General features: G+C 47.2%; 1 protein-coding gene across 4 annotated transcripts; it reads right to left on the bottom strand.

Moving 5' to 3' along the window:
- Nucleotides 1-13382: 13382 nt before the first annotated feature.
- Adcyap1r1 (ADCYAP receptor type I) lies at nt 13383-86567 on the bottom strand. 4 transcript variants are annotated; one of them, XM_032906445.1, is made up of 18 exons: nt 86073-86567; nt 78138-78264; nt 76736-76841; nt 66859-66966; nt 64875-64895; nt 63894-63935; nt 59030-59139; nt 58469-58566; nt 57943-58075; nt 57206-57359; nt 56827-56887; nt 56135-56204; nt 52488-52579; nt 46079-46162; nt 43255-43384; nt 42002-42043; nt 24095-24138; nt 13383-13754 (listed from the first exon to the last, which is right to left on the bottom strand). In XM_032906445.1, exons 2-18 carry the CDS (start codon nt 78186-78188, stop codon nt 13709-13711), a joined length of 1392 nt encoding a protein of 463 aa, XP_032762336.1. In that variant the 5' UTR covers nt 78189-78264; nt 86073-86567; the 3' UTR covers nt 13383-13708. The 4 variants fall into 4 exon arrangements, with proteins under 4 accessions (XP_032762336.1, XP_032762334.1, XP_032762333.1 ...); XM_032906443.1 differs by lacking the exons at nt 13383-13754; nt 24095-24138 and adding an exon at nt 39727-40143 and having other exon boundaries at nt 46079-46159; nt 86073-86566; XM_032906442.1 differs by lacking the exons at nt 13383-13754; nt 24095-24138 and adding an exon at nt 39727-40143 and having other exon boundaries at nt 86073-86565.
- Between the last annotated feature and the right edge of the window lie 57612 nt (nt 86568-144179).

Raw genomic sequence — 144179 nt, forward strand, 5'->3', positions numbered from 1 at the left:
AAACTTAATTTTATTTTTTTAGAGTGGCATCTTAGTAAGGGTTTTACTGTGAACAGACGCCATGACCAAGACAAGTCTTATAAAGGACAACATCTAGTTGGGGCTAGCTTACAGGTTCAGAGGTTCAGTCCATTATCATCAAGGTGGGAACTTGGCAGCATCCAGGCAGGCATGGTGCAGGAGGAGCTGAGAGTTCAACATCTTCATCTGAAGGCTGCTAGTGGAAGACTGACTTCCAGGCAGCTAGGATCAGGGTCTAAAAGCCTACACACAGTGACACACTTACTCCAACAAGACCACACCTTTAAATAGTGCTACTCCCTGGGCCAAGCATACTCCAACCATGACAAGCAGTAACAATTGGAACAGAAAATTATGAAATATAATAACATTTCCACAGAACTTAGTTGCAGAGTTAGGAGTATAGATAAGTTTCCCTAGGAAAAGGAAATCGAATAGATAATGAATGGATTTGGAGAGAACTAGAAAGGGGAGATCAAGTGGGGACAAGAGGCCTGCTCACCACATGGCAGCCAGGAAACCAGAGATCAAGGGCACCCCCATCCTGGGAAGCAAAGTTCTTTCACTGAGTCCCAGTTCCTAGTGATTCGACCCATGTCCAGCATGGCAGGCTGAGAAACAGCTCTTAATATATGGATGCCTTAGGGGGACACTACCCAAACCACAGTGCTGACCATGAAGAAAGGAACGATAACATTTCAGAATAGTCTTAAGATGTATATCCAACCTATTTGTTCAATGAAATAAATACATACAGTTAATCCCAGTTTATTTTAGAAGTATCATCACATACCCATATATTCTACATAGTGGTCCAATCGAGAACTGATTCAAGCCATCTCATCCCCTGATTATAAGGCTCCAGATCTCCCACCAATGGCACTCAATGACCCTTAAAACAATGTCTATTCTGTCTGAGAGTGGCTTTCTGCATTACATGTTGACCCAGAGAGTCTTGAGTAGACTCCATATGCCAGAGTCTCCTGCCTCTCTCCCTGCAGTGATATGACTACCAGCCCCCCAGTAAGCCTCAGCACCCTTGATATTTAAGGGCTGGACAGTCCGTTGTTACAGGCTATGCATCCTAAGATATGTAGCAGGAGCCTTGTCCTCTCCCTCAGTAGGTACCAGGAGAAAAGTCCCTTCCTAACAACCCACATGTCTATAGACATTGCTAGATGTTCCCTAGGACAAAAATCATCATTTAAATACCACAGCTCCCGCTTGTCTCGACAACTTTGGGCCATCTGTAAGGGTTCCGCTGAAGTTGTCAGAGCTGGATCCCTGGTGTCCAGATCAAGGCGTGTGTAGTCAAACCATGGTCAAACAAAGGCAGTGCCACTCAGCAACTATGGAGAGGAGGAGAAGGCTGAGGGGCAGACTTGAGGAAGCTGTCATCAGTGGCATCAGTAGGCTTGGGGTGACAGCTGTGCAGAAAGAAAGAGGGGAGGGAGGGGAGGAGGGAGAGAGGGAGGGACGGAGGGAGGGGAGGGAGTTTAGAGTGTGAAAGTGATGGAGGTAACAGGTGCTATAGATGAGGATGTCACTACCTATGTTGAAGAAGAAAAGAATAAAGAAAACACGTAATTTGGGGTTGGAGAGGAGAAAGACGTTCAGTGTTTGACGTGAAGAGAGATATAAGGAGAGCAGCCTGCTTGCTATGAATGTTCAGGAGAGACTGCCCCTAGGGTTGTAAGAGTGAGGGATTGCCCTTAAAGAGGCTCCCCTAAATCCTGTGAACCCACAAACTTCTCTTCTATCCCTTCCATGATAGCCTAACAACAAGCATCTCTCCCTCCCTCCTCTCTCTCTGTCTCTGTGTCTGTGTCTCTGTCTCTCTGTGTCTCTGTCTCTCTGTCTGTCTGTCTCTGTCTCTCTGTCTCTGTCTCTGTCTCTCTCTCTCTCTCACGCACGCGCGCGCGCGCGCACACACACACACACACACACACACACACACACACACACACAAGCGCTCACACTTATTTCCTTTAACTCTGAAATCATGCGAAAGTGCTTCTGGAAGGAATCTAATTTTTAATGGGATGAGAAAAGGAAGAGAGAAGTGAGCTGGTGGGAATTCCAGAGGAGGCCATCTTCTGGAATAACGCTTTCAAAAGATCTGTGCAGGTCTGAGAGCGCTTTAGTGCAGAGTTGGTGCCATCTAGTGGCCAGTTGCTACAACTGCAGCATTACCCGCTGCGAGGACCTGCGAGGCCAAGGGCAGCCCAGAAAAGAATGAAAGATTTGGAAGCTAGAAGGCAAATGGGCAACTTTATGAGCTCCCTTTTCCAGAAATTGGACCTTTGGGTCCAGGGTCGAACAGGACTCACACCCGTACACCGACACTCTGCTCACCTCGGCAGCAGTGGCCTTCTCAGGAGGCTGGCTGTCTTTGCCTCATCCCCTGTGTCTAGTTGTTGTTGTCCCATGGTGATGTTTTTCTCCTGGTTATTAGCAGACTTTATTACCAGTGCTTGGGTATATGATTTCTTCTTTGAAAATCCAACAAGCTTTTAATTAGATACACAACAGGAAGAGATATTAAGCTATATTAATGCATCTGAAAGCCCAGCACAGCTAAAAGGAAGATCATCTCATAGATAAAGCACTGTTGAAAATTACGGGAGCGGCTTCCAGCAAGTACCCAAATGGAGAACTCCAGGGAGGGTCAATCGTTACTTAACACTTGTGGCAAAGCTAAGCCTGTGAAAATAGCACTGCTGCTCAATTTTGTGTGAATAACAGAAATTGGAAGTGACGCATCAGATCCTAAATCAGCCTCATTTTTAAAGACCCTAATCATGTAAGGACGAATTTAATAAAAGTTAGACTCTCAAGTAATTTCATCACTACAAACTGAAAAGAAGGGTCTCTGGGATACTTTTCTCTCCAAGGAATGTCACAAAATTGCCCATGCCTCAGATACATTTGTTGCCAAATAGACTGGGGATGATCCCTCCCTCCACTTCCCTGCCTCTTGACATATTTTTATTAATTTGACATAATTTTGTTAGTTTCTGATTCAGCCTGGGCCTCGAGCAGGTTTGGCTTAAAGATTTCTGACCTCCTAGATTCCCACCAGCTCCTCAGGGTACCCTGGTAAAGCTGCAATATGACATGCTCAGCCAAGATCATCAAAGCCAGCCACATCTACTCAAGAGGATCTGGCAAAATCCAGGAGGTCCCTGCTGCTCCCAGAAGTCAGTCTTGAGATTCATGAGCTAAGAAAACGATGGCGATTTTATGACCCTGGGTTTTGAAGTGGTTTGTGATAAAGCAAGGGCTAATGGAAACATGTTGAGTAGCATGTTTCTTAACTAAAATTTCAGGATTTAGAGTTCTTACGTGCACATAACATTGGGTCATAAGACCCAATTCCAACCTCAGAGGCTATGTGTCATTTCATATGTGCCTTGTACATAAAACCTGAAGCAAATCTTCATCCCTTTTCTTAACTCTTTAAATTTTTATTTACTTATTTGATGGTGGAAATGCTGGCATGAGGAGAAAACTGACTGGAGCTGGTTCTCTCCATCCACTATGTGGATCCTGGAAATTAAACTCAGAGCCTTCGGCTTGATAGCAGAAACCTTTCCCCACTGGGTTTCACTACTGCCCTTTAAACTTATTTAGGGGAAGGTAATTTTATGCAATATTTTTAAGAGTTTTACATGAGTCTGGCATTTTTTTTTCAGATTTGGGGTGGGAAGCATTTCTGATTTGGAATTTCTGCTTTAGGAATATCGAGTCAGTATAATCATTTCTGGAGGAATACATTGTAGAAGAATGTATTTCCTGACTCAGAAACTGTAATTCACAAAAAGAAGTCCATTTGAAAGGGAGCTGCATGGGACTGAGCAAACAGGATGGCCTTGAGTCAGAGGTCTCCACTACTCCATTTGGAGTCTTCTTGCCTTGGATATAAAGAACTCTACTGTGGCATTCCACAACTGGCATTTTAATGCATAATGCAATGCTTTTCAGACCTCAATAAACCATCATTTCACATCTGATTCAACAGTTGAATTTTTTACTCAAAATTTCCTTCTACTCCAGTCCTTTTACTATCTATACTTGAACCAATTTTTGTTTTAATTTTATTTCAATATGCTGCTTAAAATTCTTCAAAATCTTCCTATTTCCTACTGTATAAAAAATACGCTCTGAAAAAAATTAGTAAAAGAACTGAAAAAAAGGCAATACACTCAGCTTTGTAAAAAAAAAAAAAAAAAAAAAAAAGGTAAAACCCTGATTCTAAACATACTATTAGAGAATTGAAGACAGACTGGGCAGAATATTTGTAAGTCACGTCTGATAAAGAATGGAACTTTATGAGTGAATACATTAATGCCATACCCTTTTGCCCCTCTTCCCACCTAAGCCTTTCTCCCCAGTATCCCCCTCCCCTTCATACCACCTATGTTCTACTGTTTTCCATACCTTAAGATCCCCTTTGCTGCCCACCAATGTCCTCTTTCTAGTTTTATGCCTCTGCGGGTGCTCCAGGTTAAATATGCAAATCTAAAGGTTTGTAGGAGCCACATATGAGGGAGACTGTGCATCATGTCTTTCCAGGTCTGGGTTACCTCTATGTTTTCTACTTCCACCTGTTTGCCTATAAATTTCTTAATTCCATTTGTCTTTAGAGCTGAATAAAGATTCTTTGTGCATAGGCACCATGTAGTCGTTCCCATGAGTTGTTGGACATCTATGTTCTTCCCACAGGTTATTACCATTGCTCCAAGTTTCCTACCTCACATTGACTGTAAGATCCTGTTGCTAAAGATGCCACACAATGTGATCACTGGACGTGGAGAATCAAGTTGGTATTGACCAGGAAGCTTCATCCAGGTTGGCTAGTTATCAAAGTACTAGAAGGTGCTATGTAGGCTTCCTGGAGGTAGCAAATTATCAAGAGTCTTACCCACCTGTGAGTCCTATGAACTACAATAATCACAGTATAGCAAGGTATATCTGATTTTCCATAGTGGTGTGTATCTATAGAGGTCACCAAACACTTCCTGGCTGGATTTAAGGCCTGCTTTATAAGAGGAAAAATATGCAGTAGTATAAACTTGTCTGAGAACCTATGGTTGGGGAACTCATCAACTTCAGGGGTTCACCTACTACTGAGATATGACTCAGGAGATATAAGCATAGCATCAAACTACTCTCTAAATTCATATCTCTCAAACCAGATTACTGCAGCTCTCAGATCCCATCAGAGAAGTTTATCTGTGCAGTGGACACTGATAAATGTACAAACAACTGATCAAAGTATAAAGAATACGAGAGTGAGTGAGTTCTCAGCCTCAAATGGGACAGCTAGATTACACGGGGGTGGGAGGGGAAAAAGAGAGAGAGGGCATATGCACAGGTACTCAGGGATCATCACAGTAGAGGGAGAGGTAAGAACCAGAGTTTGGGAATGACTAGAATAGAACAGTGACTTTTGGATGTGACAGCACTACTCATAAACTCACAACAGTTATAGCAAACATTCCAGAAGGCAAGAAGAGGGACTCATGAGTCACCACAGGCAAACCTGTTACTGAGGTATATTGACACTTGATGGTTGCTGGGGAAAGGAGAGTCAGTTTTCTTTAAGAACCCCTGTATATTAACCAGGCCCCAGTGGGTGAGCCCATCCTAGAAATTTATAAGCAGCAGAGACTGGAGTTCATGACTTACAAAAAGAAAAATGAAAAAAAAAAAAGGACATCAAGTTTGGAGAAGATTTGAAGTCAGTAGTGGATCTGGGAAGAGTTGGGGTGAGGAGCAATGAATGAATATAATTAACATACACTGTTAAATTCTCAAAGAATTAATGAAAGTATTGTCTTAAATTTAAAAATTAAAGTGCTGTATCTGGGAGATGGTTTGTCCTCCATTCAGAAGCCAATGTCACAGTCTTAATAGGTGTGGTCAGGGACTTTAGAGGCATTAGGTCATAATAGCTTCATCCTCGTGGGGAGAATAATGCAGGTCCATAAGAGTGTGTTAGCACCAGAGAGTAGTGTGTAGAAAGCAGGTCTGGACCTCACCTCAGACATTCTTTGCATGTATCCATTTCCCACCCAGTTCCTCTCCTAAGACTCTCACCAGAAAATAAAAATATTCTAGCACCATGCTAGGAGACTTCTTCAATAAATTGTCCATTTTGTGATATTCAGTCATATCTCCTGAGGATAAGGGCAAATAGCTTTTTAAAAACACAATGGCATGAAATTCTGGCAAGGACATATCACAGCTGGGTATAAAAACACTGGAAATAAATTTCTGAACTGAACTTTGTTGCCGCAAGTATTCAGACTAACAATTAATAAGTGGAATCCCATACTGCAAAGCTTCTATAGTGCAGAGGACACCATCATATGAGGGTAGAAGCAACACAAAATGGGGAAAAGTCTTTACAAAATGTATATCTGACAGAGGGTGAGTCTCTAGAATATATAAAGAATTCAAAAAACTAAACATCAAGAAACTGACCCAATTAAAATGAGACATGATACTTAACAGAAAGTTCTCAAAAGATGAAACTCAAGTGGCCAAGAACATTAAAAAAAAACATTTTTAGTGCATAATATCCTTGGCCATCAAAGAAATTCAAATCAAAACTACTTTGAGATTTTATCTTATTCCAGTCAGAATAACTAAAACTTAAAAACAAAAATGTCAAATGCTAAAATGGATATGGGGTAATTCCAGGAATGCTTATTCAGTGCTGGTAAGAATAAAAACTGGTACAGTCATAATAGAAATCAGTGGGGGACGTTCCTCTAAATGCTGGAAAAGATCTGCCAGATGATCCAGCTACACACTCGAAGGTATATCCCAAAGAACTCCATATCTTACTATACTCATATTCATTAGTGCTCTGTTTACAAGAGCCATGGCATGCAAATGGCCTAGATTTTCAACATCAAATAATGAGTGAATAATTAAAACATGGAACATTTACACAATGAAATATTATTCTGCTGCTAAGAAATGGAATTATGAAGTTTACAGGTAAAAGGATGGAGCTGGAATCAGTTACTCTGAGTGAGGTAACCCAGATCCAGAAAGACAGATATTGTGTGTTTTCTCTCACTTTTGCATGACAATTCTGGATTTTCAGACATTTATGTCCCATGTGGAATACCAAAGGGGTTGGGAAATTAGCAAAAGGCTGTGGTGATGTGGCTTGAAGGGAAGGGAGATGGAACACAAAGGTAAAAGGATTAAGGAAGAATGATGTAGCAGGAAGAACTAAATAGAATAGGAGATGAAAGGGCAGGGACTAAGAGACAACACTGGGAAGAATAAATAGCATATGGAAACCTATCTCTGTACAAGCTTCCTAAAGTACAGATATGTGCATGTATTTTTAAAGCTTCAGTGGATTTACCCTGTGATAGGTAACAATGTTTTTACTGCACATAAAAAGGACAATGATAGGACTGGGTTACCCACTAAACTCTACTTAAAGTTTCTTCTGCCTCCCACACTCCACACTGATAATCAAATTTCTTTTCCTTTTTTGTTTTCAGTGTGGTGGGAAAAAAACCACTACACTACACAGTATGCTATAGGAATTATCAGCCCTATGCTCATCTCTGCAATTCTGAACAACTACAGGGCTCCTCAACCTTATCCAAGGTCCACCTACACACACTGTCTCTCTGATTTTCCCCATCCACACATCCTCCCCAATTCACCAGATCAAGCCCAGGTCTCACATGCAGTTCCCCCTGGTCTAGTCTGGTCACTATTACCTACACTGAATCCAACCTGTAGGCTTCTACCAGGACCTCCCCTACCTACTACAATCCACAGACCCTGCTGCAGGGGATCCAAACTAACATCCAAACATCCACCCAGCTGGATCTCACATTCTTCTTCTCCTGGTCTAACATGGTGAATCTCTCTGATCCTCTCAATTCATGCACCTCTCCAAACCAACATATCTAGCCCATGTCCTACATCCAGGACCCCAAACTAGTCTAGTTATCCCTGACTGGACCACAGCTAATCTCTAGGCTTCTGCTAGGATCTACCCTGCCTATCCTGCAACACGTAGGTCACCTCCTATGCCACACCAAACCTTCCTACCCAGTTAGATCTACCCTCACACTATGGGCTTAGACCAGGAGTCACATCCTGTACACCAGACCAGTCCCCTCTGTTTACTTAAATTTATTTGACCAGGCCATTTGTGACCTCTAGTCCCAGGCCCCCAACCTCCATGCATATATCTCTTCTGCTTATATCAGACTTAAAACTAACAAATGAAGTTCACATGCCTAAATTGCATCTCAAAAACACAAACAATAGAAAAAGGTCAAGCCAGTGTCTTCTTCCTAAATCTAACCAGTCTCGTAAAAATGTTTGCTGGTGAGAATGGTCAAGGTGAATCCCAGAACACTGAATTTTAAGAGGACAAGAAAAAAAAAGGTTTTAAGTTATACAATCCAGCAAAGAATTCGTGGAATTTAAAGAATCCACAAGAAACGGACAAATGGAATTGAGAAAGAACTCAGGAAGAACAAATGCCTGAGTGATCCCCAAGAAACCCCAAGCATAAGTCTGATGGAAATGATGAAGACGATCCAGGGCTTGAGAGTGGAATCAACAAGAGGATAGAAGCATTGCAGAGGATGCAATAGGATCTCTGGCCCTGCTAGGTGCATGGGTTTGGGCGAGAGGGAGAGAACTCAGGCAGGGAGGGGGGACTGCTTCTACCGCCTCCCCTGCTGGTGCTGCTCCTTTCTGCCACTGCCACTTTGGTTGCTGGGGCCAGGCTGAGCCAGCAGGAGACTGAAGGGGTAACAAAACTAAGTTAAAGGGTTAACAATGAGGAGTGAGTGTGGGGTTGGAGGACAAAGGATCATTGAACCAAGTAATTGTTCCATGCACTGTACAGTTTGAGGGTATTAACATTGGTTTTAAACAACATTAGATTAATCTAGCCAGACATCATGTTTTCCTTACTATCATTTAGCTTTCCCCAAGTCCAGTAGCCATTTGGCTTTGGCAAGAGAGTTCATCTGTAGCTGGAAGGTCCCAAGTCTGTGGGTCTCAGTGTGTGTCTAGGGAGTCTTCAGAAGGATGAGGTGTCTGGATGAAGGCAGCTTTGTTGTCCCACGCAGATCCGAGGGTTCGATCTCGACTGGATCTGTGGAAGCAGCACTGTAGAAAAAACTGTAGGGTGATCACAACAGAAGAGCCCAGCAGGGGCATATCTGCATAGGGTGGGTAGCATGTGTTAAGCCTGTGATGGTTTGCTTGGGAGCACATCATGATCTGTTATGATCCTAGAAAAGCAAGGGTGTTTGAGATGTTTAGTCATGGAAGGCATCCTTTAAGTCTGCTTTGGATGGCTGAGGAAGAAAATATCATGTTAATTATGTATCTGGGATAAGATAACAGTTTGTGAAAGAAAACTGGTTGTTAATTAAGGATTAAATAATAGTCATCAGTATAGTTGGTTTGACCTGTGGGAGTAGATTAGATGACTTTTGAATCTTAAAGGAAATTTGGAAAGCTTTTGGACATAATTCTTGAGTGCTAGGAAGAAAATAAACATTTAAATAAAGAGACATGAAAATCTCAGGTTGAGAAGCACAAACATTGTCTTAGGTGTTCCTATTAGAGAGAACAAGCATTTAAACAAAGCCTGAAAACTTTCCGGTTTCAGGTGTATTTTCCCATTATCTTTGGCCATAGATGTGTGGGGAGAGGCCTGCTCCGCTGCACTGAGGCTGTAGTTGTGTGCTCTAAGCAGACTGATCTGTTTCCCCCCTTTGTTTTCTCTTGGCTGGTAAATCCTAAATGTAGATTGGAAGGAGATGAAAAGACCAACTTTGAAAGCTCAAAGGAAGAGTAGCGTCTTGATAGCACAGTCAGGGCCAGAGGGAGTGAGAAGCAGTTGTTGGATTAATGGTGGGGGTATAACGGCATAGTATATGAAAATATAAAATATATGATATTATATAAATTATATGTATTATCTATAATTTATATTTATGTTGTATAAATTATATAAACAATCATGTAATTATATGTGATATATAATCTATATTACATATTATATAATATCACAACATATTGCATAATATATTACATATATTATATATCATATGCTGGGGACAGCATACAATGACAGGGACAGTCAGCAGTAGGCCAGGATGGAGACACCTCAGTAGCCCATGGCAGCTCTTTGTAAAAACTGGTTGTTCCCATTTCTCCTAACCGTAGCCCTGGACAACTGCTGTATAGATTTCATTTGTACGTGACTGCCTTTCAATTGGCCTTGGTGTACATAATTATTCTATTATATCTGACTTTCCTACTTCTTTCTCCTTCTGTTCTGGTGAACTCTGTGAAACTAGATATTCCTTGATGTTATGATTCTTAAACAATTGGAAATTGAGGTACAGGGGCACAGCACAGCACAGTCCTAATGGCCCATGTGCATGCTGTGTGTTCTTATCTTGGAAACAATGTAATAACTGCACAATAGTAGTTCCAGAGTAATGCTTGACCTGCAAAGAAACTTTAAAGAAATTATTAGAAAATGAAGTAGAGCCAACATTGGGACCCTAAGAAAGGAAAAAGTTATTGAAGTTAGGAAATAAGTTTTACATAACATTTGAGAGTGGTTCCTGGATAAGGACGTATAGAATATATAAAATTATATACTAGTAAACTAAGTCAAAATACTGGGACTCTTAGGAGAGTCATTGTGTACAAGGAACAGAAAGCTAGCAGAACCACTGAGTTAAGGGTTAACTTGGTTCTTTCTGGCCACTGCCTGGCAGCTGTGCCTATGTCATTTATCATTAGAGCTTCACAGGGAAATGAGAGTAGCTGACCTCGGAATGTTGAGCTCTGAAGTATAATAAGTTAAAAGTTAAAGTTTAAATAATGATAAGTTTACAAAATTATTATTATTTTGGCCACAGGCCTGGGGATAGGGGAAGCTTGAAACTTTGGGGGACAATTGTAATTCTTAGTTCTTTGTGGGATGCAGTTATTCTTTTGAATTTGATTTGGCAATGACTATACAATGTCTTTTTTCTACCTATTTTTGAATTATCAATAAAAGACTGGGGCAAGAGAAAGGCTGAAGAGCATGAGAAGAGTATGTGAAGAATGAATGAGAGAGAGCATGTGAAGGCTGAATGAGAGAGAGCATGTGAAGGGTGAATGTGAGAGCAAATGAGGGAGTGAATGAGAGAGCAAGTCTGAGAATAAATGTGAGAGCGAGTGAGAGAGCATGAGAAGAGCATGTGAAGAGTAAGTGAAGAGAGAATGTGAGGTGTGTATGAAGATTGTGTGTGTGAGTGAAAGGAGAGTGCGTGTGGTGTGTGTGAGATGTGTGTGAGGTGTGTATGAAGAGTGTGTGTGAGAATGAAAGGGTAATGAGCAGAGGTGTGCATGAGTGTGGGAGTTTGAGAAAAGAAAACTGCAATTTTAAAAATAAGCAGAATGCACAAGAGAATGCAGAGTGTGTGCAGCCTCAAACTGAGAGAGAGAGAGAGAGAGAGAGAGAGAGAGAGAGAGAGAGAGAGAGAGAGAGAGACTGACTTTAAGCCTTGGAATTGCCTGTCAGTTTGTACCCAAAGAGTAGTCTATGCATATTTATTATTTACCTTCCAGATATCCCTGCTTCCAGTTGAGAACTTCAATCCTGTGTCAACCCCAGCAATCATGTATATATGGGTTTATATAAAATCCATCAGAATAACAGCAGATTTCTCCGTGGAAATTTTGAAAATCAGAAGAGCCTGGTGTCCTGGCTTGTTTTCGGTCAACCTGCCACGGCAAGAGTTATCTGACAGGAGAGAGCCCCAGTGGAGAAAATGCCGTTCTAAAACAGAACTGTCTTTTTTAGGGCATAAAATACAAAAATGAAGACATTTCAGAATAGTTACAACTATAGTGGCTTAGTTTATCAACACCTTGAAAAATGGCGCTTTTTATTGGTTATTTTAAGTATTTACATTCAAATGTTATCCTCCTCCCCGCTTTCCCCTCTGCAAATGCCCATCCCATCGCCCTCCCCCTGCTTCTATGAGGTTGCTCCCCCACCCTCCCACTCACTCACTCCTGCCTCACTGCTAAGGCACTGAGCCTCCACAGGACCAGGGCCTCCCTTCCCATAGATGTCAGATAAGGCAATCCTCTGCTTCATAAGGGTCCTCCAGATGTACTCTGTGGTTGGTGGTTTAGTTCCTGGGAACTCTGTGGGGTCTGGTTGTTCTTTCTATGGGATTGCAAACCCTTCAGCTCCTTCAGTCCTTACTCTAACTCCTCCATTGGGGTCTCCATGCTCAGTCTGATGTTTGGCTGTATCTGTATCTGCATTTATATTGGTCAGGCTTCTGTTACCAAGCACTTCTTGGCATCAACAGTAGTGTCTGGGTTTGGTGTCTGCAGATGAGATGGATCCCTAGGTGGGGCAATCTTTATTTGGCCTTTTCTTCAGTCTCTGCTCCACTCTTTGTCCCTGCATTTCCTTTAGTCAGGAACAATTCCAGGTTAAAATTTTTGAGATGAATGGGTGGCCCCATCCCTCAACTGGGGACCCTGCCTAACCTCTACAAGTTCTCTCTCCCCTTTGATGGGTATTTCAGCTCATAGCATCCCCTTTGGGTCCTGGGAGCCTCTTGCTTTCCTGGCATTTGGGACTTTCTAGTGGCTAACCCCTGTTCGTGATCCCCCACTGCAACACACCTCTGTTCAATTTCCTGACCCTCTGTACTTCTCCGCAGTCCTATCCCCTCCCACATCTGATCCTGACCCCCTTTTCCCTCCCCCTCTTCTCTCCTCCCAGGTCCCTCTCTCTACCTGCCATGATTATTTTGGTCCCCCTTCTAAGTAAGACTGAAGCATCCATACGTTTGTCTTCTTTCTTCTTGAGTTTCATATGGTCTGAGTTGTATCATGGTATTCCGAGCTTTTTGCCTGATATCCACTTATCGGTGAGTACACACCATGTTTGTTCTTTGGGGACTTGGTCACCTCACTCAGAATGACATTTTCTAGTTCCATCCATTTTGCCTGTGAATTTCTTGAGGTCATCATTTTTAATAGCTGAGTAATACTCCATTGACCTACCTCAGACCCAGTGGACCAAGAAACATGGTGCTTTTAACAGAATCTACCTATCACAAAAGCCATGTGGAGCAAGATGCTGTCCCTGTTTTGCAAATGAAAGGATAAATCCAGATCTTTTCCATGAGATGACAGAGTCTGTAGAATGAGGAAACCACAGAGATTTGGCTTAACCATCTGTGTTCTCCTGCATGTTTGCTGTGGCTACTTTGATTTCTGTAAGTCATTGCTGTTTTCATTTTTTTTTTCTTTTTTGCTTTGTATTACTTTTTTAATGCGGTCTCACTACAACCTGGGCTGTCCTGAAACTCACCGTGCAAACCTTGGTGGCCTCACATTCACAGTAGTCCTCCAGCTTCAGCCTCCTCCGTGCTGAGATCACAGTTGCAAGACGCCACATCCAACTAGTTCTCAGCAATACGGCTCACCGTTCTAGCGATGTAACTACAGAATTCCGCTCTGAACGTGGATGCTGGGGCACACAATGCTCTGTGCTGCTTCGAATGTCAAGACAACGCCCATTTGAGAAATGAGAACAACAGCCTCACCTGGTGTTCCTAAGCGGGCTTGGGCAATGGTCAGTTTTTTATGAAGTACTTGGCACTGGCAGCTGGATTCCTCTGCAAATGGGGCTGGTGCAGTCAGGGTCCAGAGGGAAAAACAGATGGGGAATGCATTCTGATATACATGTCTTTAGTACTGTCATTCTCCTCACAAGTTCCCCATTTGTTAGACAGATATGACTAAGAATATCGCAATCCATGCAGTGTGCAACCCTGTAGAGCATTTTCTTAATTAGTGCTTGATGAGGAAGGGCCCAGGCCATCTTGGGTAGGGTCACTCCTGGGCTGGTGGTACCGAGTTTTATAGAAAGCAGTCTGGACAAGGCATGGGGAGAAATCCAGTAAGCAACACCCCTCCGTGGCCTCTGTATCAGCTCCTGCCTCCAGGTTGAGTTCCTGTCCTGACTTCCTCCACTGATGGACTGCACTGTGGAAGTGTAAGCCAAATAAACCCTTCCCTCGCCGACTTGCTTTCCATCATGGTGTTTCATCACAATAGTAACTCTGACTAAGTCATGCAAGTCCCCAAATCCCATGATGACCAGACTATTCTAATACATATCTGCCATAATCATAGGAGGAAGAAAAACTTTCCATGATACAAAGAGTTTTTAAAAAATTGTATCCCACAAACCAAACCTAAAAATTACAGGAAACAAAATTTAGGACTGAAGAGAGGAAGAGCATAGCTGAGAGACTGTGGAAATAAAAGAGGAAACATAATTATTAAACCACAAAATATCACTGAGAACACAACATCAAAAATCAACATGATGACCACAATTAACATACATGTTTCAAATGGTCTCAATACTTCAATCAAAGAACAAGCTGACTGAATGGATCTAGAGACAAACTCCATGTCTCTGTTGTATACAAGAAACACATCTTAGCTTTAAAGATAGGCACTACCTTGGACTGCAAGGATGGGCAAAAGTACTCCAATCAAATGAGACCAAAAAAGCAACCAGGCATCACCATCTAATAGCTAACAAAATAAACTTCCACTAAAACCAATCAGAAGAGACAGAGACACTTCATTCTAATCGAGGGGACAGTTAACCAAGAAAACATTGCTGGGCTAAGTATACATGCACCAAACATTGGTGCACGCAATTTAATTTTTTTAAACGTACAACTGGATTTAAAGACACAGATTTACACTCACTTTTCCCAATAGACAACTGATCAGACAAAAATAAGAAATATTAAAGAAATATTAAAATTACCATCAAATATCAAAGGGACTTAATAGATATCTACAGAATATTCTATCCAAACACCAAAAAACACACATTATACTCAGCAATACATGGAAGCTTTTTAAAAATAGACTATATTATAAAGCAAATATTTATACATTCAGTAAGACAGAAAGAACATTTTGTATCCTATCTGACCACAATGTAGTAAACCTTAAAATTGATAGTAGATAAATTTCTATAAATACATGAGCTCCTGGAAGTTAGATGACTCACTACGGAATGATGAATATGTCAAAGAACTCAAAAAATAAAATAAAAGCTTTCCTGGAACTAAATGAAAATGGCACAGCACAACAGAATCTCTGGACATGTTGAAAGCATTCCTATGAGAGAAACGCACACTCTAAGCGAAATAGCACAAACAAATGACTTAGTGATGAAACTCAAAAAACTAGAAAGCCAATAACGAACTACATCCAAACCTATTCAACAGCAAAAATAGTAGAAGTCAATTAAATAAAATACAAGGAATTAATGCATTTAAGAGTTGGTTCTTTGAGGAGATAAAATTGATAGAGCTTGGCCCAACCAATCAAAAAAAAAAAAAAGAGAGAGAGAGAGAGCAAGGATCCAAACTAAAAGAGTCAGAAATGAACACGAAAAACTGTAAGACACTAAAGAAATGCAGAATATTATAAGGGAATACTCTAAAGCCTATACTCCATTAGTCTGGAAAACTTCAAAGAAATGGATAAATTTCTAGACCCAGCAAAACCACCAAAATTAAATCAAGAAGTCAAAAACCTAAGCAAACCCATGAGAAATGAGGAGATTGAAATAATAATTTAAAAAAAAAGTCCAACTAAAAAAATTTCCAGGGGGCTGGGGATTTAGCTCAGTGGTAGAGCGCTTACCTAGGAAGCGCAAGGCCCTGGGTTCGGTCCCCAGCTCCGAAAAAAAGAACCAAAAAAAAAAAAAAAAAAATTCCAGGGCTGGATGGATTCACATAGGAATTCTGCTGGATTTTCAAAGAATATTCTACAGCCATTTTTTTTTCTTAAAATAAAATAAAATTAAAAACAGAAGCAGCACTCCTATAGTCCCTCCATGAAGCCAGTATCATTCTAATGCCAAAACTAATGACAATGAAAAGCCTACAGGCCAGTGTCACTGATAAACATGGACTTAAAGTTTCTCAAAAGAATAATTGTAAACAGATCCAAACATACGTAGAAAATTATCCACTATAACCCAACCGAATTTGTCTCTGAAATGCAGAGATGGCTCAGCATATGCAGTTCAATACATGGAATAAAATGCACACATGAACTTAGAGACAAAAAAATTCCCAGTATCCTCTCATTCAATACAGAACAAGTCCTTGGCAAAATCCAAAATGGCTTCATGGAGAAAAGACCTAAAACGCAAAGGACAAGAGGGAGCATAAATTAACATAATGAAATCTATATATGAGAAGCCCACAGTCTACATGGAGAAAAGCTGGAAAGAGTGCCACTGAAGTCAGGAATCAGTGATGTCTACTATCTGCAATTCTCTTCAATATTCCACTCAGTACACTGGCTGGAGCAATAAGGCAAGAGAAGGGAAGGAAACAAAGGGAACACGATTCCAAAAATTCTACTAGGAAATTTCTAGAAATAATGAACAAATTCAGCAATGTGACAGGATACAAAATCAATTAGCACACATCAATAGTTTTTCTACATGCTAACAAGCATACGGGAAAAAAGAGGTCTGAAGCACTCTCCCACTCACAATAGCATCAAAGAACATAAAATATCTAGGAAAACACCTAACCAAGGAAATGAAGGACTTCTACAAGGAAACCTTCAAATCTTTGGAAAAAAAAAAAAAAGACAGTAGGAAATGGAAAACCATCCCATGCTCAGGGTTTGATAGGATTAACATTATGGAAATGACCATTCTACCACAGTCCATTTACATATTCAATGAAATGCCAATAAAAATAACCATTTCATTCTTTATTTTATCTTAAATTTTTATTAGATATTTCCTTTACTTACATTTCAAATGTTATTCCCCTTCCCAGTTTCCTGTCCATAAGCCCCCATCATCTCCCCTCCCCCTCCCCCATACGGGTATTCCCCCCACACATCCCCCTTACTGCCCCCCCCATATTCCCCTGCACTAGGGGTCCAATCTTGGCAGGACCAAGGACTTCCCCTTTCACTGGTGCCCCAACAAGGCTTTTCTCTGCTACATACGCAGTTGGAGCCCTGGGTCAGTCCATGTATAGTCTTTCGGTAGTGGTTTAGTCCCTGGAAGCTCTGGTTGGTTGGCATTGTTGTTCTTATGGGGTTGCAAGCTCCTTTAATTCTTTCAATCCTTCCTCTAATTCCCCCCAAGGGGGTCCTGTTCTCAGTTCCGTAGTTTGCTGCTAGCATTGACCTCTCTATTGGACGTGCTCTGGATGTGTCTCTCAGGAGAGATCTATATCTGGTTCCTTTCAGCATGCATTTCTTAGCTTCATCAATCTTATCTAGTTTTGGTGGTTGTATATATATATGGGCCACATGTGGGGCAGGCTCTGAATGGCCTTTTCCTGAGCTCTAAACTTTGCTTCCATATCCCTCCTATGGATATTTTCCCCTTTTAAGAAGGGGTGGGAACATCCCCATTTTGGTCATTCTTCTTCTTGAGCTTCCTGTGGTCTGTGGATCGCATCTTGGGTAATTCGAACTTTTGGGCTAATATCCACTTATCAGTGAGTGCATACCAAGTGTGCTTTTCTGTGATTTAGTTACCTCACTCAGGATGATATTTTCTAGTTCCATCCATTTTCCTATGAATTCCATGAAGTCATTGTTTTTGATAGCTGAGTAGTACTCGATTGTGGAGATGTACCACATTTTTTAATCCATTCCTCTGTTGAAGGGCATCTGGGTTCTTTCCAGCTTCTGGCTATTATAAATAAGGCTGCTATGAACATAGTGGAGCATGTGTCCTTGTTATATGTTGGAACATCTTTTGGGTATATGGCCAGGAGAGGTATAGCTGGGTCCTCAGGTAGTGGAATGTCCAATTTTCTGAGAAACCTCCAGACTGATTTCCAGAATGGTTGTACCAGTTTGCAATCCCACCAACAATGGAGGAGTGTTTCTCTTTCTCCACATCCTCGCCAGTATCTGCTGTCACCTGAGTTTTTTATCTTATCCATTCTGACTGGTGTGAAGTGGAATCTCAGGGTTGTTTTGATTTGCATTTCCCTGATGACTAAGGATGTTGAGCATTTGGCCATTCGATAATCTTCAGCTGAGACTGTTTTGTTTAACTCTGCACCCCATTTTTAATAGGGTTATTTGGCTCTCTGGACTTTAACTTCTTGAGTTCTTTGTATATTTCAGATATTAGCCCTCTATCAGATGTAGGATTGGTAAAGATCTTTTCCCAATATGTTGTTTGCCATTTTGTCCTAATGACAGTTTCTTTTGCCTTACAGAAGTTTTGCAGTTTTATGAGGTCCCCTTTGTTGATTCTTGATCTTAGACCATAAGCCATTGGTGTTTTGTTCAGGAAATTTTCCCCAAGGCCCAAGTGTTCCAGACTCTTCCCCACTTTTTCTTCTATTAGTTTGAGTGTATCTGGTTTGATGTGGAGGTCCTTGATCCACTTGGACTTAAGCTTTGTACAGGGCAACAAGAATGGATCGATTTGTATTCTTCTACATGTTGACCTCCAATTGAACCAGCACCATTCGTTGAAAATGCTATCTTTCTTCCATTGGATGGTTTTAGCTCCTTTGTCAAAGATCAAGTGACCATAGGTGTGTGGGTTCATTTCTGGGTCTTCAATTCTGTTCCACTGATCTATCTGCCTGTCTCTGTACCAATACCATACAGTTTTTATGGCTATTGCTCTGTAACACTGCTTGAAGTCAGGGATGGTGATTCCCCCAGAAGTTCTTTTATTGTTGAGTATAGTTTTCACTATTCTAGATTTTTTGTTATTCCAAATGAATTTGCAAATTGCTGTTTCTATCGCTATAAAGAATTGAGTAGGAATTTTGATGGGGATTGCATTGAATCTGTATATTGCTTTTGGCAAAATGACCATCTTTACTATATTAATCCTGCCAATCCATGAGCATGGAAGATCTTTCCATCTTCTGAGATTTTCCTCAATTTCTTTCTTCAGAGACTTGAAGTTCTTGTCATACACATCTTTCACTTGCTTGGCTAAAGTCACACCAAGATATTTTATATTATTTGGGACTATTGTGAAGGGTGTCATTTCCTTAATTTCTTTCTCACCCTGTTTACCCTTGGATTAGAGAAAGGCTACTGATTTGTTTGAGTTATACACCGACACTTTGCTGAAGTTGTTTATCAGGTTAAGTAGTTCTCTGGTGGAACTTTTGGGGTCACTTAAATACACTATCATATCATCTGCAAATAGTGATATTTTGATTTCTTTCCTTGCAATTTGTATCCCTTTGACCTCCTTTCGCTGTCTGATTGTTCTGGCTAGAACTTCAAGTACTATAGTAGGGAGAGAGTGGGCAGCCTTGTCTAGTCCCTGATTTTAGTGAGATTGCTTCAAGTTTCTCTCCATTTAGTTTGATGTTAGCTACTGGTTTGCTATATATGGCTTTTACTATGTTTAGGTATGGGCATTGAATTCCTATTCTTTCCAAGACTTTTATCATGAAGGGGTGTTGAATTTCATCAAATGCTTTCTCAGCATTTAATGAAATGATCATATGGTTCTTATCTTTGAGTTTGTTTATATAGTAGATTACATTGATGGATTTTCATATATTAAACCATCCCTGCATACCTGATATGAAGCCTACTTGATCATGATGGATGATCATTTTGATGTGTTCTTGGATTCGGTTTGCCAGAATTTTATTGAGTATTTTTGCGTCGATATTCATAAGGGAAATTGGTCTGAAGTTTTCTTTCTTTGTTGGGTCTTTGTGTGGTTTCAGTAAAAGAGTAATTCGGCTTCATAGAAGGAATTCGGTAGTGCTCCATCTGTTTCAATTTTGTGTAATAGTTTGGACAGTATTGGTATTCATAGGTCTTCTATGAAGGTTTGATAGAATTCTGTACTGAACCCATCTGGACCTGGGCTCTTTTTGGTTGGGGGACTTTTAATAACTGCTTCTATTTCTTTAGGAGTTATGGAATTGTTTAGATGGTTTATTTGTTCCTGATTTAACTTTGGTACCTGGTATATGTCTAGAAAATTGTCCATTTCCTCCAGATTTTCCAGTTTTGTTGAATATAGGCTTTTGTAGTAGGATCTGATGATTTTTTTTAATTTCTTCAGATTTGTTTATGTCTCCCTTTTCATTTCTGATTTTGTTAATTTGGATACACTCTCTGTGACCTCTGGTTAGTATGGCTAAGGGTTTATCTATCTTGTTGATTTTCTCAAAGAACCAGCTCCTGGTTTTGTTGATGCTTTGTATAGTCCTTTTCATTTCTACTTGGTTGATTTCAGCTATGAGTTTGATCATTTCCTGCCTTCTACTCCTCCTGGGTGTATTTGCTTCTTTTTGTTCTAGAGCTTTTAGGTGTGCTGTCAAGCTGCTGACATTTGCTCTCTTCTGTTTCTTTTTGCAGGCACTCAGAGCTATGAGTTTTCCTCTTAGTACTGTTTTCATTGTGTCCCATAAGTTTGGGAATGTTGTATCTTCATTTTCATTAAATTCTAAGAAGTCTTTAATTTCTTTCTTTATTTCTTCCTTGACCAAGTTGTCATTGAGTAGAGCATTGTTCAACTTCCATGTATATGTGGGCTTTCTATCATTATTGTTGTTACTGAAGCCCAGTCTTAGTGCGTGGTGATCTGATAGCACGCATGGGATTATTTCTATCTTCCTATATCTGTTGAGGCCTGTTTTGTGACTGATTATAAGGTCAATTTTGGAGAAGGTTCCATGATGTGCTGAGAAGAAGGTATTTCCTTTTGATTTAGGATGGAATGTTCTATAAATATCTGTTAAATCCATTTGGTTCATAACTTCTGTTAGTTTCTCTATGTCTCTGTTTAATTTCTGTTTCCATGATCTGCCCATTAATGAGAGTGGGGTGTTGAAATCTCCTACTATTATCGTGCGAGGTGCAATGTGTGCTTTGAGCTTTAGTACGGTTTCTTTGATGAATGTAGATGCCCATGCATTTGGAGCATAGATATTTAGGATTGAGAGTTTATCTTGGTGGACTTTTCTTTTGATGAATATGACGTGCCCTTCCTTATCTTTTTTAATGACTTTTGGTTGAAAGTCAATTTTATTTGATATTAGAATGGCAACTCCAACTTGTTTCTTTGGGCTGTTTGCTTGGAAAGTTGTTTTCCAGCCATTTACTCTGAGGTAGTATCTGTCTTTGTCTCTGAGGTGTATTTCCTGCATGCAGTAAAATGCTGGGTCCTCTTTATATATTCAGTCTGCTAGTCTATGTCTTTTTATTGGGGAATTGAGTCCATTAACGTTGAGAGATAATAAGGAATAGTGATTGTTGCTTCATGTTATTTTCATTTTTAGAGATGGAATTATGTTTGTTTGTCTCTCTTTGGGTTTCATTGCAAGGAAATTATATTCTTGCTTTCTGTACATTGTAGTTTCCCTTGTTGTGTTGGAGTTTTCCATCTATTATCCTTCATAAGGCTGGATTTGTAGAAAGATATTGTGTAAATTTGGTTTTGTCATGAATTATCTTGGTTTCTCCATCTATGTTAATTGAAAATTTTGTTGCATACAGTAACTCGGGCTGACATTTGTGTTCTCTTAGGGTCTGTATGATGTCTGTCCAGGATCTTCTGGCTTTCATAGTCTCTGGTGAGAAGGCTGGTGTAATTCTTATAGGTCTGCCTTTATATGTCACTTGATCTTTTTCTCTTACTGCTTTTAATATTCTTTCTTTGTTTTGTGCATTTGGGGTTTTAACTATTATGTGATGGGAGGAGTTTCTTTTCTGGTCCAATCTATTTGGAGTTCTGTAGGTTTCTTGTATGTTTATGGACATCTCTTTCTTTAGGTTAAGGAAGTTTTCTTCTATAATTTTATTGAATATATTTACTGGTCCTTTAAGATGGGAGTCTTCACTTTCTTCTATACCTATTATCCTTAGGTTTGATCTTCTTGTTGTGTCCTGGACTTCCTGTGTGTTTTGGACTAGGAGCCTTTTGCATTTTACATTGTCTTTGACAGTTGTGTCGATGTTTTCTATGGTATTTTCTGCCCCTGAGATTCTCTCTTCTATCTCTTGTATTCTGTTGGTGATGCTGTATCTATGGCTCCTTGTCTCTTCCTTAGGTTTTCTATATTCAGGGTTGTCTCCCTTTGTGCTTTCTTTATTGTTTCTATTTCCATTTTCAATTCATTCACCTGTTTGGTTGTGTTTTCCTGTAATTCTCTCAGGGATTTTTTTGTTTCCTCTCTAAGGGCTTCTACTTGTTTACTTGAGTTTTCCTGCATTTCTTTAAGGGAGTTCTTTATGTCTTTGTTAAATTCCTCCATCATTATAAAAAATGTGATTTTAAATCTAAATCTTGCTTTCCTGGTGTGTTTGGATATCCAGTGTTTTCTTTGGTGGGAGAACTGGGCTCTGATGACCCCAAGTCGTCTTGGTTTCTGTTGCTTAGGTTCCTGCGCTCGCCTCCAGCCATTGGGTTGTCTCTGGTGTTTGCTTGTCTTGCTGTTTCTGGGAGTGACTTGGCCCTGCTGTAGGCCTCTGTGTCAGCTCCTGTAGAACTGCTTTCCTGTTTTCTTTCAGCCTTTCCTGAGAACAGGTGCTCTGATTTCAGGTGTGTCGATACTCCTGGAGAATGTGTTTCAGCTCTAGACATGGGCGGGAATCAAAGGGTCCTGCCCCTGATTACTCCTAGGTCCTTGCACCCGGGGAGCACAGTTGGCGATAGGCAATTCCCTCTTGTGTCTGGACTGTGAACAGAGGGTGTTCTCCTCTGACTTCTCAGGACTGTCCTCACTTCTGATGGTCCAGCTCTGTCCCCCACGGGATTTGTTTGGCCCCAGGGAGCTGTTTGGTTGGTTCAGTTCGGTCCTGGGCACAGACCAGAACCACGGATACTGGCGGCTGTCTGTTCCTATATCCCTGTGTCCAGAGGCACTGTGCAGATTCCCCTTGGACCAGGGATGTGGGCAGAGGTGTGCAGAGGTGGCGGTCTGTCCTGCGGTCCCAGAATGTCTGCACTTCTGGGTGGTCAGCTCTCTTCCTCAGGTAATTTGAGTGCAGGGAACTGTGGGATGGTATCAGTTCACTTCCACCATCTCATTCTTTACAGAGATAGAAAAAGTATCCTAAAATTCATATGGAACCATAAGAGATCCACTTAGCCAAAACAGTCTCGAACAAAAAATGGTCATGGCTGGAGAAATGACCTTCAGATATATTACAGAACCATCATAATAAAAACAATGTATTACTGGCACAAAAACAGATGTGTAGACCAATAGAACAAAACTGAAGATCCGGGGTTGGGGATTTGGCTCAGTGGTAGAGCGCTTGCCTAGGAAGCGCAAGGTCCTGGGTTCGGTCTCCAGCCCCGAAAAAAAAAAAAAAAAAAGAAAAAAAACTGAAGATCCAAACATGAGCATGTGTAACTTCAGCTATTTAATACTTGATAAAGCTGCCCAAAACATATGCTGAGAGGCAGGCGGTGGAATGTATTTTCAACAAATGGTATTGAGAAAACTGGATGTCCACACAGAAAAGAATGAAATTAGACTCATTCTAACACCTTGCATGAAATTAACTGCAATTGAATTAAAAACATAAATCAGAAAAATTGAACACTAAAAATGCTAGAAGAAAATATACGCAGCTAGTGGTGTTACAAACTGGTGCAGCCACTAGGAAAACCAGGGTAGAGAGAATTCTCAAAAAGCTAAAAGTTATTCTACCACATGCCCCATTTACACCATCCCTGAGCATATGCCCAAAGGATCTAACATCCTACTCCACAGACACTTGCCCATCCATGTTCGTTGCTGCTCTATTCACAATAGCTAGGGAATATTAACGACCTAAATGTATTTCAATGAACAATGTAAATATGGTACGGATACACTGTGGGCTATGGTAAAGAAAATGAAATGATGGACTTGAAGGGGAGATGGATGAAATCAGAAATAATCATACTCAATGAGATGACTTACATCCAGAAAGACAAATGTCACAGCTTCTCTCTCACCTGAAGTTCCTTGCTCCAAATTTGAGTACATATCCTGGAGTAACTGCAGAATCCAGGAAAATAAAAAAATAGCATTATCAAGGTGGGTGACCAATAGAAAGGGGAGTAGTGGGGTACATGTGATCTGATCAGGGAAATAGAAAAACGGAGGCTCTAACCGGGAAGGAGGAATGGAGATGAATAAAGGATGAGGAAGAAGGATAACAGAAAGTTATAGGAATCATACTGTTAACTATCTTGTTTGTCAACTTGAAACTTGATTACATCTGCAACTAACTAAAACACTTAGGAGGGATTTTTCTTAGTTAAAACATTTGAAGGGTGAAGACCCACCTTTAATACAGATCTTTCAAGGTAGAAAAATTCACCTTTAATCTGGGCCACACCGCCTGCTGGCTGCCTACATAGAGGGCATGGAAGAAGAAGGCCTTTGCTCTTTCCCTGCTTGCCCTTACCCTCACTGGCAAGTCCATTCCTTCATGGTATTAGAGCCTATGTCTTTGAGTGTCTGCTCTACACTGAAGACTAGCTAGGACAGCCAGCCTTATGGAATGAGCAACTACTAAATTATAGCACTTTCCATTGTTAGATAGCCATTCTTGGACTAGCTGGGCCACAGCCTGTAAAAATAAAAACTCTATAAACCCTCTTTATTTTTATATGAGCATATATATATGTATGTATACACACACACACACACACACACAAATGCACACTTGATAGTCCACCCTTAATGACACACCTCTGCCAGCAATGCCACACCTTTATAATTATTCTCAAACAAGTCCTCCAACTAAGGTCCAAGTATTTGAATATATGGACCTATTGGTGTCGTCTCTTTCAAACCCCCATGGTACTTTGACCCAGACCTACACTCTGAGCTGAGGAACATGTTAGGCAGTGGACCACAGATGAAAAAGACAGAAGGCTTTGGATGGGGAAAAGGCATGAGTTTAGCTATTGCAGGTTGCAGGGACTAAAGTACAAGTAAAAGAGGCTCTTGATGCCATGAAATCCTGTGTGAGGGCTTTTCTTGTGCCCGTAAGCATGGGGGAAATGAAACACACTCTAACTTGGAAAGCATGGGAACTAGAAAGAGGATCCTTTGCTCAAGACTGCAGCTTTAGAAAGGCACCCAGAATCCTGCTGTTCTGTTGTTCTAGAACATCAGCCTAGAAAATGGAGCTGACAAGAAGAACTGGTTTACCCTGTGGATCTCATACAGACTCCAGTCAACTGCCCACAGGGACAAGGTTTATGCTAACTAGTGAAGGGATTGATGCTTCACCATCGTAACACCATTGTACCTGAGAATTTTTTACATGGCCCCAGGTATAAAAGCATAGACACTGTGGAAATCAGCATGACAGTTCATCAGAATTATGGGACTAAGTTGTCCTCAAGATCCAGCCATACCATTCTTAAATATACCCAAAGGGGATGTCATGCTGCCACAGAGACACTTGCTCAACCATGTTCATTACTACTCTGTCCATAATAACCAGAAATTGAAGACAATCTAGATGTCTATCAATGGTTGGATGGATAAGGAAAAGGTGGTCCATTTACACAATGAAATATTACAACTACATTAAAAAATGAAATCATGAAGCTCACAGGTAAACTGATATAACTGGGAAAATCTCAGTGAGTGAGGTAACTCAGACACAGAAAGACAAATATGGCATGTGGATGCTAGCTGTTAAGTCAGTGGTCATTTATAAGCAAGCTACAGTTGACGGAACCCCAGACTTTAGGTATAGAGTAAGAGACTGTTGTAAGAGGATGAATCCCGCTAAGAAAGGGATAGAATAGACAGTTTTATAGGTTAACATGGTGGGGCAACTGACACAGAAGTATCAAACAGAGAGAATGAGGGAAGAGGGGGCAAGGAGGGTGCTGGGAGGGACAGCTAATAACTAGGTGCCATTAAGGAGTCTTATGGAAACCTAATACAGTAGAAGCTTCCTATAATATATGTATATATGGCGGTTGTCTAAATAAAATCAGCAAATAACAGGAGAGACAAAGCCCAACCAACTGGACATCTCTCCTCACCAAATGAAGCTTCCAATATCAGGAATGTATTGTTTCTAACCCAGTTGTTGGACAAAGGGATCCCATGGAAACCCCCAAACAACCCAGACTATTGGCAAGTCTATTGGTCATTCTTCACAATAAGTAAGGCCCTATTGATGAGGACAATATCTGCCCAACTCATGAAACATAAGAAGTCGAGCTGGCGCCAACCTAAAGCTTTCACTCCTACAGACTAGTAGCATTCACGGTGTTTGAAGGTACTCTGCGTGGTAAACAGAAGGTTAACACCAGCCCAGCTACAAAAACCGTCAATCTACAAAGGTGACCTGCCTGCAGGGTGTGCTGGTACAAGAGTGGCAGAAGGCTTGTGAGCGTAACAAACTAATAGCTGATTTAAGCCCCACTCCATGGGATGCAGTCCATACCCAAAACTACCTGGGTGCTCAAGATTGTGAGCCTATTGACCTGGTGGAAAGCCAAACACTGTTCTATTGAAAGAACAACAATAAAATGACTCCTTGTGACATTCTGCTATACTCATAGACCAGTGTCTTGCTCAGCCATCATCAGAGATGCTTCCTTCTGCATCAGCTGGGAACAAATACAGAGACCCCCAGGCAGGTAATGTGCAGAGTGAGAGACCTTGGAACATCGTGTATGTGTATATGTATATATGTATATATGTATGTATATGCTTATATGCTTCTGACTTTGTGTTTTCATGTCATTGTGTGTTTTATGATTTTATGGGAGTGTGTGAACATGTGTTGTCTCAGCGTCTTGGCTTTTTCTTGGTTGCTTGGTTGTTTAGTCATACTTTGATTTGTTTGTTTTTTATTTATCTTCTTATTTTCTTATCCCTCCTTAGATATCTATCTGTTTTCTAATGAGAGAGAGAAAGGTTGGGAATCCAGATTCAAGGGAGTGTAGGGAGAAGTTAGGGGATCAGAAACCATAGTCAGAATATATTGTATGGAAAAATAATCTGTTTTCAATAAAAGAAAAATAGATTTGCAAATCAATCTTTTACTGGTAATAAGTCATAACCAGGTTTATTCTAAAGCAAATTTCTTGGCACGCACATAATTTTATAATGTATTAAACACAAGCAAATTTGCATGTTAATGAGGGGCATACACATCCCAACTTTAGATAAGGAATTAAGTCCTGGCTATTTGATGCTGTAATTTGTAGAGCATTTTCAGTGTCTTCACAGTTGACTCATATTTTGGTTTTATAATCATAAGAACTGAGGGCCGCTCTCAGTTTAAAATGGTACAAAATAGCAGAATTATAACTGATGACATTTCTGAAATTGCTGGAAACTGTCCTAACTATAAGCAAAAGAAAAAAGTATTTAGCATATTTTCATGAAACTCAAGTCATGGACTCAAATAATAATTTTTAAGATTAGATATTTTAACATGATACAATCCAAAGATATACTGATTTCATATACACTGAGGAATGGTGATAGGAAAATGTTTTATCTCTGTTTTCCATAACTGAGACATTAAGTTTCTTTAAGGACTAAAACTTTGCCAGGGTGTCTCAGCTAGCATTCATCGTCAAAGTCTGGGCTCACATGAGAGCACACGTGTTCAGAACCAAGCTGCAACGAAATTGCCCGATGTAACAACATGACTGTTTTGGAGACTACTCATTACGTGATTGATTTTGAATTAGGTTTTGATTGCTGCATGTTCAGAGACCTCTGGCTGCTGCCAACTTGTTCATGACCCTCACTTTCAGTTCCAAGACCCCATCTGGGTGGTCACCCACAGTTAAGAAGCTCTGCTGTAGACAGCCCCTCTGCTCTGAAGCCAAAATCAAGTGAAATGGTTTTTAATGTTATTTGAAAAGCCAGAGGAATGTCCTGAAAACCCAAATATAGGCTTTGGAAATGCCTGAAAAATGTTTATTCAAATGAGTGTCCACTCCAGAAATCTAACAGATATTGACGCTGGTTGGAGGTGAGGAGTTAGAGCCACAGGACAAGGGTTTGACTGGATCGCCGAATTCCTCAAAGCTTTGGAGAACTACAAGGGTTACAGTGTGTCCAGCCTTCCACCTTCCCTGCAGGGCTTAGCAGACGTCATTTTACCCGATATTTATTTTCTTGCATATTTCTCTCATCATGACATGGGGGGGGGTGCGATGATAACGCAGACCCTGTCACGTTTGCTTCCGTGACCTGAAGGCTTAAGAGAGCACCGAGTTCAGGAAAGGCACGACATCAGTGCGTCTGAGGAAGGGAGAAATTCATAAGGGAGAAATTCATCCTAGTTCCCTAGTGACAGAGTCTAGCATGTCAACCCTGGAGCAAGTCACCGAGGGAAGCAGTACCCTTCAGAATCAGTGCAGAAGAACAAAAACGGCCCAGAGAGCATAGGAATGGGCAAGGCAGAGATACCCAAGCCAAACTGACTTCGTCCCGACCGTGCACAATAGGCTGGCATGTACACTGAGCCACAAAAATTGTCCCTCCCAGGACCATAGTCCTGTTCCCTCAGCCTGCCATTGCTGTAAAATGGGAAAGGGAGGGGCAGAGGGACAGGTGTTGTCCCCATTGGGTCCCAATCAGCAATCTATGGAGAGAGAACCAGCAAAAGCTACAGGGGCCCATACCTGTAGGAGCTATGCTAGCACAAGAGCCAGCGCTCCCAGTAGCATCTGCTGTGTATGTTTCTCTGCATACCTAATTCTCTCAGGCTGCAGCCCTCCCTGACCACCCCATCCCCATGTCCACAGGGAACCAGTTCCTGCCTTACCAAGTGTCATAGTTGCATATGTTTGTTGTACAAAATAGTGTACACAGTTTACATGTCTGCTCCCAGATGACTCAAATCATGTCTAGACGATACTCAGCCCAGTGTGGGAGTTATGCAAATAACTGCTGAGTACCGATTTGCCCAGAGTAGTTTCCATGCAAGGTTTTCTGCATTCGCAGATAAGGAGCCCACAGGGAGGAGGGCCAGCCGAACTCATTAACCTCCCTACAGACCGTAAGCTTCTCGGGGATCGTGGGGGGAGGAACCCTCCTTTCTCTCATTTCTATCTTCTCTAAAGCCTCAATATGACAAAAGCAAATCCCCTCCATGAAAATCTGAGGTGTGACCAGATGTTCACTCTTACAATTATCTGTGAAAGCTCTTAGACACAAATCCACGTCCTAAAAGGCACCAAAGACACTTTTGTATGCTCCTTATATGTAGTGTCCAAAAATAAGTTTTCCGTGTGAGCATACAGAAATACAAATGTGTGTGCCCTGCGAGAAAAGCCGTGCACGGTCCACTGTGGGTCACATTCTTCTTATAAGACATTCCGGATGTAAGTCTCTCCCCCCAGTGTTAATTATAGCAAATATTTAAGCTTGTTCTTTCTCTCATCTCATTACCAGTCATGTGCGAGTTCCCTTGGACTGGAAGCACAGCGTTAACACCGGTCATCAAACAAAATGGCCACCAGAGGGCAGTGCAGACCTATGAGTTGATTTCCCCCCCACCCTCACCTCCCGGAGCGTCCCACCCTCAACCCACACCCCTTTTGCCAGGAAAAATTCTAGATAAGGGAAATTGCTGGAGACGGTTCCCAGTTCTTGCATGGATTCTCAGGGCTCGCGCCTCTCTTGTCAGCCCCTTGGGTTAAAAGTCTGTGCTCATGCCATTGCCTGTTTTAGGCCTCCCTTTGTTCCCTACGCAAAGGTATAATCAGGTGACAGAATAGGATCTTCCTTCCGCCACACCACCCGCAAAGCCCACAAGGCTGACCATCAGCCCCTGGCGTCTCATGCACACATCTCCTTAGATTTGAGTGTGGGGCTCCCACCAGGGATGGGCCCCCTCTGATCCTTGGGCACCCACTCAAAGTTGAAAAAGGGAACATCAGAAGGCCAAGGGCAGATCCTATTACTGAATAAACTACAGAGGGAGTGCCCCTCTCTCCTCCTCTGCAGCCCCCTGGTTTCAGTAGAAGTTTCCTTTCCAGCAACGTTCTTGGGAGCAAATAGGATGGGGAATAACAATTCCTTTCCAAGGCAGGGACCTTCTCCATTATGTAAGTGTTTCCAGACCCTTATTCTGAAGCCTGGGTTTGTCCACTCCTTCAGGAAGGGTTGCACTATCCATGTTCTTTCCAAAGAAATTTCCCACAGTTTCTACCTTCCCTGGGCTGAGCCAATCCAATCTGAAGGCAAAGGTCTCTGTCCCTCAAACCAGTGCATCCGTCTCCATTGACCACTTTAACAAAAGAAGTCCTGTGGTCCTGAGCATGTGCAGTCTGTCTCTACCAACCTGATCCAAAGAGGAATATAGAGCCACCGCTTTCCAGCCAGCATTGCAGACAGCCACTTACAAGAGATTTTCAGGTGCTGGCCCTGGGACGGCCACATGAGTCTAGGCTTTGTCTGGGGAGGCTACTCTTGCTCCTGCAAGCATAATGGCCGCCTATACAGCCTCAGCAGGGGTGGCTTATAACAAAGCTGCCCTACTCCTAAACAACGGAGACCTTGTAGCCAGTCATCCTGACCCAGGAAGCCACACCTCATCTTGGGGTCCTCCTTGGATCCCCTGTCACTGTACTTTCCTCCTCTGTTGATGTGCTTGAGTCTCATCGCCTTGCTGTTGTCAGCTCCTTGATGGCTTCCTCTATTTCCCAGAAAAGACCCCAGCCTGATGTCTCAGGATCCTCTCTACAGTGAGAATGGTTAAAGCACTTCATCGAGAGGCCCAAAGGAGACCAGAAAACCCTGAGACCCAAGGCTGTGTGGCTGGGATGGTTGCAGGAACTGGGTGCTGCTTCAGTTTTAGGGATCACTATAGTGCCAGAGGCACTGTCTGAGAGCACCGCTTTACAACTGACTGTGATTATCAGCCAATAACAGTCCATGAGGGCAAATGCAGCAGAGATGACAGGCAGGGTTTGGAAGCCCTGGGAGTACCTATGGAAATGAGGATACCCACCTACCTGGACCAGCTGTAGGGAGGCAGATCAACTTCACTTGGGGCGATTCAGGGCTTACATAGTCTAGGGTACTGAGAGGTCAGAATAACCAGGATGGGCAAAAGTCATTGGCTGAAGGTTTAAGATGATGAGATAACTCATTAACAGGAAGAGGCATGCCAGGAATCTCAGGTACTAGCTGGACAGGTTCTGATCTGGAGAAAGAACCTTGACCCTGTAATCCGACTAAGGCTTCATGACATTCTGCAGGTAGAGGTGTATGCGTGTGTGGGGGCGGGGTGAACTCCTCCAAACAAGGTCAGAGAAGGGAAAGCCCTGCTAATGAATGGAGTCCTCCATTTTGTTCTGCCCAGAAGGCTATCCAGACAATGATAGACTTTTACTCTAACTGTGGGGCAACAATTGACCTTGGAATTCAGTTCTGGGTGAACATCAGAAATGCTGTCCTTAGCTTTTCCAGCATTTGTAAGTTTACAATTCCTCCTGATGATGTCATATCAGGGTATAAGGAATGCCTTCTACCTTTCCTGACTGACCTTTCACTGAACATTGCCTCCTTGTGACAAACTACTTCCTTAAGAGACCATCCTCCTCCCGTGACTCTAGCCAGGAGCCTGATGCCAGGTGCTTTACCCTACACACACCTGAGCCAAGAGCACTTCCTGCTAGCTGTCTCCAAGTCCCCATATCTACTCATGCCTGGTAGTCTCTCCAACGAAAGAGATGTGTACCTGTTTTCCACCTGGAAAGCATAGAATGAATGTAGTTAACAGCCTGGTGACCTGTGCTATCTGTAAGGTCTGAACACACTTGAGTCTCCCCAGACTACTATGCTTGTCCCAGACTCTTGCTTGCAAGACCCTTAACTTGAACATTGTTTCTCAGACAATAGATCCCAGCCTTAGGAGAGATGTCACATGTACTTTGCAATATACTACATAACTTCTGCGCTATCTGTAGGACCAGGCCATCCCTGACTACTGCAAACTTTCATGTTGTCATTCTTCCTAGAAGCTTATCTTGAACATTGTTTCTCAACCAATAGAATCCATCTTTATGAAAGAGATCATATTACTTAGCAAAGAATTTCAATGTAAACATGTCTTAAGCGTCATTGTACATAGGGGATTGAGTGAATTATCAGAAATGTTTTTCCAAAATTGTGCTATGCTTAAATATGGCTAAAACAAACTACCTAGTGTGAAAGACTCTAAAATTTTGAACTAACACCAGTTATTGAGTTGGGTTGAAATGTATTTCCTTCTTGCTTCATGTGGATCATGATGACTGTGGCATTTGCCAAAGCAGGCCCTGTACCCAAGGGTAGTTAGGACAACTCAATGGAAAAAAAAAGAAAGCTCAAAGTCAGATGGGTAGAGAGTAAGGATGGAGAGGGAGACATTGGAGGAGGTAAGAGGGGACAGATATAATCAAGAATGAAATACAGAGTTAATAAAAACATTTTAAAAGAACAATAGGTTAATTAAAGATGGTAATATATTCATATGTGTTCGCTCTGGAGTAGGTTAGTGAATCTGTCATATGTGTCTTTGTACTTTGATGCAATGTCATGGTTTGAATATCCGTGGCCCAGGGAGTGGCACTATTAGAAACTGTGGCCTCATTGGAGTATGTTGTCACTGTGGGCGTGGGCTTAAGACCCTGATCCTAGCTTCCTGGAAGTCAGTCTTCCACTAGCAGCCTTCAGATGAAGATGTAGAACTCTTGGATCCTCCTGCACCATGCCTGCCTGGATGCTGCCATGTTTCTACCTTGATGAAAAGGGACTGAACCTCTGAACGTGTAAGCTGGCCCCAATTAAATGTTGTTCTTATAAGAGTTGCCTTGGTCGTAGTGTCTGTTCACAGCAGTAAAACCATAACTAACACATGCAATTATTTGAAAATTTGATTGTAAGAAGACATCTTACCTCTCCGCAGCCTGTTTAAATTAACTCTTCCTCCATTGGCCCCTAGGAAAGTCCCAGAGGCCAAGGGTAGTCTTTGGTCAAGGCTAGACCCAGTAGGTCAAATGACAGTACCAGGGTCCCTGTTTTTCTTTATTTCTCCCTCCCATCTGCACCATTGCCTGGTTTGCCTCCGAGTTTCCTACTAAGTGCCTCTCTCCTAACTGCAGATGGTTGTGGCACCCGAATGTCATACTCTGATGGGCTCCTTCCTCTTTTCTAGAAGCCTTAGAGGTAGCTTTTTCATGTGGCTCACAGGCCCGTCATTTAACCAGGAAGTGGGCCTGTTAGAGAGAGCATAATATACGTGCACGGTTATGAGAGAGCAATTATTCCCTAAGTTAGGAACTACTTGAAAGGAATGGTAGGTAATAGAAGTGACAACTACAAACAGTCATCTTAGTCACATACCCGTGGATCCCTTCATAGTGTAAGCATGGGGATTTCATAAGCAAGCCCCTTCAGCTCTTTCAATCCTTTCTCTAATTCCTCCAATGGGAGTCCCATTCTCAGTTCAGTGGTTTGCTGCTAGCATTCGCCTCTGTATTTGACATGGTCTGGCTGTCTCTCAGGAGACATCTATATCTGGTTCCTGTCAGCCTGCACTTCTTAGCTTCATCAATCTTATCTAGTTTTGGTGGCTGTATATATATGGGCCACATGTGGAGCAGGCTCTGAATGGCCATTCCTTCAGTCTCTGGTCCAAACTTTGCCTCTATATCCCTTCCTATGACTATTTCTTCTCTAGCACCATGTGTGCTTGGCGCCATGTCTCCCACCATGAAAATAATGGACCACAGCTCTGAAAATGTAATCCAGCCCCAATTAAATGTTTGCCTTTATAAGAATTTCCATGGTCATAGTGTCTCTTCACAGCAATAAAGACCAAACTAAGAGAGCCATGCTGCATCAGAAACTGCAGGTGGGCCCAGAAACATAAGGTGGTTCTGGTGCAGCCAAAGATTGAGAACCCTGGATACCGGAAAGGAATTTTATTTGTTACCAAAGAATAGCCAGGAGTTACCTAGGAAAAACTGGAGTTCTGGGGTTCTATAGGACATAGGAAGAAAGAGGTTGAACTAGTCGTCAGTGTTAGGGACAAAGATCCTTAATTCCCATGAAGTACTTAGTTTGATGTTCACATTTGCCAAGAAATTCCACCTTAATATGGAACTCAAGACTCCCAACCTGTGCTGTCTTTTCAGCTTTGATTCTTGAGTATGACCTCTAAGAATGAAATACAGAGCCTCCATTTGTCCTTGTTCAAATGAACACAGCTCTAGGAAAGTCTTCTGAGAGACCGGCCAGCAAATTGACTCACTGAGAGATTATCTTTCAGACTCAGTCAAGGACCATGGCCTATCAATCTCCCAAAAGAAGAAAAGGACAGATGCAGCCTCAAATGGCAGAACAAGCCAGCTTCCTAGACACCAGGGAGAGGCCTCTAGGGCCTATCCAAGTAGAAGGCTGACATCTGTTGTCTCAACTTATCTCATTGGTGTCACTTCAGAGTGGTCCGATAGCTGGCACAGTTATCTCTATAGTGACTATGACTATGACTTCCAGGCCACTGTGGCCAGTGCTTTCTATTTTCAGGCCTCCTGAATACTTTGGGAATGATTTCCAAATCTCCAGATTTGTAATCACGACCTGCTTTCAGAAGCAGGAAAGTGCCATGCCCGCAGGTGGAACAGCCCTTGGCAAATCCATCAGGTGAAACTCTCACCAATGCCCTGTCAGAGGCAGGATGCTCCCTGTGGGATGCTCTGCTGCAGATTATCTCAAGCGATGGACCTCAGAGGCAGTGACAACTCCAATGTCAATACCCCAGCACAACAGACTCATCGCTTGGGATGGTGGCAGCCGCTGTGACGACAACCTGGTCATCAGTTTTCTGGCATGACATGTAGCTCTGGGTAACTCGTCTTGTTTCTTCACCCTAACATGGATTCTGTGGCTTTTCTTGACATCCTTTTGTTGGCTACTAAAATATTACTAATGTAATGAGCTAGAGAGTTAGAACAATCACTAGGCCCTCGAGGAAAGGAGAGCTCCTTAGAATCCATTGCTTTGTGTGGTGGGGAGAGCGGTGTCTCTCCAGGAACACTAACAAGCAAGGGCACACCTGGGCTGGGCTGAAACACATCCTGCAGGCAAGCTTTCAGACTGTGTGGGCCATTCCTACCAAACTATGTGAAGGCCATGAGGCATCAAAGACTTTGGGGTGAACCACTTCCATTTTCAGACACCCAAGTGAACAGAGCTCCACACATCATGTGAATGGCCTTTCGAGGCCAAAGTTTCCTTTCCTCCCCTCCTCCGTCTTCAGCTCTCCCAACCCCATCCTCATGCCCCTCTTCCAGAATCCAAAAGGACCTGAGGCCTTGCAGACTACATTATTATGAGATAATCAGATCTGGGAGGAGTCCCCTCCCCTTCTGTCTCTCTCCCCTGCCCTCCACTTTCAGCAATTTACAGGCACCGAGAAAAACGATAAGACATTTATTGAGTCATCTACAGCAGTTTGACATCCTTAAAATCCCAGACAAGGTGTGAGTACAGCGTTAATGGAGGCAGCAGTAGCAGTGAGGTCCGTGGGGTTTATCTTCATTGTGGGAGATTAAACCCAGACCGGTCCAGCTCCCACGAGTGAGCCTGGAACCGCATCTGGAGTACCAAGGGCTGAACCACCCCAGCCCTGACAGATGCTAAGCCTCAGGAGACAGACAGCAGACAAAACACACACGGCTGAGTACAGACACAGCACAGGACCTGGAGTTCAGGGGAGAGAGAAAGAATGGGCATTTGGTTCACTGAGGAGTGTCCCATACCATTGAAGGATTCCTAGGCAGGCGGCACGGAGCTGCTCACAGCAGAATTCTCCTTGTCCTTACCTTCAAAGCAAACTAAACAGTGATGGCGGTAAAGCTGGGATTTGATGTCCACCAGAGCCCTCTGGTCTCGTCCTCACATTCATGCTGGTGGTTTTACCAACGGGTTAACCCAGAAGGGCTCAAAGCACTGGACAGGCTGCAAAGGGTCTTCCCTCTAAGAATGAGCACACAGCGATGTTGTTTTCAGGGCTTATAAACCCACAGGGAGCATTTCACCTCCACCTCATCCCTAGCTTGAGGGTAGATGATGGTATAACCATAGCCACCTCGTCGAAGAACAAGGGTTGAGGGTAAGGAAGTGTGGAGTCCGAGAACAGATGGAGAGGACATGTTTGCTAGTAGGTATCCCTACACCAGGCCAACTCTGTTGCTTCTGCTGCACTGAACTGTGGAGTCCTGGGCTTTCTGCAGGTACAGCCACTCCTGCAAAAGGTACCTTGCATTCCACAGCTGCTTGGAGTGTTGCATCTGGTTCACACGCAGGGCTGTGCAATACCGGTAGACTTCAATTCAATGCAATTCAAAAACAGGCTAGGCTCACCTGGTTTCCCAGTTCCCTAGGCTCAAGGGAAACTTGCAGTGTCAGAGGACTTGCTGTCTTCTCTTGGTGGGGGGCAAAGGGTACTCAAGGAGTTAAAAAGAGAGTCTCTTGTAGCTTTCCCTCCAAGGAAGAGAGGGTACAGACCAAACAGCAGAGGCCCTGGAACTGGGCAACGGGTGCAGGGTTATTTCCACACCTGGCCCTGGCCAAGCTCCATCCCAATTCCCCAGAGAAGTCAGTTTGGAGGAAAATGAGGGTTAAGAAAGGACTCATTGAGGGATACTAAGCATGTCAGGGAGAACCTCCTCGCTGTACACTGAGAGAGCAGTCAGATCTTAAGCATGGTGCATACAGAGGCTCAAAGCTGCAGCACCTCTAAGTCCCTCTGGCTTCCTGACAGCCTAGGCATTCCAGATGTGGAATACCATACTCTGAGGACCACATCCTCTCCTGACGCTTGCTTCCTACTCTGTAGCTGGACAGTTATGACAGGAGATAAGGACAGGGATGTCCTCATCCCCAAAATGGGATGGTCCATTTGGCCTTTAAGGTTTCATAGAGCAAGACCTCACTTCCCAGGAATAATCTTGCACTGGCTGGATGCCCCTTAAACCCGCTGTTCCTGCCTCCAGGTTTGCAAACCCATGAAGCCCTTTTTACCTACAGGACAGGATTTCCTTAACCTTTTCCCTTTTCTGGGTCCAGGCTATATTACCACAAGCCTTGCCTGGGGCCCATTCCAAGAGAAGATGGTTGGTGTTTAGACAGAAGCCCAGGTGTACACTGGGATACACACAAATCAATAAGTCTTATTGCTTGCACTATGTAAGAGGGTCAAGGGGGAAGGGCTTTACCCAGCCTCGTGCTGTCCCTTCACTGCCTGCAGCCTGAGAGCCAGACCCTCATGGAACGTGCAGAATCCTTCAGGTACATCTGCTCACGAGACTAACAAAAGGATTCCTTCAGACAGAAAAACAAAGCAACAGGAACCTGGACGTTTTAGGAGGACACAGGCCCATGGCACAGGAAGCAGCGGGGCTCAGGTTATCCGATTTTTGCTATTTTGCAGTAATGCAACTAGAAAGTCACAGTTTTTCCTTCCACAGTGAAGCAGACCCACTGATGGGGGTGATGACAAGTGAATGAGGTTCATAGCCCAAGGGGTGCACCTCAGATGGAGGGTGCCACAGGCAACCTGTCCCTGCCTGGCATAGAAGGCTAGGTCTGCACATCATGCCTGAGGCCCCACTCAAAGGTCCGTGGCCCGAGCTTCCCTCTGCTCTACCAGCTGGATAGCATGTGGTATCCAAACGGGAAAATAAATGGAATGTCATTCCCCTCAATACACACACGCACACACGCACACACGCGCGCGCGCACACACACACACACACACGCGCGCGCACACACACACACACACACACACAGACACGCACGCATGCACACGCACACACACACTCATGTACACAGAGGCACACACGCATGCGCACACACACGCACACCTGCACGCACACCTTAAATGATTTTCACAAGGATGCATCTCGGTTTACCTGCCTTAGTTTTTAACTAATGCAGAACCTGGAGAGGCACTAGAAACCACCTCATTCCTTCCTTTCAAGCAAGGAAGTTGTGGCCCAGCCCAGGGCACACCGTGTTCACAGTCATGAACCCAGCTGGAATCCTGAACCAAGGCTTCTGCTAAACAGCTTGGGCTTCCTAGAATTGTCCAAAGTGCAAGGGGATCAACTGAGTCTTGTTTGGCTGACAACCTGTTTCTCAGAGCAGGGGAGAGGATGGGTAGGGTGCAGGGGAGAAGAGCAATGAGTATCCTCAGTGACTGGTCCAAGCCACTAAATGATTCTGGGAAAGAACAAGGAGGTCCTTTCCCTTTCCAGCTTTGCCAAAGACCGGAGAACTTATTTCACTGGTCAAGAACACAGAACACATCTCTAAATCATATCAACTAGAACCTTCTCCAGTCTTTCTAATGGCTCCTCCAGAAACACTGTCTCAAATCTACTAGAACTCCTTCTACTTAATACAACAGCAAGCAAGGCACCATCCCACACTCCCCATGCATTCCAGAGCACAATCATGAACACATCCACAGAGGCGGGGACAAGAACGAGCATCTACATGGAGTGAGCTGGGCCGGGTGGCCTCATGGCACTAGTTTCCACCTCTATCTTCCCAAATCTGGATGTGGCCTTATTTTAAAGTCTTAGGTTATGGCTGCGCAACTTCCAGCTGGAGAGCGAAGACGGGCACTGGAAGAACCACCACTCCTTCCATCAGCAGCTTCTGCCCATGCACATGATAAACACAGTATCACTTCCAAACACCCCAAGAGGGCCCAGGAGTGACCCAAATGTCAAGGGCACATGGAGGAAGTCTTGCAGAAAATTCTGAGTTTAGTAATTGTGTCCAGGCTGGGAGTGGCAGGTAGGAATCCTTGTAGTCAGTAGAGGTGGGGCTGTGGGGGCGTCCCTGGACCCAGGACTTGGCTCATGGAAATTGAAAGTTGCTTCAGAACTCAGTGATTTCATCGCAAGGTGGCTGGTCTGTTCTAAACATGGCTTTGACTTATGGAGAAACAAGAGGGGAGAGGAAGGGGCTTTCTGTGGTTGTTGTGGCTGAAAGAAGAGCTTCCTCAGACCGTCCATTGTGGACAAGAAGTGTAGAAATAAAGCCACCACATGATCCGGTCTTGAATCAGGGGCACAGTCATGGACATGATAAGATCATCAGCTATCCCATCTCCTTCCCAATTGACTCTGCATTCCTGGCTCTCAGCTCTTAGAACAAATAAAAAGCACCAGAACTTTTTTCTCTGACCCTCACCCCACCTCAATGTAAGTCTTTGACTGAAAAGAGCCCGAGCCCTCCGTCATCCAGGCACACAGGGCCGAGCACCTGGACAACAGATGTCGGGTAAGCAAAAGGACCTCAGGTTGACCTGCTCAAGGATGCTCAGGAAACTGAGCTGCATCCCTAGCCAACTGCAGTACTTGGTACAGGCTGAGAAGGGTCCACATCCAAAGTCAATTTGCTGAAAGGCTGCTGGGGTGGGCACTACCCCAGCCTCTCCAAAACAGGCCTTTCAGCCTCAGCTCACAAGGCCTTGTACCTGGGATCAGGCCATCACTGAGGCTGGCCTTGACACAGTAGGTTGAGCTGGGGCCTGGCAGAGGTGAGCAGGGGCATGGGTTGGGGGCAGAGATGGGGCAACTTTCCAAATTTGAGGTGTATTTACATGTCAAATCGGGCTCAATGAATCACAGTAGGTGGGACCCAAACAGGAGGAGCAATATCAGCCTATACCCTATCTCTCTCTTCCCCTTTGGGGAGAAGCCCAGCTTCCTACCCAGGGCCTGCCCAAGGAGAGGGGAGAGGCACAAACATGCTCAGGCACTGGCCCGCAGCCCCAGCCTGTGCAGAAGGAGGAGGGAGACAGGGCTCAGGTGGCCAAGTTGTCGGCCGGGAGGCTGGACATGCGGAGCTGGGAGCTGCTCTTGCTCAGGATGGACAGCTGGGTCCCCCCATTTACTCCACTGCTGGCCAGGGACGGGTGCCGGTGCTTGAAGTCCATAGTGAAGTAACGGTTCACCTTCCAGCTCCTCCATTTCCTCTTAATCTCTGCCTGTACCTGCAATGAGCAACACGCATGTGGCTTCCCAGTGGCTTCCACGACCTGGCCTGGTGCTTTGCCAGCTGCCATCGTGACTGCCCACCCACCTCCCACTCCCCAGCTGTATCCTGCAACTTCGTGCCAGTCTATCTTGGCAAAGCTCCTGCTGATAAGGCCTCTCAGAGACCAGCCCTTTAGAACTGTCGAGAAATCTTTCCTAGCGACCGCTCGAAGCATATGGATCAAATAAAGATCCCGAGCATTGTGTACCACTGTGGGATGCACATAACATTTACTCAGATAGCTTGAAATATCCCAGATGCCCAACGCCCATGAATGGTGATATCAACATCTCCGGATAAGACCTAGAAATCCACAGCTTTGGATGCTTCCAAGATGAGAAAACTTCTGAGACTAAGAGTTATAAAATAGTCCGTGCCTCTCGGCAGCCCCTCCCCCCACGTAGCTCTCCATATACTAAATGGTGGTCATGCCAAGAAAGCCTCAGCCTCCATATGTCACTTCAGCCAAAACCTTTATGCAGTACACAAACTGCGTGACTAGAAGCAGCACCCGTACCCATTTTCCCCACTTCGTGCTTCCACTCCCTTGGCAAACTCCTACCCAGATGCCCATACTCCCACACCTTGGCTCCCCCAAGATCTCTAAGCAAGGCTTTCTCTGGGCTCTCTCTATCTGATCTGTTAGAGCCTATCTTCACTACAGGTTGGCTCCATGGAGGTGAGTTGTCTTGGGTCTTAGATGCAAATAAGGGGAAGAGCCTGCTAGGGCCAAGACCTTGGCATGAAGACCAGAACCTCAGGGAAAATGCTTCTCTCCCCTGAGCCAGTCCGCACCAATCCCAGGCACCCCTACTCGGGACTCTGCTCTAGAACATTACCCCAACATGCTAGAGAGGGTGTGTTGTGGATTGCCCTGGAGCTGTTTGTATTTCGATGCTAATTCCACTTCCCCAAGGGCTGCTTAGTCAGTCAAGTACTCAGGACTCAGGAAACTCCATCAGAACCTTCTCCCCATTTTAACTTGTAAAATAAAGGCAAGAGCTGGTGATTGGGCAGGGGAAGGGAATGTGGAGCTGAAGAGTTGGGGAAGGGAGGAGAGAGGGGAGGGGGAGAGAGGGGGGAGAGGGAGAGAGAGAGAGAGAGAGAGAGAGAGAGAGAGAGAGAGATATGACGGAGGAAGAGGAGGTGGAAAAAAGATGGAGTCGAAGCACGTGGCCTGGAGAAACCACAAGTTGTAAGGGATCTCATAGCTGGGGAACAGAGTAGTGCAGTGGTAGATCTGCCCAATCTAGATACGCAGCTTGTATTCATATTAATCGAGTCATGTTTTCTTTGTACAGGCTTATTTGGGTTGGAGAGGTTACTGCAACAAGGGAGCCCCGAAAGTTAGCTCTAAAAATGAAATTCCTCTGGAAAGTTCTCCTTAGGCTCTCTTCCAAATTTTCATAGGCTATGTTCTAGCAGGATGGACAGACAGACAGGCTGGTTTACTGTGGCTCAGCAGCACAGCCCACCACAGCCTGATGACCTACAGGTACTCACTCCTACCCTCCAAGGAACGCTTTCTGGAGAAGGTGTGCCCTGGAGTTGTGTTCTCAGCAGATATGGTTCCCTCACCGTATCTGTACTCTACTCTGTCTACAGCTGTAGCCTTAACTGGAGGAGGTGGAAGATTCTGGAAGAGGTGGGAGATGCCAGGGGATGTTGGTAGCATGTAACACTGACAACAAAGTCACCCACTTCCTACCCTCAATACTGGCAACCTGGAAGATCCCATCGACAAATCTGCTCCCAGTCTCTCCCCAACGAACCCTACCTGCACTGCTGAGAAAGGTGGCCAAACTGTGTCTTACCTCCCCATTCAGGAAGCAGTAGAGTACAGCCACCACAAAGCCCTGGGGAGAGAACACAAATGACCGTAAGTCTACCAGCAAGAGACACCTCAGACACACTGGGCATGGGGGAGGAATGGCACTGGAAAAGATACCAGAAAGAAGAAAACACCGCAGTCTAGACAGGGTACAGCTGCCTGAGGCTCTAAGGTGAGGCTGAGTATGTCATGCACTACGACAGGACTTCCATGAGGCCAAATGGCTGGTAGACCAGCACCACTGAAAACACCTTATCTTGGATCTCACACTCACTTAGACAAACGCTTCTCATTGCCAAAAACCATCTTCATCCCATTTCCTATGAATGTCACTCGCCCTTTCCAGTGAAAGCCACTAGTTCAGGCTCCTGGGAGCAGGACTCCTTCAGGACAGAACACTCATATCACCTTCATCCATCACTACTCCCTCTTCTGCCCTCCCTTGGCAAGCTGCTTCTATACAGAACCCAGTAAAGCAATGTGTGTGTGGTAAGCATATGAATTTAGGTCTTCTACACCAAACAAAGCAACCTTTTCCTGAATGTTGAAAACCAGGTCTGTAGCACCTCAGTGCCCTTGGGCTGTCATTTAAAAATGCCAGAGGAACGATGGTTGGAATTTGCCAGTAAATATAAAGATGGGCGTCTTGGATTGCAATTTCTAGGTCAGAACTTCATCTCTAAGGCTCTCGGTCTCATTGGAGTAAGAACGTGAGTTCAGAATAACAGCTTTGATTTGAAATTCAAGTCAACTGCACAGAGTATTTTCTGGCCATCAAGCTCAAGTGCTAATTTAAGCAAGTGAGGGGTCACCTCCCCTTTACAGCCCACCACAACCACTTCATTCACTTTCTAGCTGTGAGGCATGCACTTGCTTATAGCCATCTACTTTTTCCTGCTTCTATGTCATTGTGCTGGTCCTCCTCTTGACCCGTACCCATGTATCCATTCATTTAAAGATCTGGCTGAAGTCAGGAGGTGGATACAGCACAGGATCCTAATGCCTAGGCTTTATGGAGAGATCTCATCTCAAGTCACTCAGGGTCCTGGATCAGGATTCCCGCAGGCACAGCGACAGACAGACTCTGTTACATCTTCTTACAGCAGCAGACAGGACTATGCCAGAGACAAACTCTGAGGTTAGAAATCGGTGTTCACAAGGTTACAGAGGTGGCAGCAGGTCAGAGGTCAGGACTTAGCTTCCAACAAACGATGCCCTCTAAATACACATGCCTACCTGGAAGGAGCCCAGCCCAAGCTCAAACACAAGTCTTTCCCTCTTGCTGACGTTCTCTGGAGAGAAGGCGAATACTGTGTAGTGGATTCCGAAGAGTGGGATGAGCAGTAGGGTGGAGCGGGCCAGCCGTCTGTCAGGAAAAAGCAAACATCTGTTCTGGGGACTGCAGGGCTTGTTTGGGAGCATGGAGGGCAGAGGGCCTGCCATCGGCCCTAGCTACCCTTCAGTGCCCCTGTTCATGGACTGCTGCTTGGCATCGTTTACTGGTGCAGGGGGTCTGGGAGCCAACTAGTGCCCAGGGTTCCTGGGATGCAGTGTGTGGGCTTTCCCAGTCTGCAGGGCACCTAGCTAGCATCCTGCAGGACCACTGAAAATGTAGCATTTAGAGAGCTCCCCTGAGTAATGTGTAAAGTCAGAGGAAAACTCAGGATAAGATTCCAGAGTCTTGAGCCAAAGCAAACCTATCCTGTCTCATAAGGGAGCTACGTTAACTCAAAAATAGCTCTCCTAAGACCCACGGGAATAGGGCTCTTCTGTGTCTGGGTATAGCTAGGGACAGTTGGTGTATCACTGATGATAATATGGAAGAACTTGGGAGGGTTTCAAGGAAGGACTTGATGACTGGACAGAAATTCTGCCTGCACAGGAAAGAGCTGCTACCCCAGAAAGTGAAAAATGGATGGGAAGGAAGTCCACACTGAGAATGGGACAGCAAGAGAGTCCACCAGTTCTTCTGGGATCCTCTCCTACTCTTAGCTCTCGGGATAGAGCCAAGAGTGGGATAGGGCCCTTCTGTTCAGGGGCAGAAGTCCACAGTGAGGACATCAGGTTCACAGGGGCTGGGAATGCTGGTCCAGAGGGAGTAAATTATTACAGGGGCTTCCCAGAGTGGGGCCCCATTTCTGCCCTTCCCAGGACCTGTACCACTTATAACCTCCCCCAAAGAGTCAAGCTCTCCTCTCTGAATGTTTTTCCCTCAGCTGTACCCAGCCCCCTGGGATCATTGGCTTCACCCTACCTTGTCACCATTTAGCCCTCAGAAGTGGACAGTATATATAAGGGTAACCATTTGACTGGGAGTAAATCTACCATGTGCCCCTCGTCTCCCACTTCGAATCTTACTGGGAGAAAGGATTCCATTGAATGCTGGAATCCAGATTTCTAGAAAAGCCAACTTGATAGCTTCTATATAAGTACCTTGATGTCCTGGCTTCTATTAGAGGGAGGAAAAGAAGGAGGAGGAGGAGGAGGAGGAGGAGGAGGAGGAGGAGGAGGAGGAGGAGGAGGAGGAGGAGGAGGAGGAGGGAGCAGGGGTTGGGGAGGAGAGGAGGAATATGAGCTTGAGGTGACCTTTAGGAGAAGGTTCAGCCCAGAAACTAGGAAGTCTACAATTGTGGGTCTCACAGTCCTCTCCTTGATCAAAGACAGCACATTCTATAGTCACTGAGGGTCCCTAGACCAGGACAAGGCCAATGGGATCTGAGTGACTCTTGGCAATGAGCCCACATGGGTTCCTAACAGTCTGTCCTCATTGCTGTCCATACCTAGTGGCCCTGAAGAGGGCCCCTCTCTTATGTTAGGTTTCATGAAAATATCTTCAGTCCATGTATAGTTCACACTGGAAATGCCTGTTCTGTGGAAGAGCAACAGGACTACCCAGGCACACAAGCTAGAAGAATCCTTAAAACTCAACATTTCCCTGGGCCTCAGGTCCTGCTTGCCTCCCCTGCTTACCCTCTACAGTGGACCCACTCCAGGGCCTTGAGCCAGAACCTGGGTACCAAATGCCAGGCCTCTCCAGTGTTCATAATGGCTTTATCTCTCTTGGGTTCAGTGTCAGTGCCAGACCTTTTCCAGACACAGGACAGATGTGGATCTGAATAGAGGGTTACCGGGGTGCGGCCCAAGAGCAGTATCTCCCATTTCACAGCTCCGCTGCTACTCTGGTATAGTCCAGAAATGACAGCCAGGGATACCTCAAGGGCCTCTGGCAGACAGGGAGTGGTGACAGATGAGGAGGCTTCATGAAGCCAGTATGTGGGACCTGTGGACCTCTGAGCTGATAAGCCTTGAACTGTGACTGACCCAGAGAGACCATGACACGGCTTCTACTTTTGCCCCTCTATCCCAAAGAGCCATCAGGAGGAAGAAGAGTCCTACAATCCCAAGAAGATCAGGCCACCAAAACTATCAGTGGGTTTCCAGAAAGGCCACACTGCCTACTCTGTGGGTGTCCTAGGTGGCAGGTGTGATTCTTAGGATGCTCTAGGTTTCTGTCCTTGCCTTCCCAGCCATGTAACTTACTCAACCTCGACCAGCTCCAGTTTCCTCATCTATAGAGTGGAGACAGTGTAAGGAGCCACCTTATAGGATCCCTATGGAGACTGAGCCTGAGCCAAGGTGCACAAAACCCACTCAGCACATGGTGAGCTCATCCCAGCTCTCAGTTTATACAGTTTTGCAGCTGCCAAGACCAAAGCGCAGAGAAGTGAAGCCCTGAGGAAGGACACACTTCTGTCAACAGCCACTAACGGCTGACTGGAGTGAGGTAGGCCTCAGTGGCCACTAAGTCAAGATGTCCCTGCAGTGCCACAGCTCCAATACCCACATGCCCTCCAGCCCCACCCACAAGACTGCAAAGAACTCACAAGACACATATCAACATGCAACGGCCAGGAATAGGGTAGGCTGGGAGGCTCAGGGTGGCCCTCCACACTCCTCCAGCCGGGCAGAACACAAGCACAAGGCAGTGGCAGCAACAGCAACATGCAAATCCCCCACCCCTCCAGGACACCCGGCCACAGCCACGGCCACACACACTTACAGAGTAATGGTGGATAGTTCTGACATCTTGCAAGAGTGCTGCTGAGCCCGCTGTGGCTTGCAGTAGCATTTCTGCACGCAGCTGCTGGGTATGACAAGATTAGCACTTCTGTCAGCTGGGGACATTGGGCAATGAAGAAACTTCAGGAGGACTTGGGAAGACTTAATTCACAGGGCACAAGGAGGGCAGAAAAGTGAGGGAATGGAAACAAGCTAAAGGAAGTCACCCAGAGGAGGATGGGGAAGCCAAGGACAAGGGAATACATGTCTATAAATATACATGTGTGTGCATGGTTGTAACACACACACACACACACACACACACACACACAAACTGGGGCCACTAGTAGACAAGTAGTATTAAAAGATAGATATGTTCAGGAGATGAGGTTTGATACAGGATTCAGACAGGAAGCCAGAGGCCATCTCTGGTATCAGCCCCAGATTGAGAGCATGGCTTTGCCAAGGTTGCCCAGTAAGATGTTTAACGGGACACTCGTGCTATAGACCTCATGTGGTGGAGGTCTATAGCCATGGCATGAAGAGTTCTGGGCTTGGTAGCAAAGATCACCATGAGTGTTCTGACTATCTCCCCTCACCTCACTCCCACCTCCTCTCAGCGTAAGCACACACAGAAGAGCAGCAGGAGGCCAGGCTTAATGGACTGTTCATTAATCTAGACCTCTATTTACCTATTAAGGTAGCCACTGATCTATGTGGTTATTCAAATGAAAATTAATCAAAATCAATGGCAAGAAACCTCTACTTCCTTGATCATTCTAGTCACAGTATCAGGGCTTACTAGTCACATGTGGCTAGTGGTGATGTTGCTGGAGACAAAAACACAGGCCATTTGTGGAGTTCCACAGGACAGTGCTAAGCTAGGCTGTTGCATCCAGGTATATGCACAGGTCTGAAGAACAAAAGCCTGAGGAAACACATTGCCTTGAGGAGATAGCACAGGGGCCAGACTGGCTGTGCATCCCGCTGCCCTCGCTCACACAGGCATCTAAATGCACTCCTGCTTCTGCTGATTCTTTCTGATCCTGCTCGTGCTTGAGCCAGTATAACCCAGGGACACTAGTTTCCCTACCAGAGATCAAGTGTCATGTCACCTTAGATAACAAGTAATCTCAGCGTGGGGACCTGAGGCACCTCATACTGCCTAGTGAATGCATAATCACGTGTGGATGGATTAGATGCCAATGAAGACAAGTACACAGGCGCAGTTAGATACTCGACATCCAAAGACCTGCTCTTTAGCTGAGAGTGGATCTAAAGGCAACTAGAGTCTGGGGACATGTTATTCTGCTGAGGCAAGAACATGATTGCTGATTTCCAGATGAGCCAAACAAACCCCAGCCTGCCCAGCAGGCTGTTCCCTCCAGGCCTGTGGTGCTCAGTTTATATTGCCTATAAGCTGGTGGGTGCCGGAGCCCACTGTAGGCGTTATTCGATGCCTTGCTACTCAAGTATTCCCTAGACCAGCAGCAGGCACAGTACCTGAGCACATCTAAGAAACAGACTATAGCGCCTCCCTGGCCTACTGACCTACCAGCTCAGGAGACACATTTCAACCCCAGCCTAGGAATGTAGTGGGGAAGCCCTATTGCAAGGTATTCATGGATCTCAGAAGCTTCCTGTAGGGGTGTGTGTGTGTGTGTGTGTGTGTGTGTGTGTGTGTGTGTGTGTGTGTGTGTGTGTGTGTGTGTGTGTGTGTGTGTGTGTGTGTGTGTGTGTGTGTGTGTGTGTGTTTCCGTGGGTCCTCTAAGAATGACAAGGGATTGGTGTGTGTGTGTGTGTGTGTGTGTGTGTGTGTGTGTGTGTGTGTGTGTGTGTAGAAGGGAGATCTCTAGGTACAACAGAACAGCAGCTATGTTTTCCTTATTATCTCCCTTGCCCAGACCAAATGGCCAACAACCCTTCAACCCTGGCTGAGGCAGACACCAGAGCCAGGGCCAGTCACTGCATATCCACATATCTGTTGCTCAATTGGGACCACCTTGAATTCTAAGCTTTAGCCTTTCTCCCCCAAGACCCGTCCTTTTCCCCCAGCACTTCCCATGTCCCTCCCTTTTGGGGAATCCATGGCATCCTACAGTAAACATGGGCTCTTCTGACTTTCCTTTAAATTGTTTTGAAAATAGCAAAAGGACAATTTAACGACAAGCTCACTGGGATGGGACAGGAAGGTCATATAAAGGGGCAACAAAAGTAAGGGTGACATCCAGAGGGATCTCAGGGGAGACTATCTCCAGAGAAAGAGGGGAAGAGGCCCTCTCCCAAGCCCCTGGCCCTGGCCTGCAGTGACTTACAAACAGATTTGCTGAATAGCAACAGTATGTGCTGTGGCAGAATTGCTGACCTGGAGCGTGAGAAAGGCAAGCATGGAACTCCCAGGACAATTAAGCAAGAAGGGAGCGAGGTCTCATCTAGAGATACACCTAGGTCAACCTGGAGGGTGACCCTGAGTCCTGGGAAGCACAGGAAACTTAAAGAAGTGTGCTAGGCGGGCTGCCCTGAAATGGAAGACAGAGACCCCTGGTGGTCAGTAGGAATTGTTGGACTGTGGGGATTTGGCTAGTGGTTGGTACAGAGCCCCATCTGCAGGTCAGGGAGCCTTGACTTCCAGGCCCAACCTGACATGGCTTCTCTTCATCTGTAGAAAGGTCAAGGCTATTCCAGGATCTCAATTCTCATGTCTATACCTGGTGATTTGGCGCACCGTTTCCACGGAGCCTTTAATGTGAAGGGCTGGCTGGACTACAGCTCCAGGAAACATCCAGTAGGACAGTAGACAGACACCAGCCCGTGCCCTGTGCAGAGAGCATTCCCATCTTCCCCACCTCTGACCCTAGGGATTCATGTAACACTGCTTCCTTGGCAGTCTATAGGGTACGGTGGTCTCCTGGTGCTAACTACACTCACCTGCACCTTCAGAACTCTGCCCGGTCTGTAGGAAGCATTTCTCAGAAATAGCATCCCTGCTGGAGTAGGGCTCAACACCACTTCCTCCTCCAACAGGGATGCAGGATGAGCCTGGGCTCCCAGAGGGGGTCCACACCAGGCTCAAGGTTTTGTGGCCACTGACTTAGTGGGAAGTTTTCTTTTCCAGGGTTTTTAGGATAACAAATTCACTAAATCATCCCAACAAAACTCTGGGGCGGGGGAGGGGGCAGATGTTCCTTAATAAGGTGGGCATTACAGGGCGCAGGGACTGGAAGGCAGGGAATAAACCTGTAGGCAAAGGCCCTTGCTGGACATCCTGATTAAAAAGGCTCTCTGTGACACAAAGCCTGTCCAGGGAGGTGCAGGAGGATCCCTGAGGAAGTTACACATAGGTTTCCCCTCCCCACCCCAGACCCAAGAAGTAGATTCCAATGCCCACCTCAAGAGTAGAGCAGGTCATGGGCAATAAGAATGAAGCCGAGCCGCCCATGACCGGCGTGAACCATTCCTTGCTCACTCTGAGTCTTCCAGAAAACCTTGTTCTCCACCCTCCAGAGACGGGGAACTGTGGCTGGCAGAAACTCAGGCTTTGGGCCAAATCAAACTAACCCTGCCCAGCCCAGAACTGAAGGTTTGCACAGCCCTATTCTGAGCCCCTGATGATCCTAGGCAGGTCCAGACGCCCCGCCCTCCGAAAGGCCCCACATCCAGCAGATCCTTCAAGGCTGAGCCAGGAGCACATTGGTTGACAGTGAACAAACCCTTAGCATCTTAATGGCTGGAACCAACCTACAGGAAAGGGGGTGAATGCTGGTCTGAGGGCACAGGCAGGGGGTCCTCTCGGGTTTTCTTGGGGACTCTCAGTCTTAAATTTGTTCTGGAAACAGAGGAAAAAACCAGAGAGCTATTGTGGGCAGACCAGGAGGGACTTTAACAGCAGAATACACACATCTGGGGCCCCAAGCACAGCCCTGGAAACTCCCACCAAGCCCTGCCCACCCCAGGTTCTCCCTCCTCCCCAGTACAGGAGCGTTCCCTTAGAGCCAGCTCCGCTAAAGCCCTTGGAGTAGAGTACTTCTATATGGGGGGACATCTAGAGCCTATGAGGGAAGGACAGCACAATGCTGATGGCATGCACTGTGGCCACAGCCTAGCTCCTTCCTGCAGGATTCACCAAGCTGCCTGGAACACTCGTGTCCTCTGCTGTAAAAGAGGCCTCTACTTGGTGATGGCTTGCCCAACTTGCCATAGCACTATATTGTCTGTGAGCATCTGTGTGCAAGTGTTTCTACATGCTCTGCAGCTCTGAGGCTTTGTCACCAGGATCAACATGGTCTCCTTGACCCTGGTGACACAAGACATATAGCTGAATCCAACAGGAGCAAGCTGATCCCTGGTCAAGCCTTATTCTAGATTACAGACATCATTCACCTATGATTTTAATCTTTGGGGCTGGAGACAATCATAGGTTTGGTTTTTGCTACCAAATAGCCCTGGCTAAGCCTGTGAAGTTTTTACATTAAAGAAGTAAACCAGCTAGCTGCTGCTTTAAATTCTGGAAAACATCAAATAAAAGCATAAACATGTGCTAATCACAAGCAGCTCTCATCCATGCATTAGGAAGGCCCACTGTTCTTTCCCATCAGCCAGGAGTAATTGTTGATGTCTGGGGCAGGGCATTTGAGATGGCAAGTGTGTGATCAGACTTCCCAGAGCATCCATATTTACTAAGGCTGTGCCCCTGTGCATGTCTCAACATAGGCAAAGTCAGGAGAAGCAGGAGAAATCTCATTCAGCCCAAAGAAGATGGTTGAGGCCTTAGAAGACCCAAATCCTACCAGGATGGAGAGGAGACTGAGGAAGGTTGGCAGTGCTAAGGAGAGAATGAGACCACCTTAGCTTCTCGCCAGTCCCAATTGCAAGAGGTTACAGTCGGTAGGGGGGCCAGTTCACAGGCAAGCAAGAGAAACCGAGGCTGAGCAAAAGACGTGACTTCAGCTTCCTACATTGGACAGGGAGGTGGGAGAAGGGAGCAAGGGGGCTGTTTGGTGACTCTCTGGGACAAGGTTAATTCTCTAGGGCAGGGCAAGAAACAACAGAACTATTGCCCTGCCAAGAAGTCATGGCATATATCAAAGAATAACTTCTTATTACATCACAGATACAGATGAGTAAGGGTTGGTTAAAAATAATAAATAAATACCTGAAAACTGAAAAACATGAAAGAGTAGAAAAATAAAGGGTTGATAAATAAATAAATAAATAAATAAATAAATAAATAAATAAATAAATAGGACAAAAACATGAAAGAGGGATGGGATGGGCAGCAAAATAACCACAGCATTGTCCTTTCTCAATGTCACGCCATTATTGCAGAGGCAGAGAACATATGCTACAAAATGAAAGCCCTGTGCTAACCACCGGCACATGAGGAGAGGGGTTACCCAGCCAACTAGACCAACCGATGGACCAAAGGCAGCTCCATTCCCCCTCAAAGGAGCCTTGAGGAGGATCTGGCACTCAATCTCTTTGTAGAGTTCATTCTCTCCCTAAGAGAATGGCTAGTGGAGCCCTCTGCTTCATTCTCTCCATGGTCCCCCTCATTTTCCTCGGGGAAGTCATGAAGGTTGTAAGCATCAGGCTGGGTCTCTAAGGAAGACCCCAGTTATGCTATGAGAGCCCACGACTTTTCTCTTTGGCATCAGAAGTGTCTCCGTACACTAGAGTCTGTTCCTGAGCCCCAAAGGGTAAGGCGGCAGGAGCTCTGTCTGATTTAGAATGGGACAGGGCTCGGATTGAGGTGGTCCTGTGTTTTGGGGGTAGCAACTGAAAAACTAGTTCTTGGAACACAAATGTCTGTAAGCACAGCAGAAGGAAGCCTTTTAAGCTCGGTAGCAATCAGCTCCTCTGATAGGGAATAAAGGGGTTGAGGCAGAAAACCAGACAGATATGAAGACAGAGCTGTCCTGAGGCAAGCTACAGGAAAGAGAATCCCCATGCAGTGTATGGACAAGGAGACGGCCCCCCTGCTGACTGCCAGGCGCTTAGAAGCTTCTGCCCAGTGGATGAAGGGGTGTGGCCTATCACAGCCATGCCTCCAATCTGCTCATCTTCCCACAGAATCAGCATCCCCAAAGGAAAGCCAGCTTCTAAACAACCAAGGCCTTAGCTACCCCAGGGAATCTGGGGCTCTCTGCTGATTTTCCTGCCATCATGGAGTTTCTGTTAATCTTTCTCTCCCTTCCCAAGCAATGCCTATGGAGCTGAGGAGCTCTGGGTTGGCTCAGGCCTGGGAGGGCAGTTGTAGTTCACAGGCACTTTAATCAGGAAGAAATCTTGCAATTGCCCATGCTAGGTCAACCTGCCAGCAGAGTTCAAGTTTTGTCCTGCCTGTGACCCGAGTGCAGGCCATGTGGTCGGAAATGGCTGTGGCATCCCCATATCCCACATGACATACTTACAAGTAGATGCTGGACTCGTTGCCTCCCATGTCTGGGGACTGCAGCTTCTGTACAAGGATGATGATGATGCCGATGAAAAGCACAAAGTTAACCTGAGGAGTGAAAGAAAAGTAGACTCAAATCTCCACCCAGCCTGGTACTCCCTGACAGGACCCTCTCCAGCCAGGCAAGTTCCCTTGCAGAATTCTCGGCCTCTCACTGAGTCATCCAAATGAAGGCAAACATCCAAAAGAAAAAAAAAAAGAGAGAGAGAGAGAGAGAATTCTACACAAAAATCTGGAAATAGAGAGCATGGAGAGTAAGCCAGGGGGCGAGCACTGTCTGAGGCAGAAAGAAATAGGAAGGTGGTGGAAAAGGTGGTGCACAGGTGACCCCAAGCTCAGCCTGGTGGTGCTGATGTTGGTCTGTAATCCCAGCTCTTACGAACCCCAAACAGAAGGACCGGGCCCTCCAGGGAAGCCTTGGATGTACAGCAAGACCCTGTCTCAGGGAGAAAGAGGTGGGGTGGGGGTAGGGAGAGAAAGTTCACGTTCAGAGCCGTGGAACACAGGGGACAGCCACAGCATTCCTAATTAGAGGGCTGCCTGGGAACAGTGACAGCAGTGTGTGCCATCAGGGACAGATGCTTTCCCAAACAAAGTGGGAAGCTGCGTGTGCACTGAGAAAGGAGGGAGGGAGGGCGGGCTGCAAATAAATGCAAAGGAGGCTTAACAAGAGGACTGCACGCACACGGCACAGCCGCAGCGACATCTCTGGGCCAGAGCCAAAGTCACCCTCAAGAAAAGAACAACATGGTTCTTTAAAAACAACAACAGGCACTGAGAACAGCTAGGCAACCGAAAGCTGAGGAACGATCTGAGTGACCGTCCTCGCCTTGAGTGTGGAGGAAGCTGATGCAGGTGAAAGGTCACGAGGAAGAAACTGGAAGCAGTGGCAGGCTTGATCAGAAAGCTCCTGTTTGCTCTTTTCTTTGTTGATCGGTTAGAACGGAACACACCCCTGCCCTGCCATGCTTGTTTCTGCTCCTGCCGCCATCTAATTAATGCTAGAATTAGCTCAGCAAATATTGCCAAGGAGAAAGGACAATTAAATATCTAGGGGTGAGGAAGAGGACAAGACAAGAGATAAACAGGCTGTTTCAAATCATGAGAGACCGTTGACCAAAACCAGAAAATTAAACTGAGCAAGAATGGAATCAGCATCCCCAAAGGAAAGCCAGTCTCTAAACAACAGCTAGGTGGAAAGCAGGTAGAGCAACGACGTCATCGAGAGCAACGGCATCATCGGGACGTTTAACCATCGTCAAAGTCTGAGCTCGCAAAGCACCAGGCCCAGGTAATCTTACGAACTTGTAAAGAAAAGGCAGCTTCCCTGTCGTGCAATTGTTTCAGAGCATACCAACACAAAAAATTCTCAAAAATCCTACTTCAAAAAAACAAACAAAGAGGGGGCAGAGGGGATAGCTCAGCCAGGAAAGCCTTACAAGGGTAAGAACTGAGTGTGGTTCCGGCGGTGACTCAGGTTAAGATATGGGGAAAAGACAGGTGTGACAGCATGTGCTTGTAATTCCAGGGCTGAAGAGGCAGAGACAGGCAGATCATGGATTGGATTCGCAGCGAGAGAGACACACACACACACACACACACACACACACACAGAGAGAGAGAGAGAGAGAGAGAGAGAGAGAGAGAGAGAGAGAGAGAGAGAGACATGCATGCCTGAAAACAGACAAAGAAGGGGGAGGTAAAAGGAAGATCATGAGCATTGGCTATGTAGGGTAACCCTGTTTCAGAAGGCAAAACAAAACAAAAGCTATGTAGGAATACAAAACAAGCCCACAGAGACATTTAATATACACGGTAAACAGTGAACATCCTTTAAGCAAAGCGTTAACACACAGAAGTTGGGGGTACATGAAAAGAGCAGGCAGATCATGTCCACAAAGATCTCACCCCGAGAATACAAAGAAATGTACCGTTGTTCCTTATTGTGACATCAAAACAACAGCCTCCACCGTCCCTGAGAGAGCGGCAAATAATTAGTAATAAAAGCATCAGCATAGACCTAGGAGCACAGGAAGTGAGCCTCTCGCTCCCTGACCATAGCCACGAGAACAGTAAGCGCACACACTCTGTGTCTCAGAATCCTGTTCCCAGCAATTTATCCCAAAGACACAGCCGCGCGTGCCCAAATCCAGGTAAATATATCCACAACACTGGAGAAAAACTGAAATCGTACATTTATTCTATTCTGTCATAGGAGCACGATCTCTTCAGCACATCTGATAAAATGAAATACCCATGCTTGGTTTTATAACACACACGAAAGCCAACCAGGAAGAGAAACTTGCCCAATTGCATGCAAGACAACTGCCAAAAACCAGAGCAAACATTGTCCTCCATAAAAACAAGGAATAAAAGGAACAAACATTGGGAAAGATGGGCAAAAGACTGTTTTCACTTACAGGTTGCATAATTTTCTATGTAGAAACCCCATGTGAACCAAATTAAAAAAAAAGGGATTAAACTCTTAAGAGAATTCAAAAATGTAACTAAGACAAGAAATCACAAAAACTGATCACTTCCTTGTATGGGCCCAGTCACCCTCCAGATAATACAGGGAAGGAAAGATCCCTAGACTCAACCAGGGCCTGGGCTGGAGAACATCTCGGAGGGAGCAACATGGCAGCAAGAAAGACTAAACAGACAGGGCGTTTTGCTGTATTCTTGGAGAAAATCAATTTTCCTCCAAATTGGTATATAATTCAATGCAGATCTCCACCAGACCTTTTCTTGCAAGTTGAACAGGAAGTTAAATCACTTCCTGTTCAAAAAATCTACCTGACTAAGTGGATGTGAAAAAAAATATGTCAACAGGGCAAGTAAGAAATTTGTATATAACGTGGTAAACCATACAGGGTCACAGTTTCCAGCACAGTTGCCCCTGGGCAGACATATTAGTAACAGAGAGTAAAGGTCTCCGACCCACAATGTGCACATGATAAATAACTTCCCAGCATATAGGATTCTGTAAAGCGACTGAGAATAGGAAATTTGCAGCCATCCAAAATAAAGATGTAGAAAAATAGCATTTTAGTAAAGACAAAGATTAAACAGATCCTTTCTTAAAGATACATCCTGATAACCTAAACCACAACAGTGCCATGAAGCAACTAAGAGGAGATTTGCACAGCTCACGCTGATGGAAATCCGCCATAAATAAGAAATAAGGCTGACAATAAGAGAGGGGAAGCCCAAGGATCCCAGTGCAGGGAAGTCGTGCTGGCCCGGGGACGTGACCAAGTATGGAAGAAGAGTCACTGCTCCTCAGCTGATCAAAAAGACAATCTGCTAGAGGACAGCACGAAAGAAAGTTCCCAGAAATGTCCCGCTGTTTAGCAGTGAGTGCTCAGAACCACTAACAACACAGAGAGATAGACACGCCCTTCAGAAACCACCCTCACCCTCCACAGCTTCCGTAAGGATTGAAAATGGAATAACATGCTTGCCTAACACTAGGGGGCTAACTGAATAGTTTGTGCACCAGTGCTACAGAATATAATACAGCTGTGACAAAGACCCTTTCTTTCTCTTCCCTATATGTTCTCTGTCTATTCTGCCTCCCCTCTTTGCCCCAAGGATACTCACCATTATAGAGCCAACCACGGGGCCTTTGATCACCCACCACAGAGCTGTGCTGTCATTCATATCCCAGCATCTGAAAGATGGGCAAAGAGGAGAAATCATAGCAGATCCCTGCAGAGCAGCACATGACTATCGGGGTGCCTGCTCTTCTCACCATCTGTGTACCCCTGACCAGAGAAACCTAAAGGTAGAGGTAGGCTGACTAGAAGATCCCTCACCCAAGGATTGCTCTTTCTCTCTGTTCCTGTCATGGCAGAGACTGGAGCCCAAGAATCAGGGTCATAGTGGGATCCTAGGAAAGGACAAGTCTCCCATTCAGATCTGGGGTCCTTGGGGTTAAGCGTGATCTCACCCTTAACATTGTTCCTCCTGTCCTCCAAAGGATACCTGATGTTCAGAGCTTCCACAGAAGCTGCCCCCAAGTAGATAGGCTCAGAATTTACCCATTCTCTTGCTGGATTGTCAATTAAAACAAAGCTAACAACCAGGGATAAAGGCTGAGGAAGGGCCTGGGACCAGGCTTTGGGCTGGGGCTGAGATAGGACTGATCCCATAGGGTGAGGACTCAGCTGGTACCCAAGGTTGAACTTCAGTTGGAGCAACGCGTCGGGGAGTTCACATGAGGCCAGGCAGACACTGAAACCCATGCATGAAATAGACTCTGTACTAAGGCCTGATTTTCTGGTTGTACTTACCCTGCATCATCAAAATAGAGCCTCAGCACAGCCCACACTGTTACACACACAGTAGGTGTCCCTGGAGGGCAAGAAAGGGAAGCCCAATTTGTCCAGGATACTCTTAGTCTTGGGGTTCCTGGGGACCCTATTATCCCACATACTCCAGCTTTTCCCATACTTTCCATTTCCCCCAGTGCCAGACCCTCTGCTCTCCTAACAATGATTCCTGAGTATAACTCTCCCTCAGAGAAAGAAAGTTTAAAAAGTAGAAGCTCTGGAATTAACAAGAAGCCCTCAGCCTAGATACAGGTCTGTTATCTGATACTTCCTAGATCCTGGACCAAGGACACTGCTGACTGAGTGGCCTGAGCCCATCCTGACCCAGCCAGTGACCTACCCCAGCCGATGATGGTGTACCAGTAGAAATATCTCCTCTCAGGGAAGAAGGTCTCCACCAGCAGTGTAAAGAGGTACAGGCCTTCAATGAACAGCCAGAAGTAGTTGGACACCACGCAGTAGTGGAAGAAAACCATGACAGCTTTGCACTCCACCTACAGAGACAGCCAGAGAGGAAAGCTGAGCTCCCTGCCCCAGCCCCACAGGGTGAGGGGAAATCCTGAGGCCTATGGGCCCTGGCTACTCAGCCTCAGGTCTCTCAAAGCCTAAAACTATAGGCATTCCCCACAGGAGGCTGTTTACATATCAAAGGGGGAGACATACTTTGGTCCTGGAAAATCTCTTCTCAAACATGTCCTCCTAGTGAAGCCCCCAAGTCCACTCTGTTCTTACCCCAGAGTATCAAAAGCCAGCTTTCTGCATATACCTCCTTCACACATATGTGCTTGGGAAGGCACTGACGAAGACCCCGGCCAGCTGGCACCTAGAATGCCACCTGACTGGTAGCATGCCAAGGGACTAGTTAATCCCTGTCTGAGCCTCATTCTCACCTGACCTTCCTGGCCCAAGAACAAGACTGAGGGCCTGGCTGTGTTCTGTATTAGAGTGAGGTTACACACTGGCTACGGTAACCCCTTCTGAATTTTCACATGACCGAGGATGAGACCTTCACCCGCAGGGATACACGCCCTGCAGGGGGTTAGCAGAGCAGAGCCCTGGGGTGGTTGGCTCACTTACGGTGGAAACGAAGCAGTGACTGCTGTCCTGCTCGGCATACAAGATCCAGTCCTTGATGAAGACGGAGATAGCCCTCAGCATGAAGGATACAAACAGGTTCATGTGGATGAAGTTGCGAGTGCAATGCAGCTTCCTGCGTGGACCAGGATAGGGAGGCCATGAGTTCTCAGTACTTCACACCCTCAGGGCGGGGCGTCTCTGGGCCTACTCATGGCTTGTCTTAATGGGGGTCCCTCTCCCAGACCACCCTTCTCTCCCACCTTGATAATCCTCTGCTTTCCCCACCCTGGTCATCCGCTGGCCACACTTCTCCCTCCTGAAGCCTCTCTACCTAGACTGGGAAGATTAAAGCAAGCAAAGGAAATTTCTGGAAGGGACTATGCCTGACTGTGTGGTCCTAGACACATGAGCTGCCCTCTCAGGCCACCTTCCCATCAGCTGTTCTAGGGACAGGGCCTGCCTTCCAAGGGACTTTTCAGGGATGACGGGATGGACAATTCTGGCTCTAACACTACTGGGCTCTCACCGGAAGCGGCACAAGATGACCATGGCAGTAGTGAGGGTGGCGAGGGAAGTGCTGTAGCCGACTGTGTAGAGAGCCTTCACCGACAGGTAGTAATAATCCTGGAGCAGGGCACAGGACATGCAGGGCTCTGCTTGGGACCAGTCACTGCCCCCTTAGGACCCACACCCAGTGTCCCAGACCAGACCCAACATCTCCCCTCTCTCTGCCATCACTCCACTCCTGGCTGGATGTCTGTCCCTCTCTGCACAGGGTCAGTACTCTAAACCTGTTCAGAATGTACTGAAGGCAAGGGTGCTGATATCAGACCAGAATGCAGTCCTAGACTGAGGAAGCTTCCTGCTAGACCCAGAATTAAGTCATCAGATTCTGGGCTATCTGGAGGACAGTGTCCTGGAAAAGTAGCCAGGGTCGATGGGACTTGTAAGACTTGTGGGGACAGAACCCAGCAGGGTGAATGAACATCCTGCCCTCCAAGTTCCAGGCTCAGTATACAGCAGGCAGGTGCTCATGAGTGCCACCCAGAGCCCTGATCTCCTCAAATTAATCCACCACCTCACTTACCTGATCTCCAGACTCAGGCTCATAATCATCAAACCCACAAGCATCGAAGTAGTGGGGGAAGGGCTCCGACCAGCCGTCCTCTGTGCAGTTCCGGCCCACGACCCCCATGTCTGCAGAGAACAGAAAACTAGGCAAGGCATGTGAATGGCTTAAAATGACCCTGAAAATGATTTCCTAGTGGGACTTCCTGAAAGCCCATGTGTTCTACTGGGGCCTCAAGCTAAAAGGTACGAGATAGAGTGACTGCTGAAGACCTGGCACTCATCCATCACTCACAGCAAGGGGAATGGAGAATCGGATGAATGAGCAACCTGATCCTTTAATCGAGAATCTAGCATGTCTGTATCTCTCCTGTAATACTCCCCAATGCTCACCAGAAGACGATCTGGAGCCCACCTCAGGACCCAAGATCAGCACTACTCAAAATGGCAACATACAGAACCACCTAGAAACTTGTCACAAATGCTACTCTTAAGACCAACCCTGGAACCCTAACAAAGCATTCAGTATGTTCAAAGCCTCCTTGGGTGACTGCAGGGTGAGGATTTGGCAGATTTGAACTCAGAGCTCTGTGTCTATCAGCAGCTGTAATGTCTCACCCCATTGGGGGCACCTGGCTTCATTGCTTTTTAGCAAACCCAGCCATACTCTATCTTACTGCCAACCTTACAAAGATACAAACTCAATGGGGTTTTGTTTGGTGTTTTTGCCTTTCAGAGTTTTGCCATCTGCCTCCCATCAATCAATGTGCATTTCTTCTATTTGGATTGATATAAAGTTCATTGTGTGGGATGCTGGAGGGACAGAGCAGTCACAGGTACAGAAAGAGGCGCTTGCTGCCTGCAAAACAGAGTGCAGGCTATTTTTCACATAAGTGGGTTTCTTCAGCCTTGAATGGTATCATGTCATTCTCCTGAGCTGGTGAGAGCCACCAAGGTCCAGGGAGCACCTAGCAAGTAAGCCTTTTCTTCTAGCTAGCACCTGATTACGGCCCCAGATATCTGTCCCTATCTAGCCGCCCAAGAGCTGCCAATCTCTTAGGACAAATAGAAAGGAACAGGATTCGGGGTAATTTAAAATCTAAATCAGTAGCCTTCCTCTACACAAAAGAGAAACAGGCCGAGAAAGAAATTAGGGAAATGACACCCTTCATAATAGATCCAAATAATTTAAAGTACCTCGGTGTGACTTTAACCAAGCAAGGGAAAGATCTGTACAATAGGAACTTCAAGACTCTGAAGAAAGAAATTGAAGAAGAACTCAGAAGATGGAAAGATCTCCCATGCTCATGGATTGGCAGGATTAATATAGTAAAATGGCCATTCTACCAAAAGCGATCTACAGATTCAATGCAATCCCCATCAAAATACCAATCCAATTCTTCAAAGAGTTAGACAGAACAATTTGCAAATTCATCTGGAATAACAAAAAACCCAGGATAGCTAAAACTATCCTCAACAATAAAAGGACTTCAGGGGGAATCACTATCCCAGATCTCAAGCAGTATTACAGAGCAATAGTGATAAAAACTGCATGGTATTGGTACAAAGACAGACAGATAGACCAATGGAACCGAATTGAAGACCCAGAAATGAACCCACACACCTATGGGCACTTGATTTTTTGACAAAGGAGCCAAAACCATCCAATGGAAAAAGATAGCATTTTCAGCAAATGGTGCTGGTTCAACTGGAGGTCAACATGTGAAGAATGCAGATCGATCCATGCTTATCACCCTGTACAAAGCTTAAGTCCAAGTGGATCAAGGACCTCCACATCAAACCAGATACACTCAAACTAATAGAAGAAAAACTAGGGAAGCATTTGGAACACATGGGCACTGGAAAAAATTTCCTGAACAAAACACCCATGGCTTATGCTCTAAGATCAAGAATCGACAAATGGGATCTCATAAAACTGCAAAGCTTCTGTAAGGCAAAGGACACTGTGGTTAGGACAAAACGGCAACCAACAGATTGGGAAAAGATCTTTACCAATCCTACAACAGATAGAGGGCTTATATCCAAAATATACAAAGAACTGAAGAAGTTAGACAGCAGGGAGACAAATAACCCTATTAAAAAATGGGGTTCAGAGCTAAACAGAGAATTCACAGCTGAGGAATGCCGAATGGCTGAGAAACACCTAAAGAAATGTTCAACATCGTTAGTCATAAGGGAAATGCAAATCAAAAACAACCCTGAGATTTCACCTCACACCAGTGAGAATGGCTAAGATCAAAAAACTCAGGTGACAGCAAATGCTGGCATGAGGATGTGGAGAAAAGGGGAACACTCCTCCATTGTTGGTGGGGTTGCAGACTGCTACAACCATTCTGGAAATCAGTCTGGAGGTTCCTCAGAAAATTGGACATTGAACTGCCTGAGGATCCAGCTATACCTCTCTTGGGCATATACCCAAAAGATGCCCCAACATATAAAAAAGACACGTGCTCCACTATGTTCATCGCAGCCTTATTCATAATAGCCAGAAGCTGGAAAGAACCCAGATGCCCTTCAACAGAGGAATGGATACAGAAAATGTGGTACATCTATACAATGGAATATTACTCAGCCATCAAAAAACAATGACTTTGTGAAATTAGTGAGGGCAAATGGTTGAACTGGAAACTATCATCCTGAGTGAGCTAACCTAATCACAGAAAGACATACATGGTATGTACTCATTGATAAGTGGCTATTAGCCCAAATGCTTGAATTACCCTAGATGCCTAGAACAAATGAAACTCAAGACGGATGATCAAAATGTGAATGCAGATCGCCCTGAGAGACACAGCCAGAATACAGCAAATACAGAGGCGTATGCCAGCAGGAAACCACTGAACTGAGAACAGGACCCCTGTTGAAGGAATCAGAGAAAGAACTGGAAGAGCTTGAAGGAGCTCAAGACCCCATATGTACAGCAATGCCAACCAAACAGAGCTTCCAGGGACTAAGCCACTACCCAAAGACTATACATGGACTGACCCTGGACTCTGACCTCGTAGGTTGCAATGAATATCCTAGTAAGAGCACCAGTGGAAGGGGAAGCCCTGGGTCCTGCTAAGACTGAACCCCCAGTGAACTAGACTGTTGGGGAGAGGGCGGCAATGGGGGAGGGTTGGGAGGGGAACACCCATAAGGAAGGGGAGGGGGAGGGGATGTTTGCCCGAAACCGGGAAAGGAATAACACTCAAATGTATATAAGAAATACTCAAGTTAATAATAAAAAAAAAAAATCTTCAGAGACAGAATCGAGGTTTTCCAAATTTCAGTTGTACACCTCTAGCCACCTTGTGGGCTTGGTAAAGTGCAGATTTGGGAGCCTCATCCTGGAGTCTGTGATGCAGTCAGTCTATGGGTTTCAGGGGTGAGTGACAAGTATACGGTAAGAGACCTCTGTGGACAGGGAGTTTGGAGCGTACACTGCTGGACAGATCCTGCTCTCTGTGATCAAGGTGGTCTCTGGGAAGCTCAACAAGGAGACAATGGGTCAGTGCAGAAGAGAAGAGAGGGGGAAAGACCCCTCATTTTTTGAGACATTTTCTCTGTGTAGTCCTTGCTCTCCTGGAACTCATTCTATAAATCAGGCTGGCCCTCCTCTGCCTCCTGAGTGCTGGGATTAAAGGTGTGAGCCACCACCGCCTGGCTACCCCATATCTTTTATACCCAGCATCCTACTCCTGCTGGTGGACTCAGAAGGTGTAAGAGAGTTGGCCATACCCTCCGTGGGAGGAATGGCAGAACAGGGACCCTGCCCAGAAGGACAGTCTGCCCTGGGAGACTCTCCACAGTCTGACACCTGTGACACAAGCCAAGAAGGGACTCCAGCAGCCTGCATCACCGTTAGCCATTTCACCAGGTTGTCTCTGTTTCAGAAAAGTTTGTCTCTGGCTGCTGCTGGCAACCCCCCCCCCAAGGCCCCTGAAAGTTCAGAATGCCTGAATGCCTCCCCCCATCTCAGCTGGGAGCCAGAGTAGAGGAGCCACTGCCCTCCCTGGGCTGCAGTTAACTCTGCCTTGCCTACCTCGCAGAGGTAAGAGGAAGAGAGAGACAAAGGGTGCAGAAATTTGAAAATCACTTTTTAAAAAAAAGCTTCCTAGAGGGGAGAGCCATTTCCTTTCTTTTATTTTCCCTCTTTATTATTATCATAATAACACGATGTGGGCTCAGAAAAACATAAATGTTTTTGTTCCCAAAATCGCCCTATGAATATTGTTCTGATAGAAATCTCTGGAAGATGGAGTGCGCTCCAGACTGCTGAACCTTGCATGACTGCATCTGCTTCACTAGACTGTTTTCTCCAGCATTATCAGAGGATCATCACATGCTCTCTGAGAGTGTCCCACCACATCACCTAGATATGGTGGCCAAGCATCTAGTCTCGATCCAGCTAGCTAAATCAGAGACTCGGGTGAGACCCCGGAATCTGCACTTTACTGAGGCTGCAGAGAGGGGGATTGGGATAAGGAGGCCATGCATCCTCCAGGCACACTGCCTCTTACAGCTCCAGTTTCTCCAGGGCTGCGACTGTGAATGGCTGTGATGCTCAGAGTAGTGCATGGCTTGGCCCCATGCAGTTGACTGGAGTGCAAAGCTGAACCCTGAGAACCTCTATGGGAAGTTTGAAACCACCAAACACCTTGTAGTGCAAACCACCTACAACCCATGATGGGCCCCAGGATACCCATGACTCCCCCACAGCACATGGTTACAGGCATGATCGATGTACCATCTTCTAAGAAGACAATACACAGCCCTGTCAGAGAAGGTGTGCACTCTAGAGCACACAGAGGAGAAAGCCGCACTACAAAGCAGCTGCCCTCCACCCCACCAGCCCAAGATGACTCCAGCACACCCCTCACCTGTGATCTCCAAGGAATTACTATCGGCAAAACCAGAATCTCCTGCAAAACACAAACATGGGTCAGTCAGAATGCTGTGCTTATCAACTGCCACATCCTCAAAGGCTAGGGCTGTCCAGTCTGTGGAGAGTGGGCAGGGGATCGAGAGGCTGAATCTCAGGAGCCACACATCCCTCTTCTGGCACACTGGCTCTGGCAGCACCAGTCTCACCAGAGCAGCAGCTGCAGGGCTAAGATGCTCAGACTGGTGTGTAGCATGGTCCCGCCCCCCAACCAGAGAGCCTTTGTGGAGAGAGGAAGCAGAGTGAATAAGCCTGGGGCTTGAGATTTTTCTTCGAAGTTCAAGCCCTGCCTCTACCCCAAGTCTGTTTTTCATCAAAGGGACCCCCAAAGCCCAAAAAGTTTATCTGTAGACAGGTTTCTCTCCACACCATAACCTTTATTCTCACATGCATCTAAAGATGGCCTAGACGTTTTAACGCCATTTCCTCTCAACTTTTCAAAATCCTATTTCTAAGCTGAAGTGCCACCTCCTTCAGGAAGTCTGCCCTGATCTCCTTCCTGTCCTGTCTGCATAATCTGCCTTTAGTTCTCTTCTGGTCTTTTGTTTTTTAGGTACGTTCCCACCTCATAGCTGCTGGAATGACAGGGTCTGTGTGAACTCAGGAACAGGGCCATCCTGCATGTAGGAATATGCATGCACTATTCTGCAAAACATACAGACTTGTTCTCCAATCTCTTCATTGGTGATTCAAACACATGACCCAGCTTGAAAGGGTCCTGAAGCCAAACACTGTGTCTTCCATCCCTCCTACCCCCTTCAGGAAGGCCAAATTCTAGGGAGGAGGGAAGAAGCTGATCCCTGATGATCCTGCCATGATTGCTACCCCATCATTCCAGCATCCAGGGGCATTGTTCTCCTCAGGCTGGGCTTCTGCTGGGCTAATGAAACTCTCTTTGTCCTCCCAGGGGGCCTCTTACCTATGGTTTCTGTCATCCAGACTGTATGTAGAGGGAGAGAAAGAGAGAGAACATGAGTAGAATGCAGAGGTTAAGTCAGATCTGTTCCTACAGGCCATGTGTGCCCCCCAATTCCCCAACCCCAACTCTGAGAAAGCCCTGGTAGGGTCCGGAAGGCCTGAGGAACCCATGCTAGAACCTAGCATGTTCACAGGGTCAGGGACAGATCTTCCTCCACCTCCAGGTCAGCATATGAGGAGGAAGGGGAGGAACTGACCAGGGCTCCCAGAAAGCCAGCACCTCAGGGAGGCCTATCCAAAACCACCATGACTGAGCTTACTGGGAATGTGAAAGCAAATGAGACAGCAGTTCAGTCACTTCTGTGGGGAGGGTAAGTCTCACTACCAAGCTTGTGAACAGAGGCGCTAAAGGCCCTGCTTTAATGAACCATTTAGAGCCAGGTGTAAATAACATCCCTGCTCCCTGAGGCGGGTGCAGCTGAGGGAAATCATTTTACCCTCCTTCCTGTCACCTCTTGTGACTGCTGCTGTAGGAAAAAAAAGAGGGTTTGTGGCTGGAATCCTGCCTAGAGAGAATGTGCCACAAGCTTCAAATAAGTAACTGAAGTAAAGCAATGGGTGCATGGAGGAAGTGATTAAGCTGCCTTCCAGAGAAATCAATCTTAGGAGCTAGCTGAATCACAGGCCCTGTCTCTGACAGCCTTTATCTTCCCCCTATTCACTCTCTCTGCTTACAGCCTCCGCCAGAACTCACCCCCTGGCCTGCTCTCAGTCACAGAGCCCTCAAGATGGGAACATTCAGAAACCAGCTTCTTGCAGACTAGCAGGAGGTGGGCAAGATAAGGAGAGGTGGGGTATCAAGATAGATCCCACCTTCTGTGGGATGGAGGCTCGGAACGCCAATGCACACTATTCTTTTTCCCTCCTCCTGCAAGCCAGGTAGAGACAAGTTACTGGCTGTGGCCTCAGACAGGACCAGATATCCGTCCCCTCCATGAAGTCAGGTCCTTGGTGTCCTGTCTTCTGGACCTGTCCTCCAACCAACCCACATTTCAGTATCCAGTGTCACAGCTCTGTCACTGCACCCATTCATGGGGTCCCACTTTGGCCTCAGGAACTCTGCACAGCATTTCAATGGTGCCAGAGACCATCAGCAGGCATGATGTGAGATCCACAGACGCCTGCAACCAGCTTTGGTTTCCTGGCACAGACCGTCACACATATGTCCCTGAAGCCCATGTCCACACATCAGAGGCCACTTTCCTTCCGGACAGCCTGGGTTAGGGGAGCAGGACCCTACCTCCTCCTCCACGTGTGTGTGTGTGTGTGTGTGTGTGTGTGTGTGTGTGTGTGTGTGTGTGTGTGTGTGAGCGCTGGTAGACTGGCAGACCGGTGGCAGGCTGGAAGGTGGGGCACCTGCCTATATCATGTGGTTGAAGGATGTGGTCATGATGTCTCTTCACAGCAATAGAAACCCTAACTAAGAAAGGGCATTCCATTTTACAGTCCTATCCATCCATATCTTCCTCCGGACCTCTGAGACATTACTGTCTATGTCATCATCATCTCTATAAGTGATCATCTCTATATGTGACCTCACTGTATCCTCACAGATCACCCGGGGAAGCAGCCACCGTGTCACATTACTATCTGGCAGGCCAAAAATTAAGTGATAATCTGCCTTGCCGAAGGTCCCTAATAGGGTAGACAATAGAGGAGCTATGGACTCTGTGCCTAAGCCCAGATTGCTCTCACCTGCCGTGACAGTCACTTGGCAATGTAGACCTGGTACTAGGTGCAGTGCTGGAGGAGAAGTGTTTCCATGCCCTATACCAGCATAAAAGACGCCATCCATATTGCCTGCTATCTGTCATCTGCCATCTGGAGGTAGCTGAGCTTTGAAAGCTTAGCTCCAGGCAGGGATATGGCTGTGTGGACTGCAGGTTAAACCAATACAGTTGGGAGAGATTCTGAGTTCTGCCTACCTTGGTCTGGGTTGAAGATCCGGAAGACCTCAGGGCAGCTTACAAGGACCATCTCACCTACTTGAGCCGGCTTCCAACATGTGATATTGTCCCACATGCCAGGGCAACCTGGAGGAGAGAGCCACAGTGAGAGAGTGCTTGACGATATATACCGCACATGCACACAAGTGCACACAAGCCATAACCAGACACAGATACACATCCCACATATGCAGGCAGACATAGGCACAACACAAAATATACATATTATAGATGTGTAAACACACATGCCCCACTGGAATGGTTAATTTTAAATATCAACTTGACCTGCTTTAGCATCACCTAAGAGGAGATGGTGAGGCCATCCTCTGGTGATAGCGTGAGCATCATCAGAGAGGATTAACTGAGGAGAGAGCCACTGTGAACATGGCGGTACTATCTGTGGGTGGGCAGGAGGAAAGAAGAAAGCTAACAGAGTACTGGCACACATACACACACACACACACACACACTCACTCATTCACGCATGTACACACACACACACACACACACACACACACCATTTCTGTGCTTCTAAGGCACCATAATATGAGCTAAGCTGCTCTACTATGCCTCCCTGACCAGAAACAGAGTCCCCGAGACTGGGAATTAAAATAAATCTTTCTTCCTTTAAGTTATTTCTATTAGGTATTGAGAGCAGGTAATAATAATAACTTATAGCCACACACCATACACAGGTCACATGCACACACACACACACACACACACACACACACACACACACACACAGACAGCATGGACTGCTGAGATGCTAGCCCTGCAGGGAGCAAAGAGTTTACAAGGAGAGAAGGTAAGTCTTCCTATGTGAGGAAGGTTTGCTCCTATACTTGGAAAAACACCCCAAGTGTAGTCCACAAAGCCATTGCGAGAACTTCAGGGCAGGGAGCTCTATGGAAGGCCTCCTCTTCTTGTCACGGATACCTACATTCTCCCAGCCTCCATACCATTGTGGGGTCTGACCTTACAGTCACCTCCTCCATGAGGCTCACTTCTCTATGAAGATGGAGTTGAGGCCAGACCGGGTGGCCTGAGGCTGCATCCCACAGCCCACCTCCCTCCCAGCACAGGCCTACAACAGGGAGCTGCTACCCACAAAGCTGGCACGTGGAGTGAGGTCACAGCTTGCCCATATGAGAGAAGCTTGGAAGTGACTGTGGAAAGACTTGGGACAGGAAGAGGTGATGGAGGCAGAGTCCTTGAGGAAGCCAAGGTCAAAGCCTTGTTGTGCGGATCAGCTGGCAGAGGGAAAGAGACAGTAACCCACAGTAAGGTACTCAGGAATCACCAAGTCTTCCTGGGAGTGAGCAGTGAGGAAGAAGGGAGTAGCAGGTGTGACTAGTTCTGATTAGGTTTGGTGGCTTCTGGGAACCTCTGTCTTCTGTATATTTTCTCTCCTCTGGCCACCATCTCTCTGCCCTCCTTTACACTGCAGCAACACTCATCAAGGTCAACAACAACCTCTTTGCTGCCAAATCTGAAGAACAATTTCAACTGCAGCCGAGCTGGACTCTGCCCACCTGACTTGCTACAGATTCTGGAAGTCATCCTGTCTTGGGCTACCTTCCCACTCACCTTAGATGAGCTCATCCTACTCAGAGACTTAACAGAATTACATGTAGACAGTTCTAGTCTTTGGCCCCCAGCCATTCTCTAAGTTGACCCCAGAGTCAGTTCTTTGCTGCATGTTCCCACTCTGAGGGGCCAAATCCAAGTCAAACCAGGAGTCCTACAGTCCACCCAGAACCCCCCAAACTAAACCCACATCTGTTTCAGACCAACTAGATACCCAAGAGTCACTTACTCCATTTACATCATGTGTGGCATCAAGTCTTGCTTGGTTCCCTCCAGACATCAATGGCATCATAGCTGCAGCCTCTTCCTAGATCTCCCTCAGCTAGGAGCAAAAGCCTTTCCAAATATGCCATCTTGGTGACTCCGTATCATCAACCTTGAAAATCTGTGTGCTTCACACCCCAGTTCCTAAGTATGACACCTGTTGTCCCTATCCTTACCTCGCCTTCCCAGGCTTACTTCCTCTTGAGCACATGAGCAGTGAGACAACATGTCTTTTTGTTGTGAGCCTAGCCTTTAATGGATGAGCCATCTCTCAGGTCCATGAGTCATGCCTCCCAAGGAAAGGATGTGAAGAAGAAGAGCAAGGAGGAGGGAGCCCCAGACACTGCACTTGGGGTTAACAAAGGAAGCATATGCCATGATAGAGTGGAGAGCTTATGACAGAGATATGGTGGGTTGGAGAGGGATGCAGAAACATGGGAGTTCAGAGAGCAGCACAGAGCCTCAGGAAAGTGACCTCTATATATAGGGAGTCTACAGACAGAAGAACCTGTGTCCCATAGAGAAGTGAGTGACGACCCACTTACTGTCTCCCAGTACTGTCAGGGGGACTAATGAGTTCCTATGTAGACAGTTCTATGAACAGCACCACACTCCATATATGTTGGAGCTGTCACTGACCTTAATTTCATAATTTCCACTAGATGCTTCTGGGAATCACTCCTTAGGAGAGGGGTGACCCCTCTGGGGAGACTGAAGCTCAATGGCCAGCTCTGAGAAACTTAGAGGAAACCTGAGCATGCAGAGGAGTGGCCTGGGGTAGGCTTCATGTCATCCTGGTTCTTCAGTTAAAGTCATGACTTCTGGTAGCAGAAGACATTCCCAGCTTCTAGGTCTCTCAGAATTTAGCTCTTGCCACTCTGGAATTCACCCTGTCAACACTGGGCTATGGCATCCTGCTCATACAATGACACCGTCTAGGAGTCAGGAAACAGGCTAGAGATCTGTATGCTGAGTCCAAGTGGACAAGGACTCAGAGGACCAGATGAGGAAAGCCACCTGTCTCAACAAGCAGCTATCAATGATTCCTGTCTACCCAGGATGTCTCGCCAGCACAGCACAGTTGGCTGTGACATCATGTCCTTGAAAGAGACCCAACAGTGCATCTTTGGCTGCCATGCCCTGTGCTGACTGTGAGATGCCCATGGAGTATGACCGTGTCTGGCCCATACCCAGAAGCCCGGGCCAGCAGATGTTCCCGTAATGTAGGACATTAGGCCCTGGCACAGCCAGCTGCTATTCCAACTGACAATGCTGGGGTGAGAGGGCATGAATGTGAGGGCTGGGTGCAGGGAGCAGCAGCAGGCAGGATCCAGAGCTTCAGATCAAAGGTAGAGGCAGGGTAAATAATTGGCGTCCTTAGTAAGAATTTTCTGAGTGCCTCTCCTGTGTTAGATGTACATGAATCTACAAGAGGACAAAGATGGAGCAAAGGCAGGGCCTCCCTTCTGAATCTGCCTATGTGACACCAGATTTACGTTGTGGTCCTCTCTGCTGTGATTCACAGGCTAGTGTCAGAGAAGGGACTGAGTGACTGTCAGTACCCCAAACTGGATTTTCCAGAGCTGAAATCTGGAACAGTGGGTCAGGACTCGCTGGTCCCTGAGGAATGGCAAGTGCTATTGGGACTACTTTCTGGCACATCTGCCAAGTTCCTTGCCTGGGATTCCCAATGATCTACCTGTCACAAGCCTGGAAACTCTCCCAGTCCTTCACTCTATCCCAAGTTTTGTTTTCTCACAAGGTCAAGATAGGAAGAAAACCCAGAACAAGATCCCTAGGACCCCAGAAGCTATAAAGACCTCACTCATAGCAACTGACCCCCTTTGGACTTGAGAGACGGGAGGCAGGTTCACAAGAGAGTCTTGATGTTTTCTAACTGAGGACAAAAACATATGTCCCTAACCCACACACAGAATGCTAAGCCCTTGGAAAGGAGATCAAAGAGGTGAACTAGTCTCCGATGCTACCCACAGGGCCTCCTCTACCTTTCTATCTCTTCCTTCTCAGTAGCACCCTTGAAACTATATACAAAAGGTATTCCAACAGGGAACCTGGTCTCTTACTGTCCAGGAAAAGCTAAATTCCATCTCCTCGCTACAGCTAATCATACCAACCTATGACTTGTTAGAAGCAAAAGAATGCCACTGTGCTAATCTTTGGATTTGAAAGTTGGGTTGTAATTGTAGCATATCCTATGCTCCACTGTCTTATATACAAAGGTGGTAAGAAAGCGCCACTGATGGACGTCATCCTGGCATCTGACTTGGGCGCCTGATGAAGATATAAATGGGTGGGAAGATGGCTGGATAGGGAGATGGATGGATGCATGGATGCATGGATGCATGGATGCATGGATGTTTGAATGATAGATAGGTAGAAGGTTATATGGTCAATGGGTGGGTAGATGATAAGTAGAAGGGGAGATGGATGAATAGACTATCACAATAAAAGGACTAGTTACCAGTCAAATGGTGAGAGAGTTTAAACAAGTTGAAAATCATGTTTGGTCTCACACATGCTGGATTTGAGATAGTAGTAAGAGCCAAAATTAAACCAGACACGAATGGGTGAGGTGGCCAGGGTAGGCAGATGATTATCCAGTGAGAAAGACTGAGAAGAATACACAAGAATGCCAAGGTTTAGAAGTAGAGCTGGCAGAGAAGGCTGCAGAGGAAAAGCAGGACAAGACAGTGACACAGCAGCCAGGAACTCAGGTTCCAGAGAGAAAATGCTCAAGCCCCCACCTCTCTGTCCTCCTCTAACACGGGCCTTGTTTCTTTAGAGCTAGCTTTATTTGGTGCACCCCTACCCAAACCCCTCTTCCCTATACCCCAGTTCTGCACCAGCCCCACTCTTAACCCTCCCAGCTCAATCTACACGACCCCACTGGGGAATGAGAGCATTATGGGACAGGGAGTGCTTTGTACACTTTGTGGTCTGTGCCCATAGTCCCTCTGACACTTCATGTTGAGCAGCAGTGATTCCTGTGACAGTAGGGGGTGGGGGGGACAGAATCTACTCAGGCATAGAGCTGAGAGAGAATGCATGAGCCATTAGTCTTTGAAGGGAACAGAATGAAGAGCTAATCAGAGGTTGTCATGGTGATGATTCTGTCCAGTTCCACATAGAGTTCAAAACTCATGAGCCCAGAGACACCAGAGTGACAGACAAAGCCACCGATCCTCCCTTCCTTTCAGGACCCATCCAAAGATATTCAGGCTTTCTTAAAGAAATGCCTTCATTTGAGCACACAATTTCAAAGTGAAAAATTCAATTTCCTGAAATTCACTTGACAGTCAAGGTTTCTTGTTTCATCAAATGAGCAGCCCTCCCCGTCCCCATCTCCTTCTGATGATGTGAGGGAAGAAGCAGAGCTGAAGGCAGTGGGTCTCCAAGTGTTACCTGAAGCCAGACACACACCTAGTAGCCTCCAGGATTGCAGATGCTCAGACCTAGGTATAAGATACACTGGGACCACGCAAAAGTCTGTGCTTAACAAACCATCAGGAGACTGATACATGCTTGAGTTCTGACAGGACCAGCTTCTGAAAATATGAGTCTGAGCAAACCCCTCAGCCAGATTCCTATGAAGCCCACTTAGGATGAGTTTCTCAGAGCAAGGGTCTGTTATGATTGGGCCTGGTCAGTGTTGGAGCAGCTACAAGGCCAATGGGGGTGGGGAGCTGGTCAAGGCACCTGAACGATATCTAGGACAAGCCTAGAAAGGCAACATGAAGACCTCTCTCCTGACCTGCCACAGTACCTCAGGCCTTGCTCATCAATTGCAGCATGTGGCATGTACTGAGAGAAGACTGGCCCGACCAGCTCTTCCTGTACACAGGAAGGTTCCCAAGCTCATAGCCCAAGGCCCTGCAAAAGAGGAGGTGCTTCTGGCTACCATCTAGACAAACAAGCCCTGATCCAGACGGAGGGACCAAAGAATGGGCCTACATAGCCAGTTGTGCATAGACCGGCCCTAACTCCTTCTCCTCTTCCTCCTCCAAGGGCACTGGCAGTGCAGCAGAAAGGGAACTCCCCAGTCAGTTCTGGGCACCCACCCAGAGCTGGCTGAGACTCTCCATGTGACTTGCCAGTGACAGCACCTCTGGCTCTAGCCGCTTCGTATGTCATGTGGCAGGGCCAGGCTCAGAGTTGGCTGAGGTTCCATGCAGGATCCAGGGATTTGGAATGAGGAATGAAATAGTGAAATAAACCTCCATCCCTGATCCTCCTCCCAAGAAACCCCTGCAACGCATGCCCAAGATGAGGAGGTGGTATTTCTAACCCTGAAGGACAGGAAGGTGAGAGAGTATGGGTACCACCACACAGTGTCATGCATAGTCCCTGCTTCCAACAAACCAGACTTTCGCTCCAACAGACCCAGCTCACCAGATATGCCATGGCTGTCTCCTTACCTATACTGGAGCTGAGAAATCCCTGCCGCCTGCATGCCACCACCATGTTCAAGTCACGAGTGGGTTTGTGGGGATGCTGGTGGGAACACCCCCTCATGGCCAGTCATGTGTAAAAGCATGTTACATATGGTGCAAAATAACTGACTACGCTCTTGGCCCACAGATCTATTGGACTGTACGTTTATCATTACTTCACAGTGTAAAGCATTGCTCCACGTTACATAGACTCATGTCTCCTGTTTACAGTCTCTTGACTGCACAGAGTGCTGACCAGATGATCAGGGTCTGTCTGTATCCCTGCACTGTGTGGTGATTTCAGAGCCTGCCCAGCCACAGCATCCCCAGCTGGCCCTGACACTGAGAAGTGGGTGTGTGTACATATGTATGAGAGCTGTGCTGCGCTCACAGTCCCGGGCACTGAAGCAAACTGGCAGGCTTTCTCCTTCGTTTTCAAATGTGTCTCAGAGTTATCACTACTTTCTGGTGGTGTCTGTGCTGGTAACTGCTTCAGGGACAACAGAGTTGGAGTGGCAGGAGGAGAACACAGTTGACTGAGTCCCTACTCTCACCAACCAAGGTTAACAACACAGCATAGCTCTTAATCCTGCGTCACATCCAAGTACAATGAGATCTTAGCTCGGTTTACCTGCTCCATGCCCCTTTTCTCTCATACCTGACATCACATGGGCCCAGGAGTAGGGGTGCTTCACTAGGGTGATTAAACTTGAATACACTTTACAATCAGCCAGAGGCTAGCTCTGAGTCCAGATGCTGCTGACCTTGGCTGTGTGTGATGAAGGGCCGTTCACTGACACCTTAAAGTGTTCCTAGGGACTTCAAGAGCACAGCACAGTACAGTAAGATGATCCCTGCTTTAGGGACACAAGACTGCTTAATTTGAAGATCCAGGTGGAAACACCCCTAGAGGCAGGCATGAGGCTCATTTGAGGCTCAGAAGACATGGAGGCCCTCCCTTGGGGGCTGACAACAGAGTTTAGCTGTCCTAGACCCTGAACCCTGGCAAGGGGCCCAGCGTCTGCCTGTCCAGATGCCTGTTTTTGCAGATCACACCACAGGACTTTCAGACACGGACATGACAAATGCTACACTCAGCACGGCCTTCCCCAGGGGGCTCCATTCCTCTGCCCTTGCCCTTCCTTAGTAGGACCTACCACGACTGCAGCACTTAGGCAAACACCTTTGGCCTTGATAAGGCTCTGCTCTGAGCAGTGCAGGCCCCTCTTGAACACAAAGTTAAGTCCTCCTTCTCCTCCACAAACTTCCCTCCTGCTTATGTGTCAACAAAAAAGAAATCTGTTAGCAGAAAGACTTTGTGCTCTCCAACTGCAGCACTGGAGGGGACTGGGGGAGCTGGTACCTCTGGACCTATCCCAAAGTATACACAGGCTGTATCACCCTGGCGTAGGCTTCTTGATGGGCAAGGAAGCAAGAAAGGGGCTCTCTGCATGGGCAACCTCATGTTCAGGTGGAAGGAAACACCACTGCTCACTTAGGCTGACAACCTGTGTAGATGCATGAACACTGAAGACACACATCTGCTCTGCTAGGGCCTGCTCTGTAAGCGCTAGCCCACAGTTCACGCCTGTATTAGTTACACCACCCCTACCTAGGCTTCTTCTCTCATCCTCTCTCCTCTCCTCAGCTCTCTGAAGCCAGAGCTGGTTCTCAGCTCTCCCTTCTTTTTCAGAAAGCCTTTCTGGTCAGTTCCAAATGGCATCTACCTCTGACGTAGCAGAGGGTGAGAAGCCCAAAGCTTTCCACACCATGAGGGAGCCCCTCAGATGCAGTGACCCTGAAGTCCTCAAGCCCCTGCAGCTTCCCGCAGACTACAGCTGCTAGGTAAGGCATCACATGTCTTCAGAAGGTGATGTGGAAGTCATCCCAAGGCTCACAGTGTGCTGTCCTGGAGTGGCACGTTCCAGCGACTAACTGCCCCAATTCACGCTCCACTCGCCTTAAGCAAAGTGCAGGCTCTCCTTGCCCCCGTCCCTTCATCTGTGAAGTAGGAGTGGTTACAAAGGCCCTGAGCCTTCAGTGTTCTCCTGCTGCTCCGTGCTCACCTGAGGTCCAACACCCACCCCTCCCTTGGATTGGTTTTCATAGCTCTAGCTTCTCACCAAAACCTCTGGGGAGCTGTTGAATGTCACGTCAAGAGTCTGGTTTAGTCTGAACTGTGGTTTGTGGATGTTCTCCTCAAAGGTCCTCTGGGTATCCCAGGCTATTCAATCCCTACCTGCTCCTCCCAGTCCTCACCTCTTCTCTGAAGCTACCAGAGGAGCTCTCCCACCACCACCCGCCTATCCTTTCATTAGGGCTATACTTCATACCCGTCTTCTTTAGCTTTAGCCTTCAGACGAGAACACCCTGTGGGCAAAACTGCCTTGTCAGCTCTGTTGGCCCAGTGTTGAACTGGGAAGTGTAGTTAAACTGTACACAGCCTCACACAGTGAGCCCTCATCTCTCTCACCTCCCCCTCTGAGAGACACCATTTGGGACCAATGACTCTAAGTAAGGAGGCAGGCTGCGTGGGGTCTGCCCACATGGTAGACAGGCACTGGATAGCTATTGCCTTCAGACCTACTTTCCCACTCACACAAACAAGTCACTTCGGTCGTAGATTCTTCACACAGTTCTTCTCGGTGTACCTGTCTGCCCCCGTTCCTTAGTCTCCCTGGTTGATATGGGCTAAAGTTCACTTTCTACTCTGGCAGCAAAACATGGTGGGAGCACCTTCCCCTGGCCGATCTCTGTGAAGGAGCAGCTGGGATGAAGCTGGCCCAGCAGGAATTCTGTTTAACTGGGCTACGGATTAATAAAGTCTTCAGGCAGATGGTTCTCAGAAGGCGAGTCCAGAGGGAAAGGTTCACCGTTAAGACTGTAGTGGAGCCCCACCACTAAGTAGATTCAGCCTGTTCTGCAGGCCAGAGCAGGAAGAAGCATAGCGTCTCCAAGATGCCCACCTAACCTCCCCTGCTCCTTGGGAGAAGTTGGAAGAAGACTCCTGGGTCTTACCAGGAGCTGTGCCTCTCCATCAGGATGTGAACTTGTTAGGAGGCACTTTTTGAAACCCTTGGAATCATTTAGAACAGACAAAAGATGTCTTTGACCACACATCCAGCATCTGATACAGCAGCCCCCATAAAAGCCCCACATTAGGGAAGAACCTGGGGTTGACTGTGGCTTTCCACCCTGACTTCTGCTGGACCCAGCAAGTAGGAAGTGACCCCACAGCCTTTCCTCCAGCTGGCCAGATAGTCTAGAGCCCAGCCACCATGATAGCTGCATTCCTGGGGTAGCTAGTCCCAGGTGGCCTTTGCACAAGCTCGTTGACAGCTGCTATCCAGACCAGACCCAGGAGCAACAGTAGCTACTCTAAGCCACCCGCAAATCCCAGCTCAGACTGGTACAAGGAGAGCCACCAAATGTCACCGAGAATGGCAGATATGGAGCACTGTGGTCTCAGCTACAGACTTTCACACCCTTCCACCATTCTTGCAAGGCTAGCTTGTGTGTGCTGACACCAAGACTGCCTGCTGCCCACTCACCCGGGGAAGACTCGTTTAGGCCCATCAGGTCGTTGGCCCTCTGGATCCTCTCCAGGCACATGGCTTGCTCCTTCTTGAAGATGCAGTCAGAGTGCATAGCAATAGCCTGTAGGATATGGGGAACAGACGATGAGGGCAAGGAGCCCACTGACAGCCCCTGTGCTTCAACTCAGAAGAGGAGTGTTAGGGACGGATGTGGCAGGAGGGTGTCAGACCAACATCTGCTATGTTACAGATACCATGAGGGCTATCCCCAGACCCCAACTCAATGTGGGAGTCCCGCAGGCCCCCAAGCCTCAGTCTTCACGCTATAGTGACTAACAGTTGCATGTGCTGCCCTCTAGTGGCAGGGCATGTGTGTGCATGCATGCTGGAGGCTCATAAACATGGGGGAGGAGGAACTATTTTTGTTTACATTCTTTACTCTCATAAACATGTAACCAAGTCTAGATGTTATTTAACTTGCTCCAAGTCACGTGACTTGGTAAGCAGTGTAACAGGATTTGAATCTGACATCTAGCTCCTGCTGCACTTTATGGGGAGGTGAGGGCTGGTAAACTGAGAACTATGGGAGCAAACGCCCAACTACTGCAGACAAAAGGGAAATGGTAGGATTCAGGGGTCTCCTCTCCACTCTATTTCGCAGGAGGAAAGAGAAGCACAAGGCTCAGCTCAGGTCCCACAGCAGCTCCAGGGACTTCACAGCCACGCCCTGCTATCATGATAGATGTCTAAGTTCATTTCCATCAAACCCTAGGTCAAAAATGATTCTCTTGGCAAGGAACCTGAGCTGTCACGGGCCATGTTCCAAGACAGATCCAATCCCACCTGCTCACCGAGAGCGAGATGTGCATGTACTAGTGACATGCAAGGAGTTACAAATCAGGAGTAGGATGGATAGCTCAGGCTCTGAGGAGAGCCTCGTCCTGGCCCAAAATAGAACCAAATGGAACCTTCTTCTTTTCTCTCCTGATCTTCACCCTTGCTCAAAAGAGCTATGAACAGAGGACAGGATCCTGAGTTTAGGTGTCAGAGGGCCTCACAACATGGGGACCAGAAGACCATTCTGTGGCCCTAACCAGGGACCCTGAGCTAGCCAGATACTGTGTCACAGTAGCCAGATACTCTAAGTGTCACAGCACATGTCACCATCTTAATAGACTTGAAAATTCTGTAACAAGTCTCAGCCCAATCAGCACCAGTCTGGAGGAAAGTCGTTTATCTAATTCACACCACAGAAGCATGGGGTGGGGTGGGGTGTGTGTGGAGAGTTTCCAGGGACAGGGGAGGGCTGTTGGCAGAAATGCCAGCCTTGGGACAGCTTGGCTGAGAGTACACAGAAGTCACTGGGTCTCCAGGTGGAGGCTCAATACAGTTGCAGAGGAAGATTCTGGGCCCTTACCACAGGCAGCAGAAGGAGAGCAGTCAGGGAGCGCTGCAGGACTCTGGCCATGGTGCTTCCCAGCCACTATCTCTGGCTATTGTTTCCAGACTTGGAGATTCAGTCGCCGCCTGCCACTGTCCACTCGCTGATGGGAAGGAAAGACAGCACACCATGTCACCTGCGGCAGGTCCCCAGTCCAGGCTTCCCGCCCCGGGTAACCCTCGGGGCCTGAACTCCCTCACACTTCCATCCCACTCACACGCGTTGAGCACCATCTGCACTGTGCCCACGGTGGGGCACCGAATGTGGGTACACGCCAGCTCAGACACCAGGCTACTGGAGCACTCCAGAACAGCTTCTTCCTCTGCAGAGACCAGCTGTCTCCACGTCTCCACATTCTCTGCTTCCACACAGAAACGGCGTTTTGGCTGGCATATGCATGCCCACCTAGCAGTGACATTTACCAGGCTCCCCGGTTCCCAGGCATAAGCGTGAGCCTCTTGTGCAGGGCACACATGTTCTCAGCTCCTTCTAAATACAGGGCCCACATCTTCCATGGCAGACTGAATAATGTTCCGGGGGGTGGAGAATGACAACGGGATAGAAGCCAGCATCCCTGAGCAGACCGTGACAGCAAGACACCTCTCTAGCCTGTGTGACCTAGCTAACTCCACGCAGCTCTAGTATGGAGAAGCAAGCTCCTCCGCCATCTGTTCACTCTGAAAGTGCCTCTTTGCTCTCAGTGCATAGTTAGGACAAGTACATTCTGGTCCACCCTGTCTCACTTCACTTTGGCTTCTGAAGGGCATGGTCACATCACAGTGCCGCTGGACCTCAAGGACAGTTGAGTGAGGACCAGGGCCCCAGAAGGGACCAGAGAAGCTACAAATAATTGGAAACTGGGGAAGCCAAACTCACACTCAGCCTGAGCCTGCTCTGTTTCTAGAATTGACTATTGACACAAATGCCTGGCCACTCAGGAGCTCTGCACTGGGAAAGGTTTGCCCTTGGACGAGAGCGACATATATGAGGCCACTCTCTGCAGCAGCCACACGCTGCCCCTGCTAAGCAGATCGCTGTCGTCCCTTCAGAGCGATGGTGGTTATTACTCCATTTCTGTGGGAAGGATTGTTAAGTAGCCCTATCAGAGCACAGCTAACACACACACACACACACACACACACACACACACACACACTCACACACACACACACACACTCACACACACACACACACACACACACTCACACACACGTTTCACTATAGAGGCCATGAGGAGTTGAAACAAGCTTGTCGCCTGTACCCCATGTACCGTGTGGGTCCAGCTTTTGTCACCCATGCCTCTGTGCCCTAAGTGCTTGGTCTTAACACCACTTTCAACCTTTTTGGGCTCAATCAGGAACAGATATCCAAAATAAGGAAGAAAACCAGTGGCAGGAAGAAAGGAGAGAAGACTGCTTCTCTCCAGTGTCCAGCTCACTCACTCAGAGATGGTAAGGAGATATTGGATCGCTGATAAGTACCGGGAAAGGGGGGCAGGTACGGCTGGGTGGACTGGGAGAAGCCTGGGAATGAAAAGGGGTCAGGCACACAGGCTCGAGTGCCTACGTCTCCCCCAAGACCCCATACACTCCTGGTGGTTGCAAGCACTTTGGTTGTAACACTGGTGGTTCCTTGAACGTATACCATCTCCTATACCAGTCTGAGATCCCAGGCCCTGTCCGCAGAAATGACCTCAGGCTTGGTTAGGATGGGAGAATACCTAGTTTTGGTGACCTCAGCAGGCCTCAGTGAGAGAGGCCATCTTCCCCAGCTAATCAGGACAGAAAAACCAGTAAGAATGGGATATCCTGAGAGCTCAGGGGTTACTCTTGAGTAATCTCAAGCAGAAGACTCCAAAACAGAGCTGTGCCCCCCCCCAGGGAAGCCCTTCAGAACCAGGCTGTCCCCAAACACGCCTTCTTCTTCCTCTGCATCTCAGACCCCCTCAGCCTAGTGCAGCCTGGGGCCACCTGCCAGGCTGGCCCTCCAGCTGACACCATGTAGATTATAGTGGGTCTGCAGACCTTTGTGAGAACCCTGGGATGTACACAGGGACAAAGAGCTGCAGCTTTAAGGCTCCCTCTGGTGGAGGGAACATGGCTAGAATGGGGGAGACACCCCCTTCTCTCCCCAAAACAAAGGAGCATCAAAAACATGTCATGTGCACAAACACTAAAGCACTTTTATCTCCAGGTCTTCCAGTTGAAAGCTCCAATATGATCATCTGTGATGCCAACTTCCCTTCCTTCTTCTCACATGTCCCTTCATGGAGACCCAGAACCACATACCACAAATGTTCCTGTGAGGATACCAGCTCAGACACATCACCCCTGCCTCCCCAGATATGTACAGGGACCCTCAGTTCTGTGTGGAGCTCCTAGACAGATCATAACCCAGGGAGGTAGACATGGCGCTGACACAGGAGCCATGAATACAAGCAAATGAGTATCTCAGGTGGGGCAAGCACTGAGCAAGAGCCAGAGTCCTGGATACCATTGCTGCCCCACCTGGTCTCTACCACAGTGGTATCAGGCTTCTCGTCCTGTCCCTGGAGACGTCACAGAGCACTACTCTCTGCTCTTCTGGGTGCTTCTCTCCTGTCCCCACTCTTTCCCAGTAGCATCTGGTGCTTGTTTTCCACAGTGTTCTGTGGGGCACAGGCACGATGTTCTGTGGGTGGCCTTCCAAGATGTGACACACCAACCTGATGCTCCTCTCTACCCAGGCTACCTCTGCCTCAAAACTCCTTAGAGATGCAGGTGTCCCTGTCAAGGAATGTCTGGCCACCGCATATCTGTCAATCGCCCCACCCTAACGAGGGGCATTAGCCCCTTTCATTTGCCTACACTGCATGTTTCCACTCTCTCCCTGGGGTTCAAACTGAGCCAGGCAGATGGCTCAGAGGACAAGGAAGCTCTGCCTCCAAGCTCTTAGTGGAACTGAAGTGGGAAGTTTCCCCTGGAGGTTTTAGTCTTGACCCCAGGCGAGATACTTAAGCTTCCTGCTCAGCCTCTACTTGTCTCCAAAGTGGGAATGACAGGCAGGCCTGATCCACGGGCAGCGCTTCGAGGATGTGCCACAGCCCAGCATCTGTGAGGTGTCTCCCTCTCTGCATTCATGATTCTTCTGCCACTGTGCTTGTCACCTCCACCCTGTATCACATTCACTGGGAACAGCCAGTCAGCTACACTTTATCTCCTCATGGCCAATACTTACTAAGTACTCAGAATGTGCTGGGCACTCCTCCAAGTTGAATACCCATCAAGTCCTGTAACTTGACTGACACTTATGAAGGAGCTCCTGGAAGTCTCCTCATTCTATAGGAGAGGCGACAGAGGCACAGAAAGTCTATGCAACTTCTCCAAGGTCACACAGAAAGCATCCCAGAGAAGAAAAAAGTGGCTCCAAACCATATATGCCCCCTTGATTTCTGCTGCCCTGTCACTCATAAGGGAGCCTGTTGAGCCCCCATGTGACTTCTCACTCCATCAAGGTGTGCAGATCTTCTGCTACTGGCTGCCATAGGCCTGTGCAGATGCAGGCTTACCTGAACCTGCCCGGTCTCAGGAAGAGCAGCTGTGAACAGAATATTTCAGTCCCGCCTCAGATCAACTGGAAAAGCCACCTCATCATGGTAAAACTATGACCAGAGTAGGAAGGTGTTTCCCAAGGTTACGTGGAATAGAGCCTAGAGATGGGCCTAGCAGGGATGGGATGTGGACTGGGCTGCAGGAAGTGTAGGAGACCCCAGAACATGCCTACTTCTCCACCTAGAGAAAGTCTGCCCTCCCTGGACTTCACAGTCCTGAGGCCGAGCTGAGCAGGAACTGACAGCCAGGGCTGCATCACCGGTCAGCACTGAAGAACTGGTGACTCACAGGCCTCGAGACTTTCCTCGTCAGAAGAAGGGGGGATCTGCAGACCCTTCGGCACCCTTACTGCACCAAACCCAGCAGAGGCCATCTGACACTCTCAGCGGGGACGTGGTTTCTACTGCAGGCTGCTTACAACTCCTCCCTCAGCTGCTCCAGTCTGGTATCTCTCTGCATCCTTCCTTACCCTGAATCCCTTTGCCCTGTGGAGCACCTATAGAGGACTGAGCACAGCATAATTCTATCCCTCCTCTCCCCCACACAGCCCTGGGTTCCAGACATGCCCTGCACCAGAGCCACCTTTAGAGCAAAACTCGGGAGGTGAGGAGGGGACACTAAAGGACTGTGCCAGGAAAGGGGGTAGCACTGAGTGAAAAGATATTGCTACACCCCCACCAAGGGAAGAGATTTTCATGGCCGGTGAGCAGAGCCATGTGGGATAAAGACAAGGATGATGGGAAGTGGGCAGAATTCTGAGGTTCTGGGGCAATATGACAGCAAAGTATCCCTGGAAGATGAGGCAGGAAAGAAAGGTCTCAAGAGGACAGCAGGGCAAGAGAGAAGCAGAGGGGTGAGGGTGAGCTTGCTACCAGAGCCATAGGTTCCCAGGGAGGAGATTCCAAGCCGCGTCGTGGCTGCCAGTACTCTCCGCCAGTACACCACATGCCCATCTGCCAGGGGGAAGGTGGAGAAAGCCAGGTACTAACTCAGAATCCGAGGACAGCTGGGAGGAGAGAGGCCACTCCGGCCTTGGAACACCACCTCCGGGAAGCCCACCAGTATACTACTTATTCTACCCTCTGGCCCCAGCTCTGAACAAGGAGCTCCTCTCTCCTGCCTAGGCTGTTGAGGTCTTGCCAAGTTTACTGTGAGATCCAAGGTGAGATTCTGGGTTATCTTCTCCCTCATAAGAAGAACAGGAGAGGGGGCTCAAGAACTAATTAGCATACTAAGGCAACATCACACGTATTTGGAGTGTGCTGTCTCTGGTTATACTGCAGGGCTGGGGGTGTCCCCAGAGCACAGTGGAGACTTCCCCCAGGACTGACAAACAGATGCCTCTGGAAGACCAAGGAGAACAACTAATACTGAGGAATCTTGAGCTCCCAGGCCAGAAATCCTTTCTTTAACCTTTTGGACCCTCCCACCTCTAACTTTCCATTCCAGGAGGTAGCCAATCCTTCTGGCTGGCCAGACTCACTTTGTTCCTAATTTTTGAACAGCCAGAAAGACCAGTACAGTTTCTAAAGAGTAGATTTTTAAATGGAGAGTGAATTGAAAGAATTGAGTTGCCTGAAAAACAGATCGCATGAAGTTAAAATAGTGGGTGTCTGCAATGTTTGCTAAAACATAGTCAGGTGTAGTTTCTGTTCATATGTCCTCTGTGCAGGACAAAGTCGTTCCAGTCAAGTGCAAGGCCTACCGAGTCTAACATATTAGCTAAATTCACAGTTGGGGGGGGGGTTTACAAAACAGTGTACACACACACACACACACACACACACACACACACACATACACACATACACACACCACACCTGGACATTCATTAAGGTTAGCTTGTGACCAAGTGTTCCCAGATCTTGCGTGAGAATGTCTCTCTGTGGCTGCCTTCCTCTCTTTCATCCCAGAGCCAAGGCAGGTGTCATGGGAAGCTTACATGCCTCCCCAGCTGTGTGTCACTCCTCTGTGTGTCAGCGTGGGGGTGGTTATCATTGTGTGCTTCTGACGGCATCCAGAGCTCAGTACAAACACATCACAGCTAAGGGTTTTCCTGCCTCCATGTTGCCAGGCAGCCGGACCATGAGGTCCAATCCGTTCAGGCGTAGAAGCCCAGTTCCTTCTATTCAGAAGTGGCCAGAAGCTTCTGAGGCCCCTAAGCCTTCTGGGGGTAAAAAGCATCCACCTCTCCTACATGGGGCATCACAGCTCTGCTCACACATATCCTCAGGACCTTCAGTCACCAGGGTCAGCTCCAAGGTGAATGGCTCTCAGGTGAGCATGGTGCTCCTGATCCTAAACAAACCTCTCTGGCACTGCATTGGGCACCCTGGGTCCTGCCGTTTAGTCAATGCATCCTGAGTAATGAATGAAAGGCATCCCTGCTAGACCAGCTCTTTGGTGAGAAAACCACATGGCCTTAGCTACTGTCCTTTCTAGACTCTCACCTGTCTACTGCTCGGTAAACATCCACTGAGTACATGTCACCATTGAAAACAAATGGAAGGAAGGAGTGTCCGAAAGTAAGAGCATGACAGAGGGGTAACCACGTGAGGAAACAAGAGCTCCAAAGTGCCTCCCCAGTCAGCCCCCCTCAAGCCCGAAACACGCACAAAACAGGATGTGAAAGCCAGCTTTAGCCTGGCTCAGTCTTGGGAGTGCAGGAAAAGGTCCTCCTCCAGGCTCACCACAGACATGTCCCTCACTACACAGAAACAGACAGATCCTTGGGGATCTCAGCACAGATGCCCCACCACCCATGAACCACTGCCGACGGCAGAAAGTAGGAGGGACCACATCTGACTGCCAGTCACACCACACACACTTGTTGATGGATTGGTCAGAAGACCTGGCTCAAGGCCGGCTCCAGCATGTCCTGTCTTTAATTTGTGTGTTCAGATTTTGGCTTGTGTCCAGACTGGGACCTTTGCCTGTTCTTTCCAAGGTCAGTGAGGAGCAGGAGTCCTAGGCCTGCACTTGGGAATGGAGGCTCCTCCAGACTTACCTGCCCATCACAGCAGATGCATCTCAAGGCCTTCTGCACAAACCTAGAGCTACCTGCTATCCCTGGGCTCCCGAAGGCTCATTCACAGTACCTAAGCCTTTTCTCAAACCCACAGCCACCATACAGCCTCCACCTTGACCTTCAGAATGCTCTGCCTCAGTCCAACTGCAGTCTCAGGGCAGGCTGCCTTCCACATCCTCGCTATGGGCTCTAAATTCTTACACACCCTCACAGGAATGCACCTGCGCTGCCACAGGAAAAAAAATCCAAACAAATGCCTGTTTCTCTTTCTTTGGGGCATGAGGGAATCATGGGACACGTAGCCTGAAGTAAAGAAAAGTAGCCACACCACCGCTGAAATGGACTGGGGAATTAGCAAGACCCATTCTCATGCCAAGATGGTCCAGAAGGCTCTGAGCTCCTAGAACTGAAGCTCCACTCCTTTGCAGCGAGTGAGATGCCATCACCATCCCTTCCTGTGTGCTTGCTCCTAGAGATCTAGTTCCATGCACTGATGCCTGGTTCCTCCGACCCCCAAACCTGCCATGCTCTTGCTGATGATATGGCCCTGCTCCCAGCAGCCAGCTAGCTACTGCAGAGCCGAGGCCTTTAAACCAATCGTCTGGGGTCTCCGGTGGGCCCACTTCAGCAACCCCACTACCACAGCGATTTTTCCCCACAGGCCCTGCAGGGCGTTTCCTTGTTAGACCACCAAACCCCAAGCATCTCTTACTCAATCTCTCTGGGCAGCGGGGGAAGGAAACGTAGGACTCTGCTTTTTAAAACAATGGCAAAGGTTATCTCCATTGAGGGACAAACTAAACTGATCCCTATCCTACCTCCGCAGCACATAGCTTGTCCACCCCACAAACGCCCCGCAGACTGTAGAATCGAGTCCCCAAGAGACCCTCCAGCGTTTCCTTCCAAATCCACGTAGGCGCTTTGGTCTGCCCTGGAGACAGAGAGATAGATCTCTTGGGGTCTCCCTGGCCGCAGTGTCATCTGTGCCCCTTTCTGGCACCAGAAAAGGCTGGAGCAGCTAGGCCGATATTCCCTGAGTGGTCTAGAGTGATGTGCCCCAAGCCACAGTCCGACACTTGGATGGGGCAGAGAGAAGCGTAGACAGCCTGCGGCGGCGGGAGAGGATGGGCTCTGACTCTGTGCCGGGCGCTGGCCCTCGCCCGCTCTGGGTCGGCGAAGCACGCGGCTCCTGGAGACCTCTAGGCTGAAGGAGGGGTCCGAGGGCCCCGCTGGAGAAGAGTCCTGGCGCTGGGCGAGTGCGGGGCGGAGGGACAGGCCAGGGGTAGTCCTTACCTGCTGGTCTCCGGGCCGGTCCAGACTGCTGGGCGCCGGGACTGAATGTGCAGGAGGGCGCGCAACCCGCGAATCCGCGCCCAGAGCCGCACCGGCTGGAGCGTGTGCGCCGCGGAGCGCGCGCCGAGCCTGGTCTCTCGGTGCGTGTGGCCGCGGGCAGTCGGGTCTGTGTCCCTGCGCCGCGGCGTGTGCGTATTGCACACCGGGACCGCGTTGCTCCAGAGCCGCCGCCAGTCGCAGCCGGGAATCAGAGCGAGGCGCCCCTCGTCTGCTGTCGCCCACCCCGAGCTGCTTGGCCCGCTATGTCCTGCGGGAGAGGCGCCGCCTCTGCTGCGCAGCCAGGCCCGGGGCCGAGGGAGGCGACAGACCACCGCCTCCCCGGCGGACCTCGCAGGCGGGGGGTGGGGTGCAGGCCAATGAGCGCCCGGGGGCGGGGTTAGGCCCGGGACAGAGATGGGGAGCTGGATGAGGACCACCGCACTGACACAAGCCAGAACTGCTGCAGAGACCCAGGGTGCGGAGGCGGAGGTAACAGCCCCCCTTTACCAGTTCTGTCGCAGAGCTTCCGGGCTGAGTTGTGCCTTCCTCGGGGCTCACCACCTTTCTGTCCAACCGCAAAACATCCAGGAGGGAAAGCCCTCTCACTCTACTCTCTGTGTCCCAAGCCTCCTTTGGCAACCTGCCACCTGAGCAAGTCCCAGGCCCTTTTTGGGCGCGTCTTTGCTCACAATCTGGGGTCTGCAAGGGTTGGATTGCAGGTGCCTATCTAGATGTCCTCAAATGTGACACCCCAGAGAACACCTCTATAGCCAGAAAAGGAGTGGTGATGCTTACGGGAAGTGTGTTAAAAATAAATGAAACTGCCCTGCCAGCTCTGTGAGTTTGGGTGTGTGGCCTGATGTTCCTGAGCCTCCACTTCTTCACCTGCACTATCGTCATCGTTCCTATTTCTGGGGTCATGAGAACAATGTTGAATAGGAACAGTCTGTGTGCCAGTAGTGAGGTTGTACTAGGTTCGCAAATTCACTGAGGCTAAACGAATCACTACTGTTGTTGGTGATATGGTCTGCTCACCCTTCTCCTGGTACAATTTGATAAGTGGGGGCTTAATGAGCAGAACTCAGCAGGTTAAGGTTACATAGCCAACATCCTGCCACCTCCAGCTTGTAACTGTCCCCAGTCACAACATCTTGTGTTCTCTGTATCCCCATCAGTCAGCTCTCAACTGGCTTCTGTCATTGTCCATTCAGGTAAGTTCTGGGCTTCCCTCCCTATGTGTCCTTCTGAGGAATCCTCAAGAAAGAAGAGGGAAGGAGAAAGGACTTAAGTCTTTTGTTAGCAAGGTCAGTCTAGCTGAAGACAAAAGGACCAGGAGATGGAGAAGAACTGCAAATGGGAACCATACAGAACCCTAACTGGTAAGATCTGACTATTTTACATCCCATTTCACAATGAAAACAGTAAGGCTAAGAATAGGGAGTAACCTGTGCTCCAGAAATATGTTTGGAGTGCCCTATATACAGGCAGCAAGTTCACGACTCCCCCCTTAGTCCAGGGAGCACTGGTCCCACCTCACCAATAGCTGGCACTCGCTGGTGTTCTTTCAGGCCATGTTCCAAAGCAAGAGCAGTGGAGAACATGTCTTCTCTCTTAAGAGTGGTCAGGGCCACTGTAGAGAGAGCACAGCCAGATGCTGGGCAGAAATCAGCACTCAATCAAGACCAGCTCTGGAATGTGCTGCATCTCTTTCCAGTATGTTTTCCCAAGCTGGAGGTCAGTTTCTCTACTTGGTCTCCATTCCTGATATAGGACAGATCAAATGAGATGTCACCTGTGAAAGTACTCTGTAAACTGAGATATGCAAGGGGAGGCAGGTCCATTGAGAGCTTCCACACAGGAAGTGGAGCATGAAACATGGGATATTGGCAGTAGGGGATGCATTGGGCGGGGGTGTAGATCACTTACCCACAGTAGGCCAGATCACTCCAGAAATGTTCATAGTCAGACTCCATTTCTGGATTCTTGACTCTTTGAGATTGTGCATCCAGTTCCTGGTTTATCGCATATTCTGGTTCTTCATGTCTGTGTCTGGGAACCAGAACCCTGCTCTCTGTTCTGTATTAGTGGGTGCACATCATGCTGTGTGAGAAAGGTAGTCACGGTGTGTCCTCTATCCAGGCTGCCAGCTACACAGAAAGAAGCAAGAAGCTCATATAAGTCCACCTGTCTTCCCTTTGTCTCACAGCCTATGGCTGAAGGTGAGTCCCTGGCAGACCCCAGATAGAGGGCAGACAGACTTATGGTCCTACTTGTACCCAACCTAAAAGGAGCTCTAAGGGCAAAGTGAGAATGGGAAAGCATGACACACAGAGCTAGGTATGTCTGATGTCACCCTAGAGTGATGCTTTTTCCTAGTTAATTCACCTCACGGGGGCACAAAGACGACTTACCAGAGCCCAGTAGATGAATGGATTGTGAGCTATCATTCTGTAGTCCCAACATGGGCTTCTGTGTCTGTGCCTGATGCTGGCATTTGTCTCTGGCCCTATTAACAAATATGGTGCCATGAATAAGAACTGCATGAATTCTGGTCCCCAAAATCAAACACCTCCAAGAACAGAGCCAAGATTTCCCATTATCTCTGTCACTCATCCAAAAAGCCAACTTTAGGTCAAATTCTAACCTTAACTCCAAACTCACCATCCCCATCCTCGATGCCAGGCTCTGAAAAGTATTGGGGTGGGAACTAAAGGACCACCCCTGGAAATAGTGTCCCAGAGCCCTCTTGAGGTGCCTTGCCTCCCAGAACAGGAGAATGAGGGTCCTCCTTAGCCACTGTTCCTACCCTGAGGTGATCACTACCTCATCCCTCTCCACAATCCAGCCAGCTGGGCAGGCAGCAGCTGAAAAATATGGGTTTTAATTCAATTTCCTGAGACGAGGGATTGAGGGAGATGGATGCCAGGCCACCCTACCCAGCATTCATCTCTCCTGCACAACAGTTCCTTCCGTGACACAAGCCCAGCCCTGGCGCCACTCAGACATAAGCAGTATCTTCCAGAGCACAGGTGTCTCATGTGGAGACCTGGCATCTCTGGTGTTCTCCCACTCTGTAGAATCAAGGCTGCTCTGGATTCCTGGCACTCTCTGCTGGAGAAAGGACCCTTCTTAACTATTCTCCACAGAATCTCTTCACAAGCTTTGAAAAAACACCCCTACCCAGGCCTCACCACCGCAGATAATTAGATAATTGGTCTGTGGAGAGGCTTGGGTAGGAGTGTTTTTTGAAAGCTCCCTGGGGTGTTTTAACGTACAGCTGGAGTGCTCTGGAACACTGTGAGAAGCCCTCCCCATGCCTTGCATGCAAGCCTCACAAGGTGGTCTGCTCATACAACCAGAACGAGGACCTGGTGGACCTGATCCACAGACCTCGGGACACCCTGAGATAAAAGAAAATGCATCTTAGTTCTCTGTCAGAGCCATGCTGTGCAGACGGTGGTCTTGGGGTACTTGAAATCCCCTGAGATGTTCTGGAAACTACCTGGAGTTGAGGAGGACAGACAGGCATCATCAGAGGTACTAGGTATTCCTCAGAGGCTAGGCTTAAGTTCTCTCTGCCCCCCACCAGTTCTACAGCCCAGCAGTGGATAGAGATGAGTAAGGCAAAGACTACTTGGAATGAAAGATAGGGAGGTAACAGGGAGAAGAGTTAGGACTGTCACTCATAAGGCTCAGGATCCGATATGATGCTCCAGTTACAAGGCATTTTGGCTACCAGCAGAGCAGGCCTCCGATCAACCAGACCTGTGCCTCCCTAACGCTCAAATAAGAATATACGTATCTGGGAAGTCAGAGCGCATGGGTGTTGGGATAGACTGGGTAAGATAAATAATTCCCTGAATCCCAGAGGAAAAGCAAGAGACCTGCAGACCTACATCTCTTTAACCTATGTACATAGATATGCAAATACTCCATCCAGCCCAGATGAGTCCACAGGCAAAGACACACACTCACTGCCCCTTCCCATGCAGCGTGCACCTGCAGAGGTGTGGTCACAGATGAGCTAGTGGGTGCTACCACACAGATTCCTGCTCTGAATATGTATCTTCTCCTCTGGGATAGAGATCTCCTCTCCTGAGGGATCTCAAGCAGACAGCAGGGCCTGTCTGCAGAGGCATAGCTTCATCACTCTTAGGCAATTCTTGTCAAAGAATGAGTGACATTTTCCATTCACCTTCTGTAGTGCCTTCCCCAGGGACTCAACTGGTTACTCATGGGAGCCAGACGTTCTGAGAGCCTGTAGTCGATGGAGAATGAAATATTTCTTTTCTCACATCATCTCCTCTCCCTCTCTCCCTCTCTCCCTCTCTCCCTCTCTCCCTCTCCCTCTCCCTCTCTCTCTTCCTCTCCCTCTCTCTCCCCCCCATAGGATTCTTTTCTTATCCCTAAATCCCTTGCTCTGTCTTCTCCACATCTGGAAGCACAGCCTTTTCAGTGGCAGAAAGTACCACACCAGCCTATATCACAAATTATACACATGAATTCAAGGCCACTTTGCACATACCTACCTTCAGCTAGGAGCAGGTCTGCTACCCCTGGCCTGCCCTAGCTCCTGACACAACAGATTCTTACATCACCTCTGTCTGCTTCCTCCTTGCAGACACCACTGTCAAAGCCAGTGCCCACTTGCTGCCCCTGCAGTTTCTTGGAGTCTGTCTTAACTGCTCTAAAAATGACGGTATGCCCCAGCCCTACACCATTCTTGGCTCTAATAAAGGGCCTCTGCAGGCACAGGGGTGTAGAAATTGCAGATAATTTGTGTGGGAGGAGGCAGCCTGCGTGAGGCATGAATGCAGCCATTCCCAGAAAAAGCAGTTCAGACTAATGTAGGGCCTATTATAGGCTGAGACCTGAGTCAGTGTCATACAAATGATGTTGATAATTATATCAAAAGTACAGCAAATAGAATGCTAGTTGATGGCCAACTTTGGGAACATGTTGGCAAGTAATAAAATACTTTTTTGTGTGTCGCTGATGGGAGAACTATCTGCAAGAAATTCATAGGATCCTTGGGCTCTAGACCCTTAGCTGGTGGGAAGAGGCTGGCCTAAGGCTTTGGGAATATTCAAGTCAGAGACGATATGGTTTTGATGTTCTAGTGCTGTGCGAAATGTTGCTGCAAACTTAATGGTTTAAGGTAATGTATACCCTGCATGTGTCACAAGCTCCATGCATTCAGGGATTAGACAGGGAGTTCTGCTTGGGATGTTATAAAGAAGCAATCAAAAAGAGACCAAGCAGGGTTGGGGATTTAGCTCAGTGGTAGAGCACTTGCCTAACAAGCGCAAGGCCCTGGGTTCAGTCCCCAGCTCCGAAAAAAAAAAGAAAAAAAAAGAGAGACCAAGCCCAGGGTTTCCATGCAGTCCTGGGGTCTTATTCCAAGGTGCTGGACAAATTCAGTTGCTTGCAGTTGTAGAACTTGGGCCTTAGCTTTTAGAGCTGCTGAGAGCCCAATCTTGGCATCGCAACCATCAACATTGGCTGCCTCTCTGTCCTTGATACCTCTTTCAAAGGGCTCATCTGATTGGCTTAAGATCTTTCAGAGTAAGTTCCCTGTTCCTAAACTTAAAGGCAAGATTTATTGAGTCTGTTCTCCAGCAAGATCCATTCCTCTTTGCCCCATAAGAGCTCCAATCAGGAAATCAAAATCACACTGTGTTATAGGTCCTGTCCACGCTCAGGAGGGTGGGATAGTGTGGGACTACACACCAGGGGCAGGAACTGTAGGTACTTTAAATTTAAACTACCACAGTCCCGTCTTCTGGAGCCTAGAGCGTGAGGACTGGACTGGGGCTCGCCGCAGCAGCAGCTCTCTGAAGTCAAAGCCTGCACCTGTCTGGCTGTGCCCCCAGTATTTGGCATCCACTCTGTGCTGAATACAAATGAGGCGCCAACCCCTGTGTCTATTATACCTCTGTGGGAAGTCCAAAGCCCAGGACAGAGAAATAACTACATCAACCTGTCTAAAGCCACGGATGGTAAGGCTGAAACAATGTATGCAGTACTGTTCACAAGGAGCTTACCATATGACAGGCTCTGAGCTGTCATCTGAGGAGCTCAAGCTATATTGGTTAGGGACGTGGTAATCATACGTATGCAGGTAAAGAACCCAAGTCTCAGAGAGATGAAGCCATTTGTCCAAAGATGCTGCCAGTCCTCTCAGTTCAACCCTAATGCCACTGACACTACTTCTGTGTATCAGGGGACCGATGTGCAAGAAGAGTCAAAGATGCTTGCTACCTCCTCCATCCCTACCCTTCTGTTCATGTTCCTGGGAAATCAGCCCTGGATCTATTTCACCCTGGAATGGCTGAGAGAGAGAGAGAGAGAGAGAGAGAGAGAGAGAGAGAGAGAGAGAGAGAGAGAGAGGTGTTTGCAATTATTCCTAATTAGCCTGACTGACCATCTCTGTCACCAGGCTGTCTCTTTAGCTGCTTCTTTGCCTTTTGAGGACACTTCTACAGAATGAGGAAACTCATCTGCACTGGCCTGGAAGGAAAGGTCACAGAAGGATGCTGGCCAGTGGTGAGCGAAGGCATCTTTCTATGAGCCCAGTCCCGGTAGCTCTTAGAGCTGCTGCTTCTACTAAGTCCCTCCAGTTCCCGGCATAGGTGCTGCCTCCATCATCCTTACTGCTGGAAAGAGCCACCAGCCCACTCCCTAAGGGACCCATCTGCTCAGAACCCTTTCCTCAGATCTCCACATGCATTACCTTGCTCAGTCTTGTGGACATGTCGCTGACACCATGAGCCCTGTCCTCTCCTCCTGCTTCACTAAAATAAACATTACTGGCAAGGCAGAGACTTGGGGACTGGCTAGCCTTCAGGGTTCAAACTGCCATTTCCACACAGTTATTTAACTTTCTGAGCCTCTATTCCTCACTCAGAAGGAAGAGCTAACTAACAGCACTGGGTACTTGAGATTGTTGGGAAAGTGTGTGTGCGCACGCACGAGTGTGTGTTGGAGAGATGTATGCTGCTTAGCATGGGGTAAATATGTTTTTTAAAAAATGTCAGGCTTTCCTTGCTTGCTAATTTTCATTTTTCATATTTTTTTTGTCAATTGGTTTGCTTTACTTTTGTTTGTTTTCTTGCTTGCTTGCTTTTGGCAGGCTTTCCCTACTTAGCCCAAGCTAGACCAGAGATCCCTTTGCTTCCTGGCAGTGCTACAGTTAATGCATGGCCACACCAATGCTGACCTTTTCTTCCACAGCCTTCTCTGTGCACTTGCTACACACCACCTGTCTCTTTCTACAAGACTTGTCTCCCCTAAGCCAACACAAACTGCCCGAGGACCAAGTCTTTCTTCACTTGTTGTTCTAGCCTCAGCTTAGGTTAGCTGGACACTGTTGTTAAACTGGAGACTGGATCCCAGCTTCCCTCTGCACCCTCAGAAACAGAATTTCAAAAGAATAAAAGGAAGCATCTGTTTTGCCAGCATCTCTTGGCTGTGTCACCCTGATCCACAGCCATAGACCCCATTTCTAGATAGCACACTCCTCGACAACATAGTCACCAAGTACCAGAGTCCGGCCCACCAAGTCTGAGACCCCTGCCCTAAAACCCTGAAGGTTTTGGTTTTCTAGAATAGACCACATGACTCAGAGATTCCACAATAAAACTACCCGAGCATCGCTGATAGGATGCAGGACACTTGGAAAGGAAGCTTAGACTTTCAGAAGAAACTCAGAACTGAATCATGGGAAGGTCTGGAGAGACCAGCTGGCTCCCTTTCAGTGTGGTTTGGTTTTTTTTTTTTTTTTTTTTTTTTTTTTAAAGGCAAGTGGTGCTTGTGTGCTCTGAGCCTAGGGCTGGGCTGGTGGACAGAATGGTGGGAAAGGACTCCCCTGTGAGGGTTGCTAGGCGCTGGCAGCGCTGGGGGTGGGGACAAAGAGCTGCCTGGCCCAGTCAGCAGAGCCAACACTGAATCCTAATCAGGATACTGGGGGAGGGAGATGGACAGGACTGGTCCTGATCCCATTACAGCTGCTCATCCAGCTGCCAGTGCTGGCAGGACCCCAGACCCCAGCGCTGCCCTCTCCTCCCTGATCAGGATAGTCCTCAGACTCAGTCTGCAGAGAACCTTAGATACTGAAAGTTTTCGCTCTCACTGAAGTCTCAAGCCCTGTGTCTGTGCGGTAAATGACAGGGAAGTAAAGGCAAGGACAGTGACACCCTGAGCCTGGAGAATAGGAAGACTGAGCTGAGAAAAGATGGCGGGAGTATGTAAGAGCACCGATCATGCCCTCAATAGACTCAAGCTGCCATGACTGCGTCCCAGCCAGCCCTGGCCCCCTACTCTTTCTCAGACTGGCCTCTAATCCCGGCTTCTGAGAGAGCCTTGGCTCAGGCCACAAAATAACCTGTAATCTTCATTCAGGACAGATCCCTGACCCTACTCAGAGTCTCCAAGCAGTGGGCATCTCTGAATTTCTTCCAGTTCCATAGAGCTTTCTCAGAAGGCAGAATTCTTCTTACAGAACAGTCTGTTCCCTGAGACCTACTGGCTTCTAGAAACTCACAGCAGCCCACACTCCCTTCCCATGCTCCTGAACACACATCCTGCCCTGGTGCATGTGGGTCATTAATTTCAGAAGTAGTTTTGTGCCAAATGTCCTTCCAGACTTTGTCCAGAAAGAGTCTAAGAGGAGGTCAGTGGACAGATGTTAGTCTCACCCACAGTCAAGACTTAGACGTTGGGGACAGAGTCATCTTGTTAGAGATGGAGACACAGACTGGTAGTAGGACTGGTGAGTGACTGTGGAGGTGCCACCCTGTAGGGACCAAAGTCCTGAGTGAACGTGTGCTGTTGACATGAACACAGCCACATCCAGGACCCTCGTCTCAGACCCTTTGGAAAATGGCCAATTCCTCTTTCCCCACTGTGAGACTCTGGACAAGAGAAGAAATGGCAAAGCCATCCCTTCTGGCCCATTAATAGATGCTGATAAGGTGTGCAGAAATTTTCCACCATAGCTTCCTCCCCATAGATGTTTACAGCCTGAAGACTGTTCCCCTACAAAGACTGCTCATACTGAGATTAGCTAAACCTGCCTCGTTGACCCAGCTGTCTACCATAGACCCTACCTCCTTATTTATCTGTATCTAAAAACCTTGTCTCTTGTTCAACTAATTGCAATGAAGCTGCCTCCCTCTGTGTCACTTCTGCATAATAAACATGCCAAGCTTCTGGGGTACTGAGGTTCCTTCATTTGAGAGACCACTCAATTCCAGCTTCTCTATGTATGTGAGTGTTTGTGTTTTCTTCATTTCCTCAGCACCGCAGCCAAGGCCATTCCTAGAAGCCATGTGCTGACTCAGCACCACCTGGTGTTGGGAATGGGGATAATGACCTTAATTATTTTGGCAATTGAAATCAATATGGATGAACATCCTAAATGGAACATGCAGTTCACACACCCCATGCAGGTTCCTCAGCTTTCCTTCTTGAGCCCAGAAAATATCTAGGAGGAGCTCTGAGTCTTCTACCAACATCAGGGTGGAGGACAGTATCTTCAATATGTCCTCTTCTCAATATGACTGCAGTTCAGGGCTCAAGACCTCCTCCTTGGGCCCTTGGCTAACTAAAATGCTCAATCCCACAAGCTCAAGGGCTCCTGTCTAGAAAGAAGAGGACCCAATGACTCTCAGGGCTCCCACTGTCTAGCCAGAGAACTAAGACTAGGCTGCTCCAGTCAGAACACAAAGGAGTAGCATGGACAGCCTCCCTCAGCACATGTGGCCACATGCAGGTCCTAAGAAAAGCTTTAATCACCCCGGCAGTTTTCCTAACCTCCTCCCCAGTAAGAATTCCTTTCTCTGGGTGGCAAATGAGATGTACACAGAAGAGGCCTCAGGGATAGTGCCAAAGAGACTTTCTTTCTAAAGGAGTTCATGCTGTCAACCATGGGGCCTCAGCCTCATCCTCCCATATACGTTGCTCAGCAAGGTCACAGGAGGCCATGTGGGTTGAGACCTTTTATTGTCCAGCTGTTCTAGCCAATGTTCAGAGTGTCTCTGACTGTAAATCCCAGTAGCCATGGCCAGTCACTGTGGAACCGAAAACACCCTCAAACATTTCCAACATGGCCTGCCTTTCTGCAGGACTTTCAAAGGGAAAGTCCTCAACCATGTCTACACAGCATGATCCTACCACCCACCTCCAAGCAAGCAATTTATGAAAAGTAAGGACTCAGAAAATGGAAATGTCAGAATAGCATTGAGGTCACAAAAGGAAGGCAGGTGGGTAGGAATTTTCCCCTTCAAAGTTGGACATAACAAAGGAACCTTCAAATGACTGCCTATATTAGTCAAATGCATTGCTCTGAGAAAGACAGAGACAGAAACACAGAGACAAACAGACAGACAGACAAACCCAGGGAAAGTAACTTAAAGTAGAAACAATTTTCCTAGGTTCATGGTTTGAGGGATATCCATTCATGTCTGCTGGCTTCATTGTTTCTAAGCTGTGGTAAGGCTGAACACCACAGTGTGAGGGGTGAACTCATTTACCTCCTAGTGGCCAGGGGAGGGAGAGAGGGAAGGAGGGAAGAGGGAAAGGGGAGGAGACAAGGCTGCACTATGCATACTGTGAATTAGCTGGCTTCTTCCTAATTCTTTCACTCTATCCAGGTCCCCAGGCTGATAGATGGTGCCACTCACAGTCAAGGCAAGTGTCCCACATCACTTGCTATCCCACATGGCAAGTATCCTAACAGACTTTTCTCTAGGTGGTGTCTCTCTGTCTAATCAAGTCAGCAATAAAGACTAACCATCACACTACATTTTTGATAGCATCTACCTTCTTCAGTTCCTTAATCCAGATAGAGAACCCAGTGTTCATTGATGCAAGCAGGACATCCCTCCAGAGATCCAGACCCACATGTATAGCAGCCCATGTGAGCCTAGCAACATCTGGGACACCTTTAGGATTGTATTTCCTTGTTGAACACAAGAGCCTGCTATCTCCACACCTCCCATTGCTCCTCCTCTACAAATGGATCTCCTTTGAGCTCTTGGGGAGTCTGGACCCCGAGTTTCACTCCTACATGTGCTGCTCAGAATTCATGCAGCAAGCAGTGTTAGTGGGGATTTTTGAGGACTAGTCATAGTGCCACACTGAAATTGCTGGGATCCATTCTCTGGGCCATTTTTGTCAAACACGATGCACAGAATTTAAGCAATGGCTAAGCTCTTAGTGGAACACAACTAGAATGTTGACATTGGGAAACAGGACATTCAGATCTTAGCCAGATTTCTAGGAGGCATCCCAAAGAAGTTGCCTGAGCTTAGATTTGAAGGCCAAGTTAAAGAATACCATGCATGGATCAGGGGAACTACAGTGGAGAAAACAAAAACACAGGCTACAGAGAAATGGGGCAGCATTCATGGGACTCACTGCACCCAGACCATGTGGTTAGAGATAGTCAGCAAAAGGCATGTACTGAATTTGAGCCATAGAGCCAGATTACATGGTCAGGAGTCTTAACTTAATCAGTGGGAAGCGATTAAAGAGAGCATCAGTCCCCACCTGCATTTTGAAAGTATTTCCCAAGATGCAAAAAACAAAGGAGGCAGGAGGGTGCAGAGGACAGGGCTTGAAGGCTGGCTGCAGCAGGCAAGCTCCAAGGTTGGGTCTGAACTAGAAAGGAGAGAGCAAGATGAACAGGAGACCATCTAAGGAATACAGCTAGTAAATACATAGGCGAATGCCAGCAGCAAACCACTGAACTGAGAACGGGACCCCCATTGAAGGAATCAGAGAAAGGACTGGAAGAGCTTGAAAGGGCTCGAGACCCCATATGAACAACAATGCCAACCAACCAGAGCTTCCAGGGACTAAGCCACTACCCAAAGACTATACATGGACTGACCCTGGACTCTAACCTCATAGGTAGCAATGAATAGCCTAGTAAGAGCACCAGTGGAAGGGGAAGCCCTTGGTCCTGCTAAGACTGAACCCCCAGTGAACGTGATTGTTGCAGGGGGGTGATAATGGGGGAGGATGGGAGGGAACACCCATATAGAAGGGGATGGAGGGGCTAGGGGATGTTGGCCTGGAAACCGGGAAAGGGAATAACAATCGAAATGTAAATAAGAAATACTCAAGTTAATAAAGAAAAAAAGAAAAAAAAAAGGAACACAGCTACTGGGACTCAGGAGCAGGTTGGGTGAGCATGTGATAGCATTCAGGGCACTGGGATGTAAACATCAAGTATATTCCATTAAAGGGAGACTCATGGATGCACCGTTCCCTTTCTTCTTCCCATTGACTGGAACAGAAGTGTGATAGTGTAAACCAGAGTAACTTCCCGAAGAGGAAAACGCCGCTTCTCCACAAGAAGGATCTGGTTTATGTGTGAATTGCCCCTTTGGATTAGTATGCAAGGAAGGAGTCCGCTTCTCTTTCATTCTGGCACTGCTGTTCACTGTTACTACTGATGAGGCAAATCTTCAGAATGATAGACTAGCCATAGGCATATGGAGGTCGAAGCTGGCAGATTCTGTGACTATCATCAGGTTACATAGTTGTCTACCTGGAGGACACACTCACAGTGCAGGAGTCTAGAGGGAGAGACAGACTTCACATGGATTAAGAACTGGACTTGGGCCAGATGGGTTCGAAGCACTCTAAGGAAAGCCCAGAAAGGGATCTCAATGGAGCAAATGGGAATCTCAGAAAGACTGAAGTTGGAAGAGCAAGCATGAGATTGGAAACCAATCAGGGATCCTTCACCCTGACAGCACAAGACTATTTCAGAACTCTGGTAACCAGACACGATATACAGATTCTGACAGAAGGGATTTGAGACAAGATCTGGCATTGGGGTTTCTTAAAGCTCCTCATTCGACTCTCACGAGAGACCAAGGCCAGAACTACTGGGATGGATGATAACTGAAACACCGGGACAGATGGCTCAGGGAGGAGCACAGAGAGAGAAGACCTGAACTCAGCACCTGTCCCCTACAGGGCCTCTCACACCTCCTGTTCCTGCCTGGTGATGAGGAAGAGTGATGACCCATAGCCACTGCCCAGTCAGTCCATGACAATGGCCATAGGGAACATGGCAAGGAAATCAGATTGGACATGCATTGTCCTCTCAGCTCTAGAGTGGCATCACCCTCTTTTCTTTGCCTACCTCCCTCCTACACACAGCACTTCAGGAACTTCTAGGCATTGCAGCTGACCTAGGCATAGATGACTAGGGAGTGTGCCCCACAGGACTCCTTAGGAAAGGAGCCCCTTATGCAAGACCAGTGTGTGACTTCTGTCACTGCAGCTGCTGCCCTGTCTGCAAGCACTGACATCTACTGCAAGCTCATAAGCAGTCAAGCTATCTGTCAGGGCTTCCCCTTAAAACCAAGTAAACATTCTGTTGATCCCATCTACAAAGGAAGAGAACTATGGTTAGTCCTACCGAGACAGAAGGTTGCCAGTGAAACTAACCTCACAGACCCCACCCTGATGGTTCTTCTGTCCCCATCTTCTACCATTATTGTTTCCCAGGGTAGGATGTGGGAACAGGACCAAGGATGTGTGAGGCAGTGAGAGGCAACGAAGTCACATGATGAATCCCAGGGACCAGATTTTAGAGAGCAACATCAGGGTGCAGTTCTGAGTTCATTGTACAGCACATACACTTATATAGTGTTTGAGCCGATCTCAAACTCCAAAATCTTTAGGCAATCGTATCTCGTGACGCTGTCCCTGTGCCCCAATGAAAACCCTGCCTAATGAGGCTCCTGTGACTCCTTGAAGAGTCATGATCTACTGTACATGGCATTAGATTCAATAAGATGGCTTCCAGAACACTGGTGAGACAGCAAAAAGGAACCAAGACCAAGGTAGTGCCTGCTTCCCCCATCTTCACCAAAATCCTAACAGGTGACAATGCTATCCCACTGGGACATATTGAAACAATGTGAATAACCTAAAGGAGTCTCTACATCAGCCACCTAACTCTGCTTTTCCTCCTTCAGGTAAGGTGTCAAACTATGGTACTGTGTCTGCCTGTACTCTATCACCTCCCTTGTTGGGGGACCTGCCATTGTGGTAGCCATGTTTCCACTTCTTCATGCACACCTTAGCCATAATGTTTCCCTGCCCTCCATAAGGTCTTGGGACTCACACAGCTGATTGCCTTGCTGAGCAGAGGATTCCAATGCACTGGTTGCAAGCTGCCATCTAAGCCTGGTTTCGAAGTAACATTTGTTCTGGGACGTGAGAAGGGAGCAGTTTCTGTCTTTTTATCCAGGGCTCTGGACATTATTCACCGGGGCACCTGTAGGTGTAAGCATACAGATAGAAGGCCAAGGCTGCTGAGCGAGGTATATGAAGTGGCCTTAAACCAGACCCACCCAATGCCTTCATGTTGTAGACAGAACATAGTCCCAAAGAGCAACAGTGACCCGATGAACTGAAACCTAGGGTGGGTGGTTCCACCTTGTCCCTGAGGAAAGCTATCCCTTAGCACATCACACTCAGAGTCCTACATCTTGGCTGCATGTGCATATGCCTCCTCTCTCACAATATCCCCTTCTCAGCCTGCCATCAGTAAATCTATCCTGGGTGTTAGCCAATGACCTGAAGGCTCATTTTACCAAAGACATCTTGGCAACCATTGGCCTTTCAGCCCCAGAACCACAGACGAAGTGTAGCAGAATCACAACGGAGGCATTCCTATTCTTACCCCCATGGCCAAACTCATGGGCATAAGATCCCAATCACTCAGCAGAAGCCAGAACACAGATTTCAGAAATCCATGAATAAGAATGGATTTTCTTACTGTGCATACTCCTTAATTTCCTGTGTTTGTCCCCAAAGGGCTTTTCCATCGACAAAGCACTTGTTTCTACAGGCAGTACAGTTGAAAAGAAGCCAGGGATAGGGAGATTAGTGTTGGGGACAAAGGGGACCTGGAGAGCTGGGGTGGCAGCTCTAATGAAGAGGTAGGAGAGCCCAATCCAGCCCCAGACAAACAGGAATGGGCCAGCTAGGAGTGGAAGCCAGATGGGACTGACCAGGAATCAAATCTGCCAAACCAGAATCCAATCTTGATATATAAGTAGTTTTCCCAGGAAATCTTGTGTTCAGGTCCTAAATGAATGAGTTTCTGAGGCCACTGTCTATTCTGAAGAGCCCTTATGTGTCTAGGGCTAGTTGCCATAGTCCTTTGTGGCTACCTAGCCTTTGGGGTCAAGAATGAGCTTGGTGCCTGTAGGGCTTAGGACAATGTATGTCCAATGAGAATGCCCTGTATGCCGGATGCCCTGCCTTGGGCATCTCTCAAGATGTTTTACTCCCATAGGTCTCCAATGAGCCTGAAAGTGAACTGTGCCCACCACCACACCACCACCACCACCCCGATGCGTTCGCCCCTTGCCTGACTGTCCTTGACTCTGAGATCCTCCCCTAGCCCCCTGCCTTTCCTTCTTGCTGTATTAGGCCCTTAACTCAACATCTGGACTCTCTAGGTCATTCCATTGCCTTTTAAGGCTCTCTGCCCACAATGCCTAGCTACACTCACTGAAAATCTACCTACCATCTCTACAGGACCCACACAGATCTCCTGAGCCGCTCTTCTCAGCCTTCATGCTCCATCTCTGTGAATGGCAGTGCCCTTTCTTCCTGTCCACACCTAGATCCTCTGTGTCTTTTGGATCCCTTGACTTTCCTTAGGCTTCCCTGTGCCTGCTGGTTCCCCACTGATGCCTGCTGAGGCCCTGCAGGTTCTGACTCACCACTCCTCCTCCCCCTCCCCACCACTGCCACCACGGGCAGGTCTCATCCCCAGAGGAAGTGATTCAGCACCCAGACTCTGCAGCCAGCTATGTGCTTAGTGTCTGTGCAGCTTTGGGTGAGTTAATTAGCCTCTCTGGGACACAGCTTCCTCATGTATAAATCAAAGATAAGAATGATGTGTCCCTTATGCAGTTGTGAAAAATCAAGTGATTTGTGGAAACCAGGCTGATACTTAGAAATAGGAACCTGTTAATCGAAATTATCTCTGGCCACTTGCCACTACCCCACTGAAAACTATGGGAGCTACAATGGACTCACATATAAAATTTCAAAACATCTAGTAGCTGTATTAAAATGAAACATGGGGAATTACTTTAATGGTATTATTTTATTAAGCCCACTAAATTCAAAATATTATTTTGAAATTCTACCCGCATAAAATACGAATGAGCTATTTTGCCTTATTTCCGTGTGCTACGTCTGAAATCCAGCATTTATTTTATATTCCCACCACATCGCCATTTGAACCAGGCAGGTGTAGAATGTTCAAGAACCACGTGGTGAAGACACTGGCCAACAGGAGTGCAAATAGTCCCCTTGCTTCATGGCTCCCCCACAGCAGACTTGCTGTAAATTGCTGCTGCGTCTTCCCACCGTGCTGAAGATAAAGTCCAGCCCTTCCCTGGGGCTGACAGCGTCGCCACATCTGGCCCTGACTTGCAGAGGGGCATCACCTCCCTCCTCCTCCGCCATTAGCTGCAGTTTCTGCACCTCCTCACTCGATATGGGACAGGCCAAGTTCATCCCTCCCTACCTGTTCTCTCAACTTGCTTTGCTTCTCCCTTTGACCTTTATTCTGTTTTCTTATGTGGGCTGCAGCTTAGAGCTGTAGCCATCTTAGATGTGCCAGATGTGTTCCCTTGTGCCAGGTCTACCAATACTCCGTGGTCACTATCCATCCCAGGTATAGCTCTCTCCATGCCCACCTTCCATGGTGTTATTCTAGTCTCTTCTCTACATAGCACAAGCACCAAAACCACAGGGACCTTGTCTGTCTTGATGTAAGTGCTTCCTTTGCAAAGGCAGGTGATCTCAATTAGTGTTTGTGGAAGGAACTGAAGCCTTTGTTCTGGCCTCTGGGTCTCAGGCCCAGTGTCAACATAACCTCCCCATGAGACTGGCCAGGAATTGCCCCTGGATTTTCCAGTATTTGGTCAAGGAGTTGCTGCTCTTCAGTTTTTGCTTGGCAGTCTGCAGTGGATAGCAATTCTGGTTTGATTATAGTAAGTGAATGAAGTCCACTCGCCAGAGAGCCACATCTGGGAAAAGAGAGCATCCTTTTCTTTCACATAAAGGGGCTGTGGCAGCCAAGGGCAACCCCTTATGGACTCGCTGTTTGGTAATAGTTGCCGAATTTCAAGGAGAACCTTCTACAATTAGCTATTTCCACTTCCATTCAAGGCCCAGGATAGACGAAGCTACCTGAATCACCAGTATAAGGGCATCTCCTTCCCTGTTCTTGATCTGCCCAGTTGTCCATGGTCAGAAGTAGCAGTCCCCAGGGATCTCCTGGACACCAACCCTTCCTTTGGACTCCTTTTCCAAGAGCAGCTCTAACATCCCAATCTCTCAAGACAGGGAAGCAATGGAACCCTTAATGGAGTGGTCTTGGGAGAGACTGGGAAAGAATGCTCTCCAGCAGTGTGAACCAAGGGTCACAGTAGCTTCGGGGTCTTGGAGATATTTGCTAGGTAAATGCCCTTCAGGCATGCACCCTACAAAGACCTGTAGGGGCAGTTTGGGCAGCTGTCCAAAGGCTGCTAGCTACCTGAAGCCTATTCTGTATCTAAGCTTCATTCTTGTCTTCAGTCATCAAGCTGGAGAGACAGACCATTTTCCCCTTCCTTTGGTAGGTAGGAAAGCAGAGGTCCAGGTCATGAAACCCCATAGAGTGTTGTAGAGAGCGAAGGTCACAGTGAGGACAGTATAAGGAGAATGATGTGAGAGAGGTATAGCCAGGACCTCAAAGCTACTTTCCCAGGACCCCCCTGGCCCTGGAGCCCCACCCCCACCAACTCAGCCTTTGTCTGATTTGCTGACTGCGACAGCTGGGAAGGCTGAGCCTCACCCTGGCTCCTGCCATCAGCCATCTCTATGTGGCACTAAAGATCGGCTCGGGCACCAGGCCCCGGCAGCAGGCTTGGCAGGTGGCTCTGTGTTGCCAGGGAGACCACAGAAGAGGAGAGCTGTTCCACAAGGCTGCAGAAGGCCAGATGGCCCGGGGTCCCAGAGGTGCTTTTCTTGGGGACAACAACCTTGTATGCATACTGCGGGGGTCTCCCAGGGATGCAACCACTAAGTACATGAGGGAACTGAGGTGCAGAGCCTGGATAACCAGCTCACTGAGGGTGAGTGCTGAGGAGAAAGCCTGTACTCTGACTCACCCTGGGCTCTGATGGCAGGTACACAGACAGAGGAACACATAGGCCTATGTATAAACCTGCAGAATTTCTCCCTGATAAGACCCCAGACTTTATTAAAGGTCCTTATTAAACTTGCTCCCAGGAACAGCTAGAAGGGAACAGTTGGAGACAGAGGGAGACTCCAAACTCTGATATGCAGAGAGCCAATGAGCAAACACAGAGATGGAAACTGCTTCCTGGGTGGGACTCAGAAAAGGGGTGCTGAGATGAAATTGGGCAGAGAAGCCAAGGGCTATGACCAGGAAACCTTGAGCTGGCTCAGCCTTAGAACTGGGAGGATTTATTAACAGAGACAGGGATGAAGCCCCTCAGAAAGTCCAACCTGATCTCCTATAATGGAAGCTGACCAGTAGGGTGAGAAGAAAATAGAAAAAAAAAAAAAGTCCATTGCATTCTGCAGATATTGGGTCTCCTAAGACCTCTAGAGACCCTTCTGGAGGGAACCCATTATCCTGAGGGTGAATATGGTTGAAATCACAGCGGTTCTCCCCTGTTTGGGATAAGATACAAATGTCCTCCTAGCCTAGTGCTCAGAAACCCTGGTCAGCAAGCCAAAGACCTTGGCCTAGCCTCAGAACAGGCTTTCCTAGGTATTCCCTTAAGTGCCAGGAACCTCTGCTCCCACCACTATCAGAACCCAAACCAAGGAAGAACTTTACACAGACCCTAGTGAAGGGATGGGATGTGGGACTGGAAGCAGAGGGCTGGGGAGCTGGTAGGGGTAAGAGAACCTTAGTAAGGGCAAGGAAGTATGACAATCTTCCCAGAGAAGTGAAGAGGGCAGCCAGACTCAACATTTCTGCACAAGGTCTGGAAATGCCCAGCTCAGCCCGAGGCAGGGCGGCCGATCAATCAGCTTTTCCAGAGGAGCCGGGGAAGGCTGTCTTGCTGCTCTTCAGTCTGACACTCGGACATAAATTAAAGGGAAAGAGGATCTGGGCTGATTCTCAGGGTTCATGTAACTGAGCTAAATTACTCCACAGCCCTCTCTGTGGTGCAAACAGAAATCCCCACCTGCTGGAGGTTGTCACACAGGCAGCCTGGGCTCCCTTGAGAGCTGGAGCTGCCTGCAGCCTGGGGCCTCCCGCCCCCAGACCCCGCCTGCTGCTGGAGCTGTCATCCCTGCTCCCAAACAGGCTGATTATCCCCATCTGGGGAAAACAAAACATGTCAGCCTTGTGCAGAGAACAGGCCTGTCTCCTTAGTGAGGCATAATATGAGGAAGCTCCCAGCTTGCATCTGCTAAGCGATGGGGATGAACAACCTCGGCTCTCTTAGTAAGGCTTTCTCCTCTTCTAGCATCCTCTGCTCCCAGAAGCCTTTGGACCTCTGTTAGCCTTACTCAGGCTTCCCGCTGGCCTTTCTGAACCTCCAAGGTAAGGGTTCAGGGTAAGAGTTTGAGTTTGCCCATACTCTCCTCGCGTGCAGCACTAAGGTTTGCTCTCCGTTTCAGAACTAGACCAGTCAATTGGATTTTGCTCCAAGAAGGGACAGCCCCCCAGGAACAGTGCTGAGCTCATTGAATGGGGTGGCCAAGGGAAGCAGTCAGGAGGCAACTTGCTACAACCTGTTTGTCCATGTGATCCTTCCTCTCAAGATGCTTTTCAATCAATTTGGCATTTAGAGGTGATTAGGGCTGTACTTCAACCCCCAGTCTCTGGTGTCTCCACACACCAGGCAAGCCTCTGTATATCTACCCTGTTTCCCCTGGCACAGGATCTACTGTGGGCAAGAACTATAAAGACATACTTACCTATACCAGGATACCAACCAGGGACCAGACACAGACCACATCCAGAAAATGGGTGAATTGATAAGAATGGAATTTTCCTCAGTCTCCTCTGGCCTCCCCAGCTGCTCCCATCACCTCTAATATTTTTTCCCACCTCACGATGCCCAGGGTAGTCTGCCTGTCTTATTGCAGAGGGAAACTAGCACTCCCTGAATTCTTCCAATGTGGTGACTATGCCTGTTACACATTTACCCAAACTAGCACTCACACAGATGCGAAAAAAACAATGTCTTAGATGACACACAAGTCTATGAGATCCCAGAACAGAGTGAAGAATGGGGTTCCTACCTGGGCTCTTGTTTTCTGGGACAGGTCTCTGCCTGCCACAGTCTAAGCCAAGGCTCTAACTCTAAGCTTTAGACAAGAGGGCTGCTCTTATTATCGCAATGCCAATGAAGAAACTGAGGCACAGAAAATTAGCAAACTTGGCAAAGATTACATCCAGTGGATCCTATAGGACTCATGCTAAAATCAGGGGTGGTACGTAACCATCGCTGGCCTATAGACAACCGCAATGCCTGCTGGGCATATAGTTGTGACAGCCTATCTTCCCTGAGGGTGAGCCCAGGGTCTTCCACCTCTGCTGCTAACCTCACACTAACTATGACCTTGTTGAGACCCAGGATCAGATCTGTCTTCCTTTATTCCTTTGCACAAAATAACAGACGCCAGAGTTGAATGACCAAAGGGAGCATAATGAATGTATACAGGCATTTATAATGTTTCCTCTGCCTGCCTCCAAAGCAGATGGAAGGTGGCTTAGAATATTGAAATGCATAACGAGGACAATACAATTATTCTCTGAAACAGAGCTGTTGGAATTCAATCATCAGGCAGGAAGATGGAGTTCTCTGGGGCAGCAGGGAGAAGTCAGGATAAGATGGAGGAAGCCATGTTGGTGTCCTTGGCCATACCAAAGCCATTTTTATAAGTTGTTCCTTTGCCTTAACCTCAATGAACCTGTCTGGAAACCTTTCAGGCTAGCATAGAACGTGAGAAGTAGAAATTTGTGGGAGTGTCTGCGCTGGCTAGTTTTATGTCAACTTCACACAAGCTATTTGAGAGCAGGAAACCTCAAGTAAGGAAATGCCTCCATAATACCAGTCTTGTAGGCAAGTCTGTAGGGCATTTTCCTAGTTAGTGAGTGATGTGAGAGGGCCCAGTCCACTATGAGTGGGATCACCTCTAGGTTCTATAACAGACTAAGCAAGCTAAGAGGCCAGTAAGCAGCACCTCTCCATCATCTCTAAACCAGCCCTGACTCTAGGTTCCTGCCTGGCTTTCTTCAATGGAGGACTATAATGTGGAGGTGTAAACCCAATAAACTCTTTTGTCCTCAATTTGCTTTTGGTCACAGTGTTTCATTAGAGCAGTAGGAATTCTATCTAAGACAGCATCTCAAACAGCACTAAATACAACCAATTTAGGACTCCCAAGGGCTACCCCAAGGGGATAACCAAGGACATTCCAAGGGTTGGCCTGGCAGGGCAGGAAGTATGAGATCAGTCAGCAGACCTTGGCCCAGCACCCTTCTGCAGTCAGATTCACTCTACGGTCATCTGTCTTAGTCACTGAGCTTCCTAGTTAGATTTGTAGCCCTGATGCTAAACATGCTTAGAAACCATACTGGACAGCATTCTCTGAAGCCCTTCCATGCTTTTACAGTCCTCTGGGCTCCTTTATGTTGCCAGTCAGCCACTTTCAAGCAAGCCACAGTTCGGACATATCCTGGCATTCTCCATAATTGAAAAATGTTTGAGTTCTAGAGTAGAATCCAGGGAGCCCCTGGAGAGAGCACTACAGTTCAGGGCATGAGTATAAGGAAACTCTCTTGGTCCTCTTCAGGTTTTCAGTCCAGATAAACCTCTACTCACTAGTATGGACCAAATGTTCAGGCATATCAGCTAGGAGAATAATACAGTAAAAACAACCAGGAGCTCCAAGTATAAATCCAAAGGTCTGTGTTATCAGCACCCACTGAAGGATGCTAATAGTTTCTATCATTCATGGTATGTCAGGTACAGGGCTTTGACTAGTGGACTGGACTACACAGGGCATCAGAACACTCCTGGCCAGTACACTACTGTTCAACATGCAGGAGGGCTTTGCCATTTCAAAACCTGGTCTCAGCCTAAGAGTTCTTCTAAATACCTACCAGGGATGCCAAGTCATAGGCAATCAGTGTATCAGTATAAAATGCAGACACCATCTCTGTACATACTTATACTCCTGCGGGGGGAAAGTCCAGGCCACCAGATGCTGACGTGCTCAGACATGTATGGTTCATTCTTCCTAGTGTGAGGTCTATTCTAAAAGTGTGAGGGGGAGAGAGAAGAAGGAAAGAGGGCAGAGGAAAGATGCAAAGTAGATGATCTGTGAGAGGACAGAGCAGCTGCATAGTCGTGTCTTACCTCACAAGTACAAGAATAACCTTCTTAACCAAAACCTTAAAAAAAGAAAAGTGGCATGTTGTCTCTTACATGTAGATGTTGTCTTTCAAGCTTTTTTAATATATGTGTTTCAATCAAACTAAAATAGGAGGCTTAAATGGGGAGGGAGTTGGGAGATCAGAGTAAATGAGGGAATATGGGGAAGAACAACTAATAGTAAAGGTCTTTTGAAAAGTCATACAGAAACTTACTACTTGAAATACATACATAAGTAAAAACACCTTCAAATACAGACATAAATAAAAGGAATTTAAATGGAGCCGCCATATAATGGGATAGACAGTGCCCAAACTAGACATCTTATTCCACCAAGTCAAACCTTCAGTGCCAGAAATGAGTGACTTTCTTGAGTCACTGACTGTAGACTCCCCCCAAACATGGCATGCTATTACCAAGGCTACTGATTCCTGTCTAAGCCTCCGTGATAAGGCCTTATTTTTTAAGATACAATTTATGTCATTGAACATGGAGAATTTAAGCTGGTGCCAGAAGTTTCACACCTACTGACTAGCATTTGTGGTACTGCAAGGCACACTACAGAAGGAGAAAAGGATTCATTAATTTCACCAAGCTGTAAATCCTGAAATCTATAACAAGACCCTGACCTGTTACATACACTGGCTGCAATAGTGACGCAAATGTTATGGGGGTAAGCAACCATTTTCTAAAACTTGGATTTAGGCCACACGGGATACTACTAAAGAGGCCAAAAATCTGATTTTTACATAGGTCATGAGCCTATGAAAAAAATCACTTTTATTTTTCTAAAAGAACAAAGCAATAAAATGACTCTTAAGTGCTCTACCTTAGGGCACCACTCAAACTTTACTTGTGAGTTAAGACACGATTATGTTAAAGACGTGTCTTCTTGTAGTAAATAGTAACTAGCAAAGAATTCCATGACTGCGACATGCCAAGGGTAAAAAAGTTTGGAGCGCTCAGCCCTATGAGATATTTTGATTGAATCCATTCCATCAAGGCTCAGGGTTCTGTACAGAAAAGAGGCCAGACAGATTATAAGAGGACAATTCTAAGAACACAACATCTTCAAGAAACAACAGTGCTGAAACATACATGAACTCATACATGAACTCATAGCATGCACAGGACCTGAACAGGTTCAAACAAGACAAACTACCACCACCGAGAAGAAGTGGACACAAAGTCCCGCCCCCAACAATACAGCTATTTATAATTGATTCAGTTTTTTCCAATGGAGTATCACTAGTACCACACCCAGGGCAGGCACCATGCTTAGGAAGAGTTGGCTACCATAAATGAAGTCCATGTGCCCCATGTTTCTTCTTATTATTTTTTCTTTTTTTTTCAAAGCTGGGGACCGAACCCAGGGCCTTGGGCTTGCTAGGCAAGCGCTCTACCACTGAGCTAAATCCCCAACCCCTCCCATGTTTCTTCTTTCCCTGTACTTTTTAGTTTTGTTCTGCTTTGGTTTTTTGTTGTTGTTTTTTTTATTTATTTTCTCTTTTTTAGATTTGTCTGTTTTGATTTTCGTTTTTCATTTCTGTTTCTGTTTTTACTTTTTCAGGTGGGTTTTTTAATAAAGAGAAAAAAAGCATTAAGTTGGACATGTAGGGAGGTGGTAAGTGTATGAGATGGGCTTGGGTAAGGGAAAGAATGTGATCAAAATATATTATAAGAACATTATACATATATATGTACATATAATTCAATAATGGAGTTTGAACACACACAAGAATAGACTCCTTACTATCTTGGCCCCCACATCTCTTCCATATGATGGCTAATTTTGATTGCCAACTTGTTGTGTGACAGTATTTGCTGGGGAAATGTGAATTAAAGCCTACCAAGCTGAGATAGGGAATTAATAACAGATCAAAGTAAGGTTGACACCAGAGTCCAAATTCATGAACCAATGAGCTTTATTGGGTTACTGGCAGGAGTGCAGATGATGGATTACACACGGGGGCAGAAATGACTCAAAGGTGGTTGCATTACTCAAACCCCATGCCAGCTCACAAAATCCAAAAACCACAAACTTACAAGTGGCTCAGAAGGTTGGGGAGTGTCTCCTCCAGGCAGCTTCGCTGGTCTCTGCCTCTTGCTCTGCTGCTCCTACCGGGGTCTCTCAGCAGTCCTTACCTCATATAAAAGTTTGGAACCGGGTGGATCTGATCAGTTTCAGGGACCAGGTAGATAGGAAACAAACAAATGAAAAACCACTGTGCAGTCTGGCAAGGAAATAGCATGAGTCAATTTAAAGTTGTAAACAAGGAGAGTGTAGATGTACGTACCATAACAATGAATGAAGTTAGAACAGTTACAGAGAAACCCAACGTTTACCCTCCTTAATGGTAAGACCCCACCCTTTGAAGGCTCCCCTTATAGAGACGCATATTCAAGACTGGAGAGGTGGCTCGAAGACTAAGAATTGATACTTCTTTGCAGAGAACCCTAGTTTGGGTCTCGATACCAAGTCAAACTGTATGGTAACTCCAGTTCCAAGGAATCTGATGTCTCTAAACACCATGGCATCTACCATCACCTGCACATACCCAAATGCATAAACACGCATGTGCACATAATTACACATAATAATAATAAAATATTAGAAGAATGCAAATTCTTTTCAAAGAATGGAGAGTGAGCTGAAAATTCTACAGGGGTTTCCTGTTCACTAAAGGGAATGTGTGAGTCCCTTTGCTAAACAAAAGACAAGGAAGGTTTTTTTTTTTTACAGGTGTTTGTTTGTTTGTTATCTTTCTGATCCCTGAAACTGATCAGATGTACCACGTTCTGACTTCCCCAAACTTTTATAAGAGGCAAGGACTCAGAGAGCCCGGTAGAACAGCAAAGCAAGAGGTAGAGACCAGTTAAGCTACCTGGAAGAGACACAATCCCTACTGGCATAGAGACCAGTACAGCTATGGCGACGGGTGCCATGCTCCATCTTAACCTAGGAGCAGAACCTGGCAGTATCATCTATACAGGGCTGCTTTGCAGATTTGCACAATACAAGCTGAGGGGCATGGAGGCCGTGACAAGTCTTCAGAAAGCAACCAAGGCCAATCCATCTGTGGCTCTGAGTCATGAAAACGTAGAGATGAAGCCTGAGCTTCAGCATAGACCTATGGCTGCTGGAGATGCAAAGACCATGGGAAAGCTGTAGAAGGAAGCTGCTGCATAGAGTGGATCTGAACCAAGGAAAGAGAGTCAGTAAACGCTGCATGTAGCATCAATAGAGGAACGGCTATTGGAGCCCAGATTAAGATCCCCGGAGGTTGAACATGGATGGAGCTAAAAGATTAATGTGTTCCCTTCTGTGTTTAGCCTTGCTTTAGACAAATCTTTCCTTGCTCCATTTGGGTAAGGGGATATTTACTATGTGTAGTTTAGATGTATCAACTTGCTTTTTGTGTAGAGGCTTACAGTAAAGAGATGATCTTGAGTCTTGAAAGACTCTTGGCTTTTGAACAAGTGTTAGTATTTATGACTATGAGAGCTTCTGATGCTCTAATAAATCCATTTTGCATTTGTAAGATCTCCATGAGTCCTAAGAAGGATGATGGCTGGAATGTTGTGATTTAAATGTTATGGTTTATGATGTTTGAATGTCAAGTTGAAAACAAAAAGACTCATGAGTTTCATTTGTGAACCAGATAGGACATTAACGATCCAAGACCTTTAGCACATCTGTGAGGTGTTTCCAGCGTGGCTCAGCTGAGGAGGGGAGGCTCATCTTAATGCGGATGGCACCATCTGTAGGGATTTGAATGAGAAAAGTCCTCACAGGCTCAGGTATTGGAGTATTTGGTGCCTAGTTGATGGCTCTGTTTGGGGAAATACTATAGAACCTTCAGAAAGTGCAGCCTTGCTGGAGGAATATGACATTGGCAATGGAACTTGAGAGCTCTCTGCTCATGTCTGTGGTTGAAGGTGTCATTTCTCAGCTTCCTGCTCCATGCCTATCTCATCATTATGGACTCTCCCTCTAAAACTGTAAGCCCAAATAAATTCTCTCTTCCATAGGTGCTATGTCACAGCAACAGAAAAGCAAGTAATACACAATCTAAAATGCTGCAGTTCCAGACTGAATCCAAAGCAGGAGGGGTAAGAGAAAGATGGCGTTGTAAAAGTGCCTGTCTCATAAGCACTAATGCCTGCATTTGGATGCCCAGCATCCATAATGGGCTGAGCATGATGGTATGTACCCATAGTTCCTGTGATAGGCAGAGATGTTGATCCTAGGAGCTTGCTGGCCTTCCAGTCTAGCCAAATCAGAGACATCCCAGTGATGTAGTAGATGTCCCAGTTATGTTAGAGATATCCCAGCTATTTATCTAAAAAAAATAAGGTAGAGAGTGATAGAGACAGTGGCATCAACCTCTAACCACCCCTGTCACACCCACATTCACAGGCATACACATTCCTGCACACACTGTACACATACACACGTACACCATACCCACATAGAAAAGGAGGAGGAGCCCACTGAACACTGTCATTGTCCTTACTCTGGTTTCTGGTTTCACCACAGACCAAACATTCCCTCTTCCTGCCTTCCCTGATATGACTGTATTTCTTTGAACCATGAGCCAAAAGGAACCTTGTCCCCTTCAGGTTGCTTTTGCTCAGGTATTTGCCCACAGTAATGGGAGAAGGAGTAATGGGGACAGGACATATATGATGTCTCCACACTTCTCAGGGGCAGAAATGGTGGTCCTGCCGTGGCTTTGGAGATCTGGGCTTTTCTATCCACAGACTTCATGCTGTGACAGGAGGGTTCCACAAGCTCCTACCAGGCCCATACTTTGCCCCACTTGCCTCTGAAGCACCGAATGAGGATGACCAGACCCTCAGCCCTTTCATCACTCTGCCTCTGAGTACTCCCCTCATTGCATCTCAATGACACCAATGCATGGGGTGCCATCCTATTAGTACCTCTTAGGCTGCTCCTGCACTGGGGACAGAACCCAATCTCAGTAGATGTGCACTGAATAGTTAGTTTGTCCTGAGCCATAGGCTGCAGATCTCAGGATGATGATGCATGAATAAGAGAAGCTAATACCCCAAGTTTATGGCCTTTTATATACTGCATGTTAAGGAACCCAGGTCCCTCTCATCCCAGTCCAAGGGAAAACTGACATCTCTGCTTGGTGGCCTGGTGCTCTTCCTTATCCCCTGCACTCATTCAGTTGAGTACCAAGCTTTGTCTTCTCTTCAGTGGTTTTAAGCACCTTATATTTATAGGTGAACTTTGTCCTTCTGCCAGGCCCCACTTGGGTGTGCTCTCCAGTATGTTTAAAGACCATTCACTCACTGGAGGGGGTTCAGACACCTACATCTTATATGTGAGAGGTCTGAGCCCTGTTAAGCCATTACCTTTGCCTCTTCCCAGGCATCTGCTTGCTGGGGACAGCCGCCTTTGAGCCCTTTGCAGGCTGGCATGCCTCGATTCCATCCAGAAACCATCCTTCCCTGCCTACTTGCCCTATGCTGTCGTTTCATCCCCTTCCAAACTGTGAGGTAAAAGCACCAAGCCATTTTAGTCCAATTTTCTCTTCCTGATGTGGAGAGGCAATGGTGGCATTAAGACCTGGTACCTGCTGTTCAGAATCAGCAAAGAACAGTAAGTGGGAGGTAATGAGTGCTGTTGGCAGGAACTGAGCCTGTCCCCTGTCCTCCTACAGTCCCCAAGCTCCTTTCCAGAGCCTACATTGAAAGGAACCTCCTGGGCAGCGAGTCCCCACTTCTCTATTTGTTTGGATCTTCCATGAGACCCAAGCAAGCCCCTGTTTTCCTCCAGCCTGAGTTTCCTCATCTGTACAATGGACATTTACGTTTACACTGTTTTTAAAAGCCAAGGAGTGGGTCAGGCACTGGAAACTCACTGCTTGCTCCTGCTTAGTGTGAGCCTCTTGCTCTCCTTGGCTGCTGTCTGAGCCAGGATCACTGACCCCTCTCTGTGAACAAGGAACCATGTGCAGAAGTTCAGTGTGTGCTTCTTCCTCATCCACACAGAAGGTTCCAAGGGACAAAAGCACAGACTTCTACAGTCCTTATGATGCCTATGCTTGGTGTTCTACCTGGATTGCCTCATTCGAACCTCACACCACCTCCAAGGGAAAGTGTTGTTATTGTCCCACTTAGATGTCACACAGAAGCTGAAAGCATTAGACTACTTGCCATTGAATCACTTAGAGGTCATCTGGTAGGCATGTAAGCCTGGGTAGTTTTATCCCACATACTCCCTGTACCACGTTCTCTTAGATATCACAAGCCTCCTGATTCTAAGGATAGGATATTTAAGGACCAGGGAAGGAGTCAGTTTCTGGTCAGCTTGCTCAAGGAACTAGGTTAGAACCCCAGGGTGATCTACAGCCTACGGATCTAAACTCATCAGCTACAGATCAAGATACCCCAAGGACACATACATTCACAGCAAGCACACAGGTTCTGCTTTGTCAGGCTGAAGGGGATACAGACTGAGATGTGGCGCCTCTTCATCATGTTTCTGGGTGCTCCCTCATTCAACTCTTCTTTGTATCCTTCCTTTTCCCTCTTCCTCCTCATCCTCTTCCTCCTCTTCCTCCTCTTCCTCCTCCTCTTCTTCCTCTTCCTCCTCTTCCTCTTCCTCTTCTTCCTCTTCCTCCTCCTCTTCCTCCTTCTCTTCCTCATCCTCTTCCTCCTTCTCTCCATCTGCCCTTACTACACCTGCTTCTGGTTTTCTCTGCTATCTTCTTCATTTGCTTCCCCAAGCCTCTGCCCCTCCCCCATTGGTTCATCTGGGTGGGAGGTGAAATGTGTGGGCAGACCGCTCACTACCGACTGGTGGCGGAGGTATATAATATGGTGCCAAACGTGCTCGAAGTGGCAGGCCAGTCTCTATTACCTGGAGCATCTTCAAAAGTGCCCCATCTTCCACAGAGGCATAGTCTCCCCCCGATCTCCCTTTCCTGAGTCTTCCCCAGACTTGCTCACGTCCTCCTGGAAGAACCCCTTCCTTCACCCAGCAGGCATCTTTACAAAGCCTGTTTGGGGCCACATCTTGTGCTAGAGATCCAGAGTAGTAAGGGTATGGCCAAACCCTAGTCAGCAAAGGACATGCGAGCCTGGTGCACTTGCCCTTTCCTCTCAGTGTAGAAAAGGTAGGCAGGAACTTCAGCAGAGGCCTCTGAAGCGTGAGGTGTCGGAGATCTCCCTAGACATCCTGGAACCTGACTCAAGTCACTAGAGTGACGCCCACACCTCTGTTGCTGAGGTCTAAAGGGAGAGCAAGGCTTCTCAACTCTCTAGGCACTTAGACAGCTTCCTGCCCTGTTTGTTGTTTCCTTGTGCCCAGAAGAACTATGGGTCTGCATGGTTCCCCAACTGGGGATGTTTCTTTGAATCTTCCCCTCCCCCATTCCAACACATCATTCTGCTGCAGGGAAGCCCATGTTTCAATCGAAAAGGAATCTTACTAGCAAGGAGCTGCAGCGAGCATGAAGTCAAGACAGGCAAGAGAGATTTGGATTGCTGAGGGAGACCTTTCCAGGGACAGGACAGTCTTAGTCTTAGCCCTCCATAGACCCCCACATAGAAAAGAAGCTGAGAGTGGAATACATTCAGTACCCTCAACCCTCTCCCTTCTTCCCTTGCTGGAGTTGCCATGGCAACCAGAGTTCACTCTAGATGCCAAAAACACAGCAAAAACAACAATGAAGACATCACCCTCAGTTCAGAGGGAAAGGGCACAAGGCCAGGCTTGGGCCCAAGACAAAGAATATTCCTTCCTCCCACAGTCCTCCCCAAAGAAAGGCAACCCTGGGAATTTGACGATTCATACTAGGCCAAGGCAGAGAGTAGAGGTTTGCTAATGTTCAAGTGACTTAATTTTCTCCCTGGGGCTGTTCTCTTTTCCCTCATACTTATAGCCACCCTGCAGCTTTCTGGATATCCACTCAGTGTCTCCTTTCAGGAACCACAGGCAGAGATTGGTGAGAAAGGTATCTCGGGGGCTCTGAGGAGCAGCCTTGGCTGTGAGATGTAGGCTCAGAGGGAGTCTTTCAGACCACCTGATGTAGGCTGTGAACTCAGAAAATACATTTCCATCTCCATCTCTAGGGCCCTCAATAATGAGAGGCTATACTCGTAGAAAAGCCATGATCTCATTCGCACTAAGGTAAAAGTGACTAATAAACTGTAGGGAGCCAAGGAAAAGGCCTTTAAGGGGAGACTTCAAGTCCCACAGAGCCAGGCATCCAACTGGTGTCACCTTGCACTCCTCTGAAAGGAAGACTTGAGTAGGTACTCACTCCCTGACCCACCAGGGACAGTGCCCTCAGTGTGCACTGGTGCTGGATTCCTCAGCACTTCAGCCTCAGGACAGCTCCTTACCACATCATACTTTTGGCCCATGCCTCCAGGATGGCACGAGTGGTCCAGTAGCATGAGGAGTACTGAAGAGTTGATGTCAATGAACAATGGGAGAAGAGAAATGCTGTGGGAGACTGGGAGACCAGTGAAGCCTCTTCACAACCACAACTGAAACAGAACTCAATCCTAGCCCCACTCTCTACCTCTGTGAGACCTTTCCCTTGCTCTGCCTCCATTTTCTCCTCAACAATTCAGGAATTGGGCAAAGCAGATGGAAGGCATGGTGTGGTGGGGTGGGGTGGGGCTGCTGATGGGACAGGGCAACTCACCCTCGACTCTACCTTATGCCTTTAAGTCTAAGTTGGGAAGCCCATGAGGGAAGGGCTTAGAGATAGGGGAGAGATGAATGGGAGAGTTCAGAAGTGGTGAGCAGAAAAGGCAAATGCAGTCTGGGGCTCAGGTGAACCCTGAGACCCAGGCAAGACAGACAAAAAGGACTGCCTTAGCCCAAAGCACCGAGAATCCTGTTCCCCAGGAGAGCAGAGAGCCAGGGAAGCCGAAGCAAGTCACCTTGCTCTGGGTGGTCAACACTCTTCCTAAGGCCTATGCAGGGTCCTCGATGCTCACTGACAAATGAGAGGCGGAGGGATTCTATGGGTTAAAGAGTCGGGATGGGAGCCTCCTCAAGAAGTTCAGGAGAGTAACAAAGTGGGAAAGTGAACAGGGGAACCACACTTGCACCAGAGATAGATGAACATAATAATTGGTTTGCAGGGAAGAAGATAACAGAGCCAAAGCCATCATGAGGGCTTTTAGGACCAAAAACTAGACAGCAGCTTGCTTGCACATACAAAGATCCAGAGGAGAAACAGCTAAGAGACTGGGACCAAACTGGAACATAAGAGACCATGGGTAGAATTAATGCCCCCATGTTTGTGAACATATTTGTGTGCACATGTGCATGTGTGATTGGGGAGAGACAGAGAAATAAGGCAGTGTTGAGCATAATGGGCTTGACCTCCCCGAAGCTATGAGCAGATAGAACAGAGGACAGACTGAAAGAGATCAGAGGGAGGCAGAAAATCCAACAGGGAGGCCATGGTTGCCAGAGCTGAGTGAAAATCCCATTGTTAACACCTGATTCAATCAAGTCAGCAGATCTTTCCTAAGCACTTGCTTAGTGATCACAGGCCACACTTTTGGAAGGTTCATGTGGACCAGGCAGAGTTCTCAGCAATTTTTGCCTAACCCACACAATGACCCAATGAATGAGTGTTGTTTTCACACATGACATGAAAACCAGGACAGGGATGGTAAGAGATTCCTATGCCACACCCAGACCTTCACTCCAGAGTCTTGGCCCTGTGCTTGTCTGTAATCCTGCCAAGGTCCACCCAAGATGAGCAATGTGTCAGGTAGTAGGGACAAGCATGAAGACCTAGCCATCCAGACTGACAATTAGCCCCTGCAGTGGGAGCACTGGAAAGAGGGGATTGGGGACGTGAGATCGTCAGAGAATTTAGCAATGCCATGAAGTAGCAGCATAGGCAATATCAGAATGCCAAGAGAGAAGACTGGAAGCACTATTCAGACTCCCTGGTTCCCCATGGAGACACTCTGTCTCTCTGGCTTCTTTCAGAAGACCAGATGGAGCAGGTGCAGGAGGCACACACAGTGCCCCAACCCTGGATCTTCTGCTCCACCGTTCCAGCAGCTGTAGAAGTCAGCTGTAGAAGATAAATTCTTGTGGCTCAATCCCCATCTGCATTCTCTTTAGGATCTCAGGGAGGCCAGGTCTGGGTGAGTTATAGGGATTTCTTTGAGAACTCCTGGGTGGTTCCCCTTTTCTGCCCTCTGCCCAGACCAATGGACTTCACTCATTTAGGACTATAGGTTCATTAAGTTTTCAAGTATTTAATGTTCTCATAAATGAACTATAACATCAATCTATGACTTATATAATTATATATTAAGTATATAATTTATATGTAATCATACTTTAATTACAGCACTCATTTATGAATTCAACAAATCAGAACCTACTTTACCCTAGCACTGGGCTCAGATGGGGAGACAGGGTAAATGGGAGCCTTCTGCTTGTCTGCACCAAGCCTTCCTTCACAAAGCTGACAATTCCATGGCAAGGAAGACTAATGGCCAAGGAGCCTCTGGTACCAAGTTGAAGACATCAGAGCAAGGTCTCTTTTCCAATCTTGGCCAGTCGGGGTCAGGGCAGGGTTAAGGAAGTCTTCCTAGAAGGCAGAACACAGCTGGAGAGTATCAAAAGGGAGAGACCAGATATGGAGGATGAGAGGAAGAGCAGAGGACATGGAAACAAGATAGGGGAGGAGCTGGGCGAAGAGATAAACATAACCCAGAGATCAGAGTGCATCTGGAGAAAGGACCAGACTTCAGAAGGTGTCTGATGTCACCATGGAGACTACAGTCTTGTCAAGATGGCCTTCGAAAGACTTCTGTGGACTAACTACTTTTGATTATATATTCCTTTCCCAAGCCTTGAATCTCTACTAAGAAGCCAGAAAAGGACAAAGACAGCTGGAAGACAGAACCCAAAAAGTAAGCTAAACGTCTAGGGAGAGAGGATGGCAAATTTAGAAAGCCAGAATCTGCTCAGATTCTCTAAGGCTTAAGGCACAGAGCTTCCAGAGGCTTCCAGAAGCAGAAGTGGGGCTGAACATAGAGTCGGTAGTGCACATGTCCTGTAGAAAGGCATAGGCCTGCCTCACATCAACCTCTAGATCCCCTTCCTACCTAAGGATAACTCAGCCCAGACATGCTGTGTGTTGTGTCTCTGGGATGGTACAAAGGCACCAGAGGATACAGGTGATTACAAATCCCATGAGGCATGGGGAAAGTTCCCTCAGGAAAGGTTTGCCAGTTTAAGAGGAAAGGCCTCAAGGAACAGACACTCAGTCTTATTTTCTTTCTGTTGCCAGATAAAACACCATGTCCAAGATAACTTACCAAAGAAAGTATTTAGTTCATGCAGTTAGTCAAAGCCCCAGAGGACTAGTATTCATTGTCTGGTGGTGGGGAGCATGACAGAAGGCATACATGGCACTAGAGCAGTAGCTGAGAGCTTCCAACTGTTCCAAAAGCACAAGGCAGGAGGTTGAGGGTAGGAGGGAGAGAGGGACAGACAGAGAGACAGATAGACAGACAGACAGAGTGCCAACTGGGAATGGTGTGGACTTTTGAAACCTCAAGCTCCCAGTAACACACCTCTTCCAACAAGATCATACCCCCTAATCCTTCCCAAATAGTTCCATCAATTGGAGAGCAAGCATTCAAATACAAGAGCCAATGGGAGCCATTTTTACTTGAACCACCACACCATCTGAATGCCTCCAGAGCAGCTGGAATGTGGCAAGCTGTGTCTCTGCAGACTCTTTCAGACGATCGGTACCTCGATATAGACCTTTACAGAATCCTTCACACCTTGGAGATGACTCCAATGTGAAGGATGTGAAACAAGGAGAGAAGCAAGGAAGGATTCAGATAAAGGACTCAAGTTAGAAAACACAGAAACAGGTAGTGTGGAAAAGCTGAAGATGAAGCTAATGTCTTGAAAAACTTAATAAAGACTATTAGAGAAACACTCTTTTAAAACAGGAGGGTATTTTTAACTGAATTCCCAGAGAATAAGGAAAATTCTTAGAAAATAAGTAGAAAAATATCACATCTTAAAGTAAACCTTCAGTTAAAAATCAGAAAGGTTATGTGAAATATATTTTGGAAAATAGTACAAGATGACAAGTAAGAAGCGATATGAGATGGGGGCTTCAAAGCATAAAGTATAATATCTCATTAGCAGCAGTTTCAGAGTGGGAGAGCAGTGAGAAGACAGGGAGCAGTACCTTCAAAGAGAAGACAGAATTCTAGAATTCACGGATGTGAGTTTCTGCTTTGAAAGCACCCATGAATTATGGAACAAATCACTGAAGACATGGGAAGGCATGAAATTCAGAACATCAGGGACAGAAAAAAATTTAAACAAGAGGAAGAACTGATTGATCGTGTACACAGGACAAGGCTTAAAATGGCATCAGATGTTTCCACAGCAACACTGGAAACCCGAGCATGATTAAGTGAAGCATTCTCAGGCTCCAGAGAAGCTCATTTGCAACCTAGAATTCCGGCTCTAATCAAGCCACTCACCATCTAGGTAAAACAAGGAATAAAAGAGGGAAAATATATGTAGTCAGACATTAAGAGCTCACAAAATCTCCTCCTCTGTGTTTCTTGGAAAGTTCCTGGCAAATGCTACTCCAAAGAAAGAAACAAACCGAGGAATAGGAAGTCTGTGATTCAGGACATAGAGGAGGCAGCTGAAAAGAGAGGAAGCAAAACTCTCAAGCAGATGATGAAAGGTTCTAAAGCCATCAGGCATCTGAGGAGATCCTGCAACATCAGACTGAGGTCCAGACACACTGTGAAATAAACAAAAGAAAAGCAAACTAAGCAAGGGGATTAAAATGATGCTGTGGATAAATAATAACACATGCACACGCACAGGCACACGCACACGCACACGCACATGCATGCACGTACAATAGGAGAAACCGATTCTCTGTGGTTGCGTGTGCATAGCCCTCCCTAAGCTCAGGTGATGAAGATGTGCTCGAGTGCAGCAACAGTCAGAAGAGTGGCTCTACAGAAATGATTAGAACACAGGCACTCTGCCCTCATGGATAGATCCCAGGATACATTCATAATTAAATGGTACGGTGAGGAAGTGCTGACAGTAAGAAGCCAGTGCCAACATAGTGGAAGGTGGTGAGGTTTCGGGGGCTTGACCCTGGGGGCTGGACATCACCATCGTCTTCGACTTTTTCATTCTCTCTCCTTCCTGGCCATTGTGAGTTGAGCAGCTCTGCTCTGCTATAAGCCCTCACATGATGAGTTGCCTCACCACACTCCAGAAGTAATGGAGCCAAGTGAACATGTACTGACCCCTCCGAAACCATGAGCTAAAGTAAGCCTTCCCTCACCTAAGCTGGTCCTGAACTCTCTATTGTGAGCTGACCTTTAACATTTGATCCTCCTGTCCCATTCTTTCAAGTGGCTGTGGTACAGGTTTGCACACGAGCCCTGCTCTGGCATACCTCCTATTTTTAGTATAATTGTTTAATTAATTCTCTTTAAAAATGTATATATGAACATAAAGTATTCTAATTATATACCACACACACACACACACACACACACACACACACACACACACACACACACACCCCTAACTCCTACTGGACTTATGCCATCTCATTCCTTCAGAGCTCCTCTGGTTTATAATTTTATGTCCTCTTAAAATAATAATAACCTTCTGAGTCTGTGTTGCAGTCCGCACATAGATGTGGGGACACCCACTAGAATGTGGTCAACCTACCAAGGTTCAACCAACCTATCAACCTACCTATCTATTCACCATTAAAGAAAACTGACACTTCCTCCCCTAGCATCCAGTCAGTATCAATACCCCCTTATGTAGGGGTGGGGCCCATGCCTCCTGGCCCATCCAGGTTGGAATGTTCATTGGTTTGATTTAGTACAAGTGTTATGCAGGTAACCACAGATGTGGTGGGTTCATGAGTACAGTGGTTTAGTCATATTTAGAAGATACTGCTTTACCCTGGTTCTCCCCAGCCACTGGCTCTTACATAAAGGATAATACCAATTAAATCATCTATATATACCTGTGTGTGTATATATTTGAAAATCTAATAAAACAGTGGGTTTCCATATTTTTTTTTCAAACATCTGTAGTCTTAATTATCCTTCCGCTGCCTGACCTTCTCCTCCCCTCTTAAACCTCCGTCCACATTGTCATCCTTCCCCTTTAATATCACCTATGTCTCACTATCCTACTCTATTAAAAACTCCTACTGGGGTTGAGGATTTAGCTCAGTGGTAGAGCGCTTGCCTAGAAAGCGCAAGGCCCTGGGTTCGGTCCCCAGCTCCAAAAAAAAAAAAAGAAAAAAAAAAAAAAAAACTCCTACCACTACCAAGGGCCCCTTTCTAGTTTCCTGGATTCTGTAGGTACTCCAAGCGAAACACAGAAATCTAGACATTCAACACTAGGATCCACATATGACATAGAACATTTGGTATTTGTCTTTCTGTGTCTGAGTTTCCCCATCCACCATTTTTTATAGTTTCACTCATTTGCCTTCAATCTTCAACTTTCTTTACCACTGAATAAAATCCCATTATGTATAGGTGTCACATTTTTATTATCTGGTCAACATTTGATGGACATCTCCACTGTTCCATTTCCTAGGTATTGTAAATAAAGCAGAACATGGATGAGCGCATATCTCTGTGATAGGTTAGAGTCCAGGCATGGTTATTGTCTTAGTCAGGGTTTTATTACTATGAAGTGACAGCATGACCAAAACAACCCTTATAAAGGAAAACATTTCATTGGGACTGACTTACAACTTTAGAGGTTCAGTCCATTATCATCGTGATGCAAAGCATGGCATGGTGCTGAAGGAGTACAGATTTTTACATAATGATCTGCAGGCAGCAGAAGGAACCTGTGTTCCACACTGGGCAGAGCTTGAGCATAGGAGACATCAAAACCTGCCCCCAGAGTGACACACTTCCTTCAATAAGACCACACCTCCTGATAATGCCACACCCCGTCAACCAAGCATTCAAACTCATGAGTCTATGGGGGCCATATCTATTCAAACCACCACATATATGGTAAATGTATTAATGACTGCTAGCTTTTTGAGGAATCTCCACATGGATTTCCAAACTAGCTGAGCCAGTTTATACTCCCAGCAATGGTGAACTCTCTCTCTCTTTCTCCCTCTTTCCATCCCATGTGTGTGTGAGTGAGTGTGCGTGCGTGTGTGCGTGCGTGTGTGTGTGCATTGCATCTAGACACAAGGAAACTTTGAAGAAGGTAAATACAACAGAGATGAACTGTTGGAAATCAAAACAAACAGAAAAGAATAGCACCCACAACAGTGAGCGGAGGAGATTGCAAACGCAAATCTACATAACCAGACTTGAGGATCTTCTGAGGCCTCACGGCTGTCCAGGCCCAGGAATCACAAAAGCAAGATGACTCTGGGCTTAATGGAGAGCTATGCTGGAACTTTGAAGCCAGCCATGATGGCCCCTTCACTCCCAGCATTTGGCAGGAGGATCAGGAAGAAGACAAGATCCTCATGGGCTACAATGTGATACCCTGTGTCCAAAGTTCAAATAAACAAAAGAAGATATGGGGATAAATGTTTTCTACCCCACAGTTCTGTGCTCTGAAACATCATTCAAGTATAAGACATCTTCAGGTTGACAAGATCTACAAGTGCAGCAACTGTCCTCAGCTGCTCTGGAAGGCAGTGTGCCACTGAAACAAGGACCCAAACCAAGGAGGGGGAAGAAAAGAGATCCAGAGCATATAGAACTCAACGGAGGGGAGCAGGAAAGGGGCTGTGGCATGAGGAGGCTCGGTGCTCTAAGGCACGCCTGGGTGTCAATCCCAGCAAACTGCAGCTCCAAACCAGAATAGAGGACATGAATGAGGCAGGAGCATGTGAATGAAAGGAGACAGACACTAACGATTTGGAAGGAAGGGTCCTAGACAAAAGGCATCAGGCAACAAGAAAGGGGACATTTAATTTGAGGGAAAGCGAGCACTGGATAAAGGAGAATGAACGCCAACGTACAACTGGACTCAATAGTTGCTTTCATTCAATGGCAAGATAGCTAGTTGAGAAGAGAGAGGGAAAGGGAGCAGAAGGACATGAGGACGTTAAGTCATATTTGCCATAACAAGGTAAATGAATGGAAGAACGATGAACAAAGGAAAGGATAAATGATGAAACCATGCATACACCTACTGAGGAAAGTGGAACTAAATAAGGGAGGAAAGATCCAAAAGAAGTAAGGGTGACCGCAGCCTAGAGGTGAGACTGGCCCTGGAGAGAACGGACCCATTTGCAATGCCCACTTCACTCTGGCCTTTCGGTACAACTTAACTTTGAATGTGTGCTGATGCTCGTTGAAAATTCAAGACTGTGCGGCTATACCACAGCTCAGCACACAGTCAGGTCTCAAATGTGTGCTTGAGGGAAAGACCTCTCAGACTAGATGATTGTGAAGATGACTGAGAAGACTGGACCGGACGTGGAAGTCACAGAGGTCACCAGTAGAGAGGACTCCTGATGTCTGGAGTGGGAAACACTGGCTCACAGTGTCCTCGACGACAGCATAGGTTCATTTACGGCATCGATGACAGCATTTACAGCATCAATCCATAGTTCCTTACGTTTCTGTACAAAAGTGAGCCACAGTAAGGGTCCCATAGGTAGAAGCAGGGAAGCAGAATGTTGGGGCCCCTTGGCGGAGTCTCGCCTGTTCACTTGCAGGTAACTTCCTTCTAGATTGCATCCCAGTCTTCTCTGCAGCTAAATGCCCTTCTCTCCTTTCGTCCTTCAAAGCAGAGGGCATGGGTGCATCCCCGCCTCTCACAGCTGAGCTACTGTGGAGCTCTCAGAAGTCTGGATTCTAAGAGCCACAGGCAGCACTGGCCTCAAAAGAGTTAATCCTGAAGATCAGGCACATTAGGCAGAAGGCAGTTGCTTTCAGAGGCCACAGATGCAAGATCGACGTCTTCCTGCTTAAAAGTTTGATGCTTTGGTTTTCATGGATTTTTAAAACTAATTTTAAATCTTTTAATACACGATGTTAATAAAATATTACAATAGCCCTCCCTTGAGCTTTCTTTGATTTCAGTTACTTCTACTCAACCACAGTCTAAAATATTAAGTGGAAAATTTCAGAACTAAACAACTTATTCTGGGGAACGTGATTACATTAATACTGGCAAGATCCATACACACTCACCAGCAGGAACCAGGAACCAGGAACCATCCCTTGGTCTATCATGTCCACTGTGTGTATACTCCCACTGGCCTACTAGCCACTGAACAGCCATATTGGCTATCAGATCCACTCTCGTAGCATCACATGGTTTGCCTTCCAGAACCCTCTCTCCTCATAGTCTAGCAGGCTCTCCAGGACCATCCCCTTCTTTTCATCTTGGCACCTGGACATCATGTCACCCACAGCATCACAGAATATGTGAGCCCAATACATTAAGACATACTGACAGAGAAAATGACTATGGCCTTGCAACTTTTATTGAAGTATGCTGTGGCTGGTTTTTATTAATAGTTGTTTGTCTCTCTCTTACTATGCTATGCCCAATACGTAAGTTTATTTTGAAGCATAGGATGATCCATGAACAAGGAGAGCTACTGTTCTGAGCTCCTGATGCTCCTTTAGTGTTTTGTGCTAGGCAAGGGAGGTTCCTCTATTCCCATCACTGGGAAGAACTCACATCTTTGCTTAGCACTGTGCCAAGGCTTCCTGAGAAGCTCCCCCCATGGGGTAGAAGTCAGTAGGGAAAAAAAAACAAGAAACGCATGCATACAGAAGTCAAGGCATCCCTGACTTTTGGAAGCCCCCCAGGGGGAAGCCAGTGGTGGTCTAACTTTGTGCCTCCCCCTGCTTCCTGTAGGCAGTTTGAAGAGGGACAGAGTGAATCTGCACCCCCCCTTCCTGGTTCTCTGTGGAGGAGGAAAAGATATCTGTGCATTCCTTCTTTCTGCAAACGCCATCCAAAGAGTCCCTTGATACGGGCCCTTCCGTTTTCCAAGACAATAAATTAAATGCTTGCTTGGTGGTTGCTGGAATCGCTAGTGCTCATTATGGTTTGCACTGGTTTGAGGGGAAGTGTGAGGTAATTAATTATCATGTGCCTCTTGCCAGATGCTGTGCTGGGCTTTGGAAACACTATCTCTATAGCATCTCAGGCCACCTCAGGAGACAGATACCACTGTAATCCTCATCTTTTAGATCAGGAAACGGATGGCCAGAGAGGTTAGGCAACTTGTGAGAGGTCACCCAGCTGGTAGAGGGTGGAGATGGAGTTAGATTCCTATGGTTCCGACCATTGTTTTTGTAAACTGTCCGTCAGTGTTCTACTGCAGTAACAGAAATGCTGATCCTAGATCAGAATCTGAATTTTTAAGATCCTTAGGATGTTATGCAGGATGTTATGCAGGTATACTCAGTGAGTATACCTTCTAGACTAGGTCCCTGGCCTCAGTTTTCCTTGTCTGAGTCAAAAGGATCTGAGAGCTAGGATGATTCTGGCCCTGATACACCTGTGAGTAGACCATCTGGGCCAGTATTTCCAGCCATCACGTGCCCAGCTGATCCTGGTTCTGAAAATGTAAAGTCGAGGAGGGTGATTCACCTGCAAGCTAAAATGCTTGGTGCTAGAGTCTGAGATATGCATCAGTGGGGACCAATCTAGGACAGAGTCTTTGAAAGCACCTTGGTGTCTTCAGGACCATGGTTGAAAGGGTTTTATGGCTACTTGACCCCTGAGAGTCTTCTCCTTTTGTCCTGAGAGTCCTGGGTCAGCAACAGGTGGAGAAGTGGAGAGGCAAATCCTTGCTGAGATGTGCTGTGCTGGAGTCTGGTTGGGAGAGCCTGCCTGAGGATTCGAAGGTAACAGGGCCTGTAAGAAATGGGCCCTCAAGGATCCCTAGGTGTTCAGGAGAAAGGAGCCTCATCAAATGCTAGATCCATATCTCACTGTGAGGTTGGAGAGAACAAAGGTAGCCTAGGACCCAGCCTGGGAGAAATGTTTTTACCAGCCCTTAAAGGGCAGAGGTGATAGGAGAACCCAGTGAACTGCAGTGCAGGGGAGTTTCTGGTGGGAAATTGGACCAGTGTAAAAACCCAGGTTCACCCATGGTCTTGCGGGATGACCCTAGAAGCTCAGGGAGTTAGCATCTGACCCAAAGAAAGCTGTCACTCTCCTTGAGGAAATGAAGGAGATTGCTGTGTTTTCCAGAGCCTAGGGGAATCAGGAAGGCACGAGTATCCAGGAAGCTGCAGTCACAACCAAGCAGGTCCCTGCCTGTTGACCAGTGGTTCATCCAAGGATGCTTCCTTCTTCCTCTACAGGGGACTGTGATCCTAAACTAGATCAGTGATTGACACTGGAGCCCCACCCTTCTAGGTAAATGGGAAAGAACTCGGAGCACGCTAAGGGCACCTGGAGCCTCTTGCACTGTACTGTCCCTCCCTACCTATGGGAACACACAGTGGCCCCACCTTCCATACACTTTCTCCCCCACCTGGAAATCAAGACATCTGCACTGATATCTCCCCTTTCCTTGACTTGCTGGGAAACCTTGTGGTTACCAAACAAGATTACAGTGCATCATCACTTGGGGCCTCAGAGAATAAAAGAGCTATGATATTGTGTGGCTCTTTGGTGACCTTGCACAGAGACCAGGGGTATCTACCCTTGAATGAGAGTGAGGAGCTTATTACCCAACTCTTGGGGAGGATAATATGGTCCCTCACGTTCTGGACAATGGAACAACATCCCGTAATCACCTTTGCTTCAGAAATTCTAGATTCTTGCGCATCTCAGGGTTCTAGTCATCATGTGACATACTAAAGTCAGGGGAAAAGCAGCTGACCCTATAGACGTGGGCAGACGCCTTTTACCTGTGACCTTCTGATAATGTCAGGCAGAGGCCTCTTCCTGCTCTCCCTTCCTGTCTCCTTCCTTTCAGAATATTGTGGTCCCCAATTACTCAGAGCTGCAGGAGGCCTGCCAGGGAAGAAATTCGAGCTACACATCAGCTATTCTATATTTACCACCTGATGGCCAAGGAGGATCTATCTTGTGCACAATTAAATGAAAAGAGTTTTAATATCAGCAAAGCAAAGGACTCTAGCAACAATGGAGAATTAGGTTAGAGGCAGCAATTGGATTAGTGCCGAGCTGCAAGTGAAATGAAGACTTGGACACGGGAGTGTTATCCTTCTCCTGTGACAGGCTCTTCCTTGGCGGGGGTAGGGAGGGTCTGGGATGGGAGGAGTTGGGCTGGATTCTTCTCATCCCTAGAGATGAGAGGCCAAAAGAAGCAACCTTTCCCAAAATCGTCTGTAGTTGAACAGATAAGGGGATATATTTGTGGTCATGGTTGCCTCTCTGGTACCTCATACCATCACCTGTTACATCCCCAGCTAAGAAATAGACATTCACAGGGTCCTAACATTCATCCTTCCTCCCTAGACTGCCATCATCTTTCTCCAGGACCACTGCTATTAGCTTCCTCTTTCTCCTCTCTTCTGGTCACCCTGTAACTACATGATGTGTCCCCTGGAAGCAGCCTCCCTCCCTGGAGAATGCATCAGGAGACAGAAACATATGTTCTCAGGTGACAGTTCCTGTGATTACAAAAAAAGACATCACATTTGTGGTGAGCACGGACAGCTAATGGCCCTTTCTTTATCTTTCCAATTTCCGGGGTTTTTTTCCTTGGGCTTATTAAATGGAGTGTTCATCCAGAAAAAAAACAGGGGCACACAGCTCATTGCTTCTGATTGCCTTTTCTAAGGCCACTGTTCCAGGCCTGATTGCAAACCCAGGGCCTTGGCTAAAAACTAGAGCACATCCTTCTTACACCTGTGGAAGCGTGGGTGTCAGGCCTCCCATCAGCCCTGGGAAGCAGCCTAGCTTGCTTCACCCCATGAAGACACACACGTCCTCACCCTTTCTCTTTGAGACTCCAGACGGAAAACTCCACAGCCAACTGGGTCTTATCCATTCACCTACTAAATGACACCAAGTCCTCCTCTTACCCAAGTCTTCCAGAAATAGTCCAAGTTTGCTCAAGCTGATAGAAGCCATCCGGAGAACCAGAAAACATTAGTCATAACCCTTCAACCCCCACATCTGGAAGGCCCAAGGATCAACTGTCGATCCTGAATCACCATCCCAAGCACCATCCCGGGAAGTAAAATGGCCTCCAAAGAAATAGTATTAGATAAGACTGAATGCAACTCTCTCATTCCCAAAATCAGTTGGTGAAGAGCAAAAGAAACAAAGCAGGTGCCACAGTGGGGTTGCACTTTTTATCACAAAAGCAACATGATGAATAAAGGGGATGTTTCAGCCATGAAGCCACTCATGCCTCAGAGGCCATGTGTTCTTACTCTGAGATACCGCTCGGGTACCAAAATCCTGAGACAGTCGAGTTCCTAACACAAAATGGCGTAGTATCCATGTATAACCCATGCACATTTAAAATACTAAAAACATCTCTGGAATTCTTATATTACCCAATATAAAATAAGTGCCAAGCAATTAATTATGGTGCTTACCAGAAAAACAAATCTGTGCATGACCAGAATGGATAACACTTTTTTCTGAATACTTACCACGCACATGGGGCCACTGTGCTCTAATGACTTTAGGGGTGTCACGGGAGCCACTATACTAAAATCTCCTTGTGGGCATCACAGGGACCACTGTAATTCACGTTGCTTCATGGTGTCCTAGAGGTACTTGCTTGGCTTCAAGGTGACACAGCAAGTCACATTGTGCACAGAAAGGCAGCCAACTATAGCCCATAGTTCTTTCCACTGTCTGTACTCTATAGAGGAACAAAAGTAAGAAACTAAGTATGCTGTTGCCTGCATGTGAAATATGTTCTTCTAGCTAGGATGTCTCGTCTGGCCTCAGTGGGAGAGGACGTGCCTAACCTCACAGAGATTTGATGAGCCAGGGTGAGGAGATACCCAGGGGGACCCCCACCCACTCAGAGGAGAAGGGCAGGGGATGGGGGGGATGTACTGTGAGAGGGGATGACTGGGAAGGGGCAGAGAGCAGGTTGTAAAGTGAATAAGTAAAATAATAAAACATTTCTAAAAAAAACAGCTATGAGCATTGTGGATGTTGTATAAAAAATAAGTAAACACAAGATAAAACAGAGCCCTTACCACAGTACTGTTCAGGGAGGCGTGGGTGTTTAACAAATCTGCACGCTTCAAGCTCTGTCTCCCTGTACCTGAGGTAGCTGGCTGTGTGTCATCGTTCACATTTTATCCATCTGACGTTTTTTACTTATCTCTGTAGCCAGTAGTCTCAGTACAGCTTGTCTTCCTTGTCCTGATTGCTCCCTGTTCCCAAACAAGAGTCAGTCATTCTTCTCTGACTGTCTAGTGAGTGTCCTAAAGTCCCTCTTGAGGGCAAGACTTTGGAAGGGTGGCCCAGAGGGCTGCTCCCTAACCTCCTCCCAGGGGACCTTCCCTCTTCACATTCCCCTCACGCCTGACTGTATCGCTCTTACTTCTTAGCATCTGTTATAGGCCTCGTCGCTGAATCTCTGTGCCTCACATTTCTCATAAAATAAAGCAAGGGAAGAAACAGCGTTGCATCGTTGGGCTTTGCTGAGGCTTGAAGAAGATGACAACACTACGCTGTTTAGAACACGGAGTCTGTAGTGTCTGGAGAAGAAAAAGGTGAGCTATCCTTATAATTATTCCATGGACAGTCAGTTTCTCCCTTCAGCACCTGCTACATCCAGGAGTCTCATGAATGATGCCTCCCAGGCAGGAGCTATGTGCTTATGAATTCTTCCTCATAGGCTTTCTGATGGCTCAAGGAGTAAAATGGTTACCTCCCTCCTTGAAGTGCCATGAAGAAGACAGCGGCTGGGCCATGGCTGATCCATCTTCTTGTACTGGCACTGTCACATCTGCTTTTCTCCTGCATTATTGAAAGCAAAGGCAACTCACCCATTCACTTCAAAGGCCGGCCTGGTTTTCATATAATGAATGTCACCTTCTCTTCTGGATGTGCCTCATAGATACAAGAGGCTCCATTGGACTCAAACACATGGAAATAATAAACCAGGACTCTGGCCCTAGCATTTGTCTTTTCCCAGCAAAGTCCTTGGATAATGGCTCTCCTCGTGGTCCACAGGCATGCATGCCTGGAACAGGGAAGAGGATCATAATCAAAGAGCCTGACTCCTAGATGACTTAGCTGGGGCCACTGTAACAAACACCCTGGCTAGAATACTTCCACAACAGAAATGTGTTTCCTCATAGTTCTAGTTGGCTGGGAGTCCAAAACCATTGCCTTGGTAGGCTGTGCTCTGAGACCTCACTCCTTGGCTTGTGGGTGTATTTCCTTTTTCATATGACCTTTTTCTTTTTCTCTGCCTCAATCACCTCTTCTCATTAGGACACCAGCACATTGGCTTAGAGCCTCCCCGGGGATATCATTTTACCTTAATTACGTCTTTAAAGTCCTGGTTAATGTTCAGGTATAGCTCAGCTAGAGCATGTGACTAGCATGTGTGAGCTCTCAAGCTCCACCTCCACTCAGCACTGCCAAAAACACAAGCAAACAGTTCTATATCAAACGAGCACGTTCTGAACAGTGGGGTTTGAAAGCTCAAGGTAAAAAAATAAATAAATAAATAAATAAAAAAGAAAGCTCAAGGTAGGGATTTGGGGAAGAACTCAGGAGCCTGTGGTACCTCCGGTCCTCAAGTTACAGCCACTTCATTTCCTGCCCTGTACGATGAGCTCACTGCTCTGCTATCTCACCTCTACCCACCTCCTCCGGCACCTCCCCAGAGCTGAGCTCCTCTCCTGCCAGAAGTCTTCATCCAGCCCAGCTGTATCCTCCTCCCACATCTGAACCTCTCATCTCAGACCCTTGCCTCAGCCTGGGTTTCTGTGGAGAGCTAATCTCCCAAACGGGCTCTGCAATTTGATAAGCAGGGTCAGGCCGAGAGGCAAGGGCAGGAGATGGAATCAAGGCCTTGTGGTGTTCTGGGGGCAATGGCTTGGCAGGGGTGGGTAGACCAGACCAACAGGACCTGAAGGCAGGGACTTGAGACCAGGAAGATACCTGGTTCTATTTGTGCTTCTTGCTCCCTGCCCTGGCCTGGCTACCAGATGTTCTAAATGTCCCCACAGACTCCTCTGCCTCTAGTCCTGAAAGAGTCAAAGGGAACCCCTGTAATTTCTGGGTGGAGAAAAGTATGGCTGTAACTTAACCCATTCTTGCCCCAACTTGTGCTTCCGATGTCTCCTTATTGCCTTGATCAATTGCTCTTTTGGCTGTGGGCCTCACAGCTGCAAGAGACTATGCCGTGGGCGAGAACGAGTCAAAAACAGGGCCAATGAAATCCTTGGGGTCCAGCATTATTTATTTTCATCAGTGTGTTTTGGTCACTGGAGCAGTTTCTGGCACACGGCATAGCAGAGGCTCAACGGAAAAAAATGAGTACATGAGAGAGAAGGATGAGCGAGCATTGTCTCTGACCTTTTGTGTGCTGTGGAGATGCGCAGTCCCCTCTGTGACCCAGCTAGTAGGGGTCCCTCAAGGCACCAACTGAGAAAACAGGAAGGGGTCTATGGCTGTGGACTTGACCCTTGAATCTGGGTCAGGAGAACAAGGGCAGACCGGAAGCTCTCAATACTAATGAACTGACCCAGTAAGTGTACTGTTACCAAGTGAGGTAGATGTCCAGACACCAGCCAAAGACAGCAAATAACCCTGGAGTGTGAGGCACATCTGCCTTGACTCTGGTTCCCTGGTTGCCCTGAACACTAATTGAGACCCTTCCCTTGGATGCTCTTAGTTCCTAGTCTCCAGTATGACAACAAGGCATCAACAGCCCCTCTAGCTCTGGTGATCAGGTTTCTCTTGAGCCTTGGGAGATTCTGTCCCAAGAAGGTAAGCAGTGTTCTCCCCAAAGACACTCGAAAGGACTATCCATCTCAAAGGGCAAGGGGGAGCATGGGAGTTCAGATCCCATAAAGGTTGCAAGAGAGAAGGGAGCTCAGATGGAGTGAGGGCTGCAGTGAGAACTGGCTTTGCCCTGACTCCCACGCCTCCAGCCAGCCCTGCAGGCCTCAGCAACCCTGAGTTCCATGGCCCCAGGGGTGCTGAACCGCCCTGTAGGCTTCACAGGGTCAAGGCCATGGCACTCTCTAGGGGAACCCAGGCTGCCTGCAGGAGCTCCAATGAGCATGTTGAAGGACCTCAGGCTGGGAGGCAAGGGCTCTGCTCTCAGCCCCTGCAGATCTCCTGTGTGGCCACAGCCAAACTGCTCTCGCTGCCTAGTCAGTCACTGGCTCGATTTCTGAGTCCTGAAAAACCAAAACTGTTCCTGTGGTCCCACAGGAAGGGCACCCCAGCCAGGCACAGACCACTGCAGTCTATGCCCTTGACCCCTTAGGCTGTGAGGTGTGGGAGGGAAGGGCAGATACCCTCTGCCTGGCACGTCTGTGTGAGCAGTCGTCCTTACAAAGCCTGGACCAGGATGCTTCATGCAGGTTTACAGCAAGCAGTGGGGAGCCAGGTCCTGTACCAAAGCAGGATTCCATACAGGGAAAGGCCACTGGCAAAAAAGAGCCTCAGAAACAGATGGGCAGATCTTGGGCTCAATTTAGAATTTATAAAAGAAGTTTTAGAAAGTTATGGGGGAAATCAGAGTTCCAACACTTTATACCTACTTTTATCTGATTTTATTTCTAAGCATTTTCCTTTTTTCACGTCACAAAAATGTCGTTGCTTCCTTATAATAGTGATTTATTTGGCATTTATAATGTGTAAGACATGGTACAAATTAACTAAAAATCACCACAGCCAGTAGGTGAGATCCCACCTAGTCTTTCTTGCCTGCAGAGCACATATAGATGACCCATGTCTCTGGCTGGTACAGTCTTATTTCTCTAGTGCCCGCCTTGCTGCAGGTGCTACTGAACACACTAAACAAAGACTTCCGCCTTTATGGAACACATATTCTAATGCAGTGGAACAATGGAAAACTAATAGGGGGCACGAAGAAAACTGCAAAGAGAGGAAGTGGCGTCATTCTAGGTGGAGGAGCCATCTGCCCAGGAGAGCTCGCTGAGGTGAAGGAGTAACCCAGACAGACATCTGACAAAATGGCAAGTGTAAGGACGCTGGGTCAGGAACAGTAAATAGACCTGCATGCTGGAACTAAGTCAATGAAGGAAAAGCAAGAGATGGTCCTGAAAGGCAAGGCACACAGGCCTTCTGGGTGCTCAATGTTTTGCTTTGAGTGAAAGAAGGAGCCCCAGGAAAGCTTGATAAATGATAGAGACTGCATGGCATAAGCAATAGGAAGAGTAGGCCGTGGGCTGGGGAGTTGACTAGCTGTTGTATTAGTGACTCCACCCCTCACTTGGACCCTACTGAGGAAGAAGAGGCCAGGAATTAGCCCTGAACGTGAACCATGAGCCAGGGATGTGGGCCAATGGGAGAAGGAGGCAGGTCTAAGGAGCAGTTAATACTGGGGTCTGAGCCACTCTGAGGAAGTATGAGTTCCTATGATATGTCAGTCCCCAGAAAGGTAGTGTCCATCCACCTGTGGATTGAGAGCAAAAGAAGAGACTAGCAACGTCCTAGGGATGTGAGTCTGGACCCATGGGTTGCTCAACAGACCCCAATGGAGCCAGGCTGGCCTCCCTCAGCCTGGCTCACTTCCTACAAGCCTCCAGATCACAAGAGGAAACTACTGCTTTTCTTCAGACCAACAGAATCCCTCAGTGCTTCCAGGAAGGCATCCCAAGGGAACTTGACAGGAGCCATATATAGTTCAGGGGGGAAAGAGGGAGATGGCCAGTGAGGTGAGGTGCTAAGGGACAGGCCCACACCTGTTTGTACTCAGATATCAAGAGCTCAGAGCTATAGAACAGAAAGAGCTGGTGACCCAGAGCTGGGCCCAGAAGCTAATACGGAGCTTTTAAAGCAGAGTAAGTTCTCCAAATCTCATCGTCTCATCTATGAAATAGGCTGAATATTTCCAAACGCTATGAAGCTTAAAAAGTGGAACAAGGGGCCCTAGAGATAGCTGGGTGGTTAACAGCACTTGCCTCTCTTGCGAGAGAGCTAGGTTAGGTTTAGTTCCCAGCACCCACATGGCAGCTCACCACGATTGGGAGTATACATGTATTGCCTTGTGGTTGTCTTTTCCAAGTCTTCAAAGGGGCATCATGGGACCAAGCAAGCAGACCCAGGTAGCACTGTCCAGCAGAAGAGCTCAACTTAGGCTGTTGCTCCTGGACCTCTGAAAAGGGAGATCTATTTCGGCTGAGCATCTTCGGGGGCTATACAGGATGAGCTTCTACATTGGACATATTCAGACATATTCAGAGAGTAGATTGTACACTTTGCTGCCAGCCTGCAGGTAGAAGGGTCACTCAGCTGTGCCCAAACCGTGGAGCTAGCTGCTTCTTTCCTCACCTATGACGTGGAGCTGGTGGTAAGTGCTCAGCAGGCTCTTTCAATGGTGTGCACGCACGCACACACTTGAGTCCTAGAACAGCGCCTGGCACTTGCATCGTTTTTCACTGCTCAGTCAGATGCAGCCACTCCTTGGCTGCAGGCCAGAAGATTGTGTGCCAGCAAATGCCATATGGGGCCTTGGGCTAGCATTTTTTCTCTCTGTAGCCTCCACACTAATGATCTAGGTTCTCCTGGGGTCAGGTGGGAAGGAGCAAAGTGTCTAACCATCCACCCTGCCCTGGAGCCCCTTGCAGACCCCATCCATAGTCCAAGAACAATATACTCACTGGCTTGAGAGAAGATTCACTCACGGGATCACAGAGAGGTCTTTGCAGAGACCCAAGATGCTAGTCATGTCTGGAAAGCCTTGTCCCAGATTCCCTATGGAAACATGGAGACCCCCGAGCCCATAAGAACCAAAGGGTCCAGGCCTGAGAGCAGGGATGAGAAGACTGGTGCTTGTTCCACTGAGCTTCCTGGAGAGCCGTGTGAGCTCCCATAGAGCTACACTCCAGATCTTGGGGAGTGAAAACACCGGGAGGATTGCTTTGGGTTTCTTCCTGGTGTGCTTTCACCCAATCACCAAGTATCAAAGGCCAGAGAAACCCTTGAGGACTCACACTCATCAGCCACACAGGGTCCAGGGATCTTGCTTCTCCCTGTCCAGGTACCATCCTGCTGCTGTCATGCAGCCCTGTCCTTTGAGAGCTTCAATGACAAGTTCTCAGGCTCAGTCTCTCCTCTCAGGGGCAAAGAGGACCATGTCCTACCTTCTAAGAAGTAGAGAGGAGAGCCAAGCTGTGAGGAAGAGAAATAAAAGGCAGCCTGCAAGTAACCAACATGGCCCCTGGCACTGGCACTGTGGATCAAATAAGAGCTGAGCTTTCTCCCTTCCATACCTCTCAGCCAAGCTTTGTCTGCCCCAGAAGTCCCGATTTCCAGCAGAGACTCCCCCCACCCATCCCCCACCTTCTTCCGGGAGCCTGCTCTGTAAGCAGGTCTTGTGGTAGCAGCCTCAGCCTTAATTTTAGTTCTGGGCTGGGTAATTTCCCGTGATTACAGGCCCTGTCAGTATAGCAAGCACTCCAGCTGCTAGCAAGCCAGCAGGCCTCATCGGGGCAGGGCCAGGCACATGCTCACACACGTGCCTCGCCCTCAGAGACACATGCTCCCTCTCATGTGTGTGCACTCACAAACATTTGCACACTCTCACATGCACACTCCTACACGCACACACTCATGCATGCACACTCACATATACATACACACTCGAGTGAACATCCCCCTTATTCAGGACCAGGACCCCAGGGGTCCTCAGCCAAGCTGTGTGTACACAGCCTGCACCATGTTCATCCTACCAGAGAGACCTCTCTTTGCCATGTACATATGTGACATGCCCTCCCCCATCCCCATAGCAAATGACAGCAAGGACAGGGACAGCACAGATAAGGGACATTGTGGGACAAGAGCTTCTTATGGACTCCCACCTTCCTGCCAGAATCTTTTCTCTCTCCCTTGGCCTTTCCAGGCTAGCACTAGAAAGCAATGTCCTATCCCTTTCCCCATACGCACCCTGCATGCTCATGCCGGTGTGTCGTTGGACATTGTCAGTGCTTCCATGTCTCGACTGTGTCCCAGAAAGAACATGTGCTGGAAGAGCCCAGGGTGGCGGTGTTAGAGTTGGGGAGGCTTTAAGAGTGGAGCCACATGGCATGAAATTAGGTCAGAACTACTCTTGGAAGGAACTAATGCTGACATTGGGGAATGAGTTGATTCTTATGAGAATGGGTTGTTACAAAGCTATTCCTGATATACAGATTCCCTCCCCTTTCTGCCTTGTCCTGTGGTATCTCCACACACACAGCCTTCCACGTATGTTTCCGGTGTGATGTATCCACCTGTGTTGAGGAACCTGAGGTCCTCACAGAATCTGAGATGTTGTCCCCATGCTCTTGGACTCCTAGAATTGAGAGCTAATTACATGCCTGGCTTTTACGAATTACTCCACTTCAAGTATTTTGTCATAGCAACACAAAACAGTTTAAGACAGACATCTGCTAGAGATCATGACTATGACCCTCTCCATCTGTGGATATAGCCGTAAGTGAAGAGGGAAGACAGGCCATATAAATGGAGCACTTCAATAATATATCAGACCCTCGCTGTATAGGTGAACTCCTGGCTGTCTAGACCCAAAGTCAACCCTTACTACACATTCACAGCCATTCTGAAACATTTAAGTAGCTTGACACATAGTGTCCAGCCAAATGAGAGGACACTACTTTTTTGTTCCAGGTCTCCTACTTTTAAAAAAGATATGTCACATCAGGGAGGCCACAAGGTCTAGTTTGTCCCTATTACATGGGCTGTAAAGGACAAGAGAGTCTCAGTTTAGGGTCTGCATGGAGCCTGGTGCAACATGAAAAACTGTGACAAGAGAATGGGTTAGGACATCCTGGTTAGAATTATTTGGACGATCCTGATTGATTGGCTGGAAGAGCGGTGACCCTTTGTGGGACATCTTATAGGACAATCACAGATGAAAACTTGAACTTCAGGGAAATACTTGGTGGTGTGCCCTATGGGAGGTCTGTCTACTGAGCTTTCCTGGGTCCCTCACAGCATCTTTGCTCTCCACCAGCTGCCTTCTACGTGTAGTTTCCTGGGCTCCAGCACCACAGAGCCTAGCTTTGAACCACGTCATATGCAGTTGATCATTGGGAGACACACAGAATTTTACCTCTGCCTCTTTGCCAGCCCCCTTCCCCAGATTTCTCCTCTCAAAAGCCATCCCCACAGCTGCACTGACAGCTCAGCCACCCATCTCAAATGTGTTTGTTCATCCTCCTGTGTCCTCCAGACAGGGCTAGGTCTGAAGATCTTATTCCTGACTCTGTGGAATCCCTGGGCACATCCTGCTTGAGGGTGGCCAAACACAGATGGTTATGGAGTCCAGGCTCCCCATTCCTATGGGCTTGAGTAAGGGGATTCCAAGGGGGCATGGGCAACAGGCTGAGCTATGGCTTGGCCCATCTTTTCTGTGCTGGGCCCTTTATATAGAAAAGCTGGCTTCAGAGGCTACCACATTGCAAGGCTGCTGGCTGAGCGGCTGAAGGCCTTCAGTGAGGAGCTGGAGGACGTGAGAAGCCCTCGTACTCCACCCAGACTACTCCTGTCTGCTTACCTCACATCATGATATCCAAGGCCACTGGATGTCTGGGAGGGCCTCTGTGAAGGCCATCTGTCCAGCAAGAGCCCAGAGCTACGCATACCAGAGCCACGCCCAGCAGAGCTGTGGACCACGCCGGTGCCATGGCGATGCCATCTCGGCCAGCCTTTCCCAGCCTGGTAACCATGGGAATGTACTCAGGGCTGCGGCTGCTTATGCAATACCTCTGAGGCAGGGAGACTCACGGACCCACCTACTTGCTGCAGGGAAGCCAGAGCCCCCAAAGAGTCTGTGAATACCTATGTCGCCCACCTACTACTCCCCACAGAGGGGCAGGGAGAATGTCACACATTCTCATCATGTAACCTGGGTTAGAATGACCCCGAGGGGAAGAGAGGGCAGGAAAGAGAAAGTGGGGGCAGAGGAAAATTCTAACTAGAAAGATGCTGGCTGTCTGCATGCAGAAAGGCTCCAGCCACCTCTGGCAGCCCCAGGACCCAGATATTTGTATCATAGAGCAGCACAGTTGCTATTCTGGTTTCATTGCCCTGAATCCAGGAGCTGGAGCCTCCTAGAGGGAAGAATGAAGAGTGGAGATGAGCGTAAGCTTGAGAGCCAGCCAGAAAGAGCACTGGTCACAGGAAGAGGTTCACACACATGAGTGAGCCAACCAGAGCAGACTGAAAAACTAAATCCAACCCTGCCGTTCCTTGTTATGTTCCAAAATCACAGTCTACTGTTATGGGCTGTAGCCCCTGAAGCTACAGGGTAAAGCCATCACAGGTAGCATGCAGGAGTCCAAGACACAGGCTTTCTAGAGCAATCGCAGCTCCCCCAGGTCCTCTCCATCCTGGCCCTCTCTCTCTCTCTTTGCTGTCCCTCCCATGGTGAGTGCCACCTCTTGAGATTCCTGGCCTTCTGTAGGTGCCCCAGAGTTCAGGAGAGTCTGGCCCAGGTTCCCCTAACCCCTCAAGCCTCAACCTTCTGCCTGGCTGGCAGCAATGCTCAAGTAAATGGTCATCACCCCCTGGCCTAGTACTCTCTCTCCTTGCCTCCACAAGTCCCTTCAACTCCCCACAGTCTCTTCTTTCACTTTACCAGGACCCCCAGGAACTAGCTGCATGCACCAAACCTCCTCTCCTCCCAGGGTGCCTCCTCAGCTTCTTACTCCACCCTCACAGTAAACCTCCTGGCTCCATGTCTCTCCGCTCAGCTCCATGCCCACCGCATAAGCCCTCTTGCAAACATAGCCATGTCTCCTATGCCCCATCTCCGAGAAAGCCTAACCCTACCTTCTCTAGTTGAGGTTCCCAAATTATTAACACTGACTAGTAGTCACCCACGTGCCCTGCCATCCTATTTTGTACCCTCCAGATGCTATAATTTCCCATCTCTAGATGCTCCTACCACCTAAACTCCAGCCAACCATGAACATAGCTATCATGGTGAATTTGGAGCCAGTAGCCCACTTCCCTCTACCCACTCTCATGCCAGACCCCATGAGCCTCTGCTTTAAGCAAATACCCTCTTCCCAGTTGTGCTCCCACCTGGGTTCTTAGTCCTCCTCAGTCCCCTGCAACCTTGCTTTCATTGCACCACACCCTCTGCCACCAGTGGTTCTATCTCCCTCTGATTGGACACGTGTGCCCTATTCTCTCAGAGCCAAGTACAGCCACACCTGCTTGGATCCACTCGGACCCAGAATTTCCTTCCGCTACCTGGGGTGTCCCCTCCTGTCTCAGGCACATTTCAGTCAGGAGCTGCTGCATCCACTGCCCCCACTTTCCCACGGCCCATTCACTTCTCAGTACCCTTCCGTCTGGCTCCCGCGTCTGCCAATCCTCTGCCAAATCTGCTCTCGCTGTGCGCAGTGCTGCCAAATCCTGGATGCGCCTCCAGCCTCCTCTTGAAAGGCTGCTCAGCAGTGCTCAGACCCTTCGCCAGAAACTCCTCGCCACATTCTTTGTTTGGCCCCATGATTCCACGTTCATCTGCTTCCCCTCCCACCTCTCTGGCTGTTCCTTCCCAGCCTCCTCAGAGACTCTGACTTTTCAGTCAGACCCTAGAGAAGCCAAGCTAATGTTGCTCTTCATGAGTTCGCTTGGCCCGTGCTCTTGTTGTTGAAACCCAGTCATATTCCAATAACCCCGGTCCCCCAACTCCAAACTAGATCTCTTTCAATCCCATTCCTCCCTGCAGCCCCAAAATATCTCATGTCCACCTCACTGGACATTTCATGGCTATCTGTCCTGTGCATCTGCTCAGACTGACAGCCACTCTCCTCTGAAACTCTCTCCCCTCCATCTCCACACACACTCCAGGAAACCTCTGAGAAACTTTTCTTCACAAGTTAACTGCAACTGTTAACACCTTTTTGTGGAGGTTTCAATATGCTTGACCAGGAAGTAGCACTATTGAGAGGTGTGGTCTTGTTGAAGTAGGTGTGGCCTTGTTGGAGGAAGTATGTTATTGAAGGGGTGGGCTTTGAGACCCTTCCTCCTGGAAGATGGTAAGTAGTCGTCTCCTGTTTGCCTTTAGAACAAGATATAGAACGCTCAGCTCCTCCAATGCCATGCCTTCCTAGACGCTGCCATGCTCCTGCCAGTATGATAATGGACTGAACATCAGAGCCAATTAGCCAGCCCCGATTAAATGTCCTTTATGAGTTGCCTTGGTTATGTTGTCTCTTCACAGCAATCAAACCCAAACTAAGACACCTTTTGAGTCTGCCTTTGTGCTTTAAACTACTGTTCATTCTTTTAACTCGCTAGCCTCCGGTTTGGATCCCAGGGTTTTCAGTAGAGCCCTTTGCCTGAATTATAGTTGGCCTACACCAGCTGAGTGGGTAGGGGGACCTATTTTAAATGTATAAGCTTTGTTCCAATGTTCACGGCACTTGTGACATGAGAGAATCCTGCCACAGTGCTAACTACAACTTGCTGTCCCAGCCCTGTTGGTTTAAGGTGGCAGGAGCAGGACCCAAACTTCCTGCACCAGTGGAAGCTACGTGACTTGGTACTGAAAGAAAGCAGGTGAGTCTGGGTTTGAAAATCATGACAGTGAAAGACTTCGCCGTCTCAGGACAGCCATGCAGTGCTTGTGGTATTCTGTACTACCTCTATCTCTGTGACTAAAAGCAGGGAACAAAACACGTGCCTTGGTGTCGTGGCGTGTGCACTGATCCTGGTTACTCAGCATCTCCCCTGGGTCCGAGCCCTCCAGAGATGACCAAAAACCACACAAAGGCCTTGACAGAATCATGTTCCTGCAGAGTGAAAAGTGAAGCAGGCATCCTTAAACTCTCTGCACCTAATGAAGGAACAGGGGGCCCTCACATGAATAATGCAAGAATGAAGCTCAAGGGAGTCCCAGGGGAATATAAAACCAGTTCTGAGCCTTACCATCCCCCACATACTTCCTCACAGCCTGGCTCCCAGAAATGAAATCATCCACAGTGTAGATGCTTGAGTAGCAGAGCCAGGAGGATACAGAATTTATGTATCTCTATGCAGATACATAAATCCGTGTACAGTCAGACAAGTGCCTGGTCCAGGAGGTCTAGCCCTCTCCCATACCCTCTCTGCCCTGGCCATCCACATCCAACATGACTGCTCTCACATCCGACCTCAGGCCCTATCATGAGGCTCTTTCCACATTCCTAGGAGCAAGCCCAAGCATCAGGAAAGTCCTTTCGTTCCTTCCTTCTTTCCTCCCTTCCTTCCTTCTTTCTTTCCTTCCTTTCCTTCTTTTCTTTCTGCCTCCATGCAAAATTCCTCTCAGCACCTGAAGAGAAGTGCTGAGAGGAGCATGTGGGTTAGAAAATGGATGAAGACTTTTCCCAAAAGAGGACAGGCTCAGGAAACTCCCTATAGCCTGACCCTTGCACTAAGACCCACATGGGACATTAATTCTTCTATCTGCTCAGAGTGCACAGGCGTTCTCTCTCTCTCTCTCTCTCTCTCTCTCTCTCTCTCTCTCTCTCTCTCTCTCCTCTCTCTCTCTCTCCCCTTCCCCCCCTCCTTCCTCCCTGTCTCCTTATATATTTTTACCCAGCAAGGCTGGGTTTCAGATAGCCCCCCCCTTCTTCCAGTGCTCTCCTTTCCCAGCCCAGCAGCTTCCCCCAGCCTTTTAGACTTGCTGAGCCCCAAGCCGCATCCTGGGAGTCCTCTGTCCCAGTCTAGATCAGGACCTCCTCCAGGGACTGCCTTCCCTATCTTGGCCACAGTTCATATGCCACCTGGTGGCCAGGGTGAGCATTGCTTTTTCTCCTCTGACAGTGCCCTTCCCAGACATAGGTTCTACCACTGAACCTAGCCCATCTAGCCCCTTAAACATCACCTTCTAGCCAGCCTCTTCTGCCACAGAGGGAAAGCCAAGACTCGGAGTTTGCAAGTCAAGAGCTTTGCCTTGAACTTGCATGTGCAGACATATCCTACCTGTCATAGTGTACATTGAAGAGGTAAATAGGGATTTGAAGCTCATAATAAAATCTATAGGGACCAAGAAGTAACCACAATAAAATCCCTAGGAGAATCTACATAATTCCTAGAGCCAGTGTTTCTACCACAATATGCCTCATTCAGTAAGTGCTACCTAGCCACTAACTAGCATTTACTGCCACCAACTATAACCTAGCAACTAACTTCCTATTAACTCCTAACACTCCACACTAGCATTAGACTCTGGACACTAGACTCTAACTGCTAACACTAACTGACCATTCACCACTAATTAACCACTAGTGTTAACACTAACCAAGATGACACTAACCGTTAACCAACACCGCTGCAATAACTCGACCAGCAGTGACAATACCAGTGTTAGTGGAAGGTGTTTCCATGGGAACAGTGCAGAAAATCCATCATGTTGTCACTGTTGTGCAAAAA

This window comes from Rattus rattus, chromosome 6 (genome assembly GCF_011064425.1).
Source record: "Rattus rattus isolate New Zealand chromosome 6, Rrattus_CSIRO_v1, whole genome shotgun sequence".
NCBI lineage: Eukaryota > Metazoa > Chordata > Mammalia > Rodentia > Muridae > Rattus > Rattus rattus.

Coding starts and splice junctions, on each gene's coding strand:
- Adcyap1r1 (XM_032906442.1), bottom strand. CDS start 78,188: ATGGCCAGAGTCCTGCAGCGCTCCCTGACTGCTCTCCTTCTGCTGCCT. Junction 63,936..64,874: donor CTGGATGACAGAAACCATAG/GTAAGAGGCCCC, acceptor TGTGTTTTGCAG/GAGATTCTGGTTTTGCCGAT. Junction 58,076..58,468: donor GTCATCTTGTGCCGCTTCCG/GTGAGAGCCCAG, acceptor TGGTCCACGCAG/GAAGCTGCATTGCACTCGCA.